At 35.7% G+C, this 122,015-nt stretch overlaps 8 protein-coding genes across 9 annotated transcripts; 6 read left to right on the top strand and 2 right to left on the bottom strand.

Annotated features, from left to right (window-relative positions):
• Nucleotides 1-1,414: 1,414 nt before the first annotated feature.
• Nucleotides 1,415-28,586, top strand: niban2a (niban apoptosis regulator 2a). The gene is given in 14 exon segments (XM_042747826.1): nucleotides 1,415-1,659; nucleotides 7,892-8,022; nucleotides 9,509-9,637; nucleotides 9,854-9,959; nucleotides 10,390-10,557; nucleotides 19,862-19,977; nucleotides 23,168-23,272; nucleotides 23,765-23,927; nucleotides 24,870-25,020; nucleotides 25,106-25,292; nucleotides 25,828-25,941; nucleotides 26,082-26,189; nucleotides 27,278-27,389; nucleotides 27,499-28,586. Coding segments are annotated over 14 exon segments (2,553 nt in total). The 5' UTR covers nucleotides 1,415-1,604; the 3' UTR covers nucleotides 28,407-28,586.
• Nucleotides 28,587-31,147: 2,561 nt separating this feature from the next.
• Nucleotides 31,148-36,158, bottom strand: LOC109113218 (probable low affinity copper uptake protein 2). The gene is made up of 4 exons (XM_019126007.2): nucleotides 35,966-36,158; nucleotides 34,671-34,737; nucleotides 32,300-32,570; nucleotides 31,148-32,136 (listed from the first exon to the last, which is right to left on the bottom strand). The coding sequence occupies exons 1-4, from the start codon at nucleotides 35,969-35,971 to the stop codon at nucleotides 31,971-31,973; spliced, it is 510 nt and encodes a 169-aa protein (XP_018981552.1). The 5' UTR covers nucleotides 35,972-36,158; the 3' UTR covers nucleotides 31,148-31,970.
• A 341-nt stretch (nucleotides 36,159-36,499) lies between these two features.
• On the top strand, nucleotides 36,500-46,818 carry LOC109113219 (ER degradation-enhancing alpha-mannosidase-like protein 3). Of its 2 annotated transcripts, none has more exons than XM_042748459.1 (20): nucleotides 36,500-37,153; nucleotides 38,884-38,929; nucleotides 39,160-39,260; nucleotides 39,581-39,620; nucleotides 39,760-39,872; nucleotides 40,061-40,214; nucleotides 40,418-40,552; nucleotides 40,639-40,744; nucleotides 40,839-40,978; nucleotides 41,081-41,206; nucleotides 41,783-41,866; nucleotides 42,003-42,086; nucleotides 42,261-42,385; nucleotides 42,476-42,641; nucleotides 42,841-42,992; nucleotides 43,078-43,198; nucleotides 44,179-44,355; nucleotides 44,449-44,614; nucleotides 44,709-44,900; nucleotides 45,127-46,818. In XM_042748459.1, the coding sequence occupies exons 1-20, from the start codon at nucleotides 37,008-37,010 to the stop codon at nucleotides 45,327-45,329; spliced, it is 2,577 nt and encodes an 858-aa protein (XP_042604393.1). In that variant the 5' UTR covers nucleotides 36,500-37,007; the 3' UTR covers nucleotides 45,330-46,818. The 2 variants fall into 2 exon arrangements, with proteins under 2 accessions (XP_042604393.1, XP_042604394.1); XM_042748460.1 differs by having other exon boundaries at nucleotides 36,501-37,153; nucleotides 40,881-40,978.
• A 2,911-nt stretch (nucleotides 46,819-49,729) lies between these two features.
• LOC109046010 (neural proliferation differentiation and control protein 1-like) lies at nucleotides 49,730-70,815 on the top strand. The gene is made up of 9 exons (XM_019063817.2): nucleotides 49,730-50,093; nucleotides 61,000-61,158; nucleotides 65,910-65,993; nucleotides 66,599-66,802; nucleotides 67,221-67,287; nucleotides 67,845-67,926; nucleotides 68,011-68,090; nucleotides 68,737-68,836; nucleotides 69,398-70,815. The coding sequence occupies exons 1-9, from the start codon at nucleotides 49,988-49,990 to the stop codon at nucleotides 69,443-69,445; spliced, it is 930 nt and encodes a 309-aa protein (XP_018919362.1). The 5' UTR covers nucleotides 49,730-49,987; the 3' UTR covers nucleotides 69,446-70,815.
• Nucleotides 70,816-75,250: 4,435 nt separating this feature from the next.
• On the top strand, nucleotides 75,251-78,596 carry pou5f3 (POU domain, class 5, transcription factor 3). The gene is made up of 5 exons (XM_019063815.2): nucleotides 75,251-76,339; nucleotides 76,428-76,539; nucleotides 76,625-76,755; nucleotides 77,405-77,569; nucleotides 77,643-78,596. The coding sequence occupies exons 1-5, from the start codon at nucleotides 75,593-75,595 to the stop codon at nucleotides 77,904-77,906; spliced, it is 1,419 nt and encodes a 472-aa protein (XP_018919360.2). The 5' UTR covers nucleotides 75,251-75,592; the 3' UTR covers nucleotides 77,907-78,596.
• Nucleotides 78,597-79,916: 1,320 nt separating this feature from the next.
• On the bottom strand, nucleotides 79,917-82,572 carry LOC109046009 (alpha-(1,3)-fucosyltransferase 7-like). The gene is made up of 2 exons (XM_019063816.2): nucleotides 82,434-82,572; nucleotides 79,917-81,637 (listed from the first exon to the last, which is right to left on the bottom strand). Exons 1-2 carry the CDS (start codon nucleotides 82,530-82,532, stop codon nucleotides 80,555-80,557), a joined length of 1,182 nt encoding a protein of 393 aa, XP_018919361.1. The 5' UTR covers nucleotides 82,533-82,572; the 3' UTR covers nucleotides 79,917-80,554.
• Nucleotides 82,573-86,407: 3,835 nt separating this feature from the next.
• Nucleotides 86,408-89,627, top strand: LOC109046011 (chloride intracellular channel protein 4-like). Its single transcript, XM_042748232.1, has 6 exons — nucleotides 86,408-86,708; nucleotides 87,102-87,211; nucleotides 87,936-88,061; nucleotides 88,269-88,375; nucleotides 88,665-88,840; nucleotides 89,002-89,627. The coding sequence occupies exons 1-6, from the start codon at nucleotides 86,673-86,675 to the stop codon at nucleotides 89,164-89,166; spliced, it is 720 nt and encodes a 239-aa protein (XP_042604166.1). The 5' UTR covers nucleotides 86,408-86,672; the 3' UTR covers nucleotides 89,167-89,627.
• A 479-nt stretch (nucleotides 89,628-90,106) lies between these two features.
• LOC109046266 (patatin-like phospholipase domain-containing protein 7) lies at nucleotides 90,107-118,453 on the top strand. Its single transcript, XM_042747549.1, has 36 exons — nucleotides 90,107-90,315; nucleotides 90,741-90,787; nucleotides 91,316-91,381; nucleotides 93,032-93,119; nucleotides 93,658-93,737; nucleotides 94,076-94,164; nucleotides 94,294-94,434; nucleotides 94,559-94,718; nucleotides 96,777-96,857; nucleotides 96,939-97,067; nucleotides 98,204-98,284; nucleotides 100,482-100,623; nucleotides 101,314-101,397; nucleotides 101,510-101,595; nucleotides 101,682-101,834; nucleotides 101,940-102,017; nucleotides 102,390-102,595; nucleotides 103,403-103,534; nucleotides 106,228-106,351; nucleotides 107,697-107,810; nucleotides 107,926-107,992; nucleotides 108,215-108,364; nucleotides 108,457-108,520; nucleotides 110,087-110,255; nucleotides 111,118-111,300; nucleotides 112,235-112,353; nucleotides 112,886-113,042; nucleotides 113,746-113,862; nucleotides 113,954-114,023; nucleotides 114,111-114,227; nucleotides 114,671-114,819; nucleotides 115,326-115,478; nucleotides 115,574-115,690; nucleotides 115,778-115,862; nucleotides 116,056-116,171; nucleotides 117,110-118,453. The coding sequence occupies exons 2-36, from the start codon at nucleotides 90,743-90,745 to the stop codon at nucleotides 117,269-117,271; spliced, it is 4,074 nt and encodes a 1,357-aa protein (XP_042603483.1). The 5' UTR covers nucleotides 90,107-90,315; nucleotides 90,741-90,742; the 3' UTR covers nucleotides 117,272-118,453.
• The last annotated feature ends 3,562 nt before the right edge of the window (nucleotides 118,454-122,015 follow it).

Below are 122,015 nucleotides of genomic sequence, written 5' to 3'. Positions count from 1 at the left end.
TGATCATTCCTGGCTAGTGCAGCATTTAGTCATTTTGACCGCATGAGGGCGATAAACGTCTACTAAAGGTAAACCCTGCATCTTTTTTTAATAAAATTATGTAAAATTAAAATACAGTGGTTATTTGGATCTTTTGTATTTTTTTAACATTTATGAGTATTTTAGCACCACTAAATAAAAAATAAAACAAGGTAATTTGTTTTTATTTTTTTTTCTTACAATTCTGACTTTTTTTCTCAGATTTACGAGTTCATATCTTGCAATTTTGACTTTATAACACGCAATTGTGAGTTATAAAGTCAAAATTGCGACCTGATGGAAAAAAGTCAGAATTGCGAGTTTATATCACACAATTCTGAGAGAAAAAAAGTCAGAATTGTGAGATAAAATGTCGCAATTACCTTGTTTTATTTTTTATTTAGTGGTAGAAACGGGTTTCCATATTTTATTATCATTTTATGTTCAGAATAATTATAAATGATTATTTAAACAGTCATCTTAATTTTACCACACATAGGCTAATAATATTACAATTGAATTGTTTAATTTATCAACTGCATTATTTCATCCAGCTTGTTTTTATAAAATACAATTGTATTATAAAACTTTGTTTTTATAAAATCATATTACAGATAAATGCTATCATTGTCAAAATATTTTTATAATTTATTCATATTAAAACAATATTTTAGGAAAGTATTTTTATTAATAATATTTTTAAACTGTTTTTATAAAATTATATATAATTTTATCTATCTGCCATGCCAAACGATAAAATAATATTATATATCAATATCAGTATTATTCAATCAAAATGTTTTTTGTTATTTTTAAATAAAAGTGTCTTTTTAGTATAAAAGTAGGCTAATTATTTAATCTTTCTCTCTCTCTCTCTCTCTCTCTCTCTCTCTCTCTCTCTCTCTCTCTCTCTCTCTCTCTCTCTCTCTCTCTCTCTCTCTCTCTCTCTTTCTAAAATACAATTTTGCCTTTTCCTCTTTTCCCCTTGACTTAAAAAAAAAAAGCAAAGCAAGACTCAAAGGCTTCAGATTCCTAAAAGGCAGTTTTCATTTCCTGGAGAAAATATCAGCTTTGTAGTTCAGTTTCAAAGATATTTGTGGAATGCAATTTGCAAACTCTATAATTCTTGTAAGACTGGAAAATATTAATATCTTAATTACTTAAAGAAAATAATAATTACTCCATTAAAGGCTTTGAGTGTCCATTTTCTATAAAATACATCTATAAATACATCAACTTAAGCCCATCATATAACAAAAGCAATTCCATGATCATATCATACTCTCTAAGATGAGCTGTGATCAAACAACAGCAGGTTTGTTGTGAGGTTGGGTGTGTCAGGCGGTGTAAACCACACCCTCTGAACGTCACTCATTTGACTCAGTTTAAATGAGTCTTGTTTCTCTCACAGAGGGCGTCTGAGTCAGACAGTGAAGTCACGTCAGTGCAAAATGAACACAACGCTCTGAAGTAACCAGGGATGCTTTATTTGGAAGACTCAAAAGACACATTTCTGTAGTGTTTCCTACGTTTCAGATCCAAAGGAATTTTCTTCAATATCTGTGACTGTCATTTAAATCGTCACCATGGGTGATGTGATTTCTACCAACCTGGACGAAGGCAAACGGGAGATGATTACAGGTAAAACGCGTTTGTTTGTGTTACTTTTAAAAGGGAAAAAGTCATTAGACCTATCTGTGCAATAGAGCTAGCGTACTTTAAAAGAGGACTGTTTAAAGCAAAAAGAGATTGGTTTGGTTAGCGCGGATACACCATCCACAAATCTTTAAGAGATTTTAGCAGGCGCGTGTAACTTAGACCGAAGAAACTTGGATGCGTTCGAGCGCTCAAAAATAAAAGCGGTGTGAGACTGAACACAGGAGTCGAAATACTTTATATACACAAAAACAATAAACAATATCATTTTACACAACCACATAAAGAAAAACACAAAAAGCCAAACAGCTTTTTCAGTTCCACGGAAAGAATAAGCCAAACAGGTTTATACAAGTTCATGAGGTAAATCACAACAAATGTATTTGACGCGCGTCCTAAAAAACGCGACGCAACAGACGTTCGCATATGTGTTCGATATCCAAAGAAAATTAGACTGAATATAAGAACGCGTCGCGTTTATACGCCCCTTAAAGCCTCAAGTATACACATGCAGGTTTAAGGCAGGAGTAATACGTATTTGTATGTATGTATTTAAAAGATTTTTAATATTGCTAATCCTGTTTTGAGTTGAAGTTTTTCCACTGTATAAATTTTTTAGGCGTTTAATGTTTTGGCAAAATCAATTTTGCCAACTCTACTGTTTTTTGTAGTATCTTTGGTATGTTTAAAAGTAGGCCTGTTTTGTGTCCACAAATGATATTTTCTGCTATAACTCAAATAATAAGGAAAAATGGTAAGGAAAAATGTCCTTCCATTGTGTGCCCATGAAGCTTCTACTAAGTATTTTTGCTGCAATATGCTTCCTCTAGTCTAGTTGGTTTGTTGAACTGGTTATATCCTCTACCTGTAATTAAGACACCCTCCATAACTATATATTAGCTCCTCTCCAAAACATGATGGCAAATAATCACTTTCCTTTAAAGAAACATGCTTTTGCAATTAAAGAGCTTTAAGGTATGAAATACCGCAATTATGTTTACAACATTCGCTTTTTGAGTTTTCCTAGAAACTAACAGGATAATTCATCGCTATCCAGTGTGACTTGACACGTGGGAAATGAAATGTTACCAGTCCATAATTTGTGACGTCAGTAGTGGTTAGTTACTGTGTTTTGGATCTGCTTCTCATCTTTGTCTTTCCTGTCAATCATAGAAAGTATCTCTGGATGAAAACCGACTTGATGAATATAGCCTAAGTGTTCATTAAGAACAATCTTCAGTTGTGGAAAACTGTTGAAAAACCAGTTTGAGTGAAACGAACATAGTGTGAGAGAATTTCCTAATGTTATTATAGGAATACAAAAGCACTTTTGGCTGTGACTGGAAATTTCGGATCACCGCAACCTTGTATGTACACACACACGTACTCTAAGAACAAGTCAGGACTGGTTAAGAAGTATAGGTTTCATTGTGTGTGTGTTTGAAGTACCAGTCCAGATCTTTCACTGATGATAGGCTTGAGTCACTTGGTGAGCTGGCACTTGATGAAGCGATCGTCTTGTTCTGAGTTCATTATAGAGAAATATTTAATTTCTGTGAGATGAATTCAGGTGGATCTCATGCATGTCATAAAATGCTGAGTTTATCTGCTGAGTCAGCCCTTTTGAAATTCCACCAGTTTAGTAATGAACTGTGGGAAGATGTTTGGTCTTCACAAGAGAAGGCCGCCCTCATAGACTCTCCCTTTATGAAGCCTGAAGCAGTTATGAAGATGTCTGTGGTAGATGAACAGGAGGTCAGGAGGTTGAAGGGAGGTTTAAACACAGGAAATTCCTCTACGGATCTCTAGACCTCCCGTGTGAACTATTTGACTAATAGGGCTGGATGTTTTCAGAGAGAGTGAGAGCAAGTATGAACACGTCTTTGAGTAATGGGAAGGATCTTCTCAAGGTGTCATCATGCTCTCAAACTTTTGTTTTATCTGTCTCCCCCATATCTTTCCCAGTTTCATAGATAGCGAAGGGGTTCATGCATGTGGGAGGGGATGTTTGTCAGCTTTTGGTCTTTTACAGTCTGTGGTCAGTGAATAGATAGCTTTGACTTGTAGAATTCAGCTTTTTAAACTTGTCACTAAGGTAAAATAATCTAACTGGCAATTAAAAGTTTGTGGAAATTTCAAGAATGATTGACTTTCTTGATGTCTTGTCTAAAAAAAAGTTATTTATACATTATTGCAAATGTTCTTTGTAAAGAAAAGTAAACCTTGGATAAAAAAAACTTAAAAATTCTAATGAAAATATATAAATAAATAAAAAATATGTATTTTTTTTTTATTTTCTAATTTTAAAGATTATATTATATTATATTATATAAAGTCTAAATAAATGTACATCCTAATATTTAAAAAATATATATTTTTCAAAGACAGCTATTTTTTTATGTATATAGATAGACCCAATTTATACTACAACATGAATAATTTGAAAGTGTAAATATTATTTGGAAAATACTTAGTTTCTTTTATTTTACATTATTATTTATTTTTACTTATATTATAGTACTGTGCTGTTAGGGTTAAGTACTGATTTATTATATTTAACGTATTCGATATATATATTATATATATATAGTTAAGTTCATTATTTTCCATAATGTAATGATAATATATTGTGAAAAAGTTCATTATTTTCCATAATGTAATGATAAAAACTTAAACTTTCATATATTTTAGATTCATTGCACACCCAACGGAAAATATTTCAGGTCTTTTTAAATTGTTTTAAATACTGATGATTTTGGCATACAGCTCATGAAAACCCAAAATTCCTATCTCAAAAAAATTAGGCATATCATGAAAAGGTTTCTCTAAAAACGAGCTATTAACCTAATCATCTGAATCATAATAATAACTCTAAACGCCTGCAAAAGATTTCCTGAGGCTTTTAAAAAACTCCCAGCCTGGTTCATTACTCAAAACCGCAATCATGGGTAAGAGGTTTAACCCAGAAGGCCATCATTGACACCCTCAAGCGAGAGGGTAAGACACAGAAAGATTTTTCCTGAACGAATGGGCTGTTCCCAGAGTGCTGTATCAAGGCACCTCAGTGGGAAGGTCTGTGGGAAGGAAAAAAAGTGTGGCAAAAAAACGCTGCACAACGAGAAGAGGTGACCGGACCCTGAGGAAGATTGTGGAGAAGGACCGATTCCAGACCTTGGGGGACCTGCGGGAAGCAGTGGACTGAGTCTGGAGTAGAAACATCCAGAGCCACCGTGCACAGGCGTGTGCTTTTGAAAACCAGAAACAGCGGCAGAAGCGCCTGACCTGGGGCTACAGAGAAGCAGCACTGGACTGTTGCTCAGTGGTCCAAAGTACTTTTTTTCGGATGTAAGCAAATTTTGCATGTCATTCGGAAATCAAGGTGCCAGGAGTCTGGAGGAAGACTGGGGAGAAGGAAATGCCAAAATGCCTGAAGTCCAGTGTCAAGTACCCACAGTCAGTGATGGTCTGGGGTGCCATGTCAGCTGCTGGTGTTTGGTCCACTGTGTTTTATCAAGGGCAAAGGGGGTCAATGCAGCTAGCTATCATGAGATTTTGGAGCACTTCATGCTTCCATCTGGCTGAAAAGCTTATGGAGATGAAAGATTTTTCGTTCGTTTTTCAGCACGACCTGGCACCTGCTCACAGTGCCAAAACCACTGGTAAATTATACTGGTAAATGGTTTACTGACCATGGTATTACTGTGCTCAATTGGCCTGCCAACTCTCCTGACCTGAACCCCATAGAGAATCTGTGGGATATTGTGAAGAGAAAAGTTGAGAGACGCAAGACCCAACACTCTGGATGAGCTTAAGGCCGCTATCGAAGCATCCTTGATTGCCTCCATGCCACGCCGCAGGCCACAGGCTGATTGCCTCCATGCCACGCCGCATTGAAGCAGTCATTTCTGCAAAAAGGATTCCCGACCAAGTATTGAGGTGCATAACTGAACATATATTATTTTGACAAACGTTGATTTTTTTGTATTAAAAACACTTTTCTTTATATTGGTCGGATGAAAATATGCTAATTTTTTTGGGATAGGGGAATTTTGGGTTTTCATGAGCTGTATGCCAAAATCATCAGTATTTAAAAAAAACAATAAAAGACCTGAAATATTTCAGTTGGTGTGCAATGAATCTAAAATATATGAAAGTTTTATTTTTTTATCATTTTTACATTATGGAAAATATATGAACTTTTTTTCACAATATGCTAATTTTTGAGAGAAGGACCTGTATGTATAGTATATATATATATATATATATATAGTTATTTTAATCAATTTCATTTAGATTACTCTTAGTTATTTTTATTTTTTTACAGTATTTTTCTCAGTTTTTTCCATGGACCTCCTAGGATTCTTATGCAGCCACTTGAGGGTCCAAGATTGAAAACCCCAGCTCTAATGTGTTTTAACATGCTCCGAGTGAAACCCATCTTAAGATGTGATGAGTGACGTGATGTGCGGTGTTAACAACAGCATTATATTTCATGGTTTATGTTAAGAAGTTTTCTAGCGAATTGTCGCCAGCACCTGTTCCGCTTGTGCCAACTGAGCGTCTAGAAACACTCTCTGCAAATATACATGTCAATGAATACAGTGACATAGTCCACACTGAGCCAAAGCAAACTGAGTCTACAAGTTATTCTAGTTTAATACAATAGTGGGTCTGCTGGAGAACAGTCCGCCCTCACAGACACAAGCAACACAACATGTCCTGTTAGGAAGCTTCTAATCTGATGGAGTGCTTGAGAAATGAGGTGTAAGTGAAGAGATTCCTTCCTGTGGAGACCTACTGTAGGCCATGGTACAGTAAACCTGAATACCCAGAAGGCCATGTGTGTTTAGAGTGCTGTACTGTAACTTCAGTTGACATCAGATGTGGCCCTTCTTCCTTCTCATGGAAGTCTGTCCTTTCACATACACACTTCATTCAAGCACCTGCCAACTTTCACCAGCATCCAAACACTAAGCCTGTTATCATGTTAATATTAAATGCCAAGGATATTGTTTGCTTTAAAGCTAGACCACTATGCTTTGAATATGGCATTCAAATGTGATCGCCTCTGATCATGCATCACTTTTTCCATTTATTTGCCTCTATAAGCAAATTCATCTTAATAGCGCCATCTTCTTTTCATAAAGCTTTGATAAGCCTGCAGGCTTGGGTCTTTTCATTTTCAGTGTTTATTTTCATACTGTGTCCATGTGTTTCCACACTTAACTGTCTTTGCAACTGTTTCTCTCTTTATCAGGAATTCCCTTTTATTGTCGATCACCTTTTGTGTTGTAACCCTATTGAATTTCAGGATCAGCACTTTCACAGATAAGATATATTTCAGTATAAGTGTAATGATATTTTAATATGTGTATTCTATAAGTGTATATAATAGGTGTATTATATAGGTGTATAGTGAGGGTTGCACAAAATGGCATATCATAATCATAATCGTATTATTTTGGCCGATATTATTTTTTCCCCTTACATCTAATATGGTAATGTATTTAATCAATTATTTTATATTTCTACAATTATTTTAATAATTTATTATTTAAATTATGAAATAACTATTTTATAAAAATAGATAATGTGCATATAAAACAAACAATTATCATAAATATAACAAAAACAATGCAGACTATATATATATATTTTAAATTGCAGCCATATATATATAAATTAAATTGCAGCCTTTTGTGGTTTAATTATTGCACATGGCAATATCATGATTTCCATTTAAACAATATATTTTAAATTGCAGCCTTTTGTGGTTTAATTATTGCACATGGCAATATCATGATTTCCATTTAAACACTTTCAGACACACACATGCAGACATGGGCTAATGATGTAGACAGTGGATTGTCAATTGTTGTATCTCACACTGTAGTTCTAGTCAACTAAAAATCTTGGATCAAGTTACAGCTCTGTTTTGTTTGCTGTGAGAGGCTGGGTTTTTCTCTGTGTTTGCATCTTTCTTGCCTATAATTGCATTTGGGAACAATTCTCAACTAAAAGACTAAAACCAACTAAACAGGTTTATAATTAAATGTTAAAAATACCAAATGACCAAAACTAAACTCTACCAAAACCAACCTCAATCAAAAGCAACCTGCAATTTGCAGTGCACTCTGCAGCTATAAAGTAATCATTTCTTTCCTGTGCTGTGGTCCTTCTTTAAATCTAACATTCCTGTATCTCTGTTCCAACTTAGCCCGCACCAGCGCTGTGATGTCAGAGTTTGGGAGGTTTTATGAGCAGCAGTACGCTGTGGCTTTGTTCAACAGCGTACGCTATGAGATCGAAGGAGGAGGGAATACCCAGACACAACTGCTACATAGAAAGGTAAAATCCCCTATATTTCACATCTGTCTGTCCAGTCATGTAGGTCCCAGAGGGATGGGGAAAGATTGTCAAAGAATGGAAAAATAATGGCAAAGAATATTGCCCACTCCAGGTTAAAATGAGATCAGAAGTAAGCCTTCCTGCTTCAGTTTTTCCTTTTTTTCCTCTTTGGCTCTGCTGTACGGTTTCCCTCGTGTTGAAGGCTCTGTGGTCGTGCTTATCAGCATGAAGTCAGCGAAGAGGAAGTGGAGCAGATTTCACATGAGTTAAATAATTGTAACAAAGGCCTGAATAGCAAATACACACACACAAAAGCACATAAAGACTTCAGACGCCATTCCACCGACTGTAGCATCAAAGGATCTTGGGTAGACCTTGCTTTCTAATGCCATTTTTCACCAAAATTATGCTGGTGCTGGTGCCAGCCCACAAATGAACTTGGAGCAGTACTGTCTTTGTTTACGAGTATTACTTATGGAATTTGTGTTGATGCATCTGCCAAAAGTTATAATGCAAACAATTCATATAACCATAATTATGTTTTAGACAAACATGAAAAATTGAAGTGGCTGGAGCTGCTGTCCAGTGCATGGCAACTTTGCATCCATCAACTGAATGAGCATCGCCCCAGGTGTTCCCAGTTTAGAAGACTTTGATTATAATGGGAATGATCTACTTGGTTTTTCAAGACTAAGTTGTTGTTGTTTTGAAAACGTTCCAGTTTCCACCCCCCTGACCTCTGATATTAATTGTTTCTGGGTTGAGACGAGCATGTCAAATGAGCTGAAACCAGCTTTTCTGCAGTGAAAAAATCTGTCAAACAGTTCAAGATCAGTCACCAACACATTGTTGGCTGAAATGGTTTGATTGCATTAGGTTTGAGGGATGTTCTGAGATCTTGGTTATCTCAACAAATGCGCAGAAAGTTTAAAAACTCATCAGCGTTCAATTGTGAACACTCCTCCTTTCTTACTGGCCTCCCCAATTATCAATTGTCCATTAAGTCATTTGATCTCTTCTCAGCACCGAAATCTAGACCATGGCTAAGAAAAACGCTTGTGCACTCTCATATTTGAAGTCCCTCAGATGTTATGAGACAGGACAGTTGGACTTGGAAAATATCTGTCTGCATTTATTTGTATTTAGTTTCAAAGATTAACCGATTAACCGCGTTCAAAGGCATGTGCACTCACCAGTGGTAAATTCAGCATCCATTAACAGAAAGCAGTGGTTTTTATTGTAGACATAACACAAGCTTGAATGTCTTTCATGTACCAGTTGTTCCACCCATTTCTTATTTTTGGACAAATCACTCAGATCTATGTTATATAAACGCGTCTCGAGCTGGCCTTTTGTTATTTCAGTCTGCTGGGAGTGTTTCACGTTTGTCTTCTAAACACCATTCATTGTTTTGTTTAGTCATGCTTTCATCTAGTGAAATGATTTTGATTTGCATTCATTTAAAATGCATTTGTTCCCACCACAGGACCCTCTGAAGAACAAGTCCATCTTCTCTGGAGGTTTGTTTCAGTATCTGGAAGAGAGCAAGAAATGGAGGAGCCGCTTTTTGTATGTGGGTGACTCCTATAACATCAGCTTGTATGAGAGCAAAGCGGTGAGTGTAAACCACTGAGCATGTTTTTTTTTTTTTTCTAACTTTCACCACAAACATGCCCAGCTCAGATAATTAAATGTAAACAAAAGAAAAATTGATCTGAATGTTAATCTTGCATTACTGGACCTAAAGTGAATATAAAGTGTATTGCTGTTAGTGGATATGTGTCATTTCCCCAGCTGCAGAGGGATTCTGAGCTGTCTGTTTCCTCTACAGGCACATGATCGAGGTCTCCACTCCAAAGGGGTCATTAACTGTGCCGGGTACAGAGCCCTGACCTCGATGGAGGAATACCTGGGGCTTCTCAACAATAGCCTGAGTGGTGAGAAATGAATTAATACAACAATATTTAAATAAACAGATAGAAAAGTAGCATGTCAGAAAATACTATCAGAATTCTAAAAGATCCTAATGGACATGTAGCACAATATTATTTTAAAGTCGAAGTATGAACACAGTATATCCAATAGTAATTAAAAAAAATATTAATTTAATACTAATATCGTCATTTTTAAATGTTCTGAAATTTTTAAATTTCAGTTTATGAATTAGGGTATTTATTTATTTGTTTATAAGAGATCTTATTTGATCTTGTAATATAATTTTTTTTTTTTGCCTAGAATAGATAGGATGCATGTAGGATGAGTTCTTTTAATACTCCGTATACAGTGCTATATAATCTATTATGTCTAATCAGTGTAATTTTAAATCATTATAATCATGTTCTTATATTGTGTGATCTGTTGTTTTAGATACAAAGGCCAAAGCGGCCAGTGCCCCGTTTCTGAAATGTCCCTCGCAGTTTCCCCTCATCCTGTGGCATCCATACGCCCGCCATCACTACTTCTGTGTCATGACGGAGAAAGAACAGAAGAAGTGGCACGCCGTCTTCCAGGACTGTGTGAGACACAGCAATAACGGTGAGTCACGGTCACAAACAAAGGCAAAGCAAAGCATTCGTTCTGTTTTTAGATTGATGCCATGTGTGCTTCTCTCTAAGTGTATCTGCTTTGCTGAATTTAAAAGGACCTGTTTTATCTACTTCATCTATATCACAATTACGGGAAACAGTAGTTCACATGTTAAAGTTCATTTGTTGATTTGTGTGCACAAAAAACCCACATTGTCATGAAAAATTTGTAGTTTGAAGTAAATGTCAACTACTATCCAAAATAACCTTAAAATGGATCTCCATACCAGAGCATTTGCTGCATAATCGTTTCTTTCTGACTTGCGTCACAGTGAGAGATGAATAAACAGCGGGATTTGACCTGCAACATTTCTCTTTCCTCCCCGTCACTCAGACGTAGTCTATATGGCATTTCTAGCTAAATATGCTCAGAAATATCTGCATGCCTTTGTAAAAATTCATAGTATTACATTACCTTCAACTCCACCCTCACAAATCACCTGTCTTCTGGCTTATCATCATATTTCAAATCACACAGCAGGGTGTGTGTCTATGCCTGTGTTTGTGAGGGAAAGAAGTGTTTGTTTCTCAGCTTAAAATGTTGAATGCTTTTGAAATTACTTTAAGGTGTGGAGGATGTTTTGTCATTTTAACTGATGCTAAATATACCATGCAAGAACAGGGAACTTTTAATGCTCTTTGTTTATGACATGTCATTTTTTTTAATTCTCAATTAGAATGCATTGATATTATCTTCTAGGAATTTTTACGTAGAAATCCAATTCCAAAATGGCTTAATCAAGACATATTTAATAGAAGGTACTATTTTGTTTTACTGCTCAAATGTTTTTTTATGTAATTAAGATTTGTTAAATTTATATCAGGGCTTAAAGTTCTTGGGCACTGTGCCAGATCTCCGGCGTGCACCGTTTGGCTGTGGAGAAAAAATAGTCCTACAATAAAAAAAATCTTGTTGATTGATATCAACTTCGAGTCCATGAGTTCGCCTACGAATGGTATGAGAGGAGCAGCTTTCAATCTCAAGTTAACATTACTAGCCAATCAGAATGTTTTGCTCTTATAAACACGAGACGTGCATAATAGTATCCAATTGTGTAGTCGCAGCCCTGATCAATGGAGAAGCATGACAAAAAGCTGCGAGGCGCAATGGTCAAAGATGTCCATCTAGTGCAACGATCTTTCGTTCGTTATCTGGCTCGGCTCGTGTTCATCTTCACTTCTCTCTTCACAGCAGTTCAGTCAGTGTACTGGTTGAGTAAATGAATTACTCCGGGATAATTTGAACTCAGAGGAGTGTCAGCCATGTTAAAAAATTAACAGCTTAAGTCATTTTGTGGATTAAAGGTTATTGTTGATGCGAACCCTTTGAAACGATTCATTATTAGTAACTGGTTCAAGGTAGATCCGGTTACATCAAGTGATTCGTTCTTTGTGAACCGATATCACTAAACTGCAGTGGCTGAAACGCTTCATAAAAACAGACCCGTGAAGAAGAATTGCTGAATAAAGTGTAGTTTTTGCTATTTTTTGGACCAAAATTGTATTTCGATGCTTCAAAAAATTCTATATGTCACATGGACTACTTGAAGATGTTTTATAAACCTTTCTGGACGTGGACAGTATACCGTAATACATTTTCACTGGAGGGACAAATAGCTCTATGGACTAAATCTAAAATACATCATAATGTGTTCCGAAGATAACGGAGGTCTTACAGCATGTGGAACGAAATGAGGGTGAGTCATTAATGACATAAATTCATTTTTGGTGTGAACATCCGTTTAAATTGCATTACATGCTGTATTTGTTTTAATACATAAGTCGGTTATGTTCATATTAGGCATATTGCATTATGCAAGAGATTACTTGATTACCAAAATAATCATTAGTTACAGCCCTTGATTAGTTAAAATATTTCTAAATATAACTGCATTGTTTTACTTTTTGTAATTAAACGACAAACATTTTGTCATTGAAAATTTCTTAAAAATGATATTAAAATATTGTCACGTTCTAGTGAACCAAGTATCTGTATTATCTAACTCTCTGTATTGTCACACCCATAGTGTCTATAAGCGGTGATATAGCTCATAATTTTCCAAGTGTATAATACAGCTTTTATTCTTCAGGTCAACCATATATTCATGAAAAAAAAAAAAAAAAAAATAAAACAAAAAAATCAACAAATTTGCCATACAAACCTTAAAGATGCCAAACTCACCACACCCACAACCCCCCCAACCAAAAAACTTAAAAAAGCTTTTACCCCTTATACATATATATATAAAAAAAAAATTTTACATTATTTACAGTAACGACATTTAAAATGTTGTTACAAAAGAAATCTGTTTTTAAATAAATGCTGTTATTTTGAACACTCTATACATTAATCCTGAAAAATGTATCATGGTTTCCACAAAAATATTAAGCAGCACAAACATTTTAAACATTGATAATAATAAGAAATGTTTCCTGAACATAAAATATGCATATTAAAATGATTTCTAAAGTATCAATTGATACTGAAGACTAAAGTAATGGGTGCTGAAAATTCAGCTGTGCCATCAAAAGAATAAATTGTTTTAAAATATGTTATTACATTACACTAGAAAAACAGATTATTAAAATTGTAATAATATTTCACAGTATTACTTTTTTTTTTTTTTGATAAAATAAATGCAGCTTTGCTGAGCAAAAGAGATATTTATTTGAATGGTGCAAACTAAAAATTACTGCAGTCAGCACCAATAGCCTTGTGGGCAGTGTGCCATGTGAGATGTCGACATGCATCTGAGCTCAAATCCCGGCTTGAAGACCTTTCCTGATCCCCCCAAACCCCCTGCCCCCTCCGTCCTATCATACTAAATGCAAAAATTTGTTTTACTGCAGTTGTGTATAAAGTTTAAGTACAATTTTTTTTAAAAAGAGTGTCTGAAGAATGTAGCACTATTAGGGTTGGGAACCGAGAACTGGTTCTTATTCAGAACCGGTTCTGTTTTTTTAAAAGAACTGGAACCGTGAGCAATTTCGAAGTTTCAGTTCCGAAAACGGTTCTGGTGCGACACGTGACCAAGCGCTGTGAGCAGCCTTGCGCTGGTGTTCTGACGATTCTGCGTTCCCGTAAAGGATGTCACAAACCAAATAACAGACGCCGCCCTGCCTCTTTAATTACTGAGCGCATTGATTCCAATGACGCGCATTCCACAGACGCGTGCGCTGCGTTGTGTCTTTAACTGCAGAACACATGTTTCCCACAACTGTATGCGCACTCTAACATGCACATCGTTTTGTCTGACTTTACATGTACCACTAAACTACATTATATTTGTCCCATATTCTCATTAATATACATACTGACTTCAACTTGGACCACTAAATAAATAGACTGCTATTGTTATGAGTATATGAGAGTTAGATTATTTAGTGTACAGGTCATTTCAAGAGTGATAAAGTGATAGAAAATATTTCTTTTCATGCATTTAAACGTTTAAAAATTTTGAAACCACTCATTGCATCACACCATCTCCTGACTGCATTATTATTTGTAAAATAGGGGCTTTATGGAGTGTGTGTATACATGGTTATAAGTATAACAGTTTATATTTCATTAATTTAGGGAAATGTACAAGTGTCTTAGCCCTCAAGGGACTATTTGGCCAACCAGCATACTCCTGCTTGAAAAGCAAAATGTTATTGATAGTGTAAAAAACATCAACTTTGAAGCACATGCTGATTGATGGACTAGCATTACTCAACATTACTTACTACCTTCCAGCAATACTACATTCAGTGACGGTAAAATAGTAACATTTAAATGGAATCGGAACTGGAAAATTTGTATACCATATTATATATGTTGAATTTTGACATTGCCAACCTTTAAATTAAGTTGACAGTAAGTAATAAACAGTATTGAGCATTGAGTAGTTGAGTATTGTGCATTTTTCCTTACCACTATTTTTTTAATAGTTGTTTAATGATTTTAACGGAACTGGAATCGGAACCGGAAAATTTCTAACAATTCCCAACCCTAAGCACTATAGACGTTGACAAACTAATAAAAGGAGGTATTGTATTTATTGTCTGATATACGAATTGCACAACTTGCAGAGCAGCATAGCTCCAACATGTTGCCAGTCGTTGACTGCTAACTGAACATCCTCTGACCACATGTCAACACCTTCCCATAATGCCTTGGGGCACTCTCAGTTGGACTTGTCAGAGCATGACAGCAAATTGCTAGTATTGTGGATCATGAATGATAATTAAGACAATTTACGCAGATATACATATATATAAATAGCAAATTCCTTAGGGGTGTGTCTGATAAACAGTAAAGCTATATATAGTATATATAATAGCAAATTCCTTAGGGGCATGTCTATATAACAGTCAAGCTACAGTATATCCTCATGGCCTAACCTGAAGAGCCCCCCCACCCCACCTGTTTGTCCACTTTGAGGAAACCCAGACCTCTCTGCTCTCTACAGTCAGAGATTGATCTTTTAAAGGTAGGACCTTCAAGTCACTCATTAGCCAGGGGCTGCATGCAGTGACCTTCCTGCTGATTTACCTGCAGAACTATGCAAACCATTTGACTATCTCATTGTGGCATATTTTTCATTTGTGTGACACAAACTGGAGAAAATATGTTGGGCTGGGCTTGATTTTATCCATTGGGAATTGAAAAGTAAGTTTTTGAAGGCTAACGTTTATTGAAACATCTTGATTTTTTCCAAATGGTTATAAAAGCATAAATAGCAGTTTCACTGTTGCTTCATATTAACCAGTTGTCTTGTGACATCACCAAAAACAATGCACTCAATTCACCTCTACTATTTTGATGAAAGATTAAGCCATTATTTTCTTTTAAATAACTTGGACTATAACTCATGCACAATAAGATGAGTAATGTGTTTTAATTAAGGTAAATGTTGACTTTCACAAGACGTCTTAAAGAAGAAATGTTGATCCTCAGCCCTTTTCGCATATTGATTTAAAATTAACATGTAACAAGGGACTTCATGCCAGATCAATATTTACAGCAAACAGTGAGATCTCTAGCTTACCTCCAGGCTTTTTAAGGTCCTGATGGTGAAGTACAATGCCTCTGGCTTGGTAACAGCCCAAAAAAGTCACAAGTGCTAGAAATTACATAGATAGGGCCCTATGATTTCTGCGATGCAGAAAATGGAATTTACTGTATGACGCGGAATGTCACAGATTTTGCCAAATTTTGGATAGATAAATCAAAAGTAGGTTTAGTACACTTAAATCAAAATGCGATATGGACTAGTGTCTGTGAATACTAAGTTGCAAAATACTATTTATTTAAATATGAATCCTGCATGTTCTGCATTTCTCTTTGTGAATGAATAGCGCAGAAGCGCAGATTCGTTTATTACACAAATACTAAAGCATGTGTGAGGCTCGCGGAATTTCAGCCTGGACTACCTCAATATATGAGTACATGAACATAATCTCTAGAATTGCTCTGAGAGTCACTTCATTAGCATTTTACCATTTCTTTTGAGAAAAACTATCGTCATATATACAATCAAAAGTCGCTTTGGATAAAAGCCTTAAAATGACTAAATGTAAATGTAAAAACTTGAAGAAACTGTGACAGAAATACATATATTACTTAATGTAATGATAGTATTACTACTACTAATATAATTATTATTAAAACATTTTTTAAAGGTATATATGCCAGAAATTTTTACCAGGATTAACTGAACAGAAAAAAGTAAATGCACAACTATTTCTGAATAAATAAATAAATAAATAAAAATTTTAATATAAATTCAATTAATTAAAGATTGTTTTGATTATTAAAATTTAATGTAACCATTAAAATGGAATTCATGAAATTAATGGAACATTGAATTTTGTAAAAAATAAAGCTGAATTTAAAAAAAGTGTAATTTATTGCCGTAATGTAATTTTTTCTAAACATTTAATAAATTGCTGTTAAATAAGTTTTAAAAAATTAAATAAATTCACATTCTTTAATAACAATAAAATTAACCATTAAAATTAAAAAAAAAAAAAAAATTTAAATGGTTAAAAAACGGAATTCAGAAAAAAAAAAATTATGGAATTTGGAAAAAAATAAAACGGAATTTGGGAAAAAAAATAGCATGCATTCCATAGGGCCCTACATAGGGAATATCATTTGCGTTTGATGCATCAGGGAAGGGCTCTGCAAAATCCCTGAGACCTGCCTGAAGCCGAGGGCTGAATGACTTCAGGTAGTTGCTCCACATACGTGAGAATACAGCCCTGTGTTTCTGCTAGGGCAGAGACGATCAACCACATGCAAAGCTGTGGTATTACAGCAGGTGCTCAAAGCGCTTGGGTTTTATTACAGCATTGGAAAGAAATCAAGATGAATTATACACGAAGGTCTTTCGAAGAGCCTAAGATAAAGCAAACCACAGATGCACTATTTTAAGCTGTTTGAATTTGAACTTGACTGTGTATGAACTCAATGAATGTTTAATTGATCTGGCTAGCCTTCAGGAATGGGACTAAACCAATGTAGGGTTTCAAACATTGGGGATTGAATGCAAATGTTGCATACATTTTTGTTCATCTAGTAATTGTATTCTAGTCATTGTTCTGACAGCCTGTGGTGGTGGTTAGTCATTTGTTTTGTTGTATTCATACCCGTCTCATTGGCAACTGGGACAGTTGGTAATCAATCATAACTTCACACCCATTATGACATCATAGTGTGGAGACCAATGGCAGAAGGAAAACAAACAGGTTTTAAAATTAAAGTAGAGGTGAATGTCAGTTTCATATATAGAATCACAGACACTGTTGACAGTTGCAATACACAATCAAACACAATGCTTTGAAATCAGCTGAAATTTAATAATAGACTTTTGCGCTAAGTAATAGGCACACTGTGAATGGTATTTAGGTAAAGCCCCCATGTGAACCTGAAGAGCAGTGACTGTTGTTGTTTTTATTTTTCTTTATGTATCTCAGATGTCTTTTAAATAGATTGTGCATTTATTTTTTAAACACCACCACAACCCCGCCTTCCCATATAGGCTAATATATTTCTTGTATTTCTTTTGTAATTATGACAAAACATTATTTTAATTGAAAGAAACAGAGTGTGCAAATAAAAAATTAACCGATTAATTTTGAAATTGAAAAATTTTCAAAAACAAAAAGTTTCAAAAAAAAAAAAAGTATACCAAAAAAAAAATAATTAAAACTATAAATATATAATTTATTATTATAAGAGTTAAGACAGAGAAATAATTTAAAAAATCTATTTGCTTATTTTGTTATTTTACGATTTAATTTTGATTAGTTTTTTTTATAATTTATTAATTTAAATAGCTCTTGGTGAAGGGATGTGGGCAGTCATATGTTAATCACAATCTGGCACAATGAATCAATGAGTCTCTTATTCTTCTTCATTTTAATAGGTTTCTTTTAATGGGGTGGAAATTTTACATTCTACAACTACTATGTTTTCATAGTGCACTAAATTTGTCCTTTTCTTTAAAAAAGAAACATTCTATTCTATTGTACATACACAACTTTTTTTTTTTAAAACAAAAAAAAAAAGTGAATATGAATAAATTTAATATAAAAATAATTAGTATATATTTGTAAAAGTCAGTCCATGGTAAGATTTATGTTTGTTTGCTTTTGTCTAGACATAGCTTTCCTCCAGATTTGGAAAGAAATGTAATTTAAAAAGCTGAAATGTTTTCTTTGGTTCTCATTTTTGATTCAGAGATAAGATATTTTTGTTGAAACTGGTCTAGTTCTTGTGCTTTTAGCCCAAATGGGAAATGCTCCAGTGAACAGAACAGTAATGTAATGAGTGCACACATGCGGTGGCATAGGAACCCTGGGAACCAGCCATCCCAGGAGTCTCGGCTAACCACCGTGCAACCCCATGCCAGAGGCGGCCCACGCTAAACTCTTCCATATGTACTATTTTTTGCTCAAGACTCTCGCGCTGAGTTTCTCAGGCCTGGCAGCTTGCCAGAGAAAAAGAGTGCAGCTCTTTTTTTTTCTTTTTTTTTTTTCCACCTGACACTAAACACAGTGAGCCACATTCAAATGAACTTTGGATGTAAGGTGTCTCTAGTTTGTTAGGACTGCTAGTTGTATTACCGGTGGACATGTTTGGGGATGAGTGGGTTCAGTGCTGATTTGGGGTTATCGTGTTTTATCGAGCACAGAACTCTAGGGACTTTCTCCAAGCAGACTGCTGACTGTCGCATCTAGTGTTTTCTCATGGGGCTGATGCCAAGAAAAGCTAGTTATTTTCTACTTTCCTCCATTCTGTGTGTGTGTGTGTGTGTGTGTGTGTGTGTGTGTGTGTGTGTCTTTCCCTTTCTCTGCCTCCCTATCTCTCTTCTCTGAGTCCTGGAAAATGGACGCTGAGTGGATTTCCTGTTCCTGACAGACTGTTACACACTCCATCCCTCCATCTCTCACTGCTGACTTCCTGTCTTTGTGTCAGCCAATCTGAAACTTACTGCAGCACGCAGATATACATGTTCCCTATCACCAGCTCTAGTCTTATGAGTGTTTGTGCAGCTTGCCAAATGCTCATGTCCATCTGTGTTTGTCTTTCCTTGCCCATATGTGTAACTTTATGGATCACACTTACTTCACGCTGCCAACAGGAAAGCAACTCTAAAAGGTTATCTTTATCCCAAAAGACTCAAATCTCCCCAAATAAAAGCTGTTCATATACACTTTTAGTTGTGGTGAGAGCGTGACTGTTTGGTATTGTTTGATCATCATCTACATGGCAAATTGGAATTCTTTCATCACCTCTGATGTGCAGCTTTTATGCAAACAGTCTTACATCGATCACATTATCCATCTTCACTACAGTACTGTATAATTATATCTCCATTTAAGTGTTTTTCCAGTAAGTCTCGTCACGTTTGGTCTTGTGGAATCTCTGCTTGAATGGTGGTAGCAGTAGTTTCCATCCACAGACTCTTAGTGAATGTAAAGATCTCCAAGTGAAGATGAGGTCTTATTATAAAAAAAAAAAAATCAAAAGCTGGTTAGGATTGTTCAGATTTGAATTCAAAAACTCTTGAGGCCAACCAAACTAAACTTTAAATTTATTGTTTTTAAATTAATGTCTAGAAGGATGCTGACACCCTTGTTGAATATATGAGCAATAGCACACGTGTATTTGTGCGATATTGCTTTATATCAGCATGGCTGTGATTTGGCCATAGGTAATCATATGACACGCTTCTATAACATGTCATGTTTCTTGACCTCTCTAGGACTGTCGGAAGAGTGCAAGGTAGCGACACCAGCTTTCACAGATGCCCTGCGGCTCTACAGACAGGCCAAGGGTCACTATGGCACCTGGGACATGATGTGTGGAAACCAAGCACAGGTTGGTGAAGATCATTCATATTAGTTTGAAAAATCTGGCAAATCTCAGAAATAAATAGTCCTTTATTCAAAACAGGTTGCTTTGCATATAAAATGCATTGTTCCGTTGATTGTTGTGTTTCATGCAGTATTTTTAGTGAGTTTAAGGTGCTCCTGATGCTGTCTAATGGGCCTTAGACAATGTCTTGGACTCATGGGAATAAGAATGTAGGCGAAATCAAAGCTTCCCTGAAAAAGAACGAGACAGAGAGGAGGAAAGAACGGTTCAGACAGCATTTATCCCTGTACACTTCTGTTTTCCTTGGATAATTCGGGTAGAGTTTCCTACCCCTACATGTCCTCAATCCAGGCTTTATCCTTTGTCCCAGACAGGTGGGAGGGCACCCAAACTTTGGCTCAGGTGTGGCTAACACTAATAAACAAAAAAAATAAATACACAGAAAACCACATATATAAAAAAAAAAAAAATAGGTCTGCACGCTTAAGGTGATCTACCAGCCTGACCAAGATGGTTTACAAAGTTAAACTTGACCCACCAGATTCTAGACCTGGTGATTTGGCAGCTGACCATCTAGACCAACTAATGGCCATAAATTATCATCTTAGACCAGCTAGAAACCATGCCAAACCAACTTCCATCAGGTGTTGATTTAAGCTGTTTTTTTAGATGGTAAAGAAGGGGCAAAAGTCTCAGGATTCGCTTCACCACTGACGCTCTCAAAGAGACCATATTGTAGCTTTTTTCTCTCTTATATATAATGTTAGTCATAGTTTTATGCACCAAAAAAAAAACCTGCATTTACTTTTAGTTATTTTTGTCCATGTTGTATGACCCCTAGAAACTCAATGACTCTTAAACTCAAACTGTACTGTTCCTTTAAGACTTCTATATGTAAATTTACCCATTATGGCTGGCTAAACTCCATGAGTTTCATAAGTGTTTAATGTGGGTGGTCATATCTTAATGTGCTAATATTTGTGACATCATAATTATTAATTAATCTTTCTGAATGACCCCATTTCTCCCTCCCAAACTCATTTAAACTCATAAACATACCAAATATAACATTTTACATCATCTGACCTGAAACCTATTTCTAAAAGACTAGCTCTTTTTAAGCTTTATGTTGATAAATCAGACTGATCACTCTGTATTTAAGCTCTATAATGTGCTGGAGGAGCACAAACCCTCAATAATGTCTAAACCACAGAGCAGAGAGACAGCTGAGAATGTGTCATTAGAGGGGTGAGTTATGGTCAGGTCTCAGGTTTGTACTGCTGTTTCATTTTAGTCATAATATGCTAGAAATAAGCTTTAGGTTCTAATAGACTTAGGAGTGTCTGTCTTGCCTGCTTTCTCACGTACACACACAGATTTGAATAAAATGCAAATAGGCAATCATTAAAATGATTGGGTGTTGGTTATCCTCACATCTCACACAGTCTCACACACACATAACCATACAGTGCCCTTAAAGGGGACCTATAATGGAAAATGCATTTTTTTTTATTTTGTCCAAATACACCAAAAACATTTATGAAATGAAGGTAGTAATTTTGTAATTAAACTGTTATTTTTCTCCTAGTTCTTCTGTTCAAAGTTTTATTAAAGTATTAAAGCATGTTAAGTATGAAACATGAAATATGAAATACTTAACATTAAGTATGAAATACTTAACATGAGTTAAATAAATATTCTTAAAATTAAAAGCCTTTTTCCACTGCATGTTTGGTGTCAGTTTATCTGGATTTAAGGTTAGCGCTTTTTTTTTTTTTTTTTTTTTTTTTTTTGGCCAACCCTACATGATAAAATGTTTAGTTTTTTACCAAATTCATTAACTTTTGATAGCTTTCAGTGACAAACTATCCAAAATTTAAGTTCAAATGCCATTTAAATGCCATTGAATAACTTCTCCTCTACTATAGCTTTAAATTCTCTTTTATTTTGAGCATATTCAAGTCTGATGTGTCACTGTTAGTCAAGATGTCACTTATTGTGCATTATTGTCAAAGAGTTTTTTTGCTTCCTTCCAGAAAACACCTAGGAAATGTTTCTTATGAATGAGCTTTTTGTGTGTTTGTTTAAAGCCAATTAATGTCTCTGTTCTTACACTTTAACCAAGGAAAAGTACTAGGAGTTGTATATAAAGAAGGTATTGACATTGTCCGTGTGCCAGAAACATGGTCATTCCTCTTCATCCCACCCTCAGCGGTGTTGCAGGGCGTCACGGTCAGCCTGGATGTGACACCACACTGGAAACGGCTGTGTGGGCTGTTATTACTGCTGGGTGTGGGCCGTCTGTTTTTTGTTTTTCTGTCAGGGGGTCTGCATAGTGTTACTGCCCACCTGGCCCCTACATTGCTATGAAAACTGGGCAGGGTTGAGAGCGATCTTGTACTATTTACTGTCAGATGAAATTGTCAAAAGCTCATGGATTTAAGAGGAACTTGAACTCAAGCCGCTCACCCTAATATCTTTACATGAAAATCATTGTATAGTTACTGATACCAGTTTGTTCAGCCAAGCCTATAGCAGTAATTTGAGTTCAATTAGCCATTACTCATTGCTCCATTTTATGTACAGGGTGTGGCCTGATGCCTTACAGGTGACCAGCTAAAACACCTCAAATAAATGTCAGTCAATCACTGTCAGGTCATAAAGAAGCCCCTTTCGCTGACTTCATTACCCCGAACACAACACCGCCCCCCCGCCCACCCCTTCGGCATTCAACAAACACATTATTTAATATCAGGAAATATTAAAGGGTGAGCTAATCCTAATATTTAGATAGTGAACGTGTCCTATCCCTAAAAACACACATGACTTATTCTTGCAGACATGTTTCTCGTCATCAAAGGTTGTTTCTGTTTTGGTTGTTATTGCATGCAATGCAGTGAGCATGAACAAAGCAGCCATCTGTGATGGGCGTCTAAGTTGTGTATTTGAACGATAAAGCATTGTGTTTCAGGAATTGATGGTTTGACATTGTACAGTCTGCAGTCTAGTTATTGAAGATATGCATGCAAAACCACTGAGCTGTTAGCATGAAGTTAATGATGCTCTCGAAACGGTCTTATCAGTTTCTTAAGCACTATTCAAATTCTGTCATCATTATTTAAACGTACTTCCAGTTGCTGTGTAAGTGTAACCAATGGCTTTTTTTCATCTACATCTGTGTTTGTCTGTTTAGATTCTTGCTAACCTGGTGATGGAGACTTTGCACCCTGAACTGAAGAATCTGATCGTGCCTCGGCTGAAAGGAAAACTACAACAGAGACAGAGGGACTGGATGCTGGTTGGTTCTCATACATAACTTCTGAAGCTGTAAAAAGAATCTTCTGTGTATATGTATGTGTATTTATATATATGTATATATGTATATATGTGTATATATATATGTGTCTGTGTGTGTGTGTGTGTGTGTGTGTGTGTGTGCGCATATATATATTACACTGTGGAACATTACCAATTGGTATAACTGTTTTTGAGGCTTCCATGTCTCACAATGTTGGCAGCCTTATCTGTGTAAGCCAGCTAGATTATTACCTTGGTGACAAGTTTACTATCTTGTAATGTTCAATACATTGCATACAATACAATACAATACATACACGTGATCAGCAAATGTCCTGAACATGTGCAGACTTTCCCCACTGACCCACTCTATTGTTAAGCCCTTATTGAATTATGTTTGTTACTGGATTAAGGAATCAATTTATACATGTATGTGTATATCTGCTGCGATTTCTTTGAGGTTTGTTTATCATCTGTTTGTTTGCACTGTCAGATCTCAGATGCAGTATACAGACAGGTGCTGTCACAGACAAAAACTCAACACGAAGCTCTGGCTCAAGTATGTGAGGTGGAGCGCCCCCGTCTGGACTCTGCTCTGCGCACAGATATGGATCAGATCGTCACGTCCAAAGAGCACGTTTCTGGAAAGATCCGTGGTAAGAGAAAACCAATCAACCTTCTCTGTGGAGATTACTAACGTGTCATACATGGCCACACACTTTTAAAAAAAACTCATTGCCTGATTCATGACAATTAAGATCTTTAAATTCTATGATTATTAATAGTGTAGTGCTTTATCGTCAGTCTTTTGTTGTGTTCTGATGATTCAGTATTACATATACTTTTGAATCTACACTAAATGATTGTGATTTCTGATTTAATACACAGATTATACCACAATTTATTTTAACTGACCCTATTCTTAGCTGCACTATTTCAGTCTCACATTCTTCCACATGATCCTTCTTTCATTGGAATTCAGTCTCAATCAACATAGTTTGGCTTTAACCTAAAAAGCTCTAACCGTCCTGCCATAATGTAGGTTTGGCAAGAGTACTACATTTTTCCTGTGTCATTTGTGGCTAGGACTGTGTTCCACCCAAAGCACATTTCAAATAACACGAGCTAAATAATCTTGACAGCATGCTTTTGAGTATTTGTACAAATCTCTAAATTGCTTTAGAGTCCATCTGTGTGTTTGTGATGGCTCCTTTATTCTTACGGAATAATAGTGGTTGTTTTGACACCTAGGTGCTTTCCTACAATCACTTGTTCACAGATACCAGGGCCCATTATGTGACCTAGAGTCATTGTGATCAGTCTTAAGCTTTCATAACTGAGTCTTTTCTAAAGCGTTCTTTGTTATGACACCCAATTTGAGGAGTGAGACAACATTTAAACATAAAAGTCCCTTGTTGATCAGGATGTCTCTCACAACCACATGTGCACTGAACATTTCACATGAATTTAAAACATCAGTTTTCATGCAATCAACTGTAATTTAAACAAAAACAAATGAGTTTAACATTAAATATGAAGGTTTTTTCCTCTTTAAGGGGCGTTCTAGTGCACTAATATTTGTCTAATCCTCTTCTCAGCGTTTGTGTTGCCCCGTGTCGAACAGCTTGTGAGAAGCAAGGTTCAGCCCTACATCCACTCCATCCTGGAGGCCCTCATGGAGCCAAGTGAGGGACAACCCCCTCAATTAACTGACATACTCCACCAAGAACACAATGAACTAAACAAGAAGCACAAAAAACGATAGAAGCAATGAAAAACTTTGGAAAACCAATTCAAGAAAATGAAAACCAATTTCAGCAAAGCCTTTTTAAAGTGATAGCTAACTCAAAATCCTCTCTTCATAGCATATGGACAAGATTTCCATGTTGGCCTTCCATCCGGTGAAGATGCAGAGCTGTTATGAGAAGATGGAGGCGTTGAACCTTGAAGGCCTCCAGCAGAGATGTGATGTGTCCAGTCCCTCTGTGTTCATCCAGAGAGCTCAGATCCTCATGAGACAGGTGTCTTTCCTCTTTTGTTAAATATTCCATTTAAATATCTAAAAGCTTTGCAGTACTTGGCACTAGCACTTCAAATAGATTTGATATTAGCCTGCATTCATTTTTCTGGTGCCTACCAACAAAATAAAAAAACAAGCAGTGATTTAGCAGTGATGCCAAGATCATGAATCAATGTGGAAAAATGGCTAAAACCTATTAAAGAGAAAGCAGTTTATTGTTAATGAGCGCCACCCTGAGGTAATACCTCTCATTGCAGGTATGTTGGCCATATTTTACAAAACACTTTTGTCTGACAGTTAATTAAAAAAATTCAACAATAGATCGGATCTGTCGATATGTCTGTCTGTCAATCTATCTGTCTGTTCTATTTTGGTATATAACATCCCATGGTCATTTTAGTATTTTATATGCATGCAGAAAATGTGCATACTGATTTCCAAAATAGCCTTTGTCCTTTAGAATTCTATCATTTTTACAAATAAACCATCATAGTTGATGATAATCTTTTCTAAAAGTCCTCTATTTATGTATGTAGCAAATGGACAACGCAGTGCACACATTTGAGCAGCTGGTCCATCAGAGTCTAGACGGCCACAGTGGGGAGGATTTCTGCAAGACCATCCAGCGCTGTCAGGACCGAGTACTCAAAGTAAGTGTGTTAGTTGGGTCTTTACTCTGCAAAGCTGAAACAGGTTTTGTTATACAGCTCCTGGGTCATTGCTGCATTAGAACATTTTTGAAGACCACCTTCATTTCTTCGTTTTAATTCTGTTTGTTTATGGCCTGCAGAAATATGACTATGACAGCAGCACAGTGAGGAAGAAGTTCTTCAGGGAGGCGTTGCTTCAAATCATCATACCGTACATGCTGAAACAGCTCTCCCCATCCTGTTCACCGGTTAGTTGAAGGAATCAGCCTCTCTCTTTGACATCTAGAAGTGCCATTGTTCTGTCATTTTTTAAAATGAATTTCTTGTAAGAACAAACAGTAATTTTTCCTACTGTCACAGTAGCAGACACTACTTATAGTGCATTTATAGTGCATTCAGGCTAACAATATTATTATTATTTTGATTTATTTTTTACCTAACATGTGTTCCCCTGGGAATTGAACCCACAACCTTTGCACTGCTAAAGCAATGCTCTACCACTGAGCCACAGGAACACTTATTTCTCAGATATTAATTGGGGCTCAGGTCAAAAATGTCACCAAAATAGAGATAAATACCCAGAAATTAAACTGGTGACAAATATTTATTATTATTATTATTATTATTATTATTATTATTATTATTATTATTATTATTATTATTATTATATTTAACTAGGTAATTTATTATTACTTTTTCAAATTTATTGACTTGTTGCTAATAATAATAATATTGATGCTGTTGATGATAGAAGTAGTATTTGTAACCAGATAATATAAAAAGTTTACTTAATATTATAATTATTATTATTATAATAAAACAAGTAATTGAAAGTAGATATATATATATATATATATATATATATAGATATATATATATATATATATATATATATATATATATATATATATATATATATATATATATATATTTGTTATGATAGTAGTAGTATTTGTAACCAGATAATATAAAAAATATTACAGTTGTTGTAGTTTATTATTATTGTTGTTATTAGTGATGAGATGATTAGATTTAAAATAAATTATCTAGTTACAAATACTACTGTCACCACTATCATAATCATCATCATCATTCATTATTATAATTTATACATTTATCTTGTTGCTGATAATAATAGTTTATTATTATTATTATTATTATTATTATTTGTTTGTTGATCTATTACAGTTCATTTATAGATGGGTTTTATAGATATAGTCTAATTATTTTTCATTTATTTTAAATGATAAATATACATATTTTACACAGAATTAGTAAACATGGTGTGTTTTGGTGTTATATAGGGGAAAAAAACCTTTTTGTCTTTGACATCTAGGAACTGCCCAAGTACAAGGAGCTCATCTTTGAGGACTTCTCTAGATTCATACTAGTAGAGAACATCTTTGAGGAAGTGGTCCTGCAGTCAGTCAGTAAGGACATCATGATGGGTGAGTGTTTGCACTGCAGCCTCTTTATACTAATATAGCACAGTCTCCATACGTTACTGCTTAAAAATATTTTTGCAATGTGTTTCAATCATTCCTTTTCCTTGTGCAGCTGTGAAGGAAGCTGCGGTCCAGCGAAGGCACAACCTGTACAGAGACAGCATGGTCCTGACCAACAGCGACCCCAACCTGCACCTGCTGGGAGAGGACACCATCGACTGGGCTGGCCAGATCAGAGGAGTAAAAGGAGAGAGGCAAGGTGGCGAAGTGGCCAACAGGAAACGCAGACAGATCGTCTCCATGATCCAATTGGACGGGATGCCTCTGCTATACGAGTCCTGCCAGGAAGTACCAGGTGTGGACGGCATCCCAGAGGAGAATGAAGGGCAGACAGAACAAGATCTTGAAACAGAAAAGCCTGTGAACCCAATACAGCAGGAACCCATCGAGAAAGAACCAGGTTCTCCTGACAGCATCAGTGAGATCCGAGACCTCATAAACCCCGTCCTGGAAGTCATCGAAAAAGATGGCTCACAGCAGACCAATGGGATGTTGCCTTTGGAAGAAGGTGATGAGGTGAAGCTCATCACAACGGTAACAGAGTTTGTGCCAAGGGAGTCACCAATAAAGGTTGACGAAGAATTGGATACCGCCCAGATCAAACAGTCTTCAGAAGAGGAGCGGTGTGTATCCGCCATTGAAAGTGCCATTCAACAGATCGAGATCGCCATCCAGGAAGACCCCAGCGAGAACCTGAGCGAAGGTGCCATCGACTCTGATGGGGAATTCGCTCAAACCTCTACCAACTCCAGCCCTTTCCATCACGATGACAGTGGGTTTCAGTCTCCAGCCAATGAGAATGTAGAAGAAGTAGAGCCTCAGCCAATCACAGACGAGGTGGTGGACACAGACCAAGTGATGTTAACTCTGGTGGAGGGAGTGAAGAGTAGCATTGATTTAGACGCCAAAGCTCCTTGTGATGCTTCAGAAAAGAAATCAGAAGTTGAAATCGAAAGTTGAAAGTGAGATATAAAACATTTTAAAAACTGAAAGTGTTTGCTTTCCATCAGCAACACTTTATGGTTGATATTTTAGCCAATTTGTTGTTAATTTAATTTAATTTTAATTACAGTTTTATTTTCTGTTTTTCCAGTTCATTTTGTGGATGTTTATCAAGGAGAAATTTATTTATATATATATACATACATACATATATACATATACATATATAACTGTGTATGCTTATTAACTTTTCTCATAGGCTATATACACATTTATATGACCTTCTGTGCCTTTTTTTTTTTTTTTTTTTTATATAAAACATGACTCCCACACTAATTATAATGTGGCAGAGGTTTCATAAACTAACTGTCGTTATCTTGGACAGTTCCATTTCCTGTTCCTGTGCTCACTTGTTAGACTGTGGTTTGGTTGCGGGTGGCATAAACCAGAATGCTTTCACCTCTTGACATCAGCGAGGAGGTTAGTATTATAACTAATGCAAATATATGGACTTCACCTGAATGTACTTATATGTACAGTGAGGTGGCTTGGCGCATTAGAATGGATCTCAAAAGTACAGTGATATTTCATAGGGACCATCTGAAACATTAGTCTTTTTTTGCCTTCCGTTAATTGTGGAATATATTTAAACACTAATTGTACATGTATTAATGCAGAGGAATTAAGCACTTAATAACTGCAAATGCATTCAGATAAATTAAAGCTTGCTTTTTAATGCTTGTAGATTCTCTTTTGTGGTTTTAAAGTGAGCTATTTCCTATAGAATGAAACAACACAACGTAAATTTAAATCACAGACCTGACGATCCAAATCACACCACCCACCTGTTTATGTGCGTTAAGGAAGATGGAAATCCTATTACCGAGTCTCTGATAGAGCTTCATGGCAAAGGATTGAAGTAGGTGTAGAAAACTCCTCAGAATCAGGTCATATTTTAGTTTAGTAGCTTTGTGGAAACTTTGGGAAGCTCAGCTCATGATGTGTGAACGTGAGGAATTCTGAGACCTCATACAGGACTGGAGGGCAAAGGTTTGCTCTGGCAAGCAGCTGTGGGATTTTTCTAGAATTACTAAACAGTTAATTCATTACTGGACATATTTATGTTTTAATGTTTTCTGCTCATTTATCTAACGTTTTAGCTCCACACATGTATAAAAAAAAAAAAAAGTGTGGTTATTTATTTTAAAAGTGTTGTGATTATTTTCTACATCTTCCTTTTGTAAGACAGCAATGGATAAATAAATGAGTATTATTTTGAAATGTGTATGCTGTGTAAATTAATTTGTGACACTGGCATTCAAAAGTTTGGAATAATTTTTTTTTTTTGAGAAATTAATACACATTGAATTGATATAATGACATCTAAGACTTAGACTGTAATGAAAAAAAAATCTATTTCAATTTTTTTTCCTGTTTGAACCTTTGACTCATCATATAATCAAAAGGATTAAGGAGCACAACTATTTTGAACATTGACCAGAAATGCTTCTCGAACACTAAATCATTATATTAGAAAGATTTCTAAAAGATCACGTGACACTGAAGACTGGAGTAAAGATGCTGCGAATCACAGGAATTAAATGCATTACATTACATTATTACAAAATACATGTTTTTTAGATTAAATAAATGTAGCCATGGTTGGCTTAAGATCCTTCTTTTGATTATTATTATTTTTTTATTTTATTTTTTTTTATATATAATTTCTGACTACCAGGAAAACAACGTTTTGTGATTATTTTTTTTTTTTTTTTTTTTTTTTTCGTTTCTTTAACATAACAAAAAAAAAAAAAAAAACATTTTTGAAAAATAATATGCATTATGCTATGTCCAAAGGACATCAGGACTTTTCTGTCTCAAGTCCTGTTTTAAAAACATAAATAAAGACATGAATAAACATGTAAAGACAAAAACAGTGAGATTTTGGTTTTAATCACAAATAAAAAAAAATTTATAATATAACTTAATATAAACATGATTCCCATCTATGTTATGAAAGATATTTTTTAAAACCATTTTTCTTTATGAAAAATGTGTGTAAAATGGACATAAATCGGTTTTCCCATTATATAAAATGTATCTATAAACTGTTTCTAATTAGAATTTTAATGTGTTTTTGGGGCAACATAGAATGAAAAACTAAGTGCAATAATGGGAGTAATAATCTAATCTTTATCTAATATCTTATCTAATATTTCATAGGAATATTGATGTATAATATTTTTCCCTATTCGTTTGTTGTGTGCACTAAACATGCTTTAAGTCCTGGTGTCCTCTACAGCGGACATGTATGAAATCAATGTCCTGTTTTGTAACAGAAAGACATTTTGATTTAAAACCCCATAACATTTTTCGGACGTTAATTTATGACAATAAACGATCATTACAAAATATAATATTTCCATATCAGTGTTAAATTTGATCATTTAATTAATGTCAGCCAATGTCAGACCAGGTCATGGTGAAACATCCAATCATTTTGTATCTCTGAAAAGCCCTGAATGTGCTCTGTACAGGACATCCTGACTTAAAACTGTGACATATAAGGTCTAAGAGAAATCACACACAAAAAAAAAATCATCTACAGAGGACAAAACTCCATAGCTGGTGGTCAGGGGGAAAAAAAAATTAATTGTGTGTGTGTGTGTGTTAAAGCCTTTGGCTAAAATGAAAACTCCAAATTTGTGGTGCAACTTAGTATTTTTCTTATTAAAATTCAAAGGCCGTAGACAAGGGTGTAGACTTGTAATCAAAACCTTTAATATATTCTGCAATAAAACCAATTTCATTTTTAAAACAATTAAGCAATGGAGTAAAACAAAAAGATTGCCTGGAGGAAGATTACTAATAGTGCATTTGAATCATTGTGGTGAGGATCGTAGTTTCTAATTTCTGCTCTCAGTCAGTCAGTTTCCATGCGTCTGTATTGCTGGCGAACATTAACTCAGGCCACATGATTTGCATTTCTCTTTTTAAACCTGTTTGTTCTGCTATTCAGCAGTAATTTCCAACATGACACAACGCCTGATCTTGACTCATGTAGAAAGTTTACTATGAGGTTTAAAACTAGTGTGATTTCCCAAAATAACAGAAAACCAACAGCTACAGTAAAGCAAATCTCAGAGAAGAGAAGTTAAAGATTAATCTGTGTAACAGAAAATTAGCTTATTAATTACATCAGTAGTTGTAGAAAGTATAAAAACCTTTCAATGAGGCACATCTCCATTTAGTACAGTGCTGACTGTTTGAACAAGAAGTCACATCATACAACCTCAAAGGTTAAATCACATGCGTTTAACACTTGAAAGATATTGTGTTTCCAATGAGGTTTAAAATCTAAACATTTTTGAAAGTTGGTTTTTAACCAATTTTACAATAGGTTATCTCCAAATTTCAGTTAAATAAGATTTCATGCAAGATCTTTAAAATACAACCTTAAAAACAGTTCAAAATGAGAATCATCCCTGTTCAGTCTTCATTTTGCTCTTGATCTAGAGTCCGCAGTCAACTCAGATGAACACTTTGAGATGCCGCCACATGTTTTTGTTCTCTCATGTCTTCTCAAATGTGATTCAGTAGAGGAAAAGCCAGAAAGTATCCCAATACAGATCCAATGATGACCCCCAGGAAGATCCACACGTTGTAGGACATTACACAGAGCATTAGCATGTAGCCCAGCGTCACCTGCAGGAGGTGTATGGCGGTCTGGAGGCAGTGTAGAAGCCAGCTGAAGATGGAAAGAGACATTTGTTGGAGGGCAGAGATTCATTAAGCTATGAGGTATAAATAATCATCAACTCATTAATTATCTTTCCACCTGATTCCACCGATTTGGATGTCATAACAGTTCTTCAGTTCAAAACACTTCCCAGTTGTCTTGTGAGCATTACCTCTTCTTAGCAGCAGCGGTGGTGTCAGCAGTGATGGCCGTATTCTCGGTGGGAGCTAATGAGATCTCAGAGGGGCTGTTGGTCAGAGAAGAGCTTCCCTCTTGACACTTCATGACAGGGGCGAAACAGGACGCTCCAGGTGAGAAAGACACCGGAGCGGATGAATGCGTAATGGAGGATCCCATCTGTTTTCCAATAGTGACCTTCCACACTTTCAGAAGCTCGTAGAACACGGTGAGCAGTAGAACGACGAAGACCGACAACACCATCCCTGTAGAAAGAGAAATCAAGACATAGGCTTTTCACACTTTAGATTGCTAATCTAACTTTTAAAAGTATAAAATGTTTTTTAACTCTAGGGTTTGAAGATCAAAATGTTAATATGAAAATATTTAAAATGTAAGCCCTTCAGGTTTATATAGCTCAAATCAGTTGTTAAATTATCAGTTGATAATTTATTCACTTTATAACACCATGCCAGCATCAAGGCTATTTTCATGGCAATCTCTGAAAAAAAAATTATACAAGTTATACAATTAACAAAAGGTTATAAAAGACATTTCAGATGTATACTAGACAAAAATTCTAAAATACAATCAGGTGATACATTTTTAAATAAGTCAGTTATTTATAATGTTACAAAATAGTTCTGTTTCAAATAAATACTGTTCTTTAATACCTCATATTCAAAAAATTCTGGATTTTTTTTTTTTAATTGTAATAATATTTCACAATATTACTAACAAATAGTGAGCATGAGAGACTTCAGAAACATTTTAAAAACCTTACTAAACCCAATATACATATAGTATCATTATCTGTCTGACTCCTATCAATGAACTGAAACCAACCGGGAACAAACAAAATCAGGAAGCTGTTGTTTACGTGAATTCCACAGTATGACTGAATACACACACAACTACAGGACATTCAAGCCTTACACTACAATATAATAATATACTCTATAAAGCTGTGGCATTTCTACAACAAACAGCCTGATGTCAAACCAGTGAAACAGCTGGTCCAATTTTCTGGTATATTTCAAGCTCTTCATTGTCTGGTCAAGATAACAGTGACGTTTTATGTGAAGACTTAACATTTAGCAGGCTTTGAATCTACACATTTTTGTCTTCTACCCCAAATCATTTACCACTATGCCACACCACCAGTCAAAGTGCATCTTGAAAATGCAATTCAGTGTTTAGATTGTGTACCTGATGTTTAAACACTATCAAAAGAGCAAGAGTGTTGTTGTATTGTGATTTTTTTTTTTTTTGAGATTTAGAAGAGTAGTGTCACTTTATGATGCTTTTGCACCCATTTGCAAACTTGCAAAGCAATTGCAAGTGAAGTGCAACAACCAAATATTCTGTTTTCAAAGAACACAGAAGAAAGTTAGGTGTGGAATAGTGTTGTTTTAATATACTATTATAGTTTGAATTATTTGAATTACTATTTTGAATTCGTTTTCATTTTAATAATTTTTCATTTTCATTTTAGTTAAATTGTTAGTAATTTTGTTGTGTTTTTGTCATTTTAATGTTTTATTTTTTGTTTGTGCATTGACTTTGGACTTGATACAACACAATGGACCAACACCAGCAGACATCTTGAGTATTTAGTATTCTCAAGCTTGCGGTCATCCCTGTTGCTTGTGCACCTTTCCCTACCCAATTTCTTCCTTCCAGTCAACTTTGCATTTAATATGCTTTGATACAGCACTCTGTGAACAGCCACCCCTTTCAGTAATGACCTTCTGTGACTTACTCTCTTTGTGGAGGGTGTCAATGATTGGCTTCTGGACCATTGCCAAGTCAGCAGTCTTTCCCATTAGTGTGGTTTCAAAGAACAAGAGATACCCGGAATTTATACTGTAGGGATTGTCATTTAATGTAAATATTCCAATATTTTGAGATACTGGATTTTTGACTTTCATGAGCTATAAGCTCTAATCATCAAAATAAAAAAATAAAAAAACCTTTTGAAATGTTTTACTTTACATGTAACGTATCTAGAATATATGAAAGTTTCACTTTTTGAAATAATGTTACCAATATGATATTCAAATGTTTTGAGATGCACCTGTAACGTCAATTGAAGGCGGTATGTGTATGTATATATAATATAATAATTTAAATTGAAGTAAATTAAAATGTAAAAAAAAATAAAAATGAAAAATAACACTGCAGTAATTGATGAGATAACTGTAACTTGTGCAAGAACTATCACTTTAATGTGAAGTAACGTGTGCAAAAAAGCAAGTTAAACAACATTTAGCATCTAACTGATAAAAGAAATCAAGATGGTTTGGTATAAATCATGCATGCATATTATATGATCATGTTCGGTCTTGTTTGTAAATCCCATGTACCTGCAGGCCCATGCACATCCCAGAAGTCAAACAACAGCTTGACACTGCTGGACCCTTCAAAGTGCATCTGCAAAAGACAGAACAAAAGAACATAATAAGCAGGCTTGTAATCAGTGACATGTTTCCGTTGAGGGTTGATGGGAAGAGTCTATAAACGATGGGAAGAGTCTATTAATGATGGGAAGAGTCTATTAATGATGCTTCCATTACCTGGTGAAAACAGGTAATACAATCCTGCCAGTCCATGAAGTTCAATCCTGGACGTATGATTAACTACTGTTATCCACATCGCAATAGTTCAATGCCATCAAGTTTTACTTTTTGCTTGACTTGCTTAAATTACCCTAGCAACTGTATATCAAATATCACAATATATCAAAGCTAGATCTTTGCAGACTTTGTGGTCTTGGCTTTTCTCAGTACTTCTGCAGTGATAATGCTAAAAAACATCATAAAAGGGTGGTAGAGGAAGCCTCACCATTTACATGTGACAGTCACATTACAGGAAACAGCACCTTGAGGACTGACACATTAAACTTGTACTAACAAGTGTGCTTCAGGAAGTACAGATCGAAGAACAAAAGACAAGGAGGTCCCTGTTACGCTCCAGATCAACAAAATTCCATGCCTTGCTATAATCATGAGTAAATCTGCTGTCCTGTCTTCAGAAGCAAAATTTAGGAATTCCATCCAATCACTGGAGAATTCCAGTGTCCTGCACCGCATATCTTCTGTTCTGGAGATAGTTTTGTGTTAGCCAAATGGAGACAAGTGGCTTTTGATACATTTGTGCCCTTATCAAGAACTTCCCAGCGTTATCTCGGAGCAGCTGTGTAAGCTCTCACATGAATACATTTTTTATTTGCTCTGTGAAATGTGATAGAATGACAGCCTTAGTCATCTTCACTTTTATTAAAGGAATAACTATGCAATATAAATGAATGCTAAATAAGACTGTCAGTTCCCAATATAGAGGTTAAATGTAATTTCCATGTTTGGAAGGAATTATCTTTTTAAGTCACTATTAACATAACACGCCCTTGGTGTATTAAAATTAAATATGAATGTCCATGTAGTAAAAACAGCAACAACTTCATCCTTTTTTTAACCCACTAACACGGTCTTGGATTACAGATGCATTTATTTACATGTAAATGACAGCATAGAAATACAAGAACTATGAAATTAAAAAGGCTATTACCTAAACAAGTCCACACGTTATTTTGAAGTGTAGTGTTGAACTTAGTATAATTTACATGCGTGAAATCAATGAAATTACAGAGAGTACAACTTACATTCATGATGAATTCGCGTGCGATCTTCTAAAGACGAGTTCAGGTCAATTTAAGGCAGATGACACGAGCCTTGCCACAAAAACAAAACTTTTATTAACCCCTGCACCTCAATAGCCAAATTAGCCACATTCTTCTGCGCCCGTACAGCCGAACAGCTGAGAAGCGCTCAGCCCAAACAAAAAGACCGCCACAACACCACGATTCATTTAAATTATACGAAACGAAATATATTATGGTAGAAGAACTCCGACTTCCGATGCGGAAATGAACAAAAACTCGATTAGAACTGTATACCAATCTAAATTACTTCATAAATGCAATTTAACGTGTGTGAAGACGTTAAATATGATGTTTACAAATACAACGGGTTTGTTGTCATACAAAGTAAAAAAACCATAGAAGGTAAATAATGCTTTATAACCAATTCAGAGATATAGCTGTTGTTTTTAAATACAACTCTGGTATAATACAACAATACTAAACGAATAAAGCGATAAATAAGTAAAGCCTTAATGAATTCTGTGCTCGACGGCTCTTGGTGATGATGATGTCATCATCTCGCGCCCGGATGAGGCTGGTCAGTCGGCTAAACCGAGCTCCGCGGAATGAGGGGCTAAATCTAGAAAGGATGGAGATTATCAGGAGCTGGACGCAGTCAGTTCGAAAGGATACATGTCCAGAAATTTCAAGAGGGTCTAACGAGATCAAAAGTCATGTTAGTGCTGGGAAATACATTCGTGGGCAAGTTTGCTAGTTAACGTTAGCCGTCGTTAGCTCGACAAATAGAGGCAGTGTTGTAAGGAAAGAAATTGTCAGAAGCTTTTATCCAAAATACATAGTCGCTTGTTTTCAGTTTTTCTGATAGATTATTAAATACGACCGTTAAGGTAGGAAAATAAAATCAACTAATGTCAACGAACTACATAGGATAAGATAAGAAGTGATTAAATATTGACAGGCCTGTTGTTGTTGTTGTACATAAAGGGTTAGTTCTATTTTAAAGGGGCTAAAAGAGCACGTTTTGAAAAAAATACCTCTTTAAATGGGGGGAAACTGGATCAGAAAAGAAACAAATAGTTGTGGTGGGTTTGTCATGGCTCTGGCAGCTGTGTTATTCTCTTGCCTTGTGATTGGAGTCACTGGTCAAGATGGACAGGCAATGACTGCAGAGGAAAAGTCCAAAATCAGGTGAGTTTAACTCTAGTAGACACTGGCATGGTCTTGACTGATGTGATTTGGCATGCTTATCTTGATGATTGATGGTAGGTCGCGTGATTATGTTAACTGGTGTTGTCAAACAAGATGTTTACTGTTGTCTTGGGTACATTTTAGAATGTATATTATGTTTATATTTGGTGACAGTGTTTGACTAGACAAACATTGCTGTTGCCTTATACTCAAAGAGATGCCTAGACGATGATGACAGACTGTAATGCTTTATGTAATGGTAAACATTGTCCATGCACTTTAATTCCATGTCATTTTGGTTTTGTCTGATATTAATTATGTTAGTATACCAATTATGTGTTTTTGGACTGTAAATCCATACATGACCTCACTGCTTCAGTTGTTGAGTCTTGTATACCAGGAGAGGGTTGCTTCAGACCACAATGTTGAGGAAAACAATGACTCGTTTTAACTTAATGATTTAGTTTGCTGTCATGCTAATTCCTTTTTTAAACCACAGAGGTGTGGTCTGTCTTTAACTAAGAGGTAATACCTTTACACAGCGTCAGGGTGTGGACATACAGTAGCAGACATTTGATATGTTTGGTATTTGGGTCCACCATATATAGATAGATAGATATATATATATATATATATATATATATATATAATATATATATATATATATATATATATATTATATACTGTGTGTATATATATATATATATATATATATATATATATATATATATATATATATATATATATATATATATATATATATATATATCTATATATATGGTCAGTTAGATGTTTTATTTTTTTTTGTGATGTTTTTGAAATAAAAGAAGTCTTTTAAAGATTTTTTTTTGTGATGTTTTTGAAAGAAGTCTGTTTAAGGCTTTTTATTTGCTCAAAAATACAGTAATACAGTGGTATTGTGAAATATTACATCTATTCCATTAGTACTTTTTCTATTTCTTTAAAGTTATAATGCCACATGGTCCTTCAGAAATAGTTCTAACCATTAGTACTTTACTCTGCAGTGCCACATGGTCCTTCAGAAATAGTTCTAATAAGCTGATTTGGTGTTTAAGAAACATTATTATTTATCAATGTTGAAAACAGTTGGGCTGTTTAATAGGGCTGCATGATTATGACAAAAATCATAATTGTCGATTATTCACTTAAGTTAACATGTCGAGAAAAAAAAGCATCGTAAGCACACACAATTCTAATTTCAGTTGTCCAAAATAATGTAGACTGTATTTGATAATCAAAAAATAAACTTTAAAAAGATTAATTTTAATATAAATGTTTTTTATAGTCACAGTATGAAAAATAACCACTTAATATTTTTGTGGAAACTGTGATAGGTCTAAATTTTTTCAGAATTCTTTTATGAATAGAAAGTTGAAAGAACAGCATTTAAAAAAAAAAATAGAAATCTGTAAAAATGTAAATGTTAAATTGTTTACTTAAAAAAAAGAATCCTTCCTGACCCAAAAATGAAAATTAAACTGCATATGCACATACATCTATATATCCACAGACTGCTTATAGCAGTGAGATTATGTAATTTTGTTCTAATGTGCATGTGGAAGGTATACAATAAAAGGTAGCTTTATTGGTGACTTCTGCAACAGTTACTATTGCAGTTGAATTGAGTTTACGTGGACATTTCCATTGCTTTTTTCTAGTGATATGAAAGAGTAAATGCTGCATATTCTTATTTATTTTATATTTTTTAGGGACCAAATTCTAGAGATGTTTGATCATGCCTATAACAGTTACATGGTGAGTAAATACCCAGAATTTACTGTTTATAATTCAGAAATAATTCTGAATTAGTGTTCACTAACAATAACATTGGCTTTCTGAAACATTTGTATTTATAGGACCTAAATGACTGGCATTCAAAGTAATTGTTGTACCAAAGTATTTCTAAAGTGTGAAATAGTGAAAATGAATGCATCTGTTATTAAGACTATTTGAGATGCATTGTTTCTCCTTCTGTTCTCTTTTAGGACTATGCCTACCCAGCAGATGAGTTGATGCCCCTCAGCTGTAGAGGAAGGGTAAGAGGGCTGGAACCCAATCGAGGGGACATTGATGACTCTCTGGGAAAGTGAGTCAAGCTCATAATGATTCTGTATAAAATTGTGCTGTCGTGATTAATCGCATCCAAAATAAAAGTTTTTGTTTACATAATATATGTCAAGTCAAGTCAAGTCTGCTTTATTGTCAATTCTTCCACATGTACAGTACATACCTACAGAGAATTGAAATTGCGTTACTCTCAGACCCTTGGTGCATACAGATAACACTAACAGTAGAACATTAAATACCGATAAAATATAAAGTAATGTCTTCGATCAGTTTTTTAGTAAAGATTTCTGTGTTGATTCTTTGGGATATTAATGGCAACCTCTCTTTCTCTCTTTACAGGTTCTCTTTAACGTTAATAGACACTTTAGATACTCTTGTGGTGAGTTAAACCTTTTAAGATTTGATGGAAATAATATTAAGTTGATCACAAACATTAATGATGTTTATTTAATCAGCCAGACATGTTAAGCAAGCTTATTCAAATCAATACTAACTGTTGTTTCATGTGTTTTGAGCAGTTGTTAAACAAACTGGATGAATTTGAGGAGGCTGTGAAGAAGACCGTGAGAGACGTCAAATTTGATAATGACATCGTTGTCTCTGTCTTTGAGACCAATATCCGTGTGCTGGGGTACGAATCCTGATCTTTCTTTAGCTTTGGATGTGTTTACTGGGTAAAAAACTGAGCAGGAATACAGTAGATTTTAAAGCAGGTTTTTGACATAATTAGATTTACAGGCCTTATTCTCTAAGTTCACTGTTTTTATAGACTTCCTCCATGAAATGCATTATTGAGGAATCTTCTCTCTTTTCTTCCAGTGGCTTGTTGGGTGCCCACGTCATGGCAGATGTTCTAAAGCAGCGTGGAGAGAGAATGCAGTGGTACAGAGATGAACTGCTACACATGGCCAAAGAACTGGGCTTCCGCCTCCTGCCTGCCTTTAACACCACCAGTGGCCTTCCTTATCCTCGGGTAACTGCACCACTATTGACTGATACTTGATTCATTTTATGGGATATCTTTGGGGTCACTTTTTGCCTTTTTTATTTTATCAAAAAATGTTGTTGAAATGCAAAAGCTACATGAGAATGATTCCACATTGTTTTAAATCTTGATCAAACATTTCTTTTAAATGTTTTCATTCATATTTAAAGCATTTTAATTTTCCTCTTCAGGTAAATTTGCGCTATGGGGTCGTCAGCCCCCTTTCTAGGACAGGAACGGAGTCGGATACTTGCACTGCTTGTGCAGGCACCATGATTCTGGAGTTTGCAGCTCTCAGCCGACTGTCTGGGGACCCAATATTTGAGGTAAACATCCAGCATGTTTTCTCACTAATAACAGATCAAGACTCAGACTCAGTGAGAAGTGTTTGCTAAGAGGTTGTTCAACCTAGGAAAATGCTAGGAAAGCTATGGATGTCCTCTGGGAGAAAAGGCAAAGAGGAAGTGACCTTGTCGGCACTGTGATCAACATCCACAACGGAGACTGGGTTCGCAGAGGTGTGGCCTCGCACTGACACTTCTAGTTGCACAGTAAAAACAAATGTCCCACACAGCCACTTTACCACAACTAATCCCACTTTGACTCTTACAGAGACCGTATTCATATCAGCACCTTCTCTGTTTCTCATGACAGATAGTGGTGTTGGCGCTGGAATCGACTCTTATTATGAATACTTGATGAAAGCTTATATTCTTCTTGGGGACAAGGTGTACCTTAACAGATTCAACACAGTAAGAGCTCTTTGTTCTCCAGGAATAATCAAGCCTCTATTAGTCAAACAGAGCTTGTTTTACATCTATTATCTGCCCATGTGACTTTGTCTGTTGTGACAGCACTATAGTGCCATTATGAAGTACATCAGCCAGCCTCCTCTGCTGCTCAACGTGCACATGCACAACCCCACCGTAAACGTGCGAAGCTGGATGGATTCCTTGCTTGCCTTCTTCCCTGGGCTACAGGTTCACTTCTTCATCCTCTGTTTTTAAGAATTAATGATTCTTGAATAAAAATTGACTTTCTTGGACAGTTGGCTACTACTTTTTTGACAATTACAGCATTGTTGAAACTGAATGCAAGTACGGTAGCCACCTTTTTAGTTTTCTGTGATGTATTCAAGTATACAAAAACGGGAAAAGCCAAATCGAAAGCTAGAAAGCCAAATGTTTGTTTTCCTTCTTTTAGTTAAGACAACAAGATGAAAATATGTGTAACAAAATAATGATAGGTCACAACCATTGTTGTTACTGTTAACTAAAACCATTTTCTGAAAATGAAATAAATTTAAGTGGAAGTACTGAAATTACTCAACTGGAATTAAAATAACACATAATAAAATTACTAAAACATAAACTAAAATGAAAATGAATTTTGAAAATATTAAAATAAAATCTTATTCAAAACATTAATAAATACTACAATAGTATATAAATAATATTAAAATAAAACTGTTCATAACATATAAGTGAGATGTGCCAATTTAGATGGTTTTGTGGTCCAAGGTCACAAATGAATAAATATACCTAAATATCTTTCAGGTTCTGAGAGGAGACTTGAAACCTGCCATAGAGACGCATGAGATGCTGTACCAAGTGACTAAACAGCACAATTTCCTCCCTGAGGTAATTAATGGGCTACATTTGCATAAGTCACCTTAAACCCAAACATCTTCAATCTACAAGGATCACAGCCTAATATACAAATTTTTCAGTAGTAATTCTCCAAAAGTCTTTGCCTAAAATTTATTTTGTCTAACAGGCCTTCACCACCGAGTTCAGAGTTCACTGGGGCCAGCACCCGTTGAGACCGGAGTTTGCTGAAAGCACATATTTCCTTTACAAAGTAGGTATACCACTTGATACAGCTGAATATGAACGCCTACTAATAACCAACAGCACAGAAATGTATTCGCTGTCCGTGTGAACAGTTCTCAGGGTCACAGTTGACTTGTACTGTCTTGTCAGACTAGTTATAGTCTTCATTGTTTTGAAATAACATTTTTCGCCTCGTTTCTAGGCCACAGGTGATCCTTACTATTTGAAAGTAGGCCAGTCTATAGTGGAGAAGCTGAACACTCACGCTCGGGTCCCTTGTGGCTTCGCCGCCGTACAGGATGTGAGGACGGGAACGCATGAGGACAGGTGAGAGTCCTATTAGTAATCTAGTATATCTAGATTAAATTTGAAATGCTGTAGTAGTAAAAATAATTTTTATGTTTGCTTATTTTTAAGGATGGATTCCTTCTTCCTGGCTGAGATGTTTAAGTACCTCTACCTGCTTTTCTCAGAGAAGAGCCAGTTGCCTATAAACATTGATGATTATATTTTCACTACTGAGGCTCATCTGCTCCCAGTATCTCTATCTACAACCCAACCCCCCTGCCATACCAACAACACAGTAAGAGATCACCTTATTCTCCAACGGGACTCCAAAATGATGTTCCATGTAGTATGGGACCTGATCCAAAAATGGAATATTGCGTAAAACAGAAAAACTCAGAACAGAATTGTCACTTATGCGATATCCCAAAATTAGCTTACAAATATGTGGCTGGAAACATAGTTAATGGGTTTCAACATTGTTGTATATCTTTCAGGAACCTCAAGCTCATGAAGACGATTTATTTTCATACTCATGCCCCAGTGCTCAAACCCTGTTCCCTAACAACCCCACCTTTGCCAAGACAATCAGGGACAGCTATAAATACCTCACCGGTGTGGGAAGAGCCCAGCAGGCCTCATCTGTCAGGTGGGTCATATGTTACAGGTATATCATAGAGCAGCATCTATAACAAAAAAGAAAGCCTAACTTTTTTTTTTTATATATAACACAGGGGGATTGAACTGCCTCTTCATGACACGGGCCTGGAGCCAGTCGAGTTTCTGAAAAGCATGGGCATCTCTCTGACACCCCTTACTGAGCTGGTCTCTGCCAGCCAAGGCTCAGCATTTCAGGTGAATCATCAAGAATGATTCCTTTCATTGGACCAACCAGTGTTATTTTAGTAGTATTTATATACTGTTCTTGTACTTATTACTTTAAATGAGATGTTCTTTTTATATTTTAAGTTTGGGAACACTTATGTTGTCCTTGTTACAAATTGCATGTACCTATTATTATAGAAATAATGGAATTTTTATGCATAATTACATGTAACAAACCCTTAACCAAAGCCTATCTCTACCATCCTATCTCTAACCATACAAATACATGTTATTAATTAATATTACACACTACTTAATTGTATAATTTCATAATAACAGGACACCTTAAAATAAAAGTGTAGCCTTTCCATTTTTTGTTTGTTTTATTAAATGTGTTTTTATATTTATATTTACCTTTACCGTATATTTATTTTGGTTGTAGTTATAATAATTGTAGTACTTCAACTAAAACTTATTTTATTTTAGTTCAGTGGACCAGTCAGTTGTTTTAATATTATTTATACATTATTCTATTATTTATTAATATTTTGAATTAGCTTTTATTTGTATATTATCTGTTTTTATTTCCATTTTATTTTTAGTAATTTTGTTAATGTTTTTTTTCTTTTCTAGTTAGCTTTAAATTATTTTTGTTTTAGTCCAGTTCAGTGGACCAACCAGTTATTTTAGTATTATTTATATACTAATGTAACATTTATTAATAGTTTGAATTTTTTGTTTTAGTAATTTTTTTTTCATTGAGCTTTAATTTGTTTTTGTTTTAGTTATTTTTAATATTCAACAAACTTTTTAAATGTTTAGTTTTTATTTTTATTTCAGCTGTATTTCAAATGAAATAATAATAAAAATAATTATAGTTTAATAATAAAAGTTAAATAAAATAATAAAAGTTTTAGTTAAAAATAACACTGGGACCAACTGTTGGATATCAGTGATTTATCTCTTCTTTCATGTGTCAGTTCATTCATCTATCTCTCTCTTTTCTATAGGACTCTCAGAAGGGTGTGTACAAGTTAAAACTGGTTGCTGAGGTGAGCCATACACCTGAGCATGAGGAAGTGGTGCCACTTATTGTGCAGCTCATTTCCCCTCCGTTTTTGGGTCAAACAGTCTTCACGGCTGGTCCAGCAAAGTTTGGAACAGATCTTACCAAACAACAGCATGGGGTGAGCAACCTTATGGAACATTTCTTGACTTCACTGCTGGTATGTCACATATTTACCACAAGTAATTATTATCTCTTCTGTGTCTCTCTGTAAGTGAAAGGCAGCATTATGAAGAGTGTTCCCTATACAGCATGTGGCCCGATTGAAAACGCAGTAGAGCTGCAGGGACACATAGCACTGGCATTGAGAGGAGACTGCATGTTTGCTGCTAAAGCTCGGCGCCTGCAGGAAGCAGGAGCCACTGGAGTCATCTTCATTGGTGAGATTGAGTGTAACATTACTTGAAGACTATGCACTTGATTTCTCTGCATTGTCTTAGAATCTGGACCCTTCGGTTTTGAATGTCCACACAGATCACAGAGAGGGCAGCAGCAGTGCTGACACTCCACTCTTCCAGATGGTTGGAGATGGAGAGCCTACCGATGACATCACAGTTCCCCTGGCGTTCCTCTTCAGCAAAGAGGGAGCTACACTCACCGCCGCTCTGGAAGAACATCACAATGTGGACGTCCTCCTGCTACCCAAAGAGAAACAACTAGGAAAAGGTATTTGACTAGACCAAAACTACTGAATATATAATAATTCTGTTCTCTTAGTTTGTTGAATTCAGCAAAGTCATTTCTGTCAGCATAAAAACTTTTGTAAGTGACAAATGTGCTAGTTTTTTTATCTATTTTTTGCTGGCATTATATTTTATATATTGCTTTTAGAAACTTGTATAGCATTTTACTGTTTTTTTATTTTATTTCTAAATTCTTTCTTTCCTTTTAGAAAAACCTGAGAAGTTAAATATTAAGTTCCGTTTAGCTAAGGAAGGAGAGCTTGCCGAGGGTGAGACTGAAAGCACTACCATCCAGCTGGTGCTGGAGCAAAGCGAGACTGACACAGAGACAAACAATGAGGCCGCATCATTGATGAGGGAAAACCAGGAGACCTGCAGCTCTCTGCAGAAAGACCCTGAGAGCAGCCCCTGACAGTGGGATCAGCCGTGACCACGGTCCCCTTCACAGAACGAAGGGCTGTTGCTCCCTGTCACCGATCTCAGATCAGAGAATGCAGGCTGTGCTATGGAAAATGTTTCAACGAAGCCTAGACTGTACCATCTGAGCTCCTCACGGGGGATCACAAGTCCTCCCCTGGTTAAGGGGGTCTTATCTTGCATAGTTGGAACTATATTGATCTGCACAAAGTGAGATGGTATGACGCGTGACGCTCCTGTCTCTCTGATATCGTGGTAGCTGCAATAGATTCTTTTCAATTGTCTACAATTGAAAAGCATCGGTTTTGGGTATTAAAGAGGTGTACAAGATTCTCTCACGCCACTTTATGTGGATCAGATTTTATTTTAATGTTTTTCTTTCACTGCAGATCACTGGTTCTCAGTTTTGTGCATTTTTTTTTTATTTTATCATATAATGCATTCTTAAAGTGTAAGTGGCTTGAAGTCTTCAGGACATCCTTAACACATGGCTCCTATGACCAAACCCAAAAAAAAAACAGTGTTTAAAGGAGGGAGAATGGACCAGTAAAACATAGTTTAACATGTTTTAGATACAGAAACATCAGGGAAATCAATGATCTGACTTGAACATGTTTGCATGTGTGTGTGGAAGGCATGTACGGTGGCCTTTATCATAATGTCACATACTCTGTTAATTTCATCATGTGCCAGTACTAAATATTTGTGTATGTGTGTGCACATTTGCAGCCAATGCATTCATCTCACTTTCATGCAGTGATTGGTCAAGGGGCGTTTTTGAGAGAGTTGCCCTTTCCTCTACCAAAAACATGTGTCTGTCATGAAGTTTTTGTGCAATGACAAAACCATTTCTGCAGGCAGGATGATGATGAAAATAAGTCATAATTATTTAGATTAGTCTAATTTTGCAATTTTTGACTGCCTCCTTTGTCACTTGCACAGATTCACCATCACACTAGAGGTGCTGCTTACACCAGATTCATGACTTTCTACATATCATCTGAGAATATTTCAAATGCATCAATGTTATTAAACTAGCTTTTGCATTGAGTGTCACAGCCATAATGTAGCTCAAGAGTGGAATACAATCTGTTGCATTATAGCATGCAGAGAACGGTTATACCAACCCCAAACCTGTCCATTTCAAGTCTTAATTATAATGTACACCTTGTATTTTGTCACTGATGGCTGTTCTCAAAAGGATGTCAACCTGTGTACCTCAAAGGGCTTATGACTGATTCACATAAATGTGTGGGCATAATATATATAGATGGGATTATATTTATTTACGATATTTTCTATACATTAATTTGAGATGAAGATGCTTGTCAGAAGGGTCAGCTGAAGCATTTCTTGAGGGCCAAAGGATGTAATATTCTGTTGTTGTGACAGAACAAGATTTTATAGCGTCTTTTTAATAGCTGTTTTGTATTGACTGATGAAATGTTAGTACTTGCCATTGAAATCAAGTTTATGACCCTAAATTGTCTCCTTTTTTGCTTCGATAAGTTTTAAATTATATATATATATATATATATAATTATTATTTAAGAATTACATATATGAATAATAACAGAATAAAAAACACGAACAGGAATTAAATCAATTGTTTTATTTTCCTTGATTTGGAATTTATTGAAATTATTTTTTTTCACTGAGTGTCTTGCTTAATCTGAAGATTCTCATTTTGAAGATTTTGTCTTTTTAAGTCTTTACTTTTACTCAAATATACCAACAAACAGCATCAAAGTAAAAAGTTCAGGTAAGCATCTTCTAAAAATTGAGTTGATGAGAAAGATATCAAAATCTATCTTTCTATCATTCAGGTAAACGCAGTCAGTTATGTCTTAAGTAAATGAAAACAGCTGAGAAAGAAATCGGATGTGATGTGCATCATTATATCGGATCCGTGCATCAGGTCTTAAAGGGACAGCGGCTCATAAATACTGCTGCTGTCATTAATGATCATCAAACAACAAAACAGCTGTGATAAAAATCTAGATTTAATTTATACAGTGAACACTCTGCAGTGTTTGAATAAACAAATCGCACCTCTCACATATTAGTCGGGATAATTAATAGTTTAAAGATGGTTTTAACGCTGTTAGTCTAAAAGTTTAACTTGAAAAGTATTTTCTAAAATAGGCCATCAGATTTATATCGTTTATATACTGAAATGTGTTTTTAGCGAATCCTCTTAGAATAGCATTGTGCTTTTGCAGTAGACCCTACCAAAAACTGTCAACAGAGGGCCACAGGCTCCACTGCGCCCCCTACTGGCCCTTCTTTCCTGAGTCTGGATCGACCCAGAGGTGAGTGTGATCCATATCTCCTTACATATATCTCAGCACTATAACGTTTAATTTTAACATCACTCTATTAGATATCATAGCATATTCATAGATTTGTTTATTTTGTATGCCTCCTCAGAATTTAGAGTTGCACTGGTGCTAACAATTCATTTCCTTTTTGTCTTCAATCCATATGGTTTGTAGTGGCTCTTCCTGTTTTGGCCAAATTCCAACCATCCAGACATCTAACTTCTTGCTCATGCAAAACAGAGGTATCTTGAAACACCCGCAGGTCCCACTTTGGTGGTAAAAATCTTTATTGGTTTAACAGTGAATGTTACAGTTTAATACCTGTATTGAAGCATTGATTTTGTTTCTGGCATCATGTTTTTGCAGTTGATAGTACCAAAACTGACCGTAGAAAGCCCTGTAGAAAAGTCTCTTGCCTCCTGTGCACATCCTGTCTGGCTTTCTGTCCCAGGACTCGATCCATCCACAGGTAAGCAAGGGCACAAATCTCCTTATACAGTAAACTGTATGTCTCAGCACAGTATGTCATCAGTTTTAACCTCACTGAGGTGAGGTTTCAAAATCAGTTCTTGCAACTTGTAAGTTTTCATGTCTGTTTTGTTTTGAATCTTTTTGGTTTGCAGTGGCCCGTCCTGTGTATATATATAATAATTGCAAGTCTCACTATTAATGTAACATTTGAGTCTTGAAGGTTGTGGATCTCTGAATATGATGGTGATAATTTTTTAACTTTACAGGATTTAATACTTATTTATTATCTCTATACTCAGGCGAGGACCTTGAGCTATCTGATGGCAACAGCCCTGAAGACCCCAGATTGGGAGCAAAAAAAATAATGCTCAATAAATAATGCAGGAAATATGTCTTTGTGCCTGTACATGTATGTATGTATTTGTTTGTTTGCTTGTTTGTTTATTTTTCCCTAAAAAATGTCCACAAGAAGCAATGCATGAGAAAGAAAACAAACAGCTTGCATGTGGTAACTTTGGCCACTAGGTGCCACTATAAGCATGAATTTTAAATTTCATAAACATGACATCTGAATTTCCATGTTATTTTATCTGTTCATTGTCCTACTCTTAATGTATTTATAATAAGTCTAATACAGTAAATTACTAAAAAAAAAATGTATATGCCTCAGGTTGCACATTATATGCAATATTTTATGTAATATTTCACTAACTAATGTTTAAGAACTGAAAAACCCAGTTAGACAAAAGTGTTTTTCTAGCAGTGGCTTTGTGTGTTTAAAACAGAAATCAATTAAAAACTAAAAATTCCAATATCATATTTATGCTATAGCTGAACACACAATAACACCACACTGACATTCATTTTAGACCCAACAATAAGGTTGAACGGTTTTCTCACAAGAGTATTTATCATGAATGTCAGATTGGGGCTAGCTACCCTGTGTTTTAAACATTGTCATTTTAAGACAGTTCATTATTTACAATTTCTTTCTTCCAAAACAAGGATTTTATACTGTTGTTCAGTTTTGCAACTTAACAGTCTTACATTTTATTGAACATTTTTACATTCTACTGAGAAGACTGTAAGGGGCCAATAGAGACGAATGGATTCTCTGTAGTGAATGGGTGCCATCAGAATGAGTTCAAACAGCTGATAGACACAGAATAATATTCAAATGTCTCAAATATGGATTTGTTTCTTACAAACATACAGATTTTCACTTTACAAGATTGACGGATTCATGAAGTTTAGGTGTAGATTATTGTGATGTTTTTATCAGTCGTTTGGCTAAATTTCTTCAAATCTGTTCTGATGAAGACACAAACTCATCTACATCTTGCATGTTCCGAAGGTGAATAAATTTTCATTTTTGGGTGAATCATTCCTTTAATGGCAAGTTCCCCACTGTGACAACTTACAGTTTGATAACATGCTCTGCTATTATTTTTTATTTTCAAATAAATTATTTTCTTTGTCCCGTGACAAATAAGTCTTTACTTAAAATTTAAATATCTTTCGTTTTGTTAACAGAACGTTCCCTCACCTGAGAGAAGAAGCACCCACGTCAGCGTGATTGCGTCACGAGCTCATTGAAACTGTTTTAATCTCTCCTGTAGCGTGTTTATCACTGGAGGTCCTCCTCCTCCTCCTCCTCCTCAATCTCTCTCTCCTCTATCTTTAGCTCTGTAACGTTACCACACAGGCAGCGGCTTAACACTCTTCTTGTGTTGACGCTCCCATCTTTATTCGGGCCAGGTTGTCTCTCTCGGTAGTGTACGTCCATCCGACCCACACAGATGAGGGAATGACACTCCGGAGCTTTTATCTGCTGTCCTGGACTTGAGAAGCGCAGTGAAGGATGTTGTTTTGCCTGAGCCGGAGCGCTCGGCGAGCCCGGGCCTCCCTCCTCCTGCCCGGGGTCTTGATCTGCGTAATCTTGGCCGCCGTCGGTGCGAGTATGCCGGGTAAGTCTCTGTCTGTCTGACATATGGTAGTGGCTCAGCAGCTTTTGTGAGCTTTTATTTATTATAGGCCATTTGTTTTGAAACATTTGTTATGTATTTCATAGTATGTGATGTGAGAACACTGTTTAAAGTGGTTCAAATTGTATTTAAATATGTTATATCGTCGATTTCCAAAGCTGAATTTGAGTTTGAATATTTATATTTTTGAATTTCTGTCGTTTATATATGTGGGTTATTCTTTACTACACTTTTATAGAAGATTTTTGCCAGAATGAACCGGATTGAGATTTAAGATGACCCTAATCTGGTTGAACAAATGAAGAAAAAAAGTAAAAAAAAAAAAAAAAAATATTGAAGGAGGAAAGGAAATTATAATAGAATTTCCTTGTGGCTCTTTCCCCTCCTGGACATAGATTATATACCGTTGCATTAAACTGAGTGTTGCATTTTAAGTCTAATTTATAGTAGCTATTATCATGTATTTGCATGCTTTTAAAATGATGCTTACATTGCACAACCATTAACATATTCATTATTGAAATACAGAGTCATGTACATTTTAATTTTATTTATATACATTTAATGTAGGAGGGACAGCGTGACTTTTAGATGAACTTCAGCTCCTTTATTTTAGCTTTAGTGGAAGTTATTACTGCATTTTTGAACATTTTCTTTTTCTTTTTTTACTGAAACTAATTTTAGATCATGCAATAATTGGCAATCACCCAGCTGTACCACAGTTTTTAGAAATTAGAATTCTTTTTTTTTAATATATATATTGCTACGTATACTGTGGTTAGGCTAACTGAGACTTGTTATAGCACTTATATATCATTGCTCTTTTGTTGTTTTTGATTGCTTCCATTGTCCTCATTTGTAAGTCGCTTTGGATAAAAGCGTCTTCTAAATGACTAAATGTAAATGTAAAAATATATATATATATATATATATATATCGCTCTTATTCAGCATGTGGTGACCCATTTGCACTTTACTGGAAATATGACTCGAGGAAATCCATATATTTTATTTATTTTCTATGCTCATCGAGTCAGTGTCTGATTGATGGCTCAAATGTTCATTGTAATAGTCTAAGAGTTTCATAGTGGGCAGTGTGAACTGAATTGTGGGATGTGAGTGCAGTAATTATGGAGAACATAAGAAGAGATTATCTGTCCAAGCTTCTTTTCCAGACCCCTGTGGAAATGACAACAGCTGGACACTGGCAGGACACTATCACAATCGCTTTCTCACTGACACACATCTGCACAATGAGCACCCTTAGTATGCAGTTGCTGGATAAAACTGTGTGGGTCATCAAACAGGAAAGATTAAAATATTCATATATACTGTATATGTGCTAATATAATCCTTTCTTACCTAAGTATTGCTCTAGGGGTTTTCAGTGTTCTGTAACATGTCCTGAGGCTGATCAGTCTTTCTTTCTCTCTCTTATCTCGTGTCCCAGTGCCTAAACATGTTTATGCATGTTTTCCATTGTAAAGTAGATTGTTTGTTGTTCTCTAGCATGTGACTTCAAAAAAGCTGCCACATTGAACTCCCCCCTCAGGCTGTTGATCTGATCGCCACAGAATAGCATGTCATATATCACACAGAAAGACAGAATTGTGGTTAGAGCCGCTAGCCATGCAGTCATTTCACAGATGGTGACCAGACCTTGTGTGGATAATCAAGCTTGTTTCGCACAGGTGAACAAAGCAACCTGTAGACTGTTTATAAAAAGCAACCCCCAAATGGTTTGCTGCTTGTTTGAGGAGCATTTATAAAAATTATCATAATTTCATAAATGCTATGCTATGATATCTGTAACAGAGTGATGTTAATTTTCATAATAATTTTTTTATGCATTCATACCGGCAGTTATGTTTTTTTTTTCATTTTATTTTGTTTTTAATATTATTTGTTATTATTATTAGTATTAGTCGTAGTAGTGTTTTAATAATATTATTATTTTAATTAATATTATTATTTGTTTTATTATTTATAGTCACATTCTTTTCCATAAAGGTTTTCACTGTCATAAAAGGTGCAGTCATTGGTGTTCATCTTTAATTTAGACTTTTTCTCACCAGTTTGACAAAATCAGGTTGATTTTTGGACAGTATCACATTCAGTGTTATTTTAGTAGTATTTATATGCTATTATAGTGTTTATTAATGTTTTGAATTAACTTTTATTTTTTATGCTTTCAGTTCACATTTTAATTTTAGTTGCAGTAATTTTGGCACTTCAGCTTAACATTTATTTCAGTTAGACTATTTGTCGAGTCAACATTTCTAGTTTTCATTTTTCTATTTTGGTTTTCTTATTTATTTATTTATTTATTTATTATTTAAAATTTATATTTTATTTCATTTCAGGTTTATTTGTATTGCTGATTTATTTTTAATAGTTCCGTTTTTTTTTTTTTTATTACAGAAACAGCCGATCACAGTGGCAGGGTAGGCAACCAATCATTGTGCTGCAGAGACATTTTCCTTGAAGAAAATGTTCCTGGTTAATCTATACCCAAGGAGTGTATTTTGTTATGCTTATTCAAACATGTCCTATAGTCATACCACTCACTCAGAACAAGGAAATGTTTTGCGTTTATTTGTAAGGTTTGAGGTACAACAGGGCTATGTCCTGAGCCTTCTTTTATTTTCATTTGTAAGTTCTGTTAATTGCAGCCTTTTGAAGCTGCTTTGGTATAATCAAGTGGTAAGCTGGAAAATAGGCTATTTAGTTTGTGCACAATAGCATACCAATCTGAAAAAAACTTGAAATTTGAACCTTAAAATGCCACTTTAACCCTGTTCCCCATAAAGCACAGGGTAAAAGAGATGTAAGAAATTAACCCTGCTGTTTCACATATGGGGAACATTCTCTTTCCATTATGCTGCAGTTCTTCTGAACACAGCTCACTTCGTAATGCACTTACATAAGAAGTGTTTGGGTAATGTGAGGTGTCTGAGTACTGCATTGCTCTCTTCGGAGGTGATGGAGTGGATTGAGAAAAGGTTAGCTGTGTTGCTGTGGTAACTGCAGAATTGGACCCTGCGCTTGCTGTCTCAGGGGAACGTGAGGATCTAAGGCTCTACAGAGATCTGGAAACAGCTTGTTGTTGCCACAATGATGATTTGCAGAGCTCACATTGAGAGCGGCAGCTTATCTCTGCAGCAGATCCCTGAATGAGGCCACGTACTGTATACAAACCGCGCCATGTGAGAACAAAGCAGCTGCGGTTGTGTTATCTGCCATTCTGGTGGTGAGACTCAAAATGTGTACTTCTTATAAAGTAAAGGCACAATCAAACATGGTTAACATGTATAATATGCACTATAAAATCCAAACACACCCTTGAGTGCTCAGTAACACACAGCAAACATCCACCCGTAAGTCTTCCCACATTGCGTACACATGTACTGTACGGAAGCTTTCTAAACCAAAATGGAGGTTTCCTTCGCAGGGCTCTTTAATGTCTTAATGTGGCTATTGAAAGATGTGGGCGTAAATCTGGGTTCTCATTTCCTGTGGTCCACTGCACTTCTCTCACTAATGAGGATGTGTGTCATCATTGGGTTTTTGTTAATGATAATTAGGATCTAAGCCAGGCAGAGAAGAGACCCTCAGACGCTTGAAGCACAGTCTGATGTAACAAAAACTCTATTGTGTTCAATACAGGAGAATTCTCCTGTTAATAACTGTTTAAATGTGTATTTATTTCATAATATTGTAAGGATACTAAGTAGGATGTAAAAAGCTGCATATTCATTTTCCAATCTTAACAGGCAAGTTTTCAGTGGCCTGATTGAGTTTGTATGGTTGTAGAACAATGCTTTAACTATAGGTGATCCCCATTAGTATCATCTATAATCACAAGTCCCTTTTGCTGTTCCTAGAAATCCCACAATCAAATATTTTATTGCTGTAGAATTGAAGTATTAAAATGATCCTACATCCATCTGTAATCAGTTACTCTGTGCAAATGAAGAGTGGAAGCCTGCCTGCCCTACTACACTTCTTCACTCTCACACACATTCAAAATATTAATTTAAAGAATTTAATTAAACTGCATTATGCAGTCAAATATACTTTGATGTTTGATTAATTAGGATATATCATGTATATGTAGTATGTGTGTAAATATACACTACTGTACAAAAATTTTGGGTCAGTAAGGTTTCTTTAAAGAAATTGGGGATTTTATTCAGAAAGGATCCATTAAATTGTTTGAATGTGACAGTAAAGATGTTTATAATGTTTAAAAAGATTGTTTGAAATAAATGATTCTGTTCTTCTGAACTTTCAATTAATTAAAGAATCCTGAAAAAAAAATACATCGTAGTTTGCATAGTTTTTTTTTTTTACTTTTATAATATTAAACTATTAAACTGTTGGCAATAATAAGACCAAATCAGCATATTAGAATGATTTCTGAAGGAAACTGAAGACGTAATGTTAAAGGCTGCTGAAAATTCAGCTTTACCATCACAGGAATAAATTGCATTTAAAAATATATTAAAATAGAAAAGGGGTGCACAATAAATATCGGCCGATAATTAATGCGCTTCTAGTCAGAAAAACGGTTATCTAATCAGCGGTAAATTCCATCAGGTGCATGGTTTCACATAGAGCAGCTGTTACTACACAGAGCCGTTGTTAACTGACAAGCTGTGCAAATCCACCTTCATTATCAGCGTGGATTTGCGCTCTATGTGAAATCACGCACCTGATGGAATTTACCACTGATTAGAGAACCGGCTTTACTGACGAGATGCGCATTAATTATCGGCCAATATTTATCGTGCACCCCTAATATTTCATAATATTTACTTTATTTTGATTAATTAAATGCAGCCTTGGTGAATGTAAAAGTTTCAGATAAAAAAAGTAATTTTTGAGATATACCATTATATTTAAGAATAATATTTGAGAGTTGTGTGAAATGTAACCCAGTCATGGTTACCACTCTGTGCGGTCTGGATCCAGACATAATCACATTAGCACCTTGCTATGTAGCGGGTGATAGCCAGACAGCATAGTTTCCATAGCAGCAGGGACTGTAGCCCATTCCCATGAAGTTAATAAGTACCGATAGTGAGAAAGAGCCAAATGGATGGAAACAGGTGAGCCCATTGCCTGTAAAGCTAGGAGAGTCTCACAGAATCAACTTTAAAGCTCTATTTTCAGATCAAGAATGTTGGATTGAGAATGCATGTTTGTTTAAGCAAAATGCTATGAATATTTATGACGCATCAAATTGTGTGCTATTGCTGTTTTAAGTGATGAAGACAGGAGAAGAAACCCACAGTCCCAATCTGTATCTCGATCGTTGAATATCATCGAAACTTGGCAATGAATTTGTTTGACTTGGACCAGAAGGCAACCTTGTACCTACATAGCAATGTTCTAAAAAAAGCTGTGAACACTGTAGCAAATGCATAGTGGTGTTGTGGCAGCAACTTTTGCATTTGCATGCTTTACATCTTCAGAAAATCTAAAGTCTAGGTTAATAACATGAGTTTGTCTGTGGCCATGGAAGAGAGCCAAATTAAATGGGCAAAACTAACTGGCACTTAGCTTGACTTTAACTGGAGCAACAGGAAGTCCACACAATGGGAGTTTCCCTTTATCCATCCACACTTTCCTGTTCATGGCATCTCCTATCACAACTGCAAAATTATTATCCAGCTGAAAAATTTGATTTACTTTATTTCTTCTTAACAGGTTTTTTAAACGTTTGTGGCCACTTATGATTCACATCCTACCTCACAAAGTAAATGGAAGCTGTCAATATTGCCACGTAAGCGTGTCCCTGTTCCTGTGCTGCAGGTCTGTGCTGATGTTGGCTTCCTTCCCGCTCAGAGCTCAGTTAATGATTTCTCAGCCAGCAGCAGATGGTTAGAAATATTCATTTTTAATCTTAATCAGATTTATGATATGCAAATCTTTCTTATGTAATCGCGTGTGCTTTTCTTTGGCTGAGCAAAAGATCAGAGATGTTTTGACAAAATCTTACTTCACAACCAACTGAAGTAGGGGTTTTGGTGTTATTTTAGGAAAATTATAGATGTGTTAGGAAACAAAAGGTCACAACAATGTGTTTACAACCAGTTCAATTTCTTATTTTTTAAGTTAGCTGATTTAAGTTAGCTGACAAAAGCACAGCCAAAAAGGAATCCATCCATTTTTTTTCTCTTGTTTAAATGTGAACTGGTGTGATAAGACCAAAATGCTAAACTATCTAATAATTAATTAATCATTTAAATCAATTTAATACTATGGTAACAATGTTTTGCAATGTGATTCATACTAAAAATTAGAAAAAATTCAACCAAAAATATTTTATAGATTACATGACCTTGCAGGAATTATGATTTTTTTTTATTGTATTTTTAAAAAGTATTTTAATTAATTTACAAATAGAAAATACCTCATCACATTTAACTTTATTTTTTATATTTTATAGATTATATAACCATGTTGAATTGCTGATTTATTTTATTTTTTATTTCTTATTAAATACTTTTCAAATAAAAAATAACTAATCACTTTATTGTTTTTATCATTATTATTATTATTATTATGGAACTAAGTGGACATTCATTTAGTATCATGTTATGAGTACAAAATATTTCAACAGTAACACTTCTTACTAGATGAGCCATGCTTGAGTGCCGACAAACACACTTATGGTAGCATATCAGATTATTTATTTTTATATAAATAGATACAGTATTATGTTATATAGTATTTTTTATATATTTAATATATTTTTTATTTTATATTTTAAAGTTTGCTTTAGAAATGGCCCTGTGTCCAATAAGATCCACTGGTTAGTGCTCCTTTCTTTTCCAGGTCTACATGTCTACATACACATCAGTGGCCATCTCATTTCTATTAGCTAGTCCTTCAAAGAGTCCAGATGTAATTCTAAGTAGTCTGTCAGGTTTGACTTTGATCAGTGTTATGTCATTGATGTTTCGATGAGCAGAGATGGACTGGCGATCAAAGCATTTTCTCTCCAACCAAATACATTATGGTTTCTGATAAATAGTCTGCGAGCCCTGTTTGCTAAAATAATGGGATTCTAAACAAAAGCAGATATTTTGAAATCTCAGTGGTATTTTGTCCATGCAGTAAGTCGGTGAGGTCCAGTGTCGGTATATAGGTATCCAGTATATATATATCTATATATATATATATATATATATATATATATTATATATATATATATATATATATATATATATTATATATATATAAAAAAAACACTGATTTTCATAGTAGAAAGAAAGTTATGGGGTTTGGGACAATATAAGGAACAGTTTCGTTTTTGTTTTTTTGGTGATACATTCCTTTAAGAACATTTTACCTAAAAGTAATTGTGCTGCAAGATCATTTTAGATCAAATATTCAGCTAAATAAAACAGTAGTCAAGTAGTTATTTAAATAGAAGTACATTTACTGCAGAGTAGCTTAAAAAACCTGTTGCTTCCAAATTTCCTCCTTATTTCCAAGCACAGCTTGAGCTTGTGGTTGATTGTGTAAATTAATGTCCATGACCGGCTGGAGGTGGGCGGCCCAGCGGGGTGTTTAGAGGAATGTGCATCTCTCACATGCACACATACAGTTGCACTTCATTAGTCAGTTAATCTCAGTTCTCATGACTCCTCGTCCAGATTTAAAAGCAATCTGGTGGTGTTTTATCAAGACTAATGAGACATGAGGAGGTCTATGACAAGTGTGAGCAGAAATCAATGCATATTGAGCAGCAACATCTGATAAAGGGTACAATTGTGATATAGTCAAAGCTAATGGCAAGATCCTTGCAGGGATCGATCCAAACACCTTCCACTTAGCTTTACCTCTGGCACACATCTGAAGATAAAGATATCTTTATATAAATATCTTCTATAAAGATATATGCATCTTTTTTTTTTTCTTTTTTTTTGGTATAAACTCTATTATATTTTTCTCATAAATTCATCACTTGGTAGAAACTTGCCAACAGGTTCTGTGACAGATTCTGGCTTTGTTGGGATTTTGCAGTTTATGTTAATATTATATATTTCAGTGATTATTTTAAGGACACTACCAGTAAAAAGTTTGAAATTTTTATTTCTTTTATTCAGCAAGGAAGGATGCATTAAATTGATCAAAAGTGGTGGTGCAGATATATGTTGCAAAAGACATTTTTTTTTCATCACGATTTCCATATAAATATTTAGCAGCACAATGTTTTCAACATTGATAATAATAAGAAATTCTTGAGCAGCAAATCAGCATATTAGAATGATTTCTGATGGATCACATGACACTGAAAATTCGGCATTGCCATCAAAGTATATGGAAAAAAAACAGTTATTTTAAATTGTAATAATATTTTACCATATTACTGTATGTTTAATAAATAAATGCAGGCTTTATGAGCATTTCAAAAATGTAAAAAAATTCTTACAGGCTTATTTTTTTGAAAGTGCATTTGTCAGCAATTTTGGTGTGTGTTGAGTCGCCGCTTGATATGTACTGCAGAATCAGGTGTTTGATATGAAATAGTTTCTAGTCTATTAATCTGTTCTTTAAAATGTCTATTAGAACAGAACATATGTGTGTCTATGTACAATACTGCTGTGGTGTATGGAAGCATTTGCCTTGGCAGCGCACTTCTACGCTTTCATAACAGCTCTTTTAATAAATATTGTTGCCTGGAAACACATCGTCCTCAAGGAGGCTTGTGAATATAAAAATGTCACTGTAAAAATGAAAAGCATCATTTAATAATAACACAAGTTTGTCTTGGGCCATTAGTCCAGTTAAGCTCTATTCTCCTTTAAGAACAAGCTGTCTGGGATAAATCGTGAATGATTGCTTTACGCTTAATGAAATTCTTCCGGATGGAAAATGTGTCATTCTTTGATATTCTGCTGTGAGTTTCTACTGACGTCTGTCAGATGATGTCAGAGTGAAGGATAGAGATCCAGTCATCACACAACACTGAAGCACTTATACTCAGCAGTCGGCAGCTCAAATTATTAGACATTTTGCTTGGAGTGTCTCACTATGGGTTCTGGAAGTAAAAATACTTTTAATTTTCTTCAGACATAAATTGTTTTTTAGCTTTATCGTATACTATTTTAAGGAATGCCTACCATGCCATGAGCTCCCAGGTTGTTAAGTAATGGAATATGCATAAGTATATGGTTTTATTTCCAAATTCCTGTAGAAGTAATAAGTGTTTTTGTTGACTCAGTGCCATTACTAATATTTAAAAAGCAAAGTGGCTAATTTCTAGTGTAATGGAGAAATACATTTTAATGACAGCAAAATAGATGTGCATTGGATGAATTTATTTTATAATATTTTCTTAAAATTCACAAAAAAAGGAAAAAAAAATAAAACAGAAAATGTACACCAATGTACACACAGGCTCACAGAAGATTAAAGCTAAAATCATAAAATTAATAAATTAAAATAAAACGAACATAAATTATATTTCAAAACTAAAACGTATTTTAATTCAGCTAGTTGGCACGGCAACATTTCTTATTTTAGTTGAGGTACTAAAATAACTTTAAAAAAATTAATAAACACAAATAAATAAAAATATCAAAAACACAACAAAATTACTAAAACTTAAAGTAACGTTAAAATAAAAACAAAAAATAAAATCTTAAAAATTAGCAAAAACTAGAATAGTATATTTAACAATACTAAAATTACTCCCTGTCACAGCACACACACACACCTGCTGCTGACCCAGTTTCGTTCTGCACCCCCACAGGGTGATTACACAGAAAATTGAAGGATTTATAGAGAATAGGAGCTCGTATGAAAAAGTATCATTGAAAAGAAGGAGCTGAGATTATGATTGCGTCTGTGGACCGATTTGAATCATTCAAGCGTGTTTGTACCAATGACTGATTTTAGATTCTCTAGAGCGATTGAGAGTCAGTCAAGGATATGAGGCAGACTTAATTCAATAGCATTGATGTCACTGGGTACTTCAGTTACCGTTACCATTGAATTTTTCTGAGGCTTTAAGGAATTTTCAGGTTCAAGTAAAGTTCTATCGACAGCATCTGCGGGATGCTTTTACGTCATATCCTTCTGTTCTGGCTTTGCATGAACATGACCAGTTGAAAATAAAATATATGGATATACACTAACATTTCTTTATATATATATATATAATTTAAAAAAAATTGTGATTGCAAACAAGGTTATCAGCAGCCATTACTCAGGTCTTTAATCCCATGATCCTTCAGAAATCATTCTAATATGCTAATATGATTCGCTGTTAAAGAAACATTTCTTCTTATTATCAGTGTTGAAAACAGTCGTGCTACTTTATATTTTTGTGAAAAAAAAGAAAGCTAATTTTTTTCAGGATTCTTTGATGAATAGAAATAAAAAAACAACATTTATTGCATATAAGTATAATATAAGTATTTTAAAACAAAGTTTAACTCTTAATCAGTTTTTATTTTCAAATGGTAAACAACGGATATCAAGAAATGAAATTGATTTTAAAGAGACTTGTTTTTGTGCAATAGATACTATGCAAATAAAGATCATTTATGAGTATTTTATGTAATGTTTAGTAATATAAATGTTCCCTTTTTCCTCAGTATGTTTTTTTTATTATCTGTGTCATAATTTGAAAGAAAAAAAACAACATCATTATGAATTTTTAACGGGACATGATATTCTTTACCTGCAGAAACAACAACGCCAATAAAAAAACATCACAGGTGATTGAATGCTGAAATTATGACTTTTAATGAACACCATTTTCTTCACCTGTCATCAACACCTGGTGCACTACTGCATAATGATTTATGTTATTTGTATAAATAATTTTTTTTGTTGTTCTTTCAACATGTTTTTTTCTATTTTCTCAGCAAGCAAGTGCCCCGATCACATAGACTGTGCCAGAAAGGGGCGGCACTTTTGCAAGACTGGCTCCTCCCACTGTGGCCCCTGCCTCTCCCCATTGGAGGAAGATAACGCAGGACATTGTGTTGCTCCAAGGACACACTTTCTCCAACAACACCACCAAGGTACGAAGGCTTTCACACATTCACCCTACCCTCCTTCTGGCTACTGTGTCACCATTTATTTAGCACCTATTGCCTATCTGGCCGTTGCTTTGGTGTGAGTCAGGCGGCACAGAACCGTTTTCTCAAGCCAAATGCTATGCATTCATTAACCGAACCCTTGGCCTGTGACTAATGCCATCGTGACAGAGGAGATGATGTTGATGGTTTAGACCGCAGATCCTCCCATCATCTGCCCTGTGCTTTTGCTCTCGTTTCTCTCCTCTCTCACTGTTTCTGTTGGTTTTGTGATGAGCATAATGCTTAATCTCTCTCTCTGTCTCTCCTCGTGTGGCAGACACAAATGAATTAAATCAATCATATATATTGCACACGCGTGTCTCTGTGCACACCCTTCTCTAAACCAAATCCAATTTAACACTGGAACATTTTCAAACATTTAAAACAGGCAGGGTTAACCTTACAGTAGGACTAGGATTTAAAATCATAGCTAAAAAACCTTTGCATAGCTATGAGAGGAAACATTGACATCTAACAGCCCTTGGAAAAAAAAAACAGCTAATCTTACACAATAAAGCATATACTTAAACCCAAAGAAGAAATAAAATGGTCAATGAATAAGCGTCATGTGTACAATTCTGTGCCCTAAACTCCTAAAATATTGGTGTCTTATATTTTAAAGCAGTAAATGCAATTTGGGAAAGAAACCAGTCATATCTCTACATGTGTGAAAATATTCAGATGGTAACCCCCTTTTTGTAATCATTAACATTTTCATAAGTAACTGTAATTTAATTATACATTTTCAGATTACAGTTACATTTATTTTGTAATTAAATAACATTATTCTGTTGCATGTAACTAGTTACTCCAAACACTGAACTTAAATATTATATCTTTTCATGTTTAAAAGTCTGTCTACCCAGACGTCCTTGAGAAAAAAAAAAATGAACAGTTTCTCACGCATACGTTTTGTGCATGAAATTGATTAGTATGTCATGTGATACGGTTATATGTAATAAATACTGTATGTGAGAAATATTTAAAATGTGCATATATTAATACAAAATGTTAAGATCCAAAAAATGTTACAAACTTGTTATTATCAATGGCTCTGACAACTATAATGTAGTTCCATGACAGCTATATATTCATAAACTGTTTTGAAAAATAAGATTACACATGGGAAATTCCCAAACATTGTCTCCCATCCATGCCAACTCTCCTACCCTCTTTCTCATTCTCTGAAACACCTTTCCTGTAATGAGTGATTCAGCTCTCCAAACACAGACCTGCCTCGCTGATGAAGAGTGTGATAAAGGGCTGCTTTCATTTCAAGCGTTTCATTTGTGTAACTAGAGCCTGCGTGTTTAGTGTTTAGCAGTGCATTTTACATCATTATCGATAAACAGAGATCTATTCATTAAACGTTAGCTGTTCTGTATTCTCAAGTAGGATAGTTTACCTTGATTTTGAAAGCAGTTTTGTCTCTTACACCTTTACCTCTGGCCTTTTGAAATGCCTTACAGCAGAGTCTTAAAGATTCAAGGAGCGCAAATAAAGTGATAGTTAATGTTAGACCAAGGTGGAACCTGCTGTTAAAGAGTTTACTGCGCAAACAGTCCTGCGTCACCAGTCTCTTTGCTTTAATATGGTTACTAGTGAACAACACAGGGTGTTTTAGAGTTTTAAAGAACAATAAAATTAATTTGGATTTTAATACCCCATTATTTTTTTGAAATCCTGATGATTTTTTTCTCCTGCCCTTGAATTTGGGCCACACTGACAAGGTATTTAACAGCCATCAGCTAAACCGAAGTGTCTGATACTAATCATCATCCGTCTATGTAGGTCAGCAGTCTCGTTCTTGCAGCACTGATCAGACAGAGAGAGAGAGAGAGACAACGGACAAAAAATAAACACCTGCCTGATTTTAACACTTACGTGGCTATTTTAATTATCATATTGACTGAAACAGACTGGCTGGTAGTACTATCTGTGTTAACTTGCATGTCAGTGAATCACATATAATAACTGTACTTTTGTTTTTTGATTTGAGCACTCAATTCTGTCAAAAACACTTTTGCATTTTAGTAAAGCCATCACTAGGTGGCAGAATAATCGTGTCCAAAACTTCAAAAATAGCCGGTTTCCTGCCTATTAGTTTCAGTGCTTTATATCTGGCTAGTTAAAGAAAGTCAGAGAAAATAGTGTGTCCCAAATTATATTATGACAAAAGCAGCCAGGATTATATATATTTTCATCAGGATTTTTGAAGTATGTATTCATGCATTTGTTTTTTGTTAATATGCTCATTGTACATGCAAATTCAAACAGTAAATGGTCTGTAGTATCAAGGCACAATTTTGTGAAAACATAATGTCTTAACATTGCCATTCTGAAAAAAAATGTAGATGTAGAAACAATTTTCACACATTGAACTAAACCTGAAATTTTAAGGGAGAAAGACTGAAATAGCATCTTCCTTTAAAACATACTCCAATAATCTTTTACAATCTTTTATTTAAAAAAAAAAAAAATCACATCACCAGTGAAGTGCAGACTTGTAGTTAGCAATAAAAAAATCAAAAAAAAATAAACATAATATTATAATATATAATATAAAAATACTCATTTGATTTTGTAATAATAATATGAATTCTTACAGTTATAGTGTTTACAGATTAAATTGCATGTAAAGTTGTGGAACAAGTTGTCTATTCTTCTAGCACCTAAACTTTATTCAATTGTTCATCAGCTTTAGTCAGGCTGGACTGTTTGTGAACACCCCCTTTATGTGTAAACCACAGATTTACAGGTTCACTTGTCCACTCAAAACAAGTACAGATGGTTTGACCCGCCTCCTTTGACACCTGCTGTGGAGTGCGGGGGTGTTCAGCCAGCGATATGTGCTGTTTTATCACATCAGTCTTGTTCCAGGAGGCAGATGGCCAGTCATCTGTAGACTAAACACAAACCTTCTTGACAATAAACAGTAGCTCAAGTCTGTCAGTACTTTATGGTACAGTGCTGAGGCAAGTTTTGATATTTATAGTCTATGTGCAAGGTTGATAATCAAGATAAAGTTGCTGTATGGAAACGTCACTTTTATTCAGCAGCTCTTTGCAGACATAAGATATGTAAAATATGCAACACCTCACCACGCAAAGCCATGGCTGTTAAATTTGTGTAGGTGTAAATTTGTGATCTTTATCAATGTGTCAATCCAGGCCAGAATGTTTTTTCAAGAAAGAGCAAACAAAACCAGGGCTGGGCGATATATTGATTATTTATGATATAGTCAACATTATTTTGTTGGTTATATTAAGAGCTTGGAGATGCAATACATTTTTTACTATCTAAAATTAGCAAACTATAGCTGGTAAATAAATTAAATATTTATTTACAGTGTGTTCAATATTATTTTATTTTAACAAAATGACCAACCTAGGGCTGGATGACATAATGCATATAATTATATTGTTATAAAACTACCTTAACTACCTTGGGCTTGTTGATTATATATTATTATATATTGACAATATATTCTTATTTTTTATTATATTTTATGATATTCTTATATAAATAATATTAACATTGTATTTTTTTTTGATTATATAAAATTAATCAACTAGGGTTGGTTGATGTCATTGTGTTGTATTGTGATTATTATTTAAAATTAATCAACTAGGGCTTGATGTAACTGATATTTGCGATATATTATGTCACACACACACACACACACACACACACACACACACACACACACACACATATATATATATAAAAAAATAATAAAAACCAACTGGGTCTAGATGATGTAATGAATATTTATAGTTTACTAATATTTTGGTGATTTTTATGAAATTAGGGGCTGGTTAATGTAATTTATATTTGCAGTATATTCTATCTTATCTTTTGGTTGTATAAAATTAACCATCTAAGGTTAAGAACTTTTACCATATATATATATATATATATATATATATATAATATATATATATATATATATATATATATATATATTATAAATATATATATATATATATATATATAATATGATCTTATTTTGTTGGTGGTTTAACATTTACTAACCAGTGCTGAATAATTTAATCAACATTTACAAAATATTCAGTATTGTTTTATGCCATTATAAATTATATATTAATATATTATATAAATGTATATAATTATATTTTGGTCAGCATTAATATATTATATACATATATATAATTATATTTCAGATCAGTTGATTTACTGATTCAAAACTCACAACTCTTTCCATTCTGAATGTTGTAGGAGTTTGTGTTGCGTTCTGCCGTGTGAGAGGTAATGAGTGATCACACACCCCCTCTCCCTGACCACACACACACACTCAGGCTGGTTGTCAAGAGGGACGTTCTTCCATAGTCTTGGAATGCAGCTTACTGTCTGGCCAAGCGTACCATTAAACCATGAGCTGCCTTTGTTTTCTCTTTAGAGCGTGTCAAACAAACAACACTCTGGCACACTCTCACTCTCAGGACACACACAGCCCACTCATCACACTTCCCTCACAGATTATGTATGTGAATATTTATATATAATAAGTTTGATAATATACTCTCAATACAATTGAGACTGAGCTGCATTTAATATGAAGTACAGAAAAAAAATGGTACCATGATTTTTGTTCCTGTTCAATGGCAGTTAAAAAAAAGCATGTTTGTCTTTTGATATTTTTACCACATGACATTCTATCTCTAATTCCACAGCCTCTCATCCTGACGTGGATGAAGAAATCGACTATCTGTCCTCCATCATTTCCAAGCAGCAAATGTCAGAAGTCAAACAGCCAGGTTTGAACTATCTGCTCTTAAAATCTGTGTGGTTATGGTTAGTGAGGTAGTGTAGCGGTTATAGTGGTCATGATTCATAGCAAACCCTTCTGAATTTTGCACCTCGCTCGCTCTTTGCTATGTGTGAAGTTTCTGTTTTAATGTAGTGCAGAGTAAAACGAACAACGGTACATTCGGATTGCAGAAATCTTTGCCGCTTAGTTAACGGTGGAAAAATGCTGTTAAACAAGAAAATAATGTAGTAACTTTAGGGACGTAAAATATTTTTTTTACGCTGAAGTAAAGATAAAAATAACACGGTCCTGCCTCATATTTGTGACCCTGGACCACAAAACCAGTCATAAGGGTACATTTTTCAAAATTGAGATTTGTACGTCACCTGAAAGTTGAATAAATAATATTTCCATTGATGTAAGGTTTGTTAGGAACAGACAATATTTGGCCGAGATACAACTATTTGAAAATATGGAATCTGAGGTTGCAAAACAATCAGAATATTGAGAAAATCGCCTTTAAAGCTGTCTAAATGAAGTCCTTAGCAATGCATGTTACTAATAAAAAATTAAGTTTTTCTGACTCTCTCTGTCTCTTCACCTCCTCTCTAGACTCTCGCTCACAGTCTCCTCTGCAATCCCATTCAGAATCGAAGCAGAAGAGTCTGTACAAACCCCCAGCTGTAGAACCAACGACCAGCGGCCCATCCACACCAACACACCAGACCCCTAAATCTCCCCAGCCGGTCACAAACTTGTCCGACCGCCACGGGCCGATCATCTCCCCCCACTCCTCCAGAGACAGCCTGCTAGTCTGTATGTGTCTCTAAGTGTTTTTTCTGATTTGGTTTAAAGCCTAATTATGAGCAATGTGTTGTGAGTTGTTTTTTTTTTTTTTCAATCATTTCAGCATGCATTGACCCAGTTTCCACAGAAATCTTTCTGTGTGCTATTTTTAATGCCATTTAACTGATTTACAAAGACAGCATTTTAAAGCAGGTCCATCACATCTTTTGTACTTTTATAATTGGCTTGTCCTCAGATGTTAGTACACTGTGAGCCTCTCTGAATTATATCGAAACGTCTCTAGCATGTGTCAGTTTACACACTTCACACACATCCCTTATTTTGATGAAGATGTTCTGTATGTGACAGTCCTCCTCATAGTTTTTCTTGTCTGTCTCTATTTCTCTTTCTCTTATAATTGTGTGTGTGTTTGTATCATTGGGAGCAGTGATGATCTCTCTATGCATTATTGTGGGGTCCACGGCGCTTATCATCGCTGCTGTCTGCTGGGTCAGGTAATTTGAATCTTTATTATTTTTATGTGTCAGTCAGTTTGTGACATAAGCCCAAACCATTATCACGCCACTGTAGTGTGTTTCTAAAAACTTCCTGTTCAAACTAATGAAGAAAGAAGCAGATAAAAGTTAGTTCTGTGATATTTAACTACTTTAGGGGGAGAAAACAGTTATTTAGTTTTGCATTAATATAACTTGTAAAAATATATTATAATAATATTAAATTTATTATAATTATAATATCAAATAATGTTAAATATAGCTATAGATAATATAATGTTATAAATAAATTACATTTTTAAATAAATATAAATTGTAATTTTGTTGTCAATGTATCCTTTTATATTTTTCCTTTTGATAAATAATATATTGTAATATTTTTATCCCTTTTTATACTTTTAAATAATAAAAATAAATATCATGTTAGTATAAAAATAAATAATTTTATATAATTTATTAATTTTGTTATTTATAGTGCTTTTTCTAACTCTGTATTTCTCTTGAACTTTAGCCTGATTTTTATTTTTATTTATTTTATTTTTTTTGGTCTTTTCCAGGTTACAGAGAGAAACTCATCTGGCTCAGAAAGTTGATTACCCTGCGTTTCATGCTGCTGGTCCCAATCATAATCATGCTTCAGTAAGAGCATTCGCATTAATGCCAGTTTTACACTTTGACACTTCTTGCATTGTGTGTTTACGACCATCTCTTTCCATGTTTTAGTCTGGGGATAAAACCCTGGCTCACAGTGCTCAGATGTATCACTACCAGCATCAGAAACAACAGATGCTCTCAATGGAGAAGTAAGCACAATATATATCTCTTCATTAGTTTAGTCGCTTTAGCTGCTCCTTTTCTCCTCTCAGCTCTCGGTCCCTGTGATTTCCTTTAACACTATTTGTGTATTTTTTGTAAGTTGGTTTAAGAGAATGCTGACCAAGACCGTGAATATAATTTTCCTTACTCATATCCTTCCTTCTTATTTGCTTCCACTTTCATGTACATATATACATTGCACTTCATATGAATCATGCTAAGAGTACTGGTTTCAAAATATGTTTGCTCAACGGCATTTATGGCATAATGTTGACTGACAACTAAAACTTATTTAAACTTTTTATAAAGTAGTGTATGTTTTTTTATTACCTGCATTATTTGGGAAAAAAAAACATAGGCCTTTTTGTTTGAGTGTAAAGTTGTCTAAATCATCCTTTTTGATGCTGCACTACTTTTATAGTTGGATAAACTTTTGATTATGAAATGTAAATACACAGATTGATATGTCAAATCCCTTTCTGTTATCACTGTGCTATTGTGCGAAGGTTATGACATCATGATAATGAAGATGAAGCAGCCTTTTCCCTGTGGAAAAATATGTATTTACTAAACTTTGCATGTGAGTTATATCTGTTAAAGATGTTAATATAATGATTTTTATTTTGAACACAGACATAAAGCAGAACCTAAAGTCTCAGAGTCTGGGGCCACATCAGATGAGGAGAATGAAGTGGGAGATTTCACTGTGTACGAGTGCCCTGGACTAGCACCGGTGTGTAAACATTTTTGCATTCAGCAGCTTTTTAGCATTAAGCATCTCTATTTATTTTGATTTTATAAATGTGTTTTTATGATAATATGTATATAATAAGTATATATATTTCTAAATAATGTGGTTTAAATTTTAAATTAATTAATAGGAAAAAAAAAATTATTGATTAGTTTTTTTTTACTAAATTTGTTGTAAAATATATAATGCATGCACACTTCCATTCAAAGGTGTAAGGTGTGTAATATATATATATATTTTTTTATTTTAAGAGTCTTATGCTCACCAAGGCTGTATTTATTTGATTAAAAATACAGTAAAAAAAAGGTATTGCTTTAAAATATGAATAAAATTACTAAAATTTTCTAGTGTAAAAATTTTAAATGTAAATGAATTCCAGTTGAATTTTCAGTTGCCATTACTACAGTTTTTGGTGTCCCATGCCTTCAGAAATTGATTTATAAATGCAGTCCTAATATTAAAAAACAAAACAAAAAAACATTAGCTAAACAAGTATGACCATTGTGTATTTTGCTAAATTTGTTGTTGTTTTTCCCTCTTTAGACTGGAGAGATGGAGGTGAAAAACCCATTGTTTGACGACTCCACCTAACACTCCCAGAGAATCACAAGTGACCTGGACACACACACACACACACACCTGCATACTTTTAGAACACACCTAAAAGCATTCCTCCATAGGGTGAAGCTGCATCTGTCACACCACACACAAATGAAAATAATATGACTCTGTTTTTCCTGGAAAATCTGTGCTCAGAACAAAGTGAGAAAAACACCCAAACTCTAAAGATACTGAAGAAGGGGTGGTGTGTAGTAGATCGTAAAAGACAGCAGCGGTTAAAGGGTTTTTCTTTTACTCAGATGCATATACATCAAATCTGAAAGAACTCTTGAATCGCAATCTCTCAGTGGAAACTCAAACCGGCCTTTTAATGCGGTTTCTTTACACCACATCTTGATTCTTCAAGTCTGGGGTTTGTTTTCTCTCACTAGCTTTTTATGTCACCTCCCTTTTAAAATCATTTCTCTTTAGGGTCTTGTTAGGAATCTTTATAAGCATCTTTTTCAGCTAGATGTCATTTTTTAACACGTCTTCGTGTTTTTGGGCAAAGCTGCCTCTTCTTATTATTGTGAAATACACAGTGCTCTCTCACACATTTCCTTGTGTTATTTCTCTCTCCTTATGAGTATTATTTTCTTATTGTCAACTTTTGGTTGTCTTTATCAAAAACAACATAATATATTCTCTTATAGTTGTATTTAATTTGTCTCATTAGTTATTTTTCCTGTGTATGTTCTTTAATATTGAAGTCTCTTTCTCCCTCTCTTTATTTTATTTTTTTCTTTGTATCCCTCAGTAAATATCAAATCCATTTTATCTGATTATATAATGGTTGTGTCAGGAAATGAAATACTAGTTTGACTGAAACAGAGAGATGTTAAGGTTCCTGTGCTCAAATCACTTTAGTGTAAATAAATAAATAAACTTAAATGTATTATATAGTACTTCCTTGAAGTGTACGAGTGATGTCATTGCAGTCACACTTGTGCATACATCAGCTTATGATTCAAGATCTGCTGTTATGATGCTATTAATACACTAAAATACTGTCTTGTTTGGATTAGTTTATTTATTTATTTACATTTTTTTGTCAAATATATTCAGTAGACATTATTCAAAAGTTTGAGGTTATGAAATATGTCTCTTATGCTCACCAAGTCTGCATTTATTTGTTCAGAAATATAGTATAAGGTTTATATTGTATTATATATTTATACAAAGCCTCCCAAGCAGATAGCCAAAAGTAAGGAATTATATAACATTGCATAACATTTAATGCACTAGGGCAACTGTTCCATAAATCAAGTTGGAATGTATGGATAGTGTTGCATCAGCTATATATCAAAGACTTACATTGTGTAAAGTGTATGTTTGACCTTAAATCATGGATTCTTCTGAAACACCTGTCTATGTTTCATTTCTGTTAATACTTGTTTTTAGGTTGGACTTGAAAAAAAGCTGGTTCTCTGAAAGAAACTGAAGCTAAAATGTTTGTTTGTCCTCTCCAGCTCATCCATCTAAACAGAATGTGGCAAGAGGAGACACAACCTCCCCCAGTATAGGTTCTTTTCTGCGATGGGCCACTTAACTGCCCCATAAGGTGTGGTTCAGAGGAGCCCATCACAGATCCAGCCTCATTGAGGTGTCTGTGGGGGGAGAGCCATTAAAGGCCATTGTAACTGTGAATGGTGAGGAAGGCAGCCATAGGCCACCCGATCAAGATATGTGGGGAGAGAGGCAGTAGTCGTCAGCAGGGTGTCAAAAGCAATCAAAAGGCCATCGGACAGGTTGTATAAGTGAATGGGGCAAAGAGAAGAGAGCTCACATACCCGTTTATCAGATACTAAAATCTAAATAAAAACCATTCAAAAAAAAAAAAAAAAAAAAAAACAGACAAACAAAAAAAAAATTTCCACGCTTTGGGCCTACATTAAGTCAGATTAATAAGGCACTATAAAATGACCTTTATTGTGACAAAAAATATTTCTAGAGTATGATACAGCATGTAGTACATGTTATCTGTTTTTTTTATTATTATTATTATTGTCTGTATATTGTTATTATTCAGAAGAGTACAGTCAACAACTGAGAATAGAAATATCACAAATCAGCTCTCATATTGGTGTTGATAAATATTGATAATTTGATGTCAGTGTCACTACTATTATATTTTCTATTTTTGTATTTTCCGTTTTCATTTTTAGTCTACATTTTATTTATATTTATTATATATATATATATATATATATATATATATATATATATATATATATATATAATTATTTTATTTTTATTTTTTTTAGTTATTGCTCTTTTATTATATATCTGTAAAGGTTTTTAATTTCCAGTTGTAGTTGTTTTAGCACATCAAGTAACTAAATACAATGTTGCTTTGGCAAATAGATATCTGAGAAGGATGTTTGATTAACCTATCCAAATATTTTGGTAAAATATTAATATGGGTTATTTGTATAGATGCATGTAAGAGCTTCATGTTTGATTTCCCTGTATTTCCTTCCTCCTCAGATTGGGATCTTCAAACACAAAGTCATCATTTCATCTTAACTTGCACTTTACCACATACCTGCCCTCTGTCAGCATCAATATTTGGTTCCCACATATCTAAAATATAATTCTGATGCAGACATAACCACATTCTGAAATGTGAGGAAGAGTGCATTTCATGTAAACAGGGGTGGGGTCATGCTGTTGCTCCATATTACTGAACATCCAGTTTAACAATATTCAAAAATATTACTGAACATCAGAGTTCAGTGCCACTTTAAGTTGAGTTAATTCTAATGAAGTTAAGAAAAGTTTTGCTGACTGTATGGTACACAAGCCTGCAAACAGAGCCACCTGGGAGTGTTTTGTGGGCTAATCCTGGTTCTGCCGTCCCTCACTGGCCTGTGTCATCTCTCTTCACTTTCTCCTCCTCTGTCTGCACTTTACATAACAATCCCCACCCAAGTCCATGGGCCAGCACAATGCCTGCAGCAGTGGTTTGATGTCTTTTAAAAGCTTTGACTGGCCCCGGAGGCCTCCTGTGTGTCCTTTCCTAGGCTTTGTGACCAGGAGAGATGGACAGCTCAGTTGTGACCTATAGCTCCTGGTCTGAGAGAGTGTGTTTGATGGCAGGGGGTTGATTGTTCTAGATTTGAGTTGGCTGTGCTTGTGCTGATGGTGTGTGATGCTCTGGGTGGGTGGCGAAGCTTCAGGGAGATTAGAATGGGAATCAAAGCAGACTGCAGAGGTATATATGTGCATAGTAGATATTATAATCATTTTAAGCCATAGATGTAGTCTTTACGATGACACACACTGTATAAACAGATAACAAATTTAAGTTATAAAAACGTTGAGAACATTTTTTCTAAAAAAAAAAAATGTAAATGTCTTAGACTGGTAGCCTATTTAAAAGTGGCTAAAACGTGTCTTAAACATTTTACTCTTTTTTTTTTTTTTTTTACTCAAAATATAGCATTAGTTAAATGTTTATTTTTAAGGTAACTAAAACGTTTATTAACTGTTCTACTATAGCCTAATTTTATTTTCCCCAAAATATAGGCTAGCTACTGTTAGACTATTTGAACATTTATTTTTTTGAACATTCTAAGAACTTTAAAATGTCCAGTGTTCTCGTCATGATTATAACATTACTATTTAAAGATTTCAAAAACGTTTCTTAAAACGTTTAACAAGTAGGCTACAAATAACATCTTAAGGACGTTCCGAGAATGTTCTAAGAACGTTTTCTCTCAACGTTCTTAGAATGTATAGTAGAAAGAATGTTCCATAGACATTACTGTAAAATTTGGCCTAATTTATATAACTTTTAAAATACATTGTGTTGTGAGAATAGCTATGTTCCCGTTTACTGAGAAGGTCCATATCTCGTAATTTCCACAAGTTAGAACTGCTTTATGTTTTTTTTTTTCTTTTCTCTCTACTGGAAGTTCTGAAAGACGTTATTCAACAAACAAAATGTTGTTAAACAGCAGTAGTACACTGAGCGCACTGTATTCGTTTCCCTTTTCCCTTCGCTGCTGTCAAGAATTAAATATGTCGCTACCCTGACTGAGGTCTATAATAACATGTCTCCAGTATACATATATGTGTTGGCTTAGATGTTTATGCTGGAAAGAGACTTTTGGATAGAGTCTCAGGGAAACTTTGTGAAGTGTTTGTTTCAGAGGAGGGGGTAGGGGCGGAATCAAAGGGTTGTGACTTATTGTTCAGTGCTGAAAGGCAGCTAATGGCCGGCCATCGCAACTCTGGGTCTGGAAGCGGCGGGGGGCCTCGGGCTCTTCTGGCACAATGCCTCCCCCATCCACTTTCCTGCGGCGCGTCTTCCTGCCGCAATCTGCACCCATCGGCTCGGTCGGGGGTGCACAGCTGTATCGATGAGTCTGCAGAGCTCTTCCAAACTGTAAACAATGTGTTTAATGAAACAAAAAGGCTACGCTACTTTTAGCCTTATATGTTGTATATAGCCTAGGCTATAGGTTATTTTGTATTAGGCTATTTTAAGTCGCCAAAATAATTTGACAAATTTCAACTTTTATTTATTTATTTTTAAATTAGGCTATACGAGATTCAAAGACATTTGCAGGGCTGTTAAATATAATTGGAGTTTATAGTTTCACCTACAGCTAATTTGATTGTAGAAACACAACAACTAAATTTCTTAAAGATGAAGTAGGCTAGATGGATTTTTACAGTGCACCTAAAATACTCATATTTAATAAATTAATAAATAAAATCTGATAAATTCTTTTTTAGATTGGCTTTTATCTCCCCCTATACATTTATACAAATAATAATAATAACAGCCTTATAAAATCAAAGAGAAATGCGTTTTTAATTTAGGCCTACTTATGTTTAAAAAACTTTTTTTTTGGGGGGGGGGGGTGAAAATAAGTGATATGGGAGCACACATATGCATTTTGAGAATCAGATAGGCCTACATTATCATATCATTATCAGTCATTGTCTGCTTTATTAATTATACGATTTGGCTTGGCTAACTCTATTTATTTTATTCGTATAAATAAAATTTTGTTGAAAGTAGTTTTGTTAAACATAAAAAATATATATAAAACTAAAAGTGAACTTAATCTCATTCCACATCATTGTAGTAGGCTATTATTGTCTTTATTTTCAAAATACTCTTGGAAGTATAAACGGCTCCTATCAGTGATTCAACAAGCAGCGTGAAGGTGGGAGATGTGACGCTTGTAATCCAATTGCTTATCAGCTACAGACAAACATGTCACCTTTTATTTGTCGCTCTTGGCCAAATAGAAGAGCGAAAATACATGTGAATGCAGTTTTAGCGATTATACAGTTTTATGATGTATTTTTTTTACATTAAAAATTATTTTATTATGAAATCTTATGAACGGAGTTATTAAGTAGCCTTTAAAATACCTCTTAAAACCACAATAAAATGCATTTCCCACGGCTGTCAAAGAATTTCAATATCAAGAAAGCTCATTAAGTGCATATTACTGAAACAAAGTTTACTTAATGTGGCATGACTTTAAAACACACATGAATACACAGTGCTATTTGCATTGTAAATACTTAAAATGCATACGAGAAAGCTGGATTAGCAAATTATGCATTTCATCTTATGAATTTCCTATAGTTTTACTTAAGTTAAATTTTTATTAAGATAAAATACATGATTTGTGTACTTATGGAAAATGCAAATATATACAGATACACCTCACATTCCCAAACACGTCCTCACCCAATGAGAAAACCAAGTTCATTCACAAATTCACCGTCAGCTGTGGCTTATTGTCTCAGGTGACCAATAGGAGAGGAGATGGTCAAGACCCCAGCCTCCAACTCCGATTGATTAGGAAAACCTGTGTGGGAAAGGATCAGAATTGAGATTGGGAAGAGTTGGTGTTGGTGAGTTTCCAGCCCGTTCTGAAGGCCTAATTGATGGCCGTCACACAAGGACTGCGCACATTTCCACACAGGCTGATATTGGGACGCACAGTTTGAGGCTCCGAAATCTAATTTGGTTTACAAAGTCTGGTATTTCTATCCTGGCATGGAGCTACTGATCGCCGTTTACTGACTATCAAACCAACATCCTAAACGTTTTCTCGCTTGAAATCTACAGAAAAACAAAACAAAACTTTTCTCATTTTTTGTGAGAAGATGACGGAGAGACCACAGAGCCCGACAGGAGCGGACTGCAGAACCTACGAGTTCAACAGGGCCATGTACTCTCAAGCCCCGGGCCTGGATGGACTTGGCGGTGCGTCTTTGCAGTTCGCGCACGGCATGCTTCAGGATCCAAGTCTGCTTTTTAACAAAGCCCATTTCAACGGAATCAGCGCTGCAACACACCAAACCTTCTTCCCGTTTTCAGGCGATTTTAAAACGAACGATCTGCAAGGTAGTGATTTTGCGCAACCCAAACACTGGTACCCGTTTGCTGCACCCGAGTTCACCGGGCAGGTCGCGGGAGTGACCACAGCCACCCAGCCGGCGAACATCAGCCCCCCTATCGCTGAAACCAGGGAGCAAATCAAGATCCCAGCTGAGGTAAAAACCGAAAAGGATGTTGATGAATACAACAATGAAGAAAACAAGCCGACGTCACAATATAATCTCACACCCGGGACATCATCCGTACCCACCGGGATGAACTATTACACACCTTGGAATCCCTCGTTTTGGCCTGGACTGACTCATATTACGACCCCCGCTAATATTTCTCAAGCTCCCCCGACACCCTCCGCATCATCCCCATCGCTGTCTCCATCTCCACCCGGAAATGGGTTCGGAAGCCCGGGGTTTTTCAACGGAGGCTCCGCGCAAATCATCCCTTCGGGTCAGGCGCAAAGCGCAGCCAGGAGCAGCGGCTCCTCCAGTGGAGGGTGCAGTGATTCTGAAGAAGAGGTGAGGTTTTGATCTAAATGTAATGATAATTTAGATATCCTTGTTGTTTGTGTGTATAATTGAACAACTTTCCATTTACATTTTTTAGGAGAATCTGACTACAGAGGACTTGGAGCAGTTTGCCAAAGAGCTCAAACACAAGCGCATCACTCTGGGCTTCACGCAGGCAGACGTGGGGCTCGCGCTGGGAAACCTCTATGGTGAGTTTGAGGTGTCTAACCATTATGTAAACTCACATATGAAGAAACCGTTTCAAGCTAACTGTTTAAACGTTATTGTGTCTAGGCAAAATGTTCAGTCAGACGACTATCTGCCGCTTTGAGGCTCTCCAACTTAGTTTCAAGAATATGTGCAAACTGAAGCCGCTGCTCCAGAGGTGGTTGAATGAGGCAGAGAATTCCGAAAACCCTCAGGATGTAAGTACACTAAATTAGCCTACTGTAGAGGGCTCAAAAAGGCGGCCCCTGTCGTTGAACTTGATCGTGTTTTACCTCAGTCACCTGTTTACTTGGACACGCGGTGACTGTTTAGTATGGAATGCTAGTGTAGCCTTATAGTATGTGAGAGCTGAAAATCGAAAAGCTTATCAGTGTAAACGACATACTGTAGTATACAGTGAGCTTTTTAAGCTTTTCAGGTGTGTGCTACATTACATCACAAGTGTTGGGAAGGTTACTTTGGAAATGTAATGGGTTACAGATTACAAGTGACCCTATTTAAAATGTAATAAGTAGGTTAGTGTAATTATTTTAAGTAGCATACTATACTAAAATAATATAACTGATGTCTTTCATTTACATACATTTAAACCAGGCAGGGTTAACATTACAGTACTATTGTAGTACTGCATTGAAATATGAAGCTACAAGACGACCTGCAAAACTTGTCATGTTTTTGCTGTGTTCATTATATAAAACGTATTTGACCATCCAATTCAGGGATTGACTAGCAAGCATTTCTGGAACATTTTATGCTTGCATAATTGCAAATTTAAATCTCTTATTTCAAACATATAGAACAAGTTTTTTTTTTGTGCCTCATTGCCTATTCTTTGATGTATTTCAGATGTACAAAATTGAACGGGTGTTCATTGACACAAGAAAAAGAAAGCGGAGGACCAGTTTGGAAGGCACAGTCCGTTCTGCTCTGGAGTCGTATTTTGTGAAGTGCCCCAAACCCAACACTCTAGAGATCACACACATATCTGATGACCTAGGCCTGGAGAGAGATGTAAGCATGCCTCAAAGTCTTTGGATCCATCATAAGATCCAATTTGACCTAAACTCTGTCCTTTTTTCTTTAGGTAGTACGTGTGTGGTTCTGCAACCGTAGACAAAAGGGAAAACGTCTAGCATTGCCCTTTGATGACGAATGCGCTGAAGCACAGTATTACGAGCAGAGTCCACCACCTCCGCCCCACATGGGTGGCACAGGCCTCCCAGGGCAAGGCTATCCTGGACCGGCCCATCCCGGAGGAGCCCCTGCCCTATACATGCCATCCCTCCACCGACCGGAGGTCTTTAAAAACGCCCTGCACCCTGGACTGGTGGGTCACCTCACCAGCTAAATTTTATAGAAATGCTCCAAGCCAAGCTATGGATGAAATCAGTCATATGATTTATTCTTATGTAAACATTGTTTATTTGGTTCTTTCCATATGTGCTTGGGACGCTCTGATTGCACCCAAGCAGCCTGATGGATCTTTGTATAATGGGTGCCTTGTTCAACTAATGCGTTTGCACATGAAGTCATAGGTTCATATATGATTTTTATAGTCGTTTTTATTACTTTTTGCTCCTGTAGCCTATCAATTTTTAATGTACATATGTTTGTCTTATCATTCAATATTTGATGATTCCCAAAGTATAATTTCATATTTGTCTCCACCTTTCTGTGTGAACTGACAAAAAACAAAACACCACAAGATCAAAAACACTATTTTTAAAGAGATGGTTTTTTTTTTTTTTTACTAAAATTTGGAGGAGACCTTTTTTAAATGGTTTGCAAAGGACATCAGTCACTGTTCTTTTTCTCTAAATGCTTGCACTCTTCCATCTCCAATCTTTTTATCAGGGTGATATGAAATTTGCTGCCAGTTTGAAAGCCTCTCTGTGGGTCATGTGCCTTATCTTTTTGGTGTTTATCATGCATGCTCATCCCTATGCAATGTAAATGAAAGCCATATTTGATAATTTATTGAAATTTATTGCTCAACACATGCAATATCATTGGGTAGCAATTAAAACATTTCCATTGAGTCACATTTGTTTTGTTTTTTTTAACCGATTAAGTTCTTGGTTTAAAACTTTGATCAACATGTTCTATTGTATATCAATTAAATCTAAACTTATTCACTGCAAAAAAGTTTGATATGGGTATTGAGTTTTATTTGCATTTAGACCCCCCCCCCCCCCCCCCCCAAAAAAAGCAGACATCTATGACCCACCATTTTTTTTTAAATAATCTATTTAAAAAATTTGCTAGTTTAACATTTGTTTCATCCTTCAGTAATCCCTGTACACAGGATATAGCCTATAAGCATGTTGACAGGAGAGGAAGCAAGGTTTGCACATTGTGGTTTCTGTTTGGCACCATGGCCCCAGCAGCGTATAAATCGCAATATGTGCTTTTCTACTTGCACAGGTGCACGCCAACGCAACATGCACCATTTATACATGATGCTGTCGGTATGAATTCAAATAAATTCTGCATTATGGATTGTTCACACAGAACATATTTGCATTCCACTGCACTGCTTATCCATAGAAACATGCAGTAGATGGGAACATTTGCCCATTGCTCTTTTTTTTTTAATTCATTTCACACATGACTAAAAATGTACCATAAGTTTAACTTTAAAAAGCATATGTTTAGACCTTGCATTTTCCATTTTTTAAATTTAAAACACATTTTTTCTATATTAAAGGAACATGCCAATATTTTTGAAAATAGGCTCATTTTCCAACTCCCCTGCAGTTAAACAGTTGAGTTTTACTGTTTTAAGAGCCTGAAAATAGTTTCTAATAGAACTATTTTCAGGGATGCATAATGCCATGGTACCGCAGCAAAGTTCCTTGATGATTACGCTGGAATGAGAGTATAGTTCCTAGCCATATCTGCCTAGAAAATCCCAACTTTTCATTTTCTGTCAGTCTTAGTACACGATGTAACTACAAAAGAGTCAAGTTTTAAATAGGAAAAATATCGAAACTCTTTGGTCATTTTTGAGCGAGATCCTAATAATCTAATCAGATTCAATGATCTATGCTAAGTTGCAGCTAAAAGTGCTACCGCCAGACCCGGAGAGCGGCTGAATGGATTCCAAAACGGTAAAACTCAACTGTTTAACTCTAGGGGAGTTTGAAAATTAGCCTATTTTCAAAAATAGTGGCATGTTCCTTTAAGCATGCTAAATGGCATTTTGCATGAGATAACATTTTAAAAATGCAGCTTTCAAACATTTTTTTATCCCACTACCCCATTGCTTGTTTTATTTATTTATTTATTTTTGTGCACTTTTTGTGTGGATTTTTTGCTTTCCATTATGCTGTTTTTCAGTTTTAGTTCTATGTAAATGTGCACTGTAACATGGACGTTTTTGACCTTTTCGCATGCATCTCGCATCTTGATGGCCAGCAGCCATATCACCCTGTAGCCCAAGACTGGTTGTCCACTGAAGCTAAGCAGGGTTGAGCCTGGTCAGTACCTGGATTGGAGACCACCTGGGAAAACCAGGTGCTGCTGGAAGAGGTGCTAGGGAGGCCAGCAGGGGGTGCTCACCCTGTGGTCTGTGTGGGTCCTAGCACCCCAGTATAGCACACCATCCTTCGGATGAGATGTTAAACCGAGGTCCTGACTCTTTGTGGTCATTAAAAATCCCAGGATGTCCTTTGAAAAAGAGTAGGGGTGTAACCCCGGTGTCCTGGTGAAATGTACCCATTGGCCTCTGACCATCATGGCCTTCTAACAATCCCCATATTCTGACTGGCTTCACTGGTCTCCTCTCCACCAATAAGCTGGTGTGTGGTGGGCGTTGTGGCGCACTATGGCTGCCGTCGCATCATCCAGGTGGATGCTGCACACTGGTGGTGGATGAGGAGACCCCCCCCCCACAATGTAAAGTGCTTTGAGTGCCTGGAAAAGCACTATATAATTGTAAGGAATTATTATTATCTTTTGCAGCGTTGCAGGTACAAATGTCAGCTGCCTGTTAAGTTACCATTTTGTCCAAACTCTCAAATCCTCATAAACCTTTTGAGTTGGAAATTGTCCATAGATGGGACAGATATTGCACAGTCTCTCTCTCCAGTCTGTATATAATGTAACCGTATAGTCTTGTCTCCAGGTAAAATATGCATTATACTTCTCCGGATCTTTAGTTAGGCCTCTCAAATACTCAGCCAGGGCCTTAATAGATTTAAAATCATCCACATGGATGAAGGAATTCGGAGGCGCCACGGCTTCATAGTCTCTGCGTGGTGGTCCTAGCACCACAGGCACGGTCCCAGCCTGGAAAGCATTTCTCCAGAGCTTCTCAGTGATGTAGTGTGGAGACTGTGTGTTTTCAAAGGCCAGGTAGAAATAACAGCGTGAAATCGTTGGAAGCAGTGCCTCCTTCGGTAGAGGTTTTTTAGCGGCAAGGCCATACAGTTGCACTTTGAGGTTCTGGTTTAGCTCTTGGAACACCATGCTCCTTTTGTGCTTTTTTTGGTAGTTGCTAACAACCCAACAGGCTTCATATCTCTTGTTTTTTGGTATAACAAAGTCTAAATCTTGTTTCCTTCTCAGCAACAGCTTCCCATAGGGCACAGTGATGTCAGCTTGAGGGTGATATGACATGGTGAGGTTGAAAAGGGTGTTGTATGGCGACAAGTTTCCGTTGTTTTGTGGAGCTTCTAAAGAAAGCCATACCCACCTCTGTTTGGCGGGCCGATGGAGAGTCACGGGAAGGTGCTGTTTATGCAGCTTTAGCTCAAAGTGATGAAAAACCACTAGATCGGCGCTCTTATAGAGAGTGCGATTGTCCCCTAGCACACATCCAGAGATGCCGTAGTCCCTCAGACACACGTCCCCCGCAAGGCTATACCGGGTACCGTATGGCCAGTGCCACAACAGGATTGTGATATTGTTTGGGAGTGACGCATTGCTGCCATTGAGATGTTGTTGTTGTTTATCAACCACCAGCAACCAGCTGTAGATAACGCTGATGGTCAGGAATGAAACAAAGAGAATCTTTGGGGGCTGCAGATGCCTTTTCCTCACTTTGCAATACATCTTAAGCTGGAGCCCATATGCATGCTGTGGAAGTAGCAGAACTGGGCGTTAGTTTGTTGTTTTGTTATATTTTTGTTATTTGTCATGCAAGATCTTAGCATACAACTTGTGGTTTTGTCATTTTCTTCCTTCCTGTAGATAACAAGTGGAGTGACCAGTAGAGGGAGTGTCTCGTCACTCAACCAGAATCTGGCTTTCTATGTATATCTTTCAGTCAAGAAATTGTAATGCTGTTAAAATCCACACTAGCACTTCAGGAAATAACACATTTTGTTTCTCCTTATTTTCTTTGCTAAATGCCTAATGTGGCATCTGTGCAAACTTTTGCTACACAAAAACAAATTGAACAAAAGTCACTTTTATTGTAGTTTTATTTATACACTATTATAGTATTTATTATATATTTGAATCAGCTTTTATTCTAATATTCAGTTTTCATTTAAGTTTAAGTAGTTTGTGCTTTTTTTCATTTTTATTGACAAAAGTTTTTTAATATTTCTGTTTAGTTTTATTTATTTCAGTTTTATATCTACTTCTGGATCTTTAGTTTATATTGTTTTAATTTGTTTTATCTTATTATTATCTTATGTTATTAACAATAACTACTACAACTACATTCACACAAGATAAGGACTACAGTAATTTTAGAAGCTTAATATAACATCCGCTTTCATCAGACACAAATTAATAAATTATTAATGACTGACTGCAACTGCGAATATGATATTTCTAAAATAGCATTGATAAATGAAACATTTACTTTTGTGTAATCATGCCAAAAATACAACAAAAAGATCGAGGTATACGGCAGAATTCTTACCTGTCTTTGTGAAACATGTCTTGTGTGGAAGACCACAGCTGTCGAGTCCCTCTTATAAAAAATGTGATGTAGAGGAAAGGTGGAGGCCTGTCCTGTCATTTAATGATGGAAAGAATTGTGTCTCAGTCTTGTAGGAAACAAGGGCTTCCTGTTAAGATCACTTTATGTTCTTCCACCCTTTCACGTCTTCCCCTCCCATTTTGCATCACCCCTTGATCATTAAAGCATCAAACTTGACACATGCCACACTTCCTCATTAACAGGTCCAGAATGTAGAACATGATGTAATGCATTTCAATGTAGCATACCTTCTAAGAAATGTCTGCTTGATGTTTACTACCTGACAGGGCATTTAATGTCATTTAAAGCACTATAGACTGTGGCTAAAAGCAGAACTAGTGAGAAACATGGCATTAGCTTTTTCGATTTTGTATGTATCAGTGCTTGTATCAGTGTCGTGTGGTTGTGGTTTCTGAACTGTGTGCTGATGGCACTAAAATACAACAGGAGGAGGAAGTGAGTATTTGCGAAACTCTTCGTCTTATGCTCATACGTTCATCCTCTCCTTGCTGCTGCCTGTGCTTGTATTTAAAGACAAGTGAAAAGTGACTGTTGCAAACCTTAATGTTTAATTAACCTTAATAAAAAAATGTAGAAATATCCTGAAAAGTACAAAATTTGGGTAAAAACAATGTGATATAACTGTTGGCATGGTCATATGAAAGCAGGTTGTTTGAAAACATATGAATGAGATTGTAAGGATTGTTTAACAATTGAAGAATTTTTCTATTTTATGCGAAGCTTCTTTGAAACATATATATATAATATATATATATATATATATATATATATATATATATATATATATATATATATATATATATATATATATATATATATATATGATAAATATCAGCTAATGTTGTTTGACCAACAATGCTGTCTTGCAGTCATTTAGTAATCCTCATTACAAATCTGTATGACCTTATTTCTTCCACAGAACATGAAAAAAATATATTTTGAAACATTTTTTTTTTTTGTGGTTGTACATCAAATGAAACTAAAATGTTGTTTTTGACCCAACTGATTTTGCATGGGCTAAAATATTCTTCAAAATATTTTCATTTTTGCTCAACAGAAGAAAAGAAAGTCATGTTTTCATTTTGTTTTTGCTGTTGTATTGAGGTGACCTCAGAATGTTAAGTACTCCATTCTTAAGTGCCTCAGAGTTACAATTATCAAACTTAACACTAGATGGCAGTGTTTCTTTTTTCTTCATGAAAATGACCTTTGAAATCTCATCATCTGATTAAAGTGTATATTCATTCATTCACAAAACAATGATTTTAAGACAAGATATACAGTTCAAATCGCAGTGCTGCTGTAAAATTCTAATATATAGGCCTAACAGTTTTTCTCAATTGCTTTTGCTTAATTCTTAAATAAGAGGTTTTTTTTCTCTCAAAACAATAAGATCAGATGCCTAAACAGTTTCTTTTTCACATCAGATTTGAATTTCTTATTGATTTAATCAAACTGCATGTGTTTTGGCACGTGTGTGCAAATGAGTAAGAGCAATTGTCTAAAATATGCACAGCAACTAAACGCACATGGCTTTTTGATCAACCATTTACTACAGCAGTACTGTATAAATACATTTATATTTGTACAGTACATTTATCTAGAAATGTGTTACATGTAAACTGAAAATTCACAGTTAATAGCAATAGAAAAACAATAATAAGATAAGAATGTGTAATACAATAGAGTAAGAAAAAAGATTAATAAAAAAATGGAATTTTCAGTTTACATGTAACACATTTGTACAAAACAAATGCACTGTATAAATAAAAATGGTAGTTTTTGTGAACATTTTCATTTATTTACTACAATATTGACTTTTCAATTTTGTGTACTACACAGTAGTGACTTTTCCCAATGAAAGTACAAATGAAATTTTAAATATAACTTATATTCCATGGTGAAAAAAGATCAAAACGTTTTGACCAGTGTGGTTCACACGATGACAAAAACACTTTTTATGTTGATGGCGTTGGCCTAGTCACTGACACAGTAACTAAATTTTGAAGCATGAATTAAATGTTTTGGGTGAGTTACTTCATTTTGCAGACATGCAGTAGAGTTATGATGTTCCAGCAGTCAGTTGTGATAATTAAACATTAATTATAGAGATAAACAATTTAGAGAATCTTAAGACTGTTTTAAAAAAAAATGCACCAAATCGACTGAGGAAAACTTTAATTCAAGATCTTCATTAAACACTGTAAGAAGATTTCAAAATATTTTGTCTTTTTGTTAATCTCTTTTTTTCATGACAGTGATGGTTAATACAAAGCTGCCATTTTAGTTTTATTGTGATGGTATGATTATAGTGTTTTGGCATTTATAATTACCCTGGTAATTTTTAAAAGAGTTGGTATTATATTTTTCCAGATTAAAACTGGTTCAGTTGACGTTGTTTAAATTCATTACTAATAGTTAAATGACTCAGACTAATTTGAACAAAGGCTGTGCTGTGATTCAGTACATTCGTTCTCTGTGTTAACATGTAGTAGCTTGTGTTTGAAATGGGTGTTTAAATCAAGTATTTTGGTTTCTTCGATGCCTCTTTCAGCTAACAACAAGAGAATAGGGCTTTTAGGTATTTATCATATTTAAATTAGATTTTCCCAACAATCAGTGCAACAATTTTGCATTTTTGAAACAGTTGTCATGGTTCTGTGAAAACAAAAAATGTTGGTGTGGTTGCAACATATAATACAAATTAAAACGATAAGTATTCAAATTACTGATTTGTCATACAAGGCTAAATGCCAGAGTTTATATGTCACACCTCATACCTGTAGTAAATCACTCTCCAGACCCTTTTTTCAAAAATGCAGGTCAAGGTTCTTCAAAAGTGATCAAAAATACAGGAATTAAAGGCATACTCCAACCCAAAATTAATATTTTGTCATTAGTCACTTACCCCCATGTCGTTCCAAACCCGTAAAAGCTTCGTTCGTCTTCGGAACACAATTTAAGATATTTTGGATGAAAACCAGGAGGCCTGTGACTGTCCCATAGACTGCCAAGTAAATAACAGTGTCAAGGTCCTGAAAAGCATCGTCAGAACAGTCCATTTGCCATCAGTGATTCAATCCTTGTGGCGCGGCTGATACAGAAGAGCATACACAGCATACGGTGATATGGAGAGACACAGAGGAGACTGTTGACAAAGGAATTGTTGGATAAAGTCGTTATTTTTGTTTTCTTCGCTTACAAAAAGTATTCTCGTCACTTCATAACGTTACGGTTGAATCACTGATGGTAGATGGAGTATTCTGACGATGTCATTACTTTTCTGGACCTTGACAGTGTAACTTACTTGGCAGTCTATGGGACAGTCACAAGTCTCCCGGTTTTCATCCAAAATATCTTATTTTGTGTCGTGAAGACGAACAAAGGTTTTACGGGTTTGCAACGACATGGGGGTAAGTGATTAATGACAAAATTTTCATTTTAGGGTGGAGTATCCCTTTAAAGTATTGTTTCAATTGGCACAAAATGTTAACCAAATAACCATATCCGTGGAATAAAGCATAGAGTGTGCATTTAAGCTAATAGTCCAACTATTAAAATCTCTTATCATTTACTCATTATTTTTTACAGCAAGTTCAGCAAAATGTTAATTCTTGTCTTTCATTGTATGGAAAAGTGCAGCGTGAACATACTGTCAAACATCTCCTTCTGTGATCTACGGAAGAAAACATGAAACAACATGACGGTGTGTAAATGATAACAGAATGTTTATTTTTGGGTAAACCTGGGTAAAATGACTGTACTAGCAGTGGAGAATGATGGGAGTAGGACAGAACAGAGAGAAACCTTCTATGACTAAAGCCGCAGAGAATGAGGGAAGATACAGGTTGGACAGGTTCGGCCAGTGGGCTGGTATTCCGAACACTCGAGACCAATGGGGTGTGGTGGGAGTTTGGGTTCTAAAAGGAAAACGATAGAAACTGCGGTTAGGAGAGGAAGAAGGAAAGGTGCTGCTTATAGTATCATCAGTACAACTTAATACTTCAGAGGTCAAAGCAGGAGACAGACACATCCAAGTGTGAACACGTGCGGTGAAGTGAATTCTAAGAAGGCTCTGAGGTGGATTGATGTAAACCGACCGAGATCCTGGGCAACTGAGACACCGCAGAAAGACAAGGAGGTAGAGGAGGACCAGAGATGGCTGAAGCAGCAAAGATTGAACTATTTGTCAAGGTCAGTGCTTAAACAGTCAAATAGTATCAAATAGCCAAATTGTTGTTGTTAGGCTTGACTCGATTTCTTAAAGATACAGCACGTAAAAGTTTGTCTCTTGCAATCTAACCCTTGCTCAAAATGGTTGTACATCCAATCATTCCTATGACATAACCCTTGAAAACAACATTGGTGGCCTCGAACCTGTCTCTCTGAATTTAGAACTAATGATAAGATCTGTAAAATGTCTGAACAAAGGCAAAATTACTTTAAGTAGCAAAAACATGAAAATCTTAATGCTGATGTCAATGTTGTCATATTTTTTTCAGGAAGTAGTTCCATGCTTCTACTTGTACATTAAAGCATTTCAATTTTAGGACATTTAAAGGTTTACTAACTGAATGTTGTCTTCAGGCAAGCGACGACGGTGAAAGTGTTGGTAACTGCCCATTTTGTCAGCGGCTCTTCATGATACTCTGGCTGAAGGGGGTCAACTTCACCCTCACCACAGTGGACATGAAGAGGTGAGAGATGCCATCAGGATAACAGTTCTTCTCAGATTCTGTCCCTTAGGAAAGAAAAATCACAATGAAATCTCCTTAGATCTCGTTGTTTCACCTAGACAACAAGATTAAATGAGTGCAAATTGAGATCTACAGGAGATATTTTTCTCTGGAAAAAAAACCCACTAAGTAATCTCTCCTCTGGAGTTTTAGAAGAGATCTAAACAATGTCTCGAACCCAAAAACTAAATTTCGGTAAATTACATTTTATACCTATTAGATTGTGTTTAATTAACTTCTACACCTACCCCAACCCTAAACCTACCCCTTACAATAATGCAAAAATAGTAATTATTGTTGTATAGTGTGAGAAAAATTACGCTATATTGATGTGCGCATGCCCAGTGGTTTTTGCTGTATCCCTTCTAGCCTTACAAACGAAAATACTCCCAGAACAGATGTTTGAAGGTAGTGTGAGAAAGAGACAGAAGCCATTTCCTTATTAGAAGTCAGTCTACCGTCAGATTCATTTTAAAACTGATATTTAAAAGTAAAAAAAATAAAACTACATATAGGTCAGTTTTTTGGAGGCGTGTCCTAATGCCTTTTGGATTGTTTATGATTTTTTGGCAGAGAAGGTAAATACACTAGAAATACACTAGTGTTTATGGCTTAGCAGCACATACACTAGTCTAATACCTGGAAATGATTAAACTCATGACTATTTATTTTTCTTTATTTCTAGAGCTCCAGAGGTACTGAAGGACTTGGCTCCTGGTTCTCAGCCCCCTTTTCTCATCTATAATGGAGAGGTCCGTACTGACACCAACAAAATTGAAGAGTTTCTGGAAGAGACCCTTGCTCCCCCACAGTGAGTATGCATTCATTTAGCGCCATACCAAAGATTTCAAGTATTTCGTTCCTGAAAATATAAGAATTCCTAGAAAGAAAATATATCTCACTGTTTGTAACAAATGCCAAAATGTTATAAATTCAACCCATTACGACATGAAAAGAAATAGAGAAGTTATGTCAGCATCACCCAGTAAACATTTTTTGCACCATTTTTGCATTACAGGTATCCCAAGTTATGCTGCCGCTATAAGGAGTCTAACACAGCAGGAGATGACATCTTTCACAAATTCTCAGCATACATCAAAAATCCCAATCCTGGGCTCAATGACAGTAAGGGTCACCCTTAGTTATTAGGGCAGTGAACCTTAGAAATTTGCTTTAAGACTCAAAGCCATTTTATGTTTAAAGTATAGAGGCTGTCAATTCTAAAGCATTTGGGAAAAATTGTTGCCCTAATTGGTATATAATATACTCAGATAGATAGATAGATAGATAGATAGATAGATAGATAGATAGATAGATAGATAGATAGATAGATAGATAGATAGATAGATAGATAGATAGATAGATGAATTTGAATATCAGTTCGTTAATGGTATGGTTAATGTGTACCTTTCAGTGCTGGAGAAGAAATTTCTAAAGAGTTTGATGAAGTTGGATCAATACCTGTTGACTCCTCTTCCTCATGAACTGGACCAGAATCCAGATTCATCCCAATCCACAAGACATTACTTGGATGGAAATGCGCTCTCTCTTGCTGACTGCAACCTGCTTCCAAAACTGAACATTGTCAAGGTCCTTTTTCCACCATTTAGATGGCAAATTCAGTAAATTGTATATTGTATTGCTGATATAATACAGTTGCTATTTAGTATAAGTGGAATGAGGGGAAGTCTTCTCTATGGTCATTAAACTTCATCTTGCTTATAGATTTAAATATTTTGTTGACTTTATAGGTGGTGTGCAAGAAGTACCGTGGTTTTGAGATCCCTGCAGAGCTAAAAGGCCTCACAAAGTACTTGGACAAAGCATACAAGGAGGATGTGTTCCACCTCACCTGCCCCAAAGACAAGGAGATTCTGCTTGCCTACCATTCAGTGGCCAAATATCTCAACAAGTAAAAATGGACTTAAAGAAGGAGGAGGACAAAGATTGTGTGGAATTTATTGTAAAGTTTTTTTTTTTTTTTTTTTTTTGTCTGTGTACCCCAAAACAGCCTTATTATAAATGTTTTCTTAATGGGAATTGAGTATATTATGGGTGGAGGTTGTTTAAAAACCACAGTTGTGAATACCAGATGCCTGCCTTGTTTGTTCCTGCCATTTTTAGTATTTAAATGTCTGTCACTTTCGTCTGTGGTTTTGATGGATTACTTTTGTTTGATAGCCACTCATTCAGAAACGTCTGTGAATGTTGTTTTAACCGCTGAGTGAAATGAGACATGCAACTGGTCTGAAATTCAAGACAAAGCACTAGACTAGACAACTGTTACAATGATGTTATTGATGTCAAATGACACTCTTGAAAAGTCCAGAATGTATAAAACGGCTTGCAAACAAATAAAATTCTTATGAAAGTTAAATGCCATATTTTATTGCATTTGGTCAAGTTAAGAGAGCTTAGAGAAACACAAATGTATACTGAATTGTCTCAACACTTTTCCCACAGTCAACAGCACAAAACATGTAGGCTGTTACATAATTAGACTTATTATTATTATGAAAGGTCCACATGCATGGTTTTGAATGAATGGTCTGGCTCAATTAATTTTTTTTTTTTTTTTTGCGTTTTATGCATAACAATATTATTTATATATATATATATATATATATATATATATATATATAAAACGTATTAATAAATTTAACGTTAATGGCATTTACTTTTTATTTTATTATACTCCACTTTTTTTGTTATATTTTGCATAGTTATTAATATTATCTTATAATTAATATTCATATCTTATGTTGTTTTGCATGTAATAATTAAAAAAAAATTGTCAAACAACAGCGATCCTGATTGGCCCCTTGATGATCCTCGTAGCCAATGAAACTGCACATCACTGCCACGTGAAGGACTGTCAGGACTGTCAAGGCAACGCCAACAGCAGAGATTTGATTATATGGGGCGAAAATGGAGCTGTAAAAGTTTACAATGCAGTGAATTTTGTGTGGAAATGACAAGAGAGTGACCCAGCCAGCAGTTGTGGCATGAATGAACAGTTTCAAACGGGATTATTTCACGACCGGTCTTCAATTTCGCTGTCTTTAGTAAGTAAACTACTGTATGCTAGCTAATTAGCATAATACTCTTCCACGTATAAACCACCCGCTAAAGAGGCGTTTTTGTAAGATCTGTAGGTTTTATTGATATTTTTGGTCAACGGGTCTAAGCCAAACATAATTCAACTGTTTCTATAAATTGACGTTGTTGTTTAAAATTTAAATATCTCATATCTGTAACGCCCATAACACAAATGCATGTCACCCCTGCTTCAATGACAGCAGAAACACAGCTTCATATTTAACTGGCATGCTTGCAGAAACAGAAGTTCATCTGTCAACACTTTACTCAGAAATGTTCAGGCTTTTTGACTGTTTTCTTGCTCTCAATCTGTCATTTAAAAACTAAAAAAATCATGTTTTAAAATACAACTAAATGCATTCTCCATAAACTGAGTGATTTGTGTTTTAAGAAATGGGAGATAGTAAGAACAGGAATGAAGATCAGTGCCTGTATCCTGTAAGTATCATGCATCTCGCTGTCTCAAATGTATGTCATATTTTGTTGCAGCTGGATTGTTATGCATTTGAGTCAATCATTATCAGTTCACATACTTTGTTAAATGTTTGTCCGCTCATAGTTTATTAAAAATGTACAGTATGGTGTTTGAAAAATGACCACAAACTGGTTTGACTTGAGGATGAGTAAGTAATCAGTGTTTTCAGTTTTGGTGAGGAATGTTGGATTAATGGTTGAGCAGATAGATAGCAGATTTGTGTTTTTGTGCAAGACAGGAAGTAGCTGAGTAAGCACCGTCCTCTTTGAGTCTCGTCTGAGCTCAACTTCTAAGTCTAAATTAAAAAATAAACAAAGATTTCAAAGGAACCCCACATGAGCTTGTATTGTTCTGTGGAACAAATGTAAATAAATTATAAATATAAAAGGGTGTTTTATCCAGAGTTTTTTATATTATTATTATTTTCAAACCAAAACATAGACATACTTGTGAGTGACTGTTTGTTTGTATATTGGTGTGTATTTACTCAGGCTATTGGGAGTGAAATTCGTTCCCGTCTGCAGCAGTTTGTGGAGGAGAGGATGCAGACCACCATGGTACAGAAACTCACCAATGTGTTCTCTGAATTAAAGGGACAGTTCACCCAATAATGAAAATTGTGTCTCAAACTCATGTCATTCCAAAACCATAAGACCTTCATTCATCTTCAGAACACAAATTAAGATATTTTTGATGAAATATGTGAGCTTTCTGACCCTCCATAGACAGCAAATAGAACTGACATGGCATGCGTTGTGGTACTCTTGTGAATGGTGGCTTAATGACTCGGAAGTAGGGCTGCCCTCGACTAAAGATTTTTCTGGTCGACTAGTAGTCGTATATTTTAGGCATTAGTCACTATAGTCACACATTTATTAATAAACCATATAAATTATAATAATGAGATTTAATTACCTACATATCCTAATAAGCACTCAAGCTTGTCACAGCGCACCAACAGATAAAAGAATTATGAATGTGTCAGGGAAAAACAAGTAGACTGCATTAATGTTTAGATAATTGCTTTCTTTTTTTCGACTTAAGAGATGAAGTTGGCGACACTGACTTGTCATCTCCGTAGTAGTGATGCGCCTTTATACATGTTTAATATGGATTACATAATCTGAGAATATTTGTAATCTATTTGAATTGTTTCATTTAGAAGTAGATATTTAATTTACTATATATATATTTTTCATGTCTGTGAAAGCAAGTATACACAGAGTTTCAAAGTGACGTGTTCAGGTTCATAAAGACCGAGACAGCAGAAAGCGCATCCTGTTTGCTTTCATTATTTTACAAAAGCACAACGTTTCATTGTTATTGTGAGTGCACACAAATAAACGTAGAGTCTTTATAGATTCGAAAAATGTTTTACTTTTTTCTGTATGACCAAAAATGATGGAGTATTGTAAGAGCAAGTGGCGCCTCCATCTGTCCTGCAGTTTCCACACTCCACACAGACTCTTCAATAGCGCACATTTTTCTAGGTTAACATTAAATTGAGCGGCCATGTAAAGTTGTGGCTACATACATCTTTCAGATGAAAAGCCATATTTGAGGTCAGTGAATAATAGGTGAGCGTTTGGATGTCCTGTCCGATGTATTAACACATAGACCAGCCGTTAACAATCTGTCCATCACGTACTGCATGACTTCGCCGGGCACTTCATGTGGAATTAGTTTTTTCTGTGACTAATAAAATTTTGGTCAACTAAGCCTCTTCTCACCGACTAATGATTAGTCAACTATTAGGGGGCAGCCCTACCTGGAATAGAAGAAATTGTTGAATAAAGTCGTTATTTTTGATTTTTTGCACATTGAAAGCTTTCGGACTTCATCAAAAATATATTAATTTGTGTTCCGAAGATGAACAAAGGTCTCACGGGTTTGGAACGACAGGCCTTTACTCTGCACATTAGTTTCCAGTGCAAGGGGACTGAATCATGCTGGCTCAGATCAGCTTTACAGATTATGTAACAAATTACAGATGTTTAAATCATGTTTGGGTTAAACGATACACCCATTTTAATGAGATCATTATTTCTTGCAGCATTTTTGACAGTATTATTTGCTCTGTTACTGAAAACATTTTGATGAAAGTGAAATCAAAAGTTCAGTAGTAGATGAAGATATTTATCAGTTTTCCTGTGTAATATCAGATAAATTCCCTTATCTTACATTTCTGTGACTTTTGTCTGTTCAAGCTCACTGGTGTATTGATCGGTGCCGTGGTGGCTATGTGTCTGATAGGAATCTCTGTGCTTTTTCTCTACCGCAGATATAAACTGGCAAGTACGTGTCACTTCTGTGCCCAATACAGATTCTTTCACACTGTTATTAGAGTTTAAGTCCAGAGAACTTCATACTGGTTTGAGCGTCATGTTGTTTTTACATTGCTGTTCATTTCTTAATACTTGATTAAGTGTGTTATGGTCATACCGTTAAAAATGTTGGGGTCAGTATTTTTTTTTTTTTGAAAGATGCTCACCAAGTCTGCATTTTATTTAATGAAAATACAGTAAAACAGTAATATTGTGGTAATATATATTAAAAGCTTTCTATTTTAATATATTCTAAAATATAATTTATTCCTGTGATGTAAAGTTGAATTTTCTCCAGTCTTTAGTATCACATGATCTTTCAGAAGTCAGTATGCTGATTAAAATGCTAAAATGCTGTTTATTTCTATATTATATTATTATCAATGTTGAAAATAGTTGTGCTAAATAATAGTGTTAAATTCTTTACAAAAATCTCACTGACCACCAAACTTTTGAATGTGTATATCAAGCGTACTTCTATTTTTTTATTTCTTTTATTGTCTTTTAAGATCAACAGGCTGGTGTTCCTCGCTATCGTTTCAGAAAAAGAGATAAAGTGCTCTTTTATGGCAGGAAAATCATGAGAAAGGTGGGTCACGCCTCACTGAAAGCCATTTGCTTACCTGTGATTTGCACCCTGTTTAAGCTGGTGATTAATAATTACATTCACAGCAGTCTATTTGTGCTCCAAGATAAATAGCTGAGTGTTCAGACTCTGACTCTGCACAGACTTTGGTCAGTACTCATTTTTAGGTGTAATTAAAACTGACATCAGCTAAAACTTCAGTCTTCCTCCACTGGAGGGCAGCATAGAGTGTGCTAAGTGGCATATGGCTGTCCTGTATGTGTGGCACCTGCATGACTAACAGCCTGATATTTTTATTTGCTCTCCATCCCCCACTTGATTTTTCTATTTCTATCTTTCAGGTCCAGACCTTGTCCTCGACACCATCCTCCTCTTCGGTGTCTAAGCAGCGTTCTCGGAAGAGGCCTAAAGTTCTTAGTATAGCACGCAGGTATGTTTAGCTTCTCACATACCTAATTTTTACAGAACATATGGCATCTCGTTTTATCGCCCACACAGTTTAAGTCAGGAGCTGTCTGATCAGTGCTTCTTGTTTGACTCCTGCTATGATGTCATGCAGGATCTTGCGGATCAGGAAGGAGCCGCCCACTTTGCAGCCCAAAGAACCCCCTCCCTCTCTCCTGGAGGCGGATCTCACAGAATTTGACGTGCAGAACTCAAACCTGCCTTCAGAGGTGCTCTACATGCTCAAGAACGTCAGGTGAACAACTTTGACCCTGTGGGGCCACATGATTGTGGCTGAACTGCATGCTGATCACATGGTACTTTTTCAGCCTGATGGAATGTCTGGTGTTCATCTCAAGTCGAATGTTGATCCGTTTCAGGGTACTTGGTCATTTTGAGAAGCCTTTGTTTTTGGAGCTGTGTCGGCACATGGTCTTTGTGGAGCTGCAGGAGGGAGAAGGGCTGTTCAAGCCCGGGGATGATGACGACAGCATTTATGTGGTTCAGGATGGAAGGCTGGAGCTTTGCATTCATGAGATTGTAAGGATGAACTTTAGAAGTAATCCATCATTACAGCTAGTAGTTTAGAGAATGTCAGTTGACTCACTCATCAGCCTCATGCACATGGTTACTTATTAGTTAACTTATTAGTTTATCTCATTTAAGGCTACATTTAACCCTAGGATAAGAAACTTTTAACTTTACTTTTAATTCTGAGAGGAAGTGAGCACCACTTTGTTTTAACTATGAAATATTAAGTCTGTATATTTATGTGTAAATTATATCTAAAATTATACTGAATAATTAGTATGTATGTATTGTGCACACACTATATATATATATATATATATATATATATATATATGTATGTATATGTGTGTACACACACACACACACACACACACACACAGTTTTGCTCATAAGTTTACATACCCTTTGCAGAATGTGCAAAATAAGAGGGATCATGAAAATGGCATATCATTTTTTTTATTTAGAACTGTCCGGAATAAGCTATTTCACATAACAGATGTTTACATATACTTCACAAGTCAAAATAATAACTGAATTTATAGAAATGACCCCATTCAAAAGTTTACATGCCCATGAATCTTAATACTATGTGTCATTTCCTGGATGATCCACAACTGTTTTTATATTTTGTGATAGTTGTTCATGAGTCTCTCGTTGGTCCTGAGCAGCTGCCTGCTGTTCTTCAGAAAAATCCTCCAGCTCCTGCACATTCTTTGGATTTCCAGCATCTTCTGCAAATTTGAACCCTTTCCAACAGTGACTGTATGATTTTGAGATCCATATTTTCACACTGAGGACAATAGGATTGCACATTCTGCAAAGTTTATGTAAACTTTTGAGCACAATTCTGTGTGTACATAAATAAATGTGTGTGTGTGTTACACAAACATGACAGTTCGGTAGGCCTACATACCTCGGTTTTGACGTCATGGTTTGGTATGGTTTCTGTGTAGCAGAAGGAAAAATAAACGAAACTTTTATTTTTATTTTTTTTATATATATTAAACCAGTGGTTCTCAAACTTCTCCATGAAGTACCCCCAGCACTGCACATTATCTGACACACCCACTTCTGTCTCCAATAATGAGCTGATGAGTTGAATCAAGTGTGATAGATGAGAAAGACATACAAAATGTGCAGGACTGGGGGCACTCCAGGATAGGTTTGAGAACCACTGTATTAAACAATGGTTAACTGAACAAATCGCTTTTTCTTTAAATACATTGTTAAAATTTTCTTAGTGATAAATATCTCAACACTCAAATTAAAAATCTGTATGCAAACATGTACATTTCACATAATGCAGTTTTTAAAATTAACTTTAAAGACTAATAAATTAACTGTAAAGACTAAAGGTCCTTGCACACTGAGTCTGAAATTTTAGGACAGCCTGTCCTATCAAAATGCTTGCTACTAATGCGAAAACGCAGCAAATTGAACCTGATCTGAATTTTTTTATGACAGATGAAAGTTTCACAGGCAATGTGTAAACTTGATGGACACAACAGGAGGTCGTATTTATTTTTTAACGTGCGAAAATGTCGGACGAGAATTTCGGACTCAGTGTGCAAAGACCTTAAGGGATGATTGCACTCCGCGCTGCCGTAAGAACTGAGGCTTCTATACATTGATCGGTCGCACCACATCAAAGGGCACCAAAATGGCATGTATTATCTGAATTTCCTGAAAAAATTGAATGATTTGTTTGGTACACATGCATACCGAACTGAATACGTGTACCGTTACACTCCTGTTTAAAAAGGCTGTGAGTGTACCATTTTAAGTGTGAAAAGGCAACTAATAAAATAGTGTTTTGTCAGGTTAAGTGTCTTAGTGGTTCTAGATCTGGGCTACTAATGGAAATGTTATGGGTTCGAACCCCACAGAAACTGATTTATGAACAATCACCATCATTTCCTTGATTAACCTCTGGTTACTTCACCTGGTGTGTCCCTGCAAAGTGTAGGTCACTTTGAATAAGAAGTGTCAGCTAAATGGCAAATGAGTAATTAAACTTAGTGGCCTCCCCTAAATTCATTATATTACCTTTCTGTATGTGTATTTTAGGATGGCACAGAGCCTGTGGTGAAGGACGTGTTGCCCGGGGACAGTGTTCACAGTCTGCTCAGCATTCTAGACATCATTACAGTAAGTTCTCTGTCTGCCTTCCTGACGACTTATCCAGCTCAGTGCACTGAGATTAATTTTGGATCTTCCCTTTTCCTCCAGGGTTATCCTGCTCCCTATAAAACTGTGTCTGCTCGTGCGGCGGTCAGGTCTACCATATTGCGTCTGCCTGCCTCAGCTTTCCAGTCAGTGTTTGAGAAATACCCAGAGACACTAGTGAGAGTCATACAGGTACAGAGGGGCTTGAACTCACGCATGGCTGTCTGTATCAATGTGACCTCTGTCTTACTGAACATCTGTCTCAACCACACTGTAATACTGGGCTATATTCCACACTCTTTTATTTTAAATCAGGTTTTTAAAGTTCACAAAGGTTTTTGCCCGATGTATCTTTAAAGCTCTGTTTGAAAGCGAAATACACACTGTATTCATATTCATATCTTAAGGGCGGCCAAGTAACTGAATACTAGGGCTCTCAAAAAATAAAAAAATTGAAAAATTAAGCCAATAATTATTTTCATGTTATGACTAGAAGCCGTTATATATGGCCTTATATTCAGTAATACTACATGTAAATTACTGTTGTTGTTATTATTATTATTATTATTAATATAAACATTGGTGATAGTAAAATTACAATCAAGATTCTTTACAATTAAACTAAATAAATTAAAACTAAAGAAAACATTAAAAGCTAAAATGGTGGTCACAAAGTCATTTTAAATGTCAATTTAGGCATCACAACTTTTATATAATATACAGTTAAAAAGTTATTTTAATATTATTTGAAGATTGCATTAACAGTATTATTAAATTAGTAGTGCATTTAACATTTTAACGAGCATTAGATGACTAAAAAGGTAATCTAAATGTTAAATTGGAGGACATTAGCACAATTAATCAGAATCAGAATCAGAAAGAGCTTTATTGCCAAGTATGCTTGCGCATACAAGGAATTTGCTTTAGTGACATAAGCTTCCAGTACACAGAGACAACAACACACAGACAAAGAAAAAAATAAATTGCAAATAAACATTTATGCTATAGACATCTGATATTGCTTGATACAGGTAAATAAAGAATAATATTAATATAATATGTAATGTTGATGGTTACTGATGCAGTTAAAGTAACCATTTTTGTAAATTTTACATTCTTCATCAATAGCCTGGCAGTGCAGGGAACGTAGTAGACTATGTCTATATTGAATATCCAACATCTTTAGATCAAAAGAGCAAAAAAAGCTCATTTTACTGCATAGACACTGGCATATTATATGTGAGACCGCATACTGTTATTTACAGAAATAAGCATAGTAATTTACATGAATGACAGTGTTAATTTGTGGCTTGTTTCTGTCTGTATAGATAATCATGGTGCGTCTGCAGAGAGTCACTTTCCTGGCACTTCACAACTACCTGGGACTGACGACCGAGCTTTTCAATCAGGTTGGAAAAAGAGTACACAAGTACATCTCAGCATTATTACTTTTAGGATCACACACATGCTCTCTATCACTTCTAAAATATGTGATTTCCTCACACACAGTCTGTGTTATTTCATGCTACGTTAACCCCCATCGGCATAATCACTCCTGCGCTGAAGCCGTAAAACTCAGCTAGATTGAATAACATGGATCATAAGACCACGGCTTTCATTTAAAGGACACAGACTTTAACACCTTCTGGGTGAAAATCTCCCATCAGCCATCACTGCATATCACAGCACAACCCTACACGCACATAACTCCCCCCTCATAGCGTGGACAGGCCGAGGGAGTTGTTTTCCGTTTTGATTTAAGAAGTACTTTTGGCTTGTGCTGTGAATTTGAGTGCTCTCCCATCGGCTATAAATACAATTTAGTCCCAACAGCAGGCAAGGTTACGTGACATAACAGCATAAACTCAGTGCAGTTCTCACATTTATCGTTTTGTGGTGTTCTGCTTACCTGTTGAAAAGCAGGGCTCCAGACTGTGACCTTTTTTTTTTCTGCGATGCGAGTAAATTTTGTGTGCAGTTGCACTGGCTCGACCACCGTGTTGTTCAATTCGTCCTGGCATTTCTGTCGCTTAAGAGAACCATCAAATGGCAAACGAAATGAAAGTGTAACAAAATCCTGCTACTTGTTTGAGCTGTGCAGCGCAGACCGTTTATCAGCTCGGACCTTCAGTACAGCAGCATCTTTTCTAGATTTTTGCCAAATGTAGGCTACTAAACAAAAAAAAAAATCTATCAACACTTTAAAGACATCAAAGTATTTTTAAGATATTTAAAAATGTTTGCTGCATTGTTAAAAAAAAAAAAAACTTGTATAAGACTACGGTTTGAGTAAAAAAAAAATTGGTCACGGCTCACGTCGCATTTTATTAGCCCTATTACTTTCCGAAATAATGAAGGTTAAAATGCCTGTAGGCTAAAGCAAAATGTTTACGAACATTATAAAAACAGTTATTAGTATCTCTCCAAAACAAATCCTCTAAAGTTTAGGCTATAAAAACGTCAATCCAAAAACAAATTAATTTAAGGTGAAGCTGATGCCTGCCTCTCTTATTCGGCATGAATCCAAATGTTTCAATATTCCCAACGTATCTGGATGGTTAAATTTTATTTATTATATAGTGTTTGTACTTTCATCGACATAAAACATCATCCTTCACATCTGCTATATCAGCACAGTGATGCACGGTCACGCTGAACACAACAAATTCTGTACAACGGAGCAGTGTAACTTTTTATTTGTTTCTTTAACGCTATTTTATTTTGATAATGAACAGGTTTCAATATAGCAAAATTATGCTGCGTGTGCGCGTAAGGCATCGGCGCAATGGTCATACCAACGCTGGTTGGTTATACAGAAGCAAGACGTTATTCAAAGCTGTCAAGCTCTTGCAAAATAATTAAAACTGTAAAGCTTTTGCTAAATAAAGAAAACTACTCTCTGCTGTTTCGTTTTCCTGTACGAAAACTTTGGAACTTGTCACAACTAAACTCAATTTATCAAAACCTTTCTTTCGTTTCGTTAATCTGTCAATATGATTTAAGTGAAATATATTTAGTGTATATGCCTATATTCCTCCTATGTAAGCCTATAGTATTTGTTTTTTTCATTCACAGAAGCACTGCAGGAGCGTGTGATCTGTTGAATTCATCTTACACTATCCTCAGATAAACTCTAAGGGCGGTGCATTGCCTTTGCGACTTACCTATGATGAGTTCACAGCTGAGCGGGCATTTCACTCGTTGGCTTCAGCGTCACATTTGCATAGAACATCCTACTGGAATTCATGATTGGTTGACAGCAAATTTCAAATATTAAATTGAACGATAAAATAACGTTATTAACCGGTTAATGGCCATTTCAAATTTTCGATCCTGTTCAGAACTATAAAATTCGATTTTTGTTTCTGTTTCTGGTTCTGTTCCTGTCAAAATTTTGTTCGTTTTCGTTTTCGTTCCTTGAACTGGTTCAGAGCCCTGATTATGAGTAATTAAAAGTCTCTGGTTTTTAACTAGTCGGAGTTGTTTGAGTTGATCTTTCTATGGAGAAAGACATCAGAGAGTCAATGGCTGTTACTTTAAACCAGTAAAATTGTTTTGTGTCCTAGATGCTTGTAAGTGTCTATTCTTAAGATTGTGTTTGTGTAGGAGAGACAAGCAGTGCCGCTGTTCACGGTCAACAGTGTGCTCACTGAGGGGAGTCCAAGCAGAGTCCCACGCAGACCCCACTTACAGACACAGACAGAAGATGAGCACCTGCAGGGCTCCGGAGAGAACTTGACAGACTCAGGTACACGTTTGATTTTCGTCTATTCTTTGCAGTGAATGCAGTCCAAATAGTTCATAAATTGCTCTGAAGTGTGTAAGTGTGTGTGTGTGTGTGTGTGTAAGTGTGTAAGTGTGTAAGTGTGTGTGTGTGTGTGTGTGTGTGTGTGTGTGTGTGTGTGTGTGTGCACATAAATACATACATACATACATACACGCGCACACACACACACACATATATAAGTATATATTTAAATTAATTTAATTCAGTAATAAATCCTCCATAAATGTTTCTTGAGCATTAAATCTGCATATTAGAAAAAGTATAAGCAATTGAGCATTTTCATTTTATTTTATATTTTTTACAATAATATTTCACAATATTACTGTTTTTACTGTGTTTTTGATTAAATAAATGCAGCCTTAGTGAGCATAACAGACATTATAAAAACCATACCATCTTACAATCCAAGATGAGAATCCTTTAAAAAAGACTTTCCCTGACCAAAAAAGAAAACAAAAACAAAACTTTGCATTTGCAATATTGACTTTATATATGAATATATTTTTCCTTCTAGTGTTTTTGTCAGATTTTGCTTTCAATCTAAAGATAGTTTTCCTGAAGTCAGAAGGAGCTTTTTTCACAAAAATACAGATTTACAGGAATATTGTTTTATGGCTGTTTTGAGAGCGATATAAATGTCTCATCACTTAGATGGAGGGCAAGCTGGTTCATATGAAAACATGTCCACGGTCGCGCGGAGGTCTCGCTCGGTCTCGATGCCTGTAGAGAGCTCAGGTAACAGATAACCTACCATCTGTCTATCCACTCTTACTCACTCCACACGGAAATGACACCTCCAGTACTAAACTCTGCAAATTAGATCTGGTTTCTATGTGTCTGTGTGCAGGAGTGGCAGGAAATGACCTGGACATGGCTTATGAACGGGCCCGAGTCACCATAGATGACCCTCCATCCAGTTCTGTCATTCACAAGGTTTTCATCTCTCTCTCTCTCTCTCATCCTAAAGATCTCTACATATTAAAAAACAAATGACCTTGATGATGTTTTATGTTCTTCAGTCCATTTTGAAGAAGAGTGTGACCATGCAGCACGCTCCGTCCGCTGTGATTCACTACACAGACAATGCACCACACTCTGACGTTCCTCCTACTAAAGTGGGGGCCATTTTCCAAGCTGCCAAGAAGGATCTGCTGGGGATTATTCCGCTGCAGGTCAAAATACATCTCCATTAGTGGGATATGAGTTCATGGTTTATGTATGTTTGGATTGATTTATGTGTTTGTGTTGAATATTTTTATTGGGCTGTGTGTGTCCAGGACCCCAGTTTGCTGGAGGGCAGAGTAACACTCCATCAAGTTAAAGCTGGATCTATTGTAGCTCGCCAAGGAGATCAGGTCAGACTTCACACAGAAAATGCATATGAAATGGCTAAAAACCCAGTGAGCTGAATGGCTGTTTGCTGCCTATATTTGTTCACAGACAACCAAAATAGTGACTGATTTGGGGATCCTTTTAATTAACATAGGCTTACATAAGGATGCATTCAAAAAACGGTATCTTAGAAGGGGGCATAATATTGTTGCCTAATTTGACGTCAACTTTTGCTTCAGGCGATGACCTTTGATGCCCAAAAATGCTGTCTTAATTGGCAGCTAATCAGATTTTAAAACCTAGCTAGTGAGAATAGCTAGATATTTCAATGGATTTCTAATATGTTACTCTGTCCAAATGATTTGCTTGACTGTGTGTGGGTGTGTGTCCCTCAGGATGTAAGTGTGCAGTTTGTGATCTCGGGCACGTTGCATGTTCACCAGAGGATGATTGACCGAGAGGTGGACACGTGTTTGTTCGTGGCTCACCCAGGAGAGCTGGTGGGTCAGCTGGCCGTATTGACGGGTGAGCCACTTATCTTCTCCGTACGGGCACATCGGGACTGCAGCTTCCTGTCCATCTCGAAAACGCACTTCTATGAGTAGGTTTTCAGTCCACATTTCTAATGTTAGTCTAGATTTTTTTGCACAGTCTCTCTAGTCTGACTTAACATTAATATTGAATAGTTTGGTGTCAAAAAGATTTTTTCAAGTAAATGCTGTTCTGCTGAACTTTCTATTTAAAAATAATCACAGTTTCCATAAAATATTAAGCAGCACAACCGTTTTCAACTGTGACAATAATAAGAAATGTTTTTGATCTCCAAATTAGCATTTTAAAATGATTTCTGAAGGATCATGTGATGCTGAAGACACTGAAGCTGAAAATTAAGCTTTCACAATGATACACTGCAAAATATATTAAAATAGACAACAGTTATTTAAAATTGTAATAATAAAAAAATCAACCCTTTGTCAGCATAACAGCCTTCTTTGAAAAAAAAAAATAATAAAAATCTTACTGACCCCAAACTTTTAAATGTTCTGTCTGACTGATATGTAAAATGATCCATTAATTGATATAGCCATAATAGACTGTTATAGAAAATAAAAACACAGAAGAAATTAGCAAGAATTTAATCAGAATTTCTTTCTGGCCACAGGTAATAAGTCCTTTATGTCCAATGATTTTCTTTATAATTGGCTCATTTCTGTGCATGTGAAATGAGTTTCACCTGCACCAAGATACAGTAGAATAATACATAGTAATACGTTACTGTTTAATCCAAATTTAACTTCTTTTTGACATTGGCAGGCAAATAATGAACATAAACTCACTCTGGTTGCTGGTTTAATGGTTCTCCAGCTGACATGTTGATTCGCTCCCATATTTATGTGTGTGTTGTCAGGATCATGCGAGCTGAGCCCACGGTGGTGCTGAATGTGGCTCATACAGTTGTAAGAAGGATGTCACCTTTCGTCAGACAGATTGATTTTGCCCTTGACTGGATGGCTGTGGAGGCGGGCAGAGCTGTCTACAGGTCCACTTCATTTCCTCACATATTTACTTGTTACATTTTTTTCACCCTATTTATTTTCTCTCAGCCTTCAACCTCTTTACATTTACATTTACATTTAGTCATTTAGCAGACACTTTTATCCAAAGCGACTTACAAATGAGGACAATAGAAGCAATCAAAATCAACAAAAGAACAATTATATAAAAAATATAAAAAAATTAAAACATATATAAAACAAAAACACATAAAAATTCCATCTTAAATAATAAAAAAAATAAAAAGAAAAAAAAAACTGGCTGGAAGAAATAAATCAATCTAATAATAAATTAAAATAAAACAAAAAAAAAAAAAAAAAATTAAAAAACAATACAAAAATATTATAAAGTAGGAAAACAATCATCATTTTTTTTTTTTTTTAAAAGTGTTTTTTTTTTTTATGAATAGAGTGCAAGTCTAAAAGGGACAAGTGTTTTTTTTTTTTTTTTTTTTTTTAAATTTAAAGAATAGAATTAGAATAGAGAGTGCTAGAGTTAGAGGGTCAAATAAAGATGGAAGAGATGTGTTTTTAGCTGATTCTTGAAGATGGCCAAGGGCTCAGCTGCTTGGATTGAGTTGGGCAGGTCATTCCACCAGACGTGAACATTTAATTTAAAAGTCTGTAAAAGTGATTTTGTGCTTCTTTGGGATGGCACAATCAAGTGTCGTTCACTTGCAGAACGCAAGCTTCTAGAGTGCACATAAGTCTGAAATAATGAATTAAGGTAAAGGCCTAGTATCAAGGCCTTGAATTTTATGCGAGCAGCTATTGGTAGGCAGTGTAAATTGTGAGTTGTGATGTGCATTCTTTTTGGCTCATTAAAAATTTATCTTGGTGCCGCATTCTGGATTAATTGTAAAGGTTTGATAGAACTGGTTGGAAGACCTGCCAAGACAGCATTGCAATAGTCCAGCCTAGATAGAGCAAGGGCTTGAACAAGGAATTGTGAAGCATGTTCTGAAAGAAAGGGCCTGATCTTCTTGATGTTGAATAAAGCAAATCTGCAGGACCTGGCAGATTTAGCAATGTGGTCTGAGAAAGTCAGCTGATCATCAATCATAACTCCAAGGTTTCTAGCTGTTATTGAAGTAATTATGGTTGATGTGCCTAACTGGATGGTGAAATTGTGATGAAATGGTAGGTTTGCTGGAACCAAAAGCAGTTCTGTCTTGGCAAGGTTGAGTTGAAGGTGATGTTCCTTCATCCAGCAAGAATTGTCTATTAGACAAGCTGAGATGCGAGCAGCTATTGTCGGATCATCAGGATGGAATGAGAGGTAGAGTTGAGTGTCATCAGCAGAGCAGTGGTATTAAAAGCCATGTTTCTGAATGACAGAACCTAATGATGCTGTGTAGACAGAAGAGAAGTGGTCCAAGAACAGAGCCCTGAGGCACCCCAGTAGTTAGATGTTGCGACTTGGACACCTCACCTCTCCAAGATACTTTGAAGGACCTATCTCATAGGTAAGACTCAAATCACTGGAGTGTGGTTCCTGAGATGCCTGAGTATTCCTGGTGGTTAACTTTGTCAAAAGCAGCAGATAGATCAAGCAAGATAAGTATTGAAGATTTGGAATCTGCTCTTGCCAGTCTTAGGGCTTCAGCAACTGAGACCAAGGCAGTCTCGGTTGAATGTCCACTTCTGAAACCAGACTGGTTGCTGTCAAGGAGGTTGTTCTGTGTGAGAAAGGCAGAGACTTGGTTGAACACGGCAATAAAAGGAAGAAGGGAAAACGATCTGTAGTTATCTAAAAGAGATTTATTAGTATAAATAAGTACTTAGTGTGATACTTGGCCAAATATAACCTTTTAATTAGCAGGTATTCTTTTTTTACAATTTCAACTGCATACAGTTGCAGAAAATCTTACAATGAAGGCCAACTCTTTATTTACTTACCTTGGTTTTGAAATTGTACAGTACCATTCAAAATTATTTTATTTTTTTAAAGAAATAAATACTTTTACTTAGCAAGGATGCATGAAATTAATCAGAAGTCACAGTAAAGACGTTTATAATGTTACAAAAGATTTCTATTTCAAATAAATGAAGTTCTTTTGATTTTTCTATTCATCAAAAATCCTGAAAAATCTATCATGTTTTCCACAAAAAAAAAGTTAATTCTTTCTGAAGGATCATGTGACATTGAAGACTGGACTGATGGTTGCTAAAAATTCAGCTTTGCCATCACAGTAATAAGTAACATTTAAAAATGTAAGTTTTTTTTTTAATTGTAATAATGTTTTGTAATACAAGTGCTTTTGCTGTATTTTTAATCAAATTAATGCAGCCTTGCTGAATGCAAGATACTTTTTTCAAAAAACGTACTGATCTTAAACCTTTGAACCATAGTGTACATTCGATAAGCACCTATAAGTGTGTCATTTGCATGTCCTCATAGTTTTGTCCGTGTAGTGTATATATTAATATGAAATGTCCTTCATAACAGTTTTTAGCTCTCCTGAGAGGAGCTCCCAGATAAACTCTATTGTTATGATCTTTTTCTCTCCTCTTTTCCTATACCTCCTCAGTAAGAGATTTGGACAGAATACAATCTAATAAACTTGGCGATTTCTTTTTCTCTTCTCCCCCTCTGGCTGAGACAGATAAGCTTCCTCAGCATTTCATAAATCTTTTATGATAAACGACCTCATCCTTTCTCCCTCTTTTTCTCTCTCAGGCAGGGTGATAAGTCTGACAGTACTTTTATAGTGCTCAGCGGCCGCCTGCGTTCCGTCATCATGAAGGAGGATGGGAAAAAGGAGCTGACTGGAGAGTACGGTAGAGGAGATCTCATTGGAGTGGTGAGCTATTACATTTACATTTACATTAAGTCATTTTGCAGACATGCATATGTACTATATAGCTATTCCACTTGCACAACATATTTTTTAATACAATAACTTCTTGTCATAGCAAACTTATTCCTATCTCTCTCCTGTTTAGCTCCTTCATTACCATAAAAGCATTTATATTTAATCAAGGTTCTAAAGAGCTGTATAGTCACCAATCAGTATCCGAGATCAGTTTTCATGATTGTACCTTGAGTTTCATAACCTTTCATAACTTTAGATTTTTCTAATATGACTCAAAGATGAATCAGATATTGTTCCATGTAACATAATGCTGCATATGTACTATATAGAAAGTGGCCCTATTGTATGTGCAGCATCTCCTAGAATAGCTTTGGTGACATTTACTGGCGTTGATGTATTCAGTAAATTTGTGCCACCTAATCAGGTGTGCATCAGAGAAAATAAACTCAGTATCTCCCAGGAGATCCCCCTCTCTCGTCATTCATAATGTTTTATTTTGATTGGCTGATGCCTTTTTGCGTCTTTGTGGTGACGCCTATGCTGCTAAGAATACCTGTCCATGTTGATACCATGGTTACATTGCTGGGAGAACAGTGGTGGCTCATTGTCCATGGACGTGAGTGATGTGAATGAAGGCCTGATTTGTAGATCCAAATTTAGTCTCAATCTACGTCATGGAGTTTTATTGGTGCTGATCTTTGCTCTTGTCTGAGCAAAAATATCTTGTCTTAGTAACATAAATGTATGTCTAAATAGGGAGATAAATGATAATTCTCTCATTATTAAACCTGTATGATTTTCTTTTTGGTGAATAATAGGTTTCAGTCTGCCTTTGCTGAAAGCAGTTGTATGACTAGGATTAGGAATAATCATGTAGCATTATTTTAGTATTATTAATATACTATTTTTTAATTACCATTTATTAATCTTTTGAACTAGCTTTTTTCAGTTTTTATTTTTAATTTAAGTTTAAGATTTAGTAATGTTGTTTTATTGTTTTTTAATTTTTTTTGTAATTTTACTACAGACTGAACTATTTATTGTTTAAACTGTTCGTGTAATGTTTTTACTTTATTTTATTTCAGATTTGTTACAAACTATTTTTAATAGTTAAAATTGAATAACGCTAGAGTCATATGAACCACCCTATTTTTTTGGGATGAAATGTCCCTTTTAAGGTTCTTCACAACAAGTATGTGTTAAAAATATTTTTTTAAAGAATATTAAAAATATGCATTTTAGGCAAATAAAGTTTTTCTGATGTAATTGCTTCAAAGTCAATCAATACTTTGTGTTTACATGCATTATTCTGTGTATGTGTGTGGGAATGCAGGTGGAGGCTCTGACCCATCAGAACAGAGCAACTACTGTTCATGCTGTTCGGGACTCAGAACTGGCTAAACTACCTGAGGGCGCTCTCAGTTCCATCAAGAGGAAATTCCCTCAGGTATGTCAGCCGCACTGCATTTGTGTTATAGCCAGAAACTACAGTGATGAGAGTTTCTCTGGGCTCTCTGTACCTGTATAAAGTCAGTTTTGTTCTCTTTATTTGATCTTATTAGGTAGTCACAAGGCTCATTCACCTGCTTGGACAGAAGATCCTCCAGCAAGTCAATGGACCTTTGACAGGTGTGTGTGTGTGTGTGTGTGTGTGTGTGTGTGTGTGTGTGTGTGTGTGTGTGTGTGTGTGTGTGTGTGTGTGTGTGTGTGTGTGTGTGTGTGTGTGTGTGTGTGTGTGTGTGTGTTTGTGTAAAACTATCAGTGTTCTGTCTTCATCTTCTGGATTAAAAGCCAAGGTTTCTAGACTGAATATACATAACAACTACTTTGTGTTTGTATTTTAACGTCCAGCTCGCAGTTTAGCTCTACACACACCTGGCAGTAAATGGGACGCGGGAAACCCTGCCTCGAACCTGGCCACTGTCACTGTGCTCCCGGTATCAGAGGAGGTTCCTCTGACTGCGTTCACCCTGGAACTTCAGCATGCACTGTTAGCCATCGGTGAGGATGCTGTATTTATATAGGCTTTGTATCAAAAAGATGAGAAGGTTTACAATTGGAAAGAAGGTTTGAGTAAAATTTATGTCTTCCAGGCCCCACTCTTCTCTTGACTAGTGACATCATCAAACAGCGCCTTGGCTCTGCTGCGTTAGACAGGTACGGCATCAAACTGTCATTAGAAAATAGCTTGCAACGTTTATATGGCATCAAATATTAGTTTATATAAACATGTGGCCTCTCCATCTATCAGAATATGTAAATTCACTGTTAATGCATGCTGATTTTTAGGTAGAGTGTGTTTCGGCTGCCTGAAAAACAACACCACACTCATCTTTATTATTTTTACACATTAAAGTAGTCGTTTGATGAGCGAGATGAAAACAGTTTTGTGATATGGAAATGAACAACACAATTAACCCCATAAATAAACAGTCCGCATGAGTCCTGTCCCTCTAACCCAGCATGAGATCTTCCCTTCCTCCCTGTTGTTGATGTTTGTTTCTGTTCTGGTTTGAGTTTGGTGTTTTCTGTTTAAGTTTAATTTAGAAAATCTTTAAGTGCCTATACTGGCCTGCTTTCTGTCAAGAATATTGAAAATCTTGTCCATCACATGTTTATTGGACAGTTTAACAGAGATAGATGCACAGAGACAAGGATCCAGCACACATTCATCAGTAGCTAGAACAGACTGTAATGCTTGCACATTTGCAAAAAATAGAATCTGTATAAAATCTATAAAAACTCAGACTTTATAGCAATGTCTTTGTTAAATTTCACATGGTGTCAGATTAAGCAGTATTTGTTTTTTTAGAGTGCATGTCATCAATACATACACTAACATTCCAAAATTTGGGGTAAGGGTTTTTTTTTTCTTTTTTTTTTTTCGAAGGAAGTCTCTTAAGCTCACTAAAGCTGCATTTATTTAATCAAAAATAACAATATGCGTATTGTCAAATATTATTACAATTAAAAAAAAAGAAGTTAAAATGTATATTTAAAAAGAACAATTGAAAATAACTGTTTCTGTTTTATATTTTTAAATATATTATTTATTTACTTTTTTTTTACTTGAATTTTTAGCAGGCATTACTCCAGTCTTCAGTGTCACGCGATCCTTCAGAAATCATTCTAATTGGTTGATTTGGTGCTTAAGAAACATTTATAATTAATAATTAACATTATTATTATCAATGTTAATAATAATATCAACTTAATATTTTTGTGAAGACAGTTCAAAAGTACAGGTAATATCTGAAATCAAGGAAATGTTACAATTCTAAGCCACTGGAAAAGTCATTTTAGTACAAAACAGATCTAGAAAATAATGGAAATGTATATAATACATTTCAGATTTTAGTGCATCTACTTAAAATGCTTTGGAAAATCTCTATCAAGTAGTCACAAATGCTTAAAAGTCATGGATGTGTCATGGATATTTATTGGTCAAAAGGTGTGGAAACATGCAGCTCTTCACGTGTTCAATAAATTTATTTGAATCCTCAATATATCACATTAGTCATCGCAGTCTTATCTGCAGTCTCACTATCCAACTTAATCTGGGCTAAATATATACACAATTCTAACCTGACTCTTCGACTTTGACATGTTTATAAATGGCATAAGTTTAACTATTTGTTTATCTACATTTTTAGATATAGGGAACAAATCAGTTTATTTGCAGATACCATGAGAAGTAGCTGAAAATAGTCTCTCTCTCTACAGTGTGCATGAGTACAGGTTGTCGAGTTGGCTGGGTCAGCAGGAAGACATCCACCGCATAGTCCTATATCAGACAGATGTGTCACTCACTCCATGGACTCAGCGCTGCATCAGACAGGCCGATTGCATCATCATCGTGGGACTGGGAGAGCAGGACCCAGCCGTGGGAGAGGTATGATGTTGTTACATCATCACAGAATAAAAAACGCTTACATTAACTGGTGCTAAACTTCAAAAACCAAGAGAGTTGTGGCTACTTCCACTGAAAATAGAAGAGTCTTTAATATAATAGCTTTTCCGACTCAAACGAAATGGGTTTCAAGGCCTGTAATTTATCATTCGCTCAGGATGGCAGGTACTTTTATAGGTTGAGCCTATAAATATGAAGTTGTTTGAACCATAACACACTGAGCTAAAAATGGCCCCTACTCTTCTGTACTGTAAGTCACCGCTGGACTGCTCTGATCACAGGCAGTAATAAACCATGTTGGCGGGACTCCATTTGAACTGCAGGACTTACTCAGTTCTTTTCCTAGAGAGCGAGAGATTAATCACTTACGTGCGGGAGGGAGAGCGGTTTTCTATATCCAGGGGTTTTGGCGGTCAGGCCTGTGCATTTGAAGTTGGATCAGAGGTCTGGGGTAGAGCAACATTCCTATTCATCATAAATCCTGCAGGCTTTAAAGACTACGGCCACTATAGCACTGCTCTTTGAATCAGGGACTCAAAGCTCAGATGTTTTAAACAAGTCTGAAATGGGTAATTGTACTCGCATGAAAAGAATTGAGAGAGGACGCTGGTGTTCTCTTAAACGGACACCGGCCCGTCCCAATCAATAATTATTCTTTACAACAAAATGACCTTCTGAAAGAAATGGATATATTTCTATTACATTTATGGATTAGGTCTGCATTCAGTGCGTTCCATTAAAGAAAATTATTTTATTATTATAATGCATTTGGATAGAGTGTTGTCTAGTTTTGAAAGGATGATTTTCAGACGTCTCTTTGTCTGTCTGTCTCTTTGTCTCTCAGTTGGAACGTATGTTAGAGGGGAGTGCGGTGAGAGCGCAGAAACAGCTGGTGTTGTTGCACCGCGAGGACGGCCCTCCTCCCAAAGGAACAGCCGAATGGCTCAACATGCGGAGCTGGATCTCCAGGCACCTTCACCTGTCCTGCCCCAGAAGGGTCTTCTCCAGGAGGAGCCTGCCAAAATTGGTGCAGCACTCAATATTACATCATGGTTCACTGAAATAACTGTATCACCCCTTTTTATTTTATTTTCTTTTATTATTTTTTTACATTTTATACACCATTTTTCCGCAGACCCAAATGAGTGAAAAAAAAGACTGTTACATTTTAAATTATATATTTGTTAGCAATCTATGCATTTCAGACACTCTTGATATTCCTGTCAAGTTTCCCAAGCTGCTGCTGGTGTGTCCTTGAGCTCCAATGACTTATGTCATGGCAAATCTTAGTCTTGTTCAGGATATAACAAGAAAAGAAACCACAAAGTAAAACCAATTACAGACAAATCTTTAACAAAGACCTTGAAGAAATAAAACTGGCCTCTTTTTGATCTGCTTCATAGCTGAGATGGGAATCAAGACAATATTTTTTTTTATAAATGACAACAAAATGTTATCAATAAAATTACACTGTTCTACATATGCCATATAAACATTGCAAGTTAACTGGCATTCTTAATGATTTTTTTTTCCAGTAGTAGCTGTCACCTTGAGTTGTGTTTGCAGCTCTATTAATGGTTTGAGAATGACCGAGGTCATGTGAGATTGAGATTGGTCACAGTGTTTTTTGGTGAGATTGGCGAATGGAGTGCATTTCCAGTTCCAGCATCCACCAATGTTGATCATTTTTTATTATGAAATGGAGTTCTGTAGTACTTGCCATTTTTAGTTCTGACTTATTTTCCTTTCAGACTTTTCATAACTTGTTATTCTTCAGTCAGTTACTGAAATACATAGATTGGTCTAATTTGAATCTGAAGAGTACAATTGCAGATTTATTAACTGCTAGTCGGTCAGACTAGTCCTTAAGCCAGTCTTAACATAGTAACGGAGCTCATATAACCAGCCCCTGATTTCTGGCATGGTGTTGTTCTAAGTTCCTGTGTCATTTGTGTTTTCAGAGAGAAATGTACCAGCGTGTGTTCCAGAAACCCGCTGATCGCCACTCTGATTTCTCACGTCTGGCCCGTGTCCTTACGGGCAATGTCATTGCGCTGGTGCTGGGTGGTGGAGGAGCCAGGTATTCACTTTTTACATCTTGTAAAAAACAAAAATTTAACTATGAAAGTGAAGAAAAAACACCTCCACTATTTTGAATGCAGTTCCTCACTCCCACTCTTGTTGACACTACTGTGGCATTTTCTGTTAAAAGCCCTTTACCTCCCCCTCTCAGGCTTTGTTTGACCTCTTTCCTCTGTTGCTCTCTTTCTGTCAATTTAATTTTTTCTGACAGCTTCTGTTTGTCTATTCTGTCTTTTTCGTGGTTGGCAGGAGGTGTTTAAAGGTTGGTTGCTGTTTTCTCCCTTCTTTCCTTTGTGTAGTAACCTGTGATAGTTTTAACTCAGCCCAGTTTCCTTTAGGGTAGAAACCCCTATAGTGCTGTTCAAAAAGAAAACAACACAATGCTCGTTTCGATTTAATCCAGCCATATTTAGGAATCCTAATTCTTTTGGACCAATAGAACAGAACAAGAAAGGTTTTGTATAGATTGACCTTGTATCACTGGGTTTATTCGTCCCCTCACTCCCTTCTTCACATCTTGCTTCTTTCAGGGGCTGTTCTCAGGTGGGCATCATTCGAGCATTGAGTGAGGCGGGGATCCCCATTGATCTGGTGGGCGGGACCTCTATCGGATCCATGATGGGCGCGCTGTATGCAGAGGACCGCAGTTACAGCAGGATGAAGATCAGAGCCAGAGAGTGGGCAATGGTGAGTAACCACTATAATGTAAAACACTCAAAATCCTGAAATGAACCTTGTGCTACTTTTTTCTATTCCTTTTTAATATTCTTTATCCTTTTTCTTTTTTCTTTCTTTTGTATTGTTCTCTGTTCTTTTTTCCATTTCAGATTTCCCCTCCTTTTCTTTTCTTCATTCATATTCTTTTTTATTATTTTTTAATTTCCTTTACTTTTATTATTTTTTTCCCTATTTTTTATCATTTTATTTTTCCTTTTTTTCCCCTTTTCTTTCCCTTTTCATATTCTTTATCCTTTTTTCCAGTCTTCTTTCGCTGTTTTGTTTTACTACTCATTTTTTAATTAATTTGCCCATTTACTTATTACACTTACCATTTACCTATTTCTGCTTACCAATTTCTTTTTTCTATTTTCTATTCATTTTTCCCTTTCTTTTTATTGCATCTTTTTAATTCCTTTCCCTATTCTCTTTTTTCTTTTCTGTTTGTTTTTCTATTCTTTTTTTATTTCCCTTTTATTTTTATTTAATTTTTTTATTCATTTTCATTTCCTTTCCTGTTTCCTGTTCTATTTTTCTTCATATTGTACTATTCCTTTTCTTGTTCCTTTTCCTTTTCCTTTTTCTGTTGATTTTCATTCTTTTTCTTCCAATTTAAAAGCCACTTAAATTGGACACAAAAAAGCTAACTTTGTTCCCCTTTTCTCCTCTGCAGGAAATGACATCAGTTTTTAAGAAAGTGCTGGACTTGACCTACCCTGTCACTTCAATGTTTTCCGGTGCTTCATTTAACTCTAGTATTAATGCAGTCTTCAAGGACAAACAGATAGAGGTAGCAAAATGGCTCTTTTTGGCTCAAAAAATCCTACACTGGATCACAATCTGCCAAATTTAGCAGCTTAAATGTGTTTGGTTGTTTACAGGATCTCTGGATCCCATATTTCAACATCACCACAGACATCACTGCCTCCACAATGAGAGTGCACACTGATGGTCGGTACTGTCACATACTCCACCTCCATTTATGAGCCTCTGCTTAACCAGGATAAATGTCTGATGTTTCCTGTCCCTCCATCTCAGGCTCCCTGTGGAGGTATGTGCGTTCCAGCATGTCCCTTTCTGGTTACCTGCCACCACTGTGTGATCCAAAAGATGGACACCTGCTCATGGACGGAGGCTACATCAACAACCTGCCAGGTGTGTAGTAGGACATTAGCTCCCCGCAGTAAAATGTCTTTGGCGCCTGACAATCAAATCCAAAATACCATGACAAACACACTGTTTTGAAGATGCAAATGTGCTAAAATAATGTAGCCAGTTAACTAATGGCATAAAGTTTGGGCCAAGATTATTTGGCTCATTCTGGCCAAGGACCACCCACTTAGACAGGAAAGATCTGTCTGGGGGAGGGTTCTAAAATAGTCGGAACCCCAATAATAAAACTTTTGTGAAACTTTGAGCCATTTTTGTGTGCAATTTGCATATGACATTCAGTGAAAGGACTGTGGGTGGACTTGAGTGTGCCGTCTATGGCACAGTCGACTGAGTTTATCAAATCTGAGGAATTGGGTAATTTTGGTCTTTTTGCAATAATGGAGGTTCATTGTTGCTGAGAGTGCTGTCTTCTCTTCCTGTTTCAGCGGATGTGGCACGCTCCATGGGTGCTAAGGTGGTTATTGCTATCGATGTAGGCAGCCAAGATGAAACCAACCTCACCAACTACGGGGACGCCCTTTCTGGCTGGTGGCTGCTATGGAAACGGCTCAACCCACTGGCTGAGAAAGTCAAGGTGAGGGAGACATTAGCCAAGTGTAATGTTTACTTAATTAGTGTTTTCTGAGGCAAGCATCACCATTACTATTGCCTGTACTTGTATCAAAGGTGTTGGCTACATTTGCTGTGCATCATACATCACTCCACTGTTCACACATACAATGGACCTTTTTTAGCCTGCAAAATTTTGCTTATATTAAGTGTCAACTTTTAGTGATTTATTAAACGTTGACACAAGACTTGCATCATCAAATGAATGATACTGCAGCTTGTGCAAATGGAGAAGAGGTATGTTATTAGCTATTGGATTTTTACCTGACAGATGATAAACCAGCAAAAGCATCCTATAGATTTGCATTAAAAAGGGCCATACCTGAGCCATATATAGAATGTTATTAACTAGCAATCACACAGAAATCATTTGTGGCAACCACTTTTGCATGCACAAACACTTAAATTTTCTTCCGAAAATGTTAAAATCTATTCTTTTTAAAAAAAATAAAGTTGTTGTGGCTGTTCCAGGTGTTGAATATGACTGAGATCCAGGCCCGGCTGGCTTATGTGTGTTCAGTGAGACAGCTTGAATCTGTTAAGAATAGCGACTACTGTGAATACATCCGACCTCCCATCGACAGATACCGCACACTTGAGTTTGGCAAGTTCGATGAGATCAACGTGAGTTTTATCTCCTTTGCTTTTTTACCTTCTCCACTCTAAATATTCAGTCTTTGTTCTGCGCTTATATTGTGTTTGGTTGTGTGCGCATATAGGAAGTGGGCTACCAGCATGGGAAGACAGTGTTTGATGTGTGGTGCAGGAGTGGCGTGGTGGAGAAGATGATGAAGGACAGACATCAAGAGGAATTCCACAAAACACAGAGCAACAATGTGAGCCTGGATAACTGAAAGAGGGACTATTGAATTGTAATGTGTGTTGAAACAGTTCCTCTCTTCAATTTATTCTTGTTTCTGCAGTTGGTGACCTGTCCAAATGCTTCCTTCACTGATCTGGCTGAGATAGTCTCACGGATTGAGCCAGTCAAACCAGCTCTTGTGGATGGTAAATCAATGTTAAACCTTTTACATTTACCTTTTAAAAGCACATTTGGCAGTTGTTTTCTGGGATTTTTGGCATAAATTCCCAGCATATTGATCTGTTTTTGGCTTCTGCTTGGATGTCATTTAGTACTGTATGATTTGTGTACTAACATCATTAGGCTAATGGGTCGGAAATATCTCCATCCTTCCCACAGATGAATCGGACTATCACACCGACTATGAAGAGGAGTTGGCAGAGAGTGCTCTGTCAGACATTGAGCTTTACAACCATTACAGTGAGCACACAGAGGAGGAACTGACCGCAGACACTGTAAGTCTCACACACACATGGAGGCTTAAAGGGACATCATGATAACCTTGTCTTGCACCAAAACAGTTCTAATTTAAGTTAACATTAGCATTTTTCACCATTCTGATTCCGGTAGCTATGGTTTACCATTATTTGACATATCTAATCATACATTTTTATCATTATATTTCTTTAGATCCACTTTTAATGTTAGTAATGGTTTCCTAAATCAAAGTCATTTATTTAGAAATAATTCCACCATCACTCTGAAGTTACAGTAGAAATGCTACTGTATCTTTAAGACATCTGTATGTGAACAGGCATAGCTCACACAGACATTAATATGTAAACATTTTGAACTTATGTTAATGTGTGCATCTCAGTGACGATTTCTAAATGTAGTTTGGGGTCAGTAATATTTATTTTATTTTATAATACTTTTATTCAGCGGGGACACTTTAAATTGATCAAAAGTGACAGTAAAAACATATATAATGTTACAGAAGATTTCTGTTGCAAATCAGTTTTTCTATTCATTAAAGAATCCTGAAAAAATGCATGATATTAAGCAGCCCAACTGTTGTCAACATGGATAATAAGAAATGTTTTGAGCACCAAATCAGCATATTGGAATGATTTCTGATGGATCATGTGACTCTGAAGACTGTTGTAATGGCTAATGTCACAGAAATAAATTACGTAAAATATATTAATAGTGAAAAACGTTCTCTAATTTGTAATTATATATTTTTTTATATATTCTGTTTTACTGTATTTTGATCAAATAAATGCAGCCGTGGTGAGCATAAAAACATTTTAAAAACAATAAATTATACTGACCTTAAACTTTTGAAAGGTTGTTTATGTCTACATCAACTGAGAAAAAGTACATCTCAGTCCTATAAAAAAAGTCCTATAAAATCTTAAAACTAAACTGATTGATTGATGCTTATGCCCAGGATGAAGAATTCGAGAGGTCTCGCAGGCAGCGTGTGCGTTCTGACGTGGAAAACCTAGGGCCTGTGTCCTCCAAAACACCACAGACCTCCAGTCCCAACAGCCCTCCAACCCTCCACAACCGAAAAGCCCAAGGATTGAAACCCCTCCATCCTGAACACTGACCCAGATATCAGCATGGCAGTGAACAAACACTGACACTCCTGTGACTTTGTGTATTTACACAAGCCTTTTTCCCATCTCATACAAAAATCCAAAGAAAACATCTATTGAACTGGAAGTTTAAAATGGACATGCTGGGTAACATGGCATGGGGTTGAAATAGCACCTGGCCTTGCATCTGAGCAGTAACTCAAGACGATCCCAGAGTCTGTGAAGTTTCATGCTGACTTTGAACTCTTTTGATTGCCAAGCATTATCTTTACTCTGTCTTAAATGACCGGTTAGTCAATAGAGGAGGAAATTCCATGATTAAGACTATCATTTAAAACATTGTCTTTACAAACAGTTAGATTGGATTTCGTGTTCAGTTGATTTTTTTATTCTGTCAATGAAAGTAACAGAAAAGAGCAAAATAATGATTTAGAGTTTAAAAAAAAAATAGTGATATTGAATGTAGAGTTGTCTATTTATAAGCCCAGATGACTGATGTTGACTTTTTGTTTCATTTGAACCCTGAAAGACTGTTTGGCAAGTCGATTTGTCCCACAGCTTTTTCGTGCAGGTCAGTGACTCCTAGCTCATGATCTATGGACAGTTGAGTGATCGAGTGACCAGCGTCGTATATCACACCGAATGTGTCTGATGAGTTAATCAGACCTCTAGCTGCATGTGATCAAACAATGCAGCTCAGAAAAGCAAGCCTATCAATGCAATATTTTTTATATTTTTTATTTTTTTTTTGAAAAATTGCCGTATGATACCTATAGTGCCTTTTTAACCTTAATACTATGCTTATAAAACAATGTTCGTTAATGGTTCACAAATATATTAACAGTCTAACCACAATGCCAGTATTGATTTAATATGTATGTGTAAGGTATCGTTTGAGTTTTGATTATGGCGCAATGACTGACATTAATTTGGAGATTTATGGTCATGCCGATCTTCCGGAACAATTGTAATGCTGTGTGCCAATAGTGTCACTTAAATCTGTTGTAACAAAAGAAAGCACTTATATTGTCAGCATTGGTTGTTTAGGGTCAGTTTGTTCCCAAAGTTAAAGAAAACACAATATGGGCATCTGAAAAACCAAATGAGAATGTGCAATTGTTTTCGAATGATGGGAGAATCTAGAGTCATACATCTAAATATGCTGATTCCTAATAAACTGCATTTTGCCTTTGTCTTTGGAGTTCTATTGTTCAAAAACCGCTGAAACTTTTGAAATATTAGTTTTTTTGCATATTTGTTGCATAATGCAGGACTGCTCACGTTTACTTTGTCTGCTGTACGCTGCACTCCAGGAGCCATGTGTGCCCGGCGCCGGTGGTAATTATGACTATGAATTATGGGATTCGGCAGTAAGTCTATGGTTTTCTGCCTAATGGAGATGCTGCCGTATTCAATCATTGCTTGGTGCCAACTCTGAGCAAAACAGCCTCAGCAGGCCGCTGCACGTGAGATTTAATGCACTCAGACATGTAATGAAGACAAAACACTTCCAAATGAGTTTTGTGAAGTGAGAACTAGGAGATAATCACACATGATGAACGAACGTCTTATGCATCACATGCACTGAGGTGTGCAGCTGCACTAGATTTTAGGTTTAGTTTTGGGATGTTGGAGAACCTGTTTGTAAGATTTTGTAGTATATACAAATTTTATGTGAAAGAACTTTTTTTATGTTGCTTTAATTTTGTAATAAGCTGCTTTACCACAGGAATAAATGACATTTTAGAATATAAAATAAGTTGTAATATTTCACAATATGGGGGGGGGGGTTGTTCCTTGGTGATTATAAGAGGATGACTGGAAGAGCTTTAAATACATTAATTAGACCTTAAAGCCATGTTTTATTGCCTTGCATCCCCTTCTTTTCTTCCTGTTCCTGTTTTCTAGCTCAAAATCACCTGCGTCTCATGCATCTTCACCTCGTTGTTGTCATAGAGAAATGCTTTCTGGAATCGCAGTGTGTTGTTTAAAGATGGTATGATTCATTTAGTCTTTTCAGATATTATGTATCTTTGTCACCCATGGTCCACTTCTCACCAGGTGTGCTGTAGACAAATGGGATATTATAATGGACGTCCTGTGTTTTCCAGAACAGCATGAAAATAATAAATTGATTAATGAATGAGTCAAACACCCAATGCAGATTTTTGGGTGAATCAGCTTAACTAGTTCTAGTTTTACATGTGAATGCATGCTAAATTGTTCATCTGTTTGTTCATCTTGTTTAATATATGATAAACGCTCTTAATGTTCCCCAAATTCACATTATTTATGTTGCACTAAGTGATCAAAAGACAAATTTCTTCTGATTACAGGGCCCTTTAAAAATCCAAGAGGCTCTGTGTCCGTTGCCCTGGCTGAGGAGATATTGTGAGCTTGCAGAAGTGTTAAAAGATAATGAGAGGTGGCACAGTTTGGGTGAAAGGTGAGGAATGTGTCTGGATGTTGGAGAGAGAAGCCATTAAAGCTGGTCTTTATTTAAACTGTCAAAACTCAAAAATTTTGAATTTTTTTACTGCTTGCATTGCGAGATTTTCTCTGCTCTTTTTTTTTTTATTCTATGCAATTTTCTTTAATTAATTCAGCCTGAACCACTTAATGTATAGAATGTGTGTATAGTTAATGCAGTTTGTTTAATGTCAGCCTGTTTTGGTTTCCTTAAAATTGAGACTTTTTTTTTAATTCAAGATGTATTCTTCAAAAATCTAACCAAATATTTGCAGTAATATTTGCATAAAGAATTCTATTTTTTTGCATATATTTACATAAAAAAATTTTCTTGGTTTTTTTTAATTCTCTTGTTTTGTTATTGTTTTTTTTTTTTTTTTTTGCACAGAAATTTAATACTTTTATTTTATTTTTTTGCATTGGAAATACTGGTATTTTATTACAGGAAATGCAGATCTAATTCTCACTGATATATTATGAAATAATACATATTATTATTGTTAATGTAGTATATTATTATTAAATTATATCTAAAATGTTATTGACCCATCTAACTTGATCAGATTGTGATTCACTGTGTTTGTCGTCCATAAATGACACTGCAGAAATGACTCTGTATTTGTGATTCTGAGAATGCATGGCGGTTAGCACTGTATATATATCAAGGAACGAAAAAGAGACTATCTGCCATGTCATGACATTTGTGGAACTATGGGCCGAGAGGCCATATATTCCTGAAATAAATGAAACTTGAAACTTGAAACTTGACTCTGCAAAACTGCAGTCCTGGTCACTTCCTGTATCTTCCACTAGGTGGCGTCGTGTCGCAGCCGGCCCTTCTCAACGCCATGACTTCCTCATGTGGTGATTAGGAGCAGGTAAAGGATGGTTATTTACTCTGTTGTTTAATGTTTAGCTCCTGTCAGAATGACGGACGAGGGGCCGCCGTGACCTTTCTGCTCTGCTGAAGCAAACTTATATTTTGCCAGCCTTGTTAATTCATTGTCTCGTTCTCCCCCAAGAATAGACACAAACGTCACCACTAATTAATGAGTTTGTGAGGAGAAATATGGGTCATAGTCTCTGAGAAAGTGAGCGGTTAAAGGAATACTCACCTAAAAATTAAAATTCTGTCATTGTTTATTTACCGTCAGATTTTCCAAACCTGTTGTTCTGTGGATAACAAAAGGTGAATCCAGGCCACTTTGTTGAATATAATGACAGTGACTGAAGTCTGTCAAGTTCTCAAATGACAAAGAAGCACCATAAAAGTATTATAAAAGTGAAGCTTATGATGGTTTTGTTTGAGGAACAGACTTATATTCAAGTCATTATTCATAACTGCCCTAGTTCTCTTTTCAGTGTTCATGAGAGAAGCAGTGATGTCTTGATTGTTCATTTGAATCAAATCCTTCCAATGAATCGGTTCATCTAGTTCACAAACGGTGCATTCCAAACAGGATCTATTGCCCTCCGAAAGGCACTTCGGAGTGAAAAAATTATGACCGCCATATTGAAGGGTCATTCCAAAGCGAAGTTCTCAAAACTGGCCACTCCGAAATTAAAAGGGTAGTTCACCCCAAAATGAAAATTCTGTCATTAATTGCTCACCCTCGTGCCATTCCAAACCTGAAAGAGCTTCGTTCTTATTATTTTTGTTTTCTTTGCTCACAAAAAGTGTTATCGTAGCATCGCAAAATTGAAGTTGAGCCACTGATGTCACGTGGACTGTTCTGGACTGTTACGTTCCTGGACCTGGGAACATTATATTTGCATTGCTGTCTATGGAGGGTCAGAGAGCTCTCAGATTTCATCAAAAATATCTTAATTAGTGTTCTGAGGATGAACAAAGGTCTTATTGGTTTGGAACAACATGAAGGTGAGTAATTAGTGACAGAATTTTCATTTTGGGGTGAACTAACCCTTTAAGGATTTCGAAGGGCACAACTGATTGACACTTAGGCCACCATGATTCTTTGCGCAGATTCTTTGCATGATGAGGGTCACTTCAAGAAACAGTTGTTTGGTCCCCTACAGCCTTCAACCCTTCGAAGCGCTCACTCTGGAGGGTAAACCCTTTGAAGGGATTAAAGGGCATTAGGATGAGCTCTTCCGAATGATACGCAGGGAAATCAGTCTGAATGATTCCGTCACAAGTCTGACTAACATTTTTTTGAGTTGATTCGGTCAAAACAGTTAAAGCCTTGACTACTTTCAAGGAATAAAAACGTTAATTTCAGTCTGTCGCATGGCTTCAGAAGACATAAAAACTACTTGGAGTTCTTT

The sequence above is a fragment of the Cyprinus carpio genome, chromosome B21, assembly GCF_018340385.1.
Source record: "Cyprinus carpio isolate SPL01 chromosome B21, ASM1834038v1, whole genome shotgun sequence".
Taxonomy (NCBI): Eukaryota; Metazoa; Chordata; class Actinopteri; order Cypriniformes; family Cyprinidae; genus Cyprinus; species Cyprinus carpio.
The sequence above is the reverse complement of the archived record's forward strand: the minus strand, read 5'-3'. Positions and strand labels throughout refer to the sequence as shown.

Bases quoted from the DNA above. Each gene is read 5' to 3' on its own strand.
- LOC109046011 (XM_042748232.1), top strand. From the start codon at position 86,673: ATGGCTGAAGCAGCAAAGATTGAACTATTTGTCAAG. The intron at 87,212-87,935 runs GTGAGAGATGCC...CTTTATTTCTAG, and splicing joins ACCACAGTGGACATGAAGAG to AGCTCCAGAGGTACTGAAGG. The intron at 88,062-88,268 runs GTGAGTATGCAT...TTTGCATTACAG, and splicing joins GAGACCCTTGCTCCCCCACA to GTATCCCAAGTTATGCTGCC.
- LOC109046010 (XM_019063817.2), top strand. From the start codon at position 49,988: ATGTTGTTTTGCCTGAGCCGGAGCGCTCGGCGAGCCCGGGCCTCCCTC. The intron at 65,994-66,598 runs GTTTGAACTATC...CCTCCTCTCTAG, and splicing joins GTCAGAAGTCAAACAGCCAG to ACTCTCGCTCACAGTCTCCT. The intron at 68,091-68,736 runs GTAAGCACAATA...TTTTGAACACAG, and splicing joins CAGATGCTCTCAATGGAGAA to ACATAAAGCAGAACCTAAAG.
- LOC109046009 (XM_019063816.2), bottom strand. From the start codon at position 82,532: ATGACAGGACAGGCCTCCACCTTTCCTCTACATCACATTTTTTATAAG. The intron at 81,638-82,433 runs GTAAGAATTCTG...CTACTTCCACAG, and splicing joins GACATGTTTCACAAAGACAG to CATGCATATGGGCTCCAGCT.
- LOC109113218 (XM_019126007.2), bottom strand. The intron at 32,571-34,670 runs GTACATGGGATT...CTCTTTCTACAG, and splicing joins GGATGTGCATGGGCCTGCAG to GGATGGTGTTGTCGGTCTTC. The intron at 32,137-32,299 runs GTAATGCTCACA...TTCCATCTTCAG, and splicing joins ACCGCTGCTGCTAAGAAGAG to CTGGCTTCTACACTGCCTCC.
- LOC109046266 (XM_042747549.1), top strand. From the start codon at position 90,743: ATGGGAGATAGTAAGAACAGGAATGAAGATCAGTGCCTGTATCCT. The intron at 114,228-114,670 runs GTGTGTAGTAGG...TTCCTGTTTCAG, and splicing joins CTACATCAACAACCTGCCAG to CGGATGTGGCACGCTCCATG. The intron at 116,172-117,109 runs GTAAGTCTCACA...GCTTATGCCCAG, and splicing joins AGGAACTGACCGCAGACACT to GATGAAGAATTCGAGAGGTC.
- pou5f3 (XM_019063815.2), top strand. From the start codon at position 75,593: ATGACGGAGAGACCACAGAGCCCGACAGGAGCGGACTGCAGAACCTAC. The intron at 76,540-76,624 runs GTGAGTTTGAGG...TATTGTGTCTAG, and splicing joins CGCGCTGGGAAACCTCTATG to GCAAAATGTTCAGTCAGACG. The intron at 76,756-77,404 runs GTAAGTACACTA...GATGTATTTCAG, and splicing joins ATTCCGAAAACCCTCAGGAT to ATGTACAAAATTGAACGGGT.
- LOC109113219 (XM_042748459.1), top strand. From the start codon at position 37,008: ATGGGGGGAAACTGGATCAGAAAAGAAACAAATAGTTGTGGTGGGTTT. The intron at 37,154-38,883 runs GTGAGTTTAACT...TATATTTTTTAG, and splicing joins GAGGAAAAGTCCAAAATCAG to GGACCAAATTCTAGAGATGT. The intron at 44,901-45,126 runs GTATTTGACTAG...CTTTCCTTTTAG, and splicing joins AGAGAAACAACTAGGAAAAG to AAAAACCTGAGAAGTTAAAT.